The sequence below is a fragment of the Ahaetulla prasina genome, chromosome 1, assembly GCF_028640845.1.
Source record: "Ahaetulla prasina isolate Xishuangbanna chromosome 1, ASM2864084v1, whole genome shotgun sequence".
Taxonomy (NCBI): Eukaryota; Metazoa; Chordata; class Lepidosauria; order Squamata; family Colubridae; genus Ahaetulla; species Ahaetulla prasina.
Window position 1 is genome coordinate 161,097,016 of NC_080539.1, and position 144,179 is coordinate 161,241,194.

The window sequence follows — 144,179 nt, forward strand, 5'->3', positions numbered from 1 at the left end:
AACCATCATGGCTGCTGTTTATACGTATTTATTTTGTATATTTTATGTACACTGAGAGCATATGCACCGAGACAAATTCCTTGTGTGTCCAATCACACTTGGTCAATAAAAAATTCTATTCTATTCTATTCTATTCTATTCTATTCTATTCTATTCTATTCTATTCTATTCTATTCTATTCTATATGTATTTATTGTTCTAATGTCTTTTAAACTGTTTTAATTATTTTAACAGTTTAGACTTGTAAACCACCCAGAGACACTTGGTAGAGTCTAATGGAAAATACTAAAATAAAATAAAATAAAATAAAATAAAATAATAAAATAAAATAAAATGGCATCTGAGTATCTTTTTCAAAGCCTTCATGGTTGTTTACCAAGTGTTTCTATATGTAAGACCTGGACATTTTATGGCTTGTGGGCCTCATCTGGCCTGTGGACAGATCATCTGACCTATGATGTGGGCGGCCCTCCTGACAAGAGGCAAAGAATGGGGGGGGGACATGAGGAGTCAGTGCAGCATCAGCAGAGAGGATGGGCATCGGTGCAATGATGATAGCTGGGGAGGGGGGGATTGTGGTCCTCCTCAACAGTCCCAGTTTCTCATGTGGCACCTGGAAAATTAATTGCCCACCCATGCTGTATGTTATATTGCTTCACTGCTATTTCTGTTACTGTTGATGGTAGATCCTAAAAGGCAGAAACTATTGTAGAGTATCAGGAAGGTGACTTTGAGGAAATAGGCAGGAACTGTTATATAAGTAAAGAAGACTAAAACTTTCCTTGGGTCCTGGTTGCTCTCATTAGGTGAATCCCACATAGTCGTTAGTAGTGATTTTACACAATCCTGCCAGCTTCCCCATTGACTTGGCTTGCTGGAAGCTGATAGTGAAGGTCACAAATGACCTGAATTGCAGTCACATGACTGTGGGACCACTTTGACAGCTGCTACTATGAAATGTAAGTCCCCTCATTCAGCTTTGTCTACAATATCATGATTGGAGCAATTGGAGCAACGATTGGAGCCAATATAATGATCGGAGCAAAATATAACAATTGCTGAATGAGGGCTACCTGTATGTAGACCTCAATCCTATCTCACACATAGGCTGGGATCACAGATCAGTCTTGTTCTATCTTTGCTTAGAAGATTGCATTAAGCCAGATATTGCAACATATGGTTTATTGCAATGTGTGAATCTAGTTAGTTATAACTCAGTTAAAAAATTAAGTAAACAGTAGCTGAGTAGAATTTATGAGGTAGCTTATTCAGCAAGTGACTTCAAAAGAAAATTCTTTTTCTTTTTCTTAATCCTTCTCTATGGTGTCTACCTCTCCCTGGAACATAATTCCCCCAGAGATTAGATTGGCCTAAACTCTTCCGGAAGAAATGGTTCTGCCAGCAGGCCTGGGGAACCCAGAGTGGGATGGAGCACATTAAATGCCTTGTATGAATATGTGTTGTTGCCAGGATGGAAGTGAACGGGGGGGGGGGGGGGGGCTACTATTTTATTAATGTATTTTTCAATTTTTTATTATTTTTATTTTTATATGAAGTTTTTATATTTGTGTAAGCTGCCTTGAAAGTCAAGATGAAACTCAAACACTAACATCTAATGAGAAGGAAGGACTCACTGGAGAAGAGCCTAATGCTGGGAAAGACTGAGGGTAAAAGAAGAAAGGGACGACAGAGAACGAGGTGGCTGGATGGAGTCACTGAAGCAGTAGGTGTGAGCCTAAATGGACTCCAGAGGATGGTAGAGGACAGGAAGGCCTGGAGGAACGTCGTCCATGGGGTCGCGATGGGTTGGACATGACTTCTCAATTAACAACAACAACAACAAGCTGCCTTGGGCAAATAGATGGCAGTATAAATGTTCTAAAATAAATAAAAATAAATTTCTTGAAGCAATCGAGCGCTCTCAAATTCTATGTAAATGTTTCAGAAGTGCAAATGAGACAGTGTGAAAACCTATATCCCCAAGTGGACTGCACCCACTCTCCCCCATCCCATTTGCTCACCTGTTTTAACAAAACGATGTGTAATTTTTCCTCAACGTTTTGGCAGTCACAAATCCTGGGTGCTTCCAAACAGCTGGGATTTTGGAATACAATGCAATCTTGAACGCATTCCATCAAAGCAGCGCTCAGTTGCTTGGAGAATCCATTGGTGAATTCCTTTAAGTGTCATTAATCACTTAAGGAGTGACACCGCAGGGGAGGCTTTTCTTCTTTTTTATTTCTCATTTGTTCTTAATATTCCCTGTTTATTACAAAAACTTCTTTTTACAAAAGTAATACTGTAGCTATTTTCTAATACAGCTTTATCCTTTTTTCATTCACCCTAGGAGACAGGCTATTTATGAGGACTGGGAAATAAATGACTTTTGATGAACATTTGAAAAGTTCAGTGAACCTTCATGGTATGAAACACCTGGGGGGACAAGCATGCCAATCTAATCTTCTTGCAAGCCTTCATATTCATTCTATACTGAACTCTCTTGTCCCTGATTTTTTTTTTTTTTTTTGGTTGGGAAAACCCTTCATCTATATGCAGCACTAGCGAATATCACTGAAACCGAAAATAAGGGAGTTACTTTATTGTCTGTAAAGTCAGCAAGGAATTCACCTAGTTTCTGTTATTGTGTCAAAGGTTTATTATTGTAAAATGTAGAAAAACTATAAACTTTTCCCTGAATCATGAGTGTTTAAACATTTGGGGAACGGTATTTGTTAATTGGTTAAATTTATTTACTTATTTAATTTATTTATTTTGTCAAACATGTACAAGATAACAAGTGTAGGTATGAACATAGACATAAACAAAGGAAGTAAATACAAATAAATGGGGACAGGAAGACAGGGGCGGTAGGCACGCTGGTGTGCTTATGGATGCCCCCCCCTTACGGACCTCTTAAGAATGGAGTGAACGGTAAACAATTTGAGGTTGAAACTGTGAAGGTTTGAGGCTGCAACAATGGAGTCGGGTAGAGCATTCCATGTGTTGACCACTCTGTTGTTGAAGTCGTATTTTCTACAATTGAGTTTGTAGCGGTTTACCTTGAGTTTGTATCTATTGTTTGCCCGTGTAATATTGTTATTGAAGCTGAAGAAGTCGTTGACAGGTAAGAGGTTGTAGCAGACAATTTTGTGTACTATGCTTAAATTGGACTGCAGGTGGCACAATTCCAGATTGTCGAAGCCCAAAATTTTAAGCCTGGTGGCATAGGGAATTCTATTGTGAGTAGAGGAGTGGAGTACTCTTCTCGTGAAATACCTCTGAACCTGCTCAATCATGTTAATGTCTGAAATACAGTGTGGGTTCCAGGCGGACGAGCTGTATTCAAGAATTGGTCTGGCAAAGGTTTTGTTGTGGTCCGCCAGCAGCCTGCGGAGCTGATAACGGAGTCGGACAGCAATGAGGCTGAGGTGAGGCCAGGGCCATTGGGGAGTGAGGTGTGGACTCCAGAGCCTCCAGAGACTGATAGTAGTGAGGCAGAGGAATAGGAGGAGCCTTTTCCTAATGCACGCAGGAGAAGAGCTGCCAGAAGGCAAGAGCAGCTCAAGCAAAGAGGATGACTCTGAAGTAGGGCCAAGAGATGACTGGCCCCTCCCATAAGGCTTAAGACAGACCAGCAATGATGTTGGGGCTTTCCCAGAAAATAACGTTGGTAGCTTCGTCTCCTGCTTCGTCTACGTCTTGCATTTATTTTTGTGACTTCTGAACGTTTGCCAAGAAAGGCCTTTGGACCAAGGTTTGCAATAGGACCGAGGAACTTGTGTTGGGAGCAATTTGTTTTAATTTAGTTGAACTACGCTGGGAATGAAGTAATTCTTAGCTGTTTGAATAAAGTTTGTTTGTTTTTTCACGGACTGAGTTTCCTACTACCTACTTGGGCCTGGATCACAACAGATTTTGTATGCCTTAGTTAGCAATACAATATTACCAGAGAAGAAACTTCATAAAATTAGGTTAACAACTCTTAGTACCTTTTTGGCAATTCCATTACAATGAGCTCTGGAGCTTAGATCATTTGAGATGAGTACTCCTAAATCCTTGACAAAGTGAGGGTCGTCTATGAGATTGCTTCCACCCAACTTGTATTTGGTGTTTTGATTTTTATTGCCAATGTGTAGGATAGAACATTTATTAGTTGAAATTTGGAGTTGCCAATTACACAACCATTCTGACACATAATCAAGGTCGCTTTGTAGGGCAGTTTAATGTGTAATATAACAAATAGAATTTTAAAGAGTCCTACAAATCGATTTATTAAAAAAATAAATATTTTTTTCCTTAGTTGTAACAAAGAATGAAGCCTCCCAAAAAATTTTGTCTTTAACATAAGCGTTATTGCGTATAATAATATTGAATAAGGACAGTTGCAATTTTTATTTTTTTCCTCGGATTCTCTGTTTTTTCCTTTTCCATTATTTTGTTTATTTTTTAAAATTTCATTTTTTTTCATTTTTACTCTGATGTTTTGTTTAGTAAAATTTTGTTTAGTAAAATTTAGAAAAACAAAGAAAGACAAAATAAATGCTCGTTTAGTAACGAGCATTTAACGAGCATAAACGTAAGCGTTTATATTATAAAGGAACTTATAGTTGCTGCATAGAAATCAGAATCTTTTTTTTTTATTTCTTTTTGTTCTCTTACTTTCTCAGTTTGTTAGTTTTTATGTGTTTTTTTTTTTGGTAAAACTTTTAATAAATTTGGCAGGCAGGCAGGCAGACAGGGAGACACACACATCATATTATTTCTGAATTTCCTAAAGGAAAGGTATATGTTTATGGAGAGGTGTTGAATGCAGAAACATCTTTGTAATTCTTCTGATTTAAATAGGCCATATCTTATTCCCAACAACCAGGAGCACACAAAGTGAATGATATAGAAGGAATTCTTTTTTTTAGGGGGGGGGGTAACTTTTTTCAATAGACAGACATTCCTTCAAGGTTCCCATTCACCCCCAACATACCAAGAGCGTGGAATTGTTTTGTTACTCTGTCACATATACATTGTTCCTGACTACATCCTGTGCTGGTATGCCGAGAAACAATGGTGAAGAAAACCAGCTTAATATATGTGAAGAAGTTATAAGAAAATGCTGGGAGAAAAATGGAGATAAAGAATCAACACTACTCTCCTTTTAAGAGATTTTGAATGGCCAAATTTGATGATCAGTGAAATCACAGATAATTGTTGTTGCAACCAGTCTGCAGTATTTTATAAAAGCAAGAGGAATTATCAAATTCCGCCACTGTAAAATAACAAAAAGTTTTCTGAAGGTGGATGCCAATCCTACCTGATCTGATTTTAATTGACAACTAGTACAATTTCTTAAATTATCTCCACATTTTTCATAGAAATTGTTCTGCACTGATCGCTTCAATTTTATATGCAAAGAGCTAAGTATATCTCCCTAAAGATGGAAGTAATTTTGGTTAACAACTAAATGTATTTTTCATAAGTGTGTAGGGATAAAATTATTAGCTTATTTCTTCCCAACAGAAAAATTTTAGTGCAGCTGACCACCATCTCTGCAGCAGAATAGGTCTTAATTGACATATTAGTATATTTCTCCCAACACTTGATTAATACTGTAATTTGGTTAAACATGTTTTGAATAGAAAACATGTTCTATGGAATTTTTTCTTTCTTCTGGATTTACAGTTCTTGAAAATTAAGGCATTTGTATCTAATTTTGTAATCTTGGAAGTGGTCTGATACAAGGGAGTGGAGCTTTTCTGGTTTGCGTGGCTTGGTTCCTGGCACCACTGGTGGTTGGAAACACCTGGTTTAGAACATCAGCTACCATCCTAGTCAGCTGAACAAGGGAAAAAGGTGAAACGTTAATTCCATAACGGCTGAGATATCACAGGAGGCTATGCCAAATGCTATATAGTAAAAGTCAATTTGGAAGAAGGAACAGTTATAGGAAATTATTCAAGTAAATAAAGTTAAATGTAGAATTATTTCTACATTCGAAAAGATCTCTGTAAGTGCTGGTGTCAAAAAAATTGTTGGCATGGGGGTCCTTGGATATAGGAGCAGGGGGAAAAAGAAAAGAAAAGGCAACAGATACTTTGAAAATAAATATATTCTATATTAAGACATTAGCATAATATCCAGGTTTTTGTTTATTCCCAACATAAATTGGGGGGAAAAATAAATTTACTGTAAAGCTTTGGTTCAGAGACATTCTGACTTATACAATGAGATAATTTTGAAGTACAGCCAATGAGAACATGTGATTTTTAAATGTTATTCTATTAGTGCAAAACTGCTTGTTTTAATATTTCAGAACTTAGGACACAAGACAGCAGCTAAATCTGAAATATACTTGGTTCTTTTCTAATTCTACTGGTCAAGTTCAATAAGTACAATGAGTCCTAATATTTTTGTCACGATACAGTGCATCTACATTGGCTTTGAAGTTGTCATTCCACAAAATTTAAAGAAACAAACCCTTTTAAACTATTGACTGAAAGTGAAATTATATAGTAAAATAATAATAATAACAATAACAACAACAACAACAATAATAATACAGAAAAAATTGCTGCAGGCTTTAAAAACAGAGAACATTATAAAAACAACAGAAACAAAGGCAGAATATAAAGAAAAACAGCTGGATGACAGATTAAATAGATGGAAAACCAAAGGTTTGCATGGACAGCTCTTGAAAAACATTGAAGGAAAATGTGATGACAACTTGACGTGGGCATGGCTTAAGATGGGAACCATCAAGAAAGAAACGGAAGGTTTAATACTTGCTGCTCAAGAACAAGCACTACAGACTAATGCCATGAAAGCAAAGATACAAAAATCCACCAACAATCCAAACTGCTGACTTTGCAACAACAAAGTCGAAACTGTTTCACATTTAATATGTGAATGCAGCAAAATCACACAAACTGATTACAAAGCTAGGCACGACCGAGTTGCTAAATTAATCCACTGGTCATTTTGTAAAAAATACGACTTGCCTGTATCCAAAAAGTCATGGGAATATAAAGTGAAAAAAGTTATAGAAAATGAGAAGGTGAAGATCTTGTGGGATTTTCGAATACAGACGAATCGTCACTTGGAACACAATACACCAGATATCACAGTTGTTGAAAACCAAAATGTACAATTTATTAACATCACGCTACCAGGAGATGCCAGAGTCGAAGAAAAAGAACTGGAAAAAATCATGAAATATCGCGACCTGGGTATCGAAACTACACAGCTATGGATGAAACATGTAACAGTGATACCCACTGTCGTCGGGGCACTTGGTACCGTGTCCAAGAATTTTATAAGATACATCAACAAATTGCAGCTTCCTGCAATAACACCAGCAGAACTGCAAAAAACTGTGCTACTTGGAACATCATATATCTTTAAAAAGTACTTGGTTGATACCTAGGATGCTGGCAGCAACCCGTGTCAACCATCAACATGGTATTTGTGGTATGTTTGAATGTTCAGTTGACTGAGTTTCATGTTTAATGAATAAAAGAGATGATGATGATGATGATGATGATGTGGTTGAAAAGAAGAAAGTTTGGATAATTGGTGTGACTTTAGCAGGAAATAATACAATAGAAGGCAAATAATTAGAAAAGATCACAACGTATCAAGATCTGAGAATTGAAATTAAAAGATTATGGCCTAAACTGACTGGGGTGGTCCCAGTGATTATCGCTGGTGCCATTCCAAAAAATCTTGGAGGGCATTTAGAAAACTAACAACATTTCCATCCTCCAGTTGCAAAAGGCCACACTGCTCACATCCACATATATCCTACAACAATCCATTACAATATCCTAGATTCTTGGGATGAATGTGACTTGTATGAAGGAAAACATTGGCTAAAGAACTGGTAGCTGTGACTTCGCATTGTTGTGAACATATAATAATAATAATAATAATAATAATAATAATAATAATAATAATAATAATAATAATAATAATAATAATAATAATAATAATAATATAGGTAGGTGAACAAAAAAGTCAAATCATGCCTAAATTTCTGTCTGACTGTGTGACCAGCCATAAAATAGCAGTAGATGGCAGGATAAAGATTTGAAAAGGCTGTGCCCTGGATTAATTAAGGTCAGTGCCAAAACTGCTACTAACACAGTGGCAGATTTGATCATTTATGACGTAGTGTTTTTTGGACAACCAATAGCAGTTACATTTTTTTAAAAAAGAAAAGAAAAAGGGGCTTTTATTGCTCACCGTTTGTATCCTGATGTTATTTCTCACACGTTTATTGTGCTACTTCCCTTAATTTGATTCCCTGCTGAGTCCTGGTGGGATGCCTTTCAAACATTGTGCTAGTGATCTCGGGACCGAACTTGCAAGGGTTTTCTTTTACAAATGGTTCCTAACAGATGTGTGGCACACTTTATTAACTTAAGTACCCATTAGTTGAAAATTTCATTAGTTTGGTGGAAAGGGGATCAGTTTCATCAATAGGCCTGGTCTGGTTGGATTCTTTGTGTCAATCTGACCCATATCAAAATGGATTATTGTTGTAAGTGAGACAAGTGACCTAATGTTCTGCCTATTATGCACACATGATCCTTTTAAAATGCTAGTGTGGGAAAACGGCATACTTGAATGAACCTCCGAAACATAGATTCTTAATAGGCGGCAACCCTTCACTTAGCAACGTTTTATTTGAGGCTATATGTGAGTATGTATGAATTATTTGGGGTACAGTTTCCAACCATGTAACCAAGAGGAAATCTGAGCAGGGAATGAAATGGAACAATTGTTTATATTACATACATTTTAGTGAAATCAGGTGGCCAGATATACTTTGTGTATACTGTAGTGCTACCATTTGACCAGCTAGAAACATTTTACCTCAGAGTTTTCATTCAAGAATCTTTCTACATCGATAAAATAATTGTGCCATGTAGAACATAATTATATTGCATCACAGGTAGAGCCAGTGAGTGCATTTTTAAAATTAAGCTTGACTTAATGCATTACAATGAACTATGAATAAGTTTCAGATAGAAGTTTATCATGCTCACAAGATAAAACAATAACAAATAGAAGATAGAATAAAAGATAGGCCACAGGATCCATATCCCCATTTAGATCTTTTTGGATCATGAATGGTTATGCAGATTTAGTATATTAATTGATAAATTATTAACTCAATAAATTTTAATTTTTCTGAGGTGCTTGAAAAAATGCAATTCAGAAAAGATTACAACAGCCATTTGGTTGTTCTTATAATACTTTTTATACTTATTTTGTTCTTTGGAGTAGCATTAGGAAATATCTTTCCAGTTGCTTTGCAGTTTATTACCTATGTATGGAAGGGAACACGATGGCTCAGGGGTTAAAGATGCTGAGCTTGTCAGCTCAAAAACTGACAGCCTGGGTTTAAGACATGAGCACTGTGGGATGGAGCAAGGTCCTGTTACTTGCCTGAGCTCCTGCCAGTCTAGCAGTTCAAAAGCATGCAAATGCAAGTAGATAAATAAGTACCATTTTTGTGAGAAGATAACGGTGTTCTGTGCACCTCTGTGTATAGTCATGCTGGTCACATGACCACGGAAGTGTCTTCAGATTGTAGGAAGTTAGCACCCACCCCTCTCCTAGAAGAATGAAATATTTTAGGAAATATTAAAAAGGCAGAATATATTTCCCTGGATGAGAAATGGAGAAACATGTTTTAAAGACAAAACAGCTCCCACCTTCCTGCCTCCCCCCTACCTTTGTCAATAGGCCAGAGGCAGAAACTCAATCCCCTCCACCTTTGCCAATGGACCATCATCTACAACACAATAGGACCCATCTAGCAACAGAAACTCACCACATGGCACCTGGGAAGATTACATCAGCCAGCAAGGCTAAGAGCCCCACCCCCCAGAAGCCTGACAACCAATCCGGGTACTCTTCCTGTGCCCCAGGAAGTTCAAAGCTCAGAGAGGGCATAAAACCAAGGCATGCTCAGCATCTCAGCCCTTTTCTGTTCAGGAACGCAAACCACGTAATCCTGTCCATCATTAAACCTTCTTTCCAAGCAGTCTCCATGTTTTCCCCACTTGGAATTGAACCCAGATGGACATTTCTTCCAACAAGACAATGCTGGCTGCCTTGGCTAAGACATGGGGATAAGCACTGCTTCCTAGAGTCAGACATGAATGGACCGGGAAACCTTTACCTTTGATTTATGAATGAAATCATATTTAAATGATGATCCAGTTAAAACATTAAGCACAGACTGCTTTAAACCGAGGTTAGTGAAGTTACTTGGTCTGTACCCAGAACCTCTTGAGAGGCAACCAGCATTGCTTAGCCTGCTAGTACTTCATTGGAATCATCTGTGCCTCAACAAGACGGGTAATTTAACCAAATTCTCCCTTGTTGGGCTTTCGGGATCCCTTTGCGATCAGCAGAACTGCTAGAGAGAACATCCAGTTTGCATTGCTCCTTGTAGTGTCAACAATTATTTTGATATTACATTGTTTTTCTTCAAAAGCTGAAAGTGTTGCATGATTCTCTTTCACCACTTTAACTTCAGGCCATCTCTGTAGATTCAGCTGAATGGCCTGAGCTTCAGAAATCATTATGGCCAAGCACTGCATTCACCACTGTTTCTCAGGATAAATTTATTTCAAAGGTGGAGATGTTAGTATTTATTTGAAGTTACTGAGAACAAGATGCACAGTGGGAGGGATGGAGGCAAAGCCCTCAATGGGGTAAACAGCATCTTTATTTTTTTAAAAAAGCTTTCTAAGTATCCTTTATGTCCAAATACTGACTTCCAGTTCAATGAGGAATATGAAAAAATGTTTAATCCCACCTCCATATTATACCTTACCTATTATTTTGCAAGGAAGAAGGTGCCTTCTGAAAATGTGGGTTGAAACATCATCTTTCATTTTTTTATGAAGAGGATGGAACTCGTGGAGTTGGCTAAATTAACTTCTTTGATCAAAGGGGGAAAAACATCTACATTTATAACTGACCAGAAACCCTTTATAGGCGGTCCTTGACTTATGACCATTCATTTAATGATTGTCTGAAGTTACCATGGTGATGAAAAAGCAACTTACAACCAGTCCCCACACATATGACTGTTGAAATCTCCCCTTTCCCATGGTCATGTGATAAAAATTAAGGCCTTTGGCAATCAGGGTGTATTTATGACGATTGTAGCATTCTGGGGTCACATGATCACCATTTGTGATCTTCCCAGCTGTCTTGGGCAAGTCAACGGAGGAATCCAGATAATAACTTGTGGGGTTCACATAACTATGGCAAAAAAAAAAGATGTAAAATTGGGCACAATTCACTTAATAACTGCATTGCTTTGTGACAGAAATTCCAATCCTAGTTTGGTTTTAAATTAAGAATAGAATAGAATAGAATAGAATTTTATTGGCCAAGTGTGATTGGACACACAAGGAATTTGTCTTGGTGCATATGCTCTCAGTGTACATAAAAGAAAAGATACGTTCATCAAGGTACAACATTTACAACACAATTGATGGTCAATTGATGGTCAAGGACAGCAGCTTGTATAGGCTTTCAATGTGAAATGGGAAAAATGCGCTTATAATTTGTGAATTTGATAATTGGCAAATAAATGAATAGAAAAAAGTTAGTTTTTCTTTTTGGAATCATAGGGTAAGAGATAATTTTGTAATTGTACTTATACTGTATGTGCTGCAAAGGAAATCAGAAGCTTCTTCCTATTTCTTTTTATTCTTTCTTTTTGTGCTTTTTTATTCTTATTTTTGCTTTTACATTTTTATTAGTTTACGTTAGAGTTTATGCTTCTTGCAAAATATTTAATAAAACTAAATATTAAAATAAAGAAATATCATCTTTCCTACAGATATGATAGAAAAAAACTTTCATCTTAACAGATTCCTCACTGGTAGTCATGTACAAGCCAGTACATATGATTTAAAAGAAAGAGTTACATGTCTAAGCTTTCAGTCCTGGAATTGTATAGCAAATTAGTATTTCCTTAAAACCACAACCGGAGGTTTAGTCATAATGAAAGATAGGAATCAGTGAAAGTAAAACTAAATTCTGATTATTCTTGACTGTATGTGTGAAGAAGAATGGAACAATTTTTCATATTCCTACTTGTATATACAACATCAAATTATTTTTTGATGTTAAGGGTGAATCCAGCCACACAGAACTCTTAACTGAAGAAGAAAGATGTAGAAACAATCAGAACAAATAGTTCAATTAAAAGATACACACACACACATTTTTACTGAAATTACATAATGTTTTTATTCTGACAGTAGAAAGAAGAGATAGGAGAAGGAAGCCTATTAGCCTGAACTCTAGTTCATACATAACGTTCTTAAAAAAAACATGAAACAAAATAAATAATTAAGCTCAAATATTTTGGTATCAGAAATGATAAATTTCAATCTTGTGGGCTAAAGATTGTAAGCTTTTCTGTAGGGATGTCCTACATCTTTAAATACTGAGCAACAGGTTATGAATTTGCTTATGAAACACTGCATTTTCCCGAAGATGTAGCACTAATGCAATAAAGCATGAACTGCCATAACATGTGCATGAACAAAGACTTTATTTTAGGAATTGCCAAGGCTGACCTTGTAGTGGAATAAGAATGAAAACATTGCATAAGATGAATAGAAAGATAAAAAAATAATGGCACGTTGTGAAAAAATATTAATTTGGTTAACAAACGAAAAAATATTTTTACAAGTCTGGTGCTGGACCTTGATAGGAAAAAGAACTATTTGGGGCAAAAATAAAACGACTGTTTTGTATGCAAAATAATTCACCTGAATCATTTTTATTTTCTCATATAGAATGCATCGATTTAATCCCCATATTTCTCTACAGTCTCCCTTTTTTTTTTTTTTGCTTTAGGCACACTTGTTATAGTCCCAATTGAAAATTATTGATAATTTACATTCTTTAATTTAGCATGACCTCTATCTTATTCTGTAGAGTTACAAATATTTATTAAGATCAGTTGCAAGATATATTGAACAAGGGGCCAGATGGGCTCTGAAGCCAGTGTAAAACCTTTCATTAGCAAACTGGATCATGAACTAGCTCTCACAAGTAAACCTGTAATAAAGGACAATAAGAGGAAATAAATGAATTCATTTATTGGCTTTGCAGAGGAACAAACTGACTCACAGATTATTTAGCTTTCATATACAACAGCTTAAAATAGTTTACTGACAGTGCCGAAATTCAGATTGCTGCCTTTAAATATGTGATAACAATTTGTACCATTTTTTCCTCCCTGTGAGTACAACTGTACATTCTGCTTGATCTGTTCCACAGTCAGTTGCCCAGCATAAGTCTACAGATTCATGAAATATTGCTGCTCACCGATTTATTTATTTTTTGGGATGGCGTTTAGATCAGCGACCTTTCAAAATAGTTAGTTTCTGTTGAAGATCTTCATCGCTTGATGGGCCTTGATAAATCGCTGACAAATTGAATGGTTTTGGTATATCTATTCTGAGCTCTCCTTGGCGAACAGCTATATAGGGCCTCAGAGTATCAGCTGTCACTTTCTCAAGCCAATCGAGTAGTTTTTGGAGATATTGGAAGAATGTAGTATACTTCTCAATTGTTAAGTCAATCAACCTTTTTGTCTCACTGATGAGTGTTCCATAAGAATTGAAAAGGTGGTTGTATAACTCCTGCAACTTTGCCTTGATCTGCTGGTTTTGTTTGGCAGCGCTCTGTTTGGCTACTTTAGACCAATACCGGATTTTTTCATGTGCAGTTTTAGAAAACTCAGCAAGTTTTTCTTGGTTCTCCAAAACTTCTTTTGCTTGGTCTGTCAGGGTTATCATCAGGTCAGCAGCATCGTTTATCCATTTGGTGTGCCACTCTAGTATAGTATTAAAAAAAGTCTTCAGCCAATTGATCAATTTTTCTTCCACTTCATAATATTTGAGAGACCATCCAACGACACTTGGGTCAAAATATTCCTTCCTCAAATCTCTTATGCCGTGTAGAATGTCTTCTAACTTATTATAAATGTCGGAGAAAATATTCTGGATAATGTTTGCAATGCGAGGAGATAAATATTTTACATCACCTGCTAAGCTATTCAGGGCTTGTAAGACCTTGACAAGCAGTTGTTTTGTTTCCTCTTTCAGATCGTCATAGTTTTGAGCTTGTAACTTTCTGATAAGCTCTTCTATCTTTTGGAAGACTTGCTGAATTCCTTCTTTTAGGTCTCTTAGATGCTGTGCAAAGTCAATTTCCCGGAGACCAACAAATATCTGACTAGCTTTCTTTTGCACATGGGTTAAAAATATTTTGATCTCTGCAAGTATGTCACTACCTCTGATTACCTCAGAGGAAGCTGGGATTTTAATTTCTGCTTCATTGACAAAGGCAACCAAAGAATCAAAATATTCCTGCACTCTTGTAATGTACTGATCTACAGCTTTTGCTACTTTTTCAGTGAATATCACATAAAGTTCTTCACCAGTATGCTTCCCAGGAAGGCCTGGTACCTGGAATCTTGTTACCTTCAAAAATTCAATGGCCGAATCAATGAGACGTTTTATTTGTTTATGGTATTCTACTATTGCATTCATTATAGCATCCAAAAATTGAGCTCTAATTTGGCCATAGTCTATCTGGCTAGCTTGATCTGCAGCTTTGTTGTATAGTTTTTTGGATTCTGTCTTAATCTGTTCATATTTTCCTGTGACCTGATTTGTTACTTCATGAAGCTGTTCTTCTAGTTCACTGATACTGTTTACCGTGTTCATGTATGTTCTGTCAATATTATTTCTCAGATTATCCTTCAGTTTTGAGGCAGCAAGGCTGATTTCCATGCCTGTATATTCACGGTGGTACTTGTCAGCAGCGTAGTACAAAGCATCAGCCATTTTAGGCACCTTCTCTTTTAAACCTTCAAGTAATTCTGTGACAGCCTCCTCGTTCCAGTTGGTTTTGATTTGAATCAGTTCTGGATTTCTGAACGATATTTCATTTTTTAAGATATCCACTTCATTCCGAGGGTTAGACTGTAAATGTAAAATAAAATTTTTATGAAGGATTTTTTACTTTCTTATGGAACAAGCGATTTACTCACTGTTGCATTAAATGAAATAAATTATATTTTGGCTGATTTTATAGTATCTTGAAAGAATTTGAAATGAAAAAACACAGCATATAAAAATATAAGTAAGGTGTCTACTTCGTTGTACAAGTATTTCTTTTCAGAGCAATCATCCACCCCATAATATGGTGATTCAATTTAGTAATTGATATAGAGTTGTTAAAAATTGTAACATACCATTTCATAAAAAGTTCCCAAATGATTCAGTTTCTATCTTAAATCCTTGGCCAACACTTTGCATTTGATTTTATTTAAAATTGGATTTAAAATCCAGATAGCTAATGACAGATAGGATGGTACTGATAATTAGCAGAATTGCAACAGAACAGAAGGGAGAGGTATCCTAGGATCTTTTATTTATTTATTTGTTAAATTTATTTGCCATCTATCTGCCAATAATCTTTTGAATGGATGGATCAGGCCTAATCAGTCCATGTTGCTTTAACATGTGCTGGTACTTGTTGTATCTCATTTCACATTAATGAGTGCTAGGCTTTTTTTCTTAAAAAGAATTCTTAAACATTTCTACTAGAAATTACAGATACTAGTTCTGTTTCTATTTTTCAGTCTTTTAAAGAAATGATAATAACAAGCGGAACTACACATTTGCTGTAGTTGTATTGCAAAGGCCCTTAAGCACTGAATGGGGAAAAAATACACCACAATATCTCTCTTGTTCATATTAATCAAGGAGAGAAGCAACCTGGAACCAAGAAGAAATTTCTAAGGGTGACAGGATAGCAGTATTCCAATATCTCCAATATGTGGGGATATAAAGAGGGAGTCAAGCTATTCTCCAAACCACCTGAGGGCAGGACAAGAAGCAATGGATGGAAACTAATCAAGGAGAGTTTTGATTAGACTAGAACTAAGGAGAAATTTCCTGACAGTTAGAAGAATTAAAAGGGCCTCTGGTGGCTCAACAGACTAATGCAGTCTGTTATTAACACAGCTGCTTGCAATTACTTCAGGTTCAAGCCCCACCAGGCCCAAGGCTGACTCAGCCTTCCATCCTTTATAAGGTAGGTAAAATGAGGACCCAGATTGTTGGGGGCAATAAAAGTTGACTTTGTATATAATATACAAATGGATGAAGACTATTGCTTAACACAATGTAAGCCGCCCTTCTTGGGAGAAGGGCGGGATATAAATTCAAATAAAAAAAAAAGAATTGATCAGTGGAATAACTTACCTTCAGAAATCATGAATGCTCCAGCACCGGAAGTTTTTAAGAAGACATTGGACAACCATTTGTCTCAAATGGTATAGGGTTTCCCTGCCTCAGTAGGGGGCTGGACTAGAAGACCTCCAATGTCCCTTCCAACTCTGTAATTCTATTCTATTCTATTCTATTCTATTCTATTCTATTCTATTCTATTCTATTCTATTCTATTCTATTCTATTCCGTATTTGCATTTCATTTGCATTTGCATTTCATTTACATTTGTATTTGTATGAAATAGACTTGTAGTAAGATTGAGTAGTGCACAGCATAACTACCATGTTTCCCCAAAAATAAGACCCTGTCTTATTTTTTTTTGAACCCCTAAATAAGTGCTTGGACTTATTTTCGGGGAGGTCTTATTATTTTGGGGCACGTGGAACAAGATAGAGCTCCTCTTGCTGTCTTACCTGATTTCCAGCTCTGCATTTAAATATTTTCAGGGAGGGCTTATTTTTGGGGGGAGGCTTATTTTAGCACATGCGCTCAAAAGCCCGATTGGGCATATTATCAGGGGATGTCTTATTTTTGGGGAAACAGGGTAATAATTGGAGAAAAAGCTGTGCTGATGGCTTAACTTCTTATCACTATCAATACTAATAGTATTGAGAATACTTACGTATTCCTTAATTGGTTCAGCATTCAGGTATCTGAATGTTTAGTTTATACATATGTTTATATATGTATTTATGCACATACATATATATATAGCACATAGCACAATATTATGAACTTATTCATACTCAGTATGCCTTTTGAATTAATCCATCTCTATATGCCAACTAAATGACAGTAACTGAATACATACGGGGAGCAACATTAACATTTTACTGGCCTCTAACTAATTGTGGAGGTTCTGACAGGGCTGTTGATTAAGGGAACATTTGATTAAGGGAGCATTTAAGAATAAATTAAAGGAAATTATAGAGTTAACATTCCCTTTCATTTTTCTACTTCAGTGCCTGAACATTGGACTTCACAACAGGATGCTGAAAAAATGCCTTTGTGTAAGGAGGGACAAATCAAAGCTGCAGCTAAGGGAAAATCCAGCCCTTAGTAGGGGCTTTAATGACAAAACTACGTCCCACTGAAGTCAGTCCAACTTGGTCAGGATAAAATTGAAGGTCATTTGAACTATGGAGCATAGCCTTGATTTTAACCTTGCCTACCTGAGATTGGTAGACAAGCTTGCTATTGAGAATACTGGAGTCCAGACTGATAAGAACACGAAGAGTACCAGCTGACGAAGATGATATCAATGTAGAAACGCTTGAATCATCTCCCTGGTAGCGTATTTGGACATCCGTGAAAGTTGGACTGGTGATGTCCAGGGATGCTGTGTCCCGAACAATTCTAAAAGAGAGACAAAGTAATCACAGGATACGTTAATTGGTCATTAATACAAAGTAGCATTTTTTAAAAAATGGCCTATTATACAGGTAGTCCTCAATTTACAACAGTTCATTTAGTGGACCGTTCAAAGTTACAACGGCACTGAAAACTGTGACTTATGATCAGGGATGAAATGTAAAATACAGTTCTGTGGGTGTGGCTTGATGGGGAGGTGGTAATGTGACTGGGTGGGCATGGCCACCTTTTTTTTTTAACTTTTAAAAGCATTTTTTCTACAACCTCTTCAGCCGAATGCTTTAAATGCTTTTAAAAGCCGAATGCTTTAAATGCTTTAAATGCTTTTAAAAGCCTTCAGGCAAGCCAGCTGGGATTGCTAGAGAAAAAAGCTTTTAAAGGGTTCTGACGATCCCAGCTGAGCTGTGCGATCATCAGAGGCTTTTTTTTAACTTTTAAAAGTATTTTTTCCGCCAAAGAAAAAATGCTTTTAAAAGTAAAAAAAAAATATCTGATGATCGCGTGGCTCAACTGGGGCTGGGGGTGGAGGGGCAGGGATTTTTGCTACCGGTTCTCCGAACCATCTGCCACCATTGCTACCGGATCAGGCGATCCGGTCCAAACGGGGAGCATTTCACCCCTGCTTATGACCGTTTTTCACAGTTACGACTTTTGCAGCATCCCCATGATCACACGATCAAAATTCAGACGCTTGGCCACTGGTTCATATTTACGATCGTTGCTGTGCCCCAAGGTCATGCGATTCTCCTTTTGCGACTTTCTGACAAGCAAAGTCAACTGGGAAGTCAGGTTCTCTTGATAACCGGGTTACCAACTTATCAACTTCAGTGATTCACTTAACAACTGTGGCCAGAAAAGTCATAAAATGGGGCAAAACTCACTTAACGAATGTCTCACTTAACAACAGAAATGTTGGGCTCGATCGTTGTCCTACGTTGAGGACTAACTCAATGTAAATGGCTGAGTTACTCTACTGAATTATTAAATGGCATGACTGAGGTGGCGCGTTATGCCGACCTTAAATTGATATGATTGGAAAGAATAATTTAAAAAGTCAACGTGGGACAGTATTTCAAACAGCCATACTTGAAGCTCTGTTATTCTATCAAAGACAGTTAAAAGGAAAGTGTTGAAGGTGCTCTATAAAAGAAATAATACGGTAGGCCAAATGCAGTTCCACTGGGAAAGAATTATCCTCATTACCAGTCATAATCTTAACCCTGTCTTTACTACAGTAGTCCTCAACTTACAACAGTTTGTTTAGTGACTGTTCAAAGTTAAAACGGTACTGAAAAAAGTGATTTATGACCATTTTTCACACCTATGTCCTTTTGCTGCGTCCCTGTGGTCATGTGATCAAAATTGGGATGTTTGGCAATTGGTTCATATTTATGGTGGTTGCAGTCCTGGGGTCATGTGAACAGCTTTTGCAACCTTCTGACAAAGAAAATCAATGGGGAAGCCAGATAATGCTCATGGAGTAAGACGTAAAGACTCCTTTACATAACACTGCCCAATGGGTTAGGATTCCCCATTTATGGCGTATAGTTTCATCTATAGACTTGTTAACAAAGAGAATATATTTAGGATATAATTTGAGTCAGTCCCTGGGATCAAAGGTTTAGTCTTCCAAGTTTTTGGGTTCGTACTGGAGCCCATTCTCAGAGAATTTCTTTCTCTCCAGACTGTGTGAACTGGTTATGTGTGGGGGTTATATTTATATGGTGCCTGGTTGTGGCTTTTAATTGTTAATTAGGATGTTGATGGCTGGCCATTAAGTCATTAATTATTGTTTCCTTATGCTGCACATGGCTCCTAAATGAGGACCCAGATTGTTGGGGGCAATAAGTTGACTTTGTATATAATATACAAATGGATGAAGACTATTGCTTTGCAAAGTGTAAGCCGCCCTGAGTCTTCGGAGAAGGGCGGGATATAAATGCAAATAAAAAAAAAAGTACCTGGAAGGCTGGTGGTAAACCAGCACTCCTATTGACTGACAAGGGGCCTGTTTCCCAGGCTTCAATCATTTCTCTTCAAGAAGTGTACAAAGTGGACACGTTCATTGACTCAGATGGGATCTTGCAACATTAACCTGAGACACGTATATTTGCCTTCAATGGCGAGAGTATATTTACCTGTCACCTTCTACAATGTAGACAGCTTTATATTTTCCACTTAGGTCAGGATGAGCTAAATCATACTGTGTATTTAGTGTGAAACGGTTGCCTTCATATTTGTAGGTGGATACACCTAGAAAGGAAAGGTTTCATATGGGTGAAATCACATTTCACAAATTTAGGGTGATAACATACACTGACTTTTGCACAGTGTCCTTGAGATATATATTTTTTTGGTTTAACCATTGCCTTCAATTAATACATTTTTTAAATTGTTAATTCTTTAGTTCTAAAGTAGCTGTTATAACAACATGCATTCAGCAAAACTAGTGTCATGAATCCAGGGTTAATCATTACTTCCCTGGTCTAATCTCTTTTCACCCATATATAAAATCCAGATGGATTTCAAACTCCCCCCCCCCACAAAAAAACCCATTACTCTGCCTCATCTTACCTATGTTACATTTTAAAGTAGCAGAAGTTCCTTCAATTCACCTATCTTCCAATCAATTATATATCATTCAAAGATAAAATACTATCGAATATAACACGGATATATTTACCATCTAAGTCGTATTCCAGAAACTGCAGTGGGGAGTTTGCAGTAAAGTCAATGGAATGTTCAAAGGCCTCCTTGGTGTTCTTCAGATCTGTTTTCCAGGTAGCACTGTACAATGGGGAAGTGACCTTGACAGAACTAGACAAAGCTCCAAATTTGGGGAAGTAAATTCCAGCAGGTAAAGCAAATGTGAAAGCTGGTATCTCAATCTGCTGTTGAGGGATTGTAATTGTAGGCAGATCAAAATCAGCTATCTTGTTGGTTGCAGCATTCAGATCCACATTTATGTTGCCAAGAGAAAGTGTCTTCGGAAGAGTAAATTGGGGTATTGTTACAAGGTACTTGGGAACGGTCAGCTCAAAGTATGGAATTTTCTTTTGTTCCAGATTATTGTATTTGGTTATTACATCAACTTGGGGAAACTGTATTTTTGGTAGCAGAGGAAGACTGATATCAAATGATGTACTTTTCAACTTTTCAGGGACTTTGAACTCACGTAGGACAACGGTGTAAGATGGATTGTCAAGACCGTTTGCTTGAATTTCAGGAATCATGATTGTAAATCCATCTGCCAGTTGATTGACATTTATAGGGAAAAAATATCCATCTGGATTTTTTGTGTATACTATTTTTGTAGATGCATTCAGGTATTGCTTCTCTTCAGGTGTAGTGGTCAGATCTAATTTTAAGATGTGCCATAAGCTCCTTTCATAAACTGGCAATATATAATCTCTGAGGAAATTAATGTGTCCTCCCAAAGAAGCTGACAAGTCAACTCGAGCCTCTACATTATCATTTGCTAACTCCAAGTCATGTCCAAGGAAAAAATTAAGGATTTGGCCTTCATTCTTCCAGCTAATTTTTTGATTTCCATTATTAACAGTCAGTGAAAATGCTTGATTAACAGAAGTCTCATCAAGGAGATTATTTGGTTGGGCAATTTGTATCTGAAGACCTGCTGACATAATACCAGAAGCTAGTTCCAAAGTTACTTTGCAGATCTGATTTCCTCTAGTTCTAAGTAATGGGAAATAATTTAGATAGTTTTCTCCACTATGGTCCCATAAAGCATAAATACGATCAGTAGATGCTTCAATGGCAACATTTTCTTTTGCATCAAAATTCCAGAAGTCCCCAGAAGTTGAACTAGTCTCAAACTTCATACCTGATCGAATACCTTTAGAATTTAAATAAGTATTTGCTTCATGAACCAACTTCCCAGAAAATGATTTTCCTTCATAAAATTTACCACTGATAAAACCATTGGTTGACGTATCAGCTGAAATATAAGATATAATACTTTCTAGCTTAGCCTGGTGGACAACTGCTCCTTTAGCATTGACATAATTATTATCAATATCATAATTTACATTTATTTTTGAAGATATTATTGGTATTGTTTTGGCATTTCCTTTAAGCTCCTGTCCATAATTTACTTTCCAGCCTGGTGCAGTAATCTTTGCTGTGGTTACCACTAAAGCTTCTATGTTTTTCTTTGTGAAACCGATAGTGCTGTCATGATTTCCTTCTATAAATTTGTTTTTCAGGGATAATGCCGTTGCTAGTTTCAGACCTCTCTTCCTTGTGATGCTTGTTGTTCCAGCCAACTGATATTGTAGGGCATCAATCACAGAAATGGAGGAGGAACTCCATCGGGCAATAATATCAGTTTGGTTAAAGACGCCAGCATTTGTATTCAGGGTAATCACGCTAGATTTAAATGAGAAATCATAGGTAATATTTCCAAAGGCTGGAATAGAGATCCGGTTTGGAAGTGGGCTTACTCTATAGTTGGGAAGCTTCAGTGTTTTCAGGCCTTGGGGAATATGAAGAACTGGTAGCTCCAGGGATGGAAGAACTACGGTATATGATGGCATTGAAAATCCGACAAATGGAACAGTGAAACTTGGAGTGCTCATTTCTTTTGGAAGCACATAAGCAAAGGTTGGGAGTTCTGCTGTAAAGGGAGAGACTTCAATATTAAGCACAGGAATGGTGTAGCTCGGAATCGTGAAGATTTGCGGACTTTGGTTTACTGAAGTATCCACTTTGTATTTATCAAACTTGACCTTGGCTTGGTTGTAAGATTCTGTCAGAAACGCTAAAGTGTCGTCTCTACTTCTTTCAAAATGCTTGTTGAAGTTCACTATGTAATAATTGAGTGTTTTGTGCACACCATCTAAAGGAATTGGAAATGAGTGGACATCTTTGTTCTTTTTGTACTGAAGTTTTACGTTTAAATCAAATGATTGTTTTGGAGTTTTCAGTAACTTTTTCAGCCCTGTTTCTTCCCACAGAGAGTATTCTTGCACTTGGGGTGTCCTGATACCAAGGTAGGGAACAGATTGTTCAGGAAATGAAATAGGAATATTTAGGAATTCCAAGTTAGCATCACCATTCATGGATATAGTAGCTTCAGTACTATCTTCATTATTACCAGCAGCCAAGTTATGAGCGTATCTATATTGGTTAAATCTTCCCTCAGCTACCCACCTAACTTGCTGAGTGGAAGGACTGAGCACCAAGCTGTAATTATTTACAGACTCAATTTTTCCAATGACTTTGAACGGGAAGCTAACTTTTAAATTCATATTATTATTAGTTGATGCTTTAATTTCAAATGGTTGTATTGAAAAGGACACATCGTTATTTATTGTCCCAGCAATGCGTCCAATCAACTTAGCATTGTGTGTACCAGAGAGTTCCATTTTCAGCTGTACGAGGTTTCCTGTGCCTTGCACCTTTAAAACACTCTGTCCAAGTTGTGGAGATTCAATTGTAGACACCACCTGAAGCTTTGAAGAACTTGGCAAGTTGTATTCATACACCGCTCTTTGGTTGACTCTTAGGTACTTGGCATTTATCCTGTTTTCTGCTACAAATGCAGCTATGGACCTCTCTATGGTGACACTGACTTTTGATTCGTGGGTTCCTTCATCAGAGTAGTCATGAGCAGTCCATTTCCAGTTCCCTTTACCAGTGGAAGTAACTGATATGTGTCCAGCTTCCAATGCTGTTTTTATTTCATTGCTTAATTCAGCTTGGCTAGTGAACTGGGCCTTTGGAATGTTGAGCCTATGTGTATAAAGGGTCTTGCTGTCCATGGAAATAACCTTGTCCAGGTTGACTGTTAATTTGTTATGCAGTTCTATAGCGTTACGTGTAGTCTGGAAGGTGGCTGTTGTTTCAGCATTTCCTTGAACGGATGCTGTCAAAAAAACGACTTCACTTCCATGATCGGCTTTAAGGTACAAGTGGGTGAACTTCAGGTTTTCTTTTAGGATTAACTTTTTCATCTCAGGCGCCAAAAGGTGAGTATTTGCAGTTATGGTGAAAGCAAGATAGTCAATTTTGGATACTGCTATAGCCGAAAGAGAGGCTACAAATTCTGGGCTGTGGGCATGAACTGTTACATTCTGAAAACCAGCATTAGTAGTCAGCGTGAAGAAGGGAGATGCAATTCTGCAAGTACCAGATAGCTTTCCAAATGTAGGGACAGTTACAGTATATGGGATACGGGGTAACTGGAATTCCGGAATTTGTATATCTGGAAATTGAAATTCATCCAAGTTCAGCTTTGGAATCAATAATTCGGGAATTTGTAACTGGGGCAAGTTCATTTCAGGTAAAGAAAAGTCTGAAAAATAAAGATCCTTGATTTTCATTTCTTGAAAGTAGGTGTCAGCTGCTGGCAGCTGAAAGTCACTTGTCATTAATTGATCTATTATCCTCACAATCTTCAGTTTTATTTCATTAAAATCAATTGTATAGGAGGGAACTTTAATAATGTTTAGAATGATAAATGCAGGAGTAGTAAATCTAACTGGGATTCTGATTTCATTTAATTTCTTGAAATTTATCTGATAAGATGGCACATGAAGGTCTGTTAGTGGAATAATAAAATCTGGAGTTTGAAATGTTGCATCCTTTAAGGCTCGGAGACTAACTTCAAAAGCTGGTATGTTGATTATGCCTAGCCTGATTGCAGGAACGATAAAACCAGTTTCAACAAACTGGTTCAGCCGGTCAGCTATATCTTTTACATTGTATTTCTCTGCTAAAACACTAATCTTTTTTGAGGTAATGTCCCATTTGTCAACTAGATAGGAGACTACGGTCCTATATAGCTGGCTTGCTTTCTGAAGGTATATTTGGCATTCTGCTGGAAAGTCTATTTGGTAAATTCTTTTGCGTGCATCTTCCAGGAAATCCAAGATCTTACTTTTCAATTCCTCTATTGCTGTAGAGCTTAGAAGATCATTGAACCAGTTAACTGTTGCAGCAAGTCTACTATCTTTCCATTTCTCAATATTTTGAGAAGCCATAGCATAGACCTCTTTGATGTACTGTTTTGCAGTTTCTAATTTTTGTGGCAGCTCCAAAGCTTTAATTTCATCATTGATATTTTGAGTTGCTTGCCGAATTTTATTGTTTGTTTCATCTACAAATCTGTTGTAATCAAAGGACTTCAGCTTCTTTATCACAGAATCAAGGAAGTCATTGATACCATCCACTAGCTTTTTATAATCGTATGTTTGGAGCTTCTTAACGGCATCATCGATAAACTTCAAAATTTGATTGAAGAATGGTTTTATGTCAATTTTTTTCAACGTGATGGCTAATTGCTGAACTGTTTCTGAGATTTTCTGCTGTTTATATAATTCTATCATCTTATCCATTAGAACTTTGGCCTGGTCATCAATATTATATTTTACAATAAGTTCATGCATGCGGACTCTGAATGCATTGAGCTTCTCAGATATTTCATAATCTTCCATAAAATTTAGAAGGATGTCTTTGATTTGTTTAAGGAGTTGGTCTATTTTTTCAAATGGAATTTGTACTTTTAACTTTTCTATAATCCTTTCAGCATCAATTGTCTCTATCTGCTGCTTCAAAGTTTCTGCAATATGTTGGGCATCGAAATTCTGAATCTGATTCTTCAGTTGATCAAGTTTTTCTTGTATCTGAGCTCTGATTTTGTATGTGGCATCCACATTTTGAACCCAAGCAGCAGCGTTGCTTCCTATTTGGCTAGGGTCATACTGAGAAATAAAAGACTGGAGTTGCTGAATTGTGTTGATCATCGTCACGCTGATCTCATATTGCTTATCTAGAACTTTTATTTTTTCAACAATTTTCTCGATAAGTTGCATGATAGCTGGTCTTAAGTCATAATTCTCCTTCATATACTTTTCCGTTTCAGTCAGAAATACTTGCAGCTGAGTCAAAACATTTAGCAGATTGGCTTTAGCATTTTCCAATGTGTTTTGAAGGTCCTCAATTGTTATGCTATAATCTTTTGTGAAGGCATCCAGATTCTCTTTCAGTTTATTCACTTTACTTTCCAAATCGAAAGAGTTCACGTAGTCATTCACTTGCTGGGGAAACTTATCTAATGCTGTTTTGTATTTTCTCACAAGCTGGTCTATATTTATGCTCTTTAGATTCTTCTGAATGGACTTCATTGCAGTTAAGATGGAATGTCTGAATTGCTCATAATATGCTGGAAGTCTTTCCAAGAAAGGTAGATTGATGACATGCACATCTGCATTTTTATCATATTTGAGAGTAAGAGAGAGGCCAAATTCTTGAGGCTCGGCTACATTTTCTCTTAAATCCAGGGTATCAATTAGATTAAGTCTTTTATCATTTGTGAATGGTATCTTCATAGGAAAGTCTAGTACAGAAAGATCAGCTAAAGTTTGTCCAGTCAACTCCACACCAATATTTTCAGCATTGTTAAACACGTTAATGTCTTGGGTATATACATGGTTATTCAGCTGACTCTTTGTTTTCCAAGCACTGCTTTGTTCAGATGGAGTTAAAACAATCGTGACTTTGCTATCTAATCCAGTATTATATCTTTCCCCAGAATTGATGATGTGGTTGGTTGATCCCTGGTAATCATGGGAAAGGGCAAACGCAAGAGGTTCTGCTTTTAGCAGGAATTTGCTGTACAGTCGACCAGACTGTTCTCCCAAAAGTGCTAAGCGTCCATCTCCATTAGTATGCATATCCAAAGTAACAGTAAAGGGGGCAGCCACAGATCGTATTTCATTAGAAAAGGTTAAGAATTTGGAATCACAGTTTGTGTGGACATTGATTGTAGAAGAGAGTCCTGCAACATTTAAGTTAACTTTATGGGTAAGGGCTGCACCCTGAATGCTTGCAGCTGTGTCTGTCTTCATATGTGCAGTCAGATCTCCATAAGTAAAGATATAGGTGTGCTTTATCTCATTGCCACTATAAGCGCCTTTAATATTACCATCCAGATTTACCTTGAAGAGCTCAAGCTGCAAGCGGGCTTTGTTGTTTACATTGGCACTGCTGTATTTCAAATCATTGTTCAAGTTGGCTGTCAGGGAAGAGGGCTGTAGTTGCAGGTCCACATGATGTTTGTGGGATATGTCTGGGTTAATAGTGTGGTCCAAATTTGAAACGTAAGTCAAGGACAACCCTACAGTGTTCAGCTCATGGGTGTGTTCAAACTTCGTTTCTTTGTATGATCCTGTCAAACTGTTTGAAAATCGGAGTTCTCCATTATTTATTCTGAAGTTCAAAATATTTTTGCTGTCCACATCCAATATGCTCCCTTGATAGGTGCTCAACAGCGCTATTTCTGTGAGGGCTAGTTTCCCATCCAAGCTGAATCTTGCATTGTGTATCCCCAATCGTCCATTGGTATCAATCTTCACAGAAGCGCCAGAAGTGCCAATTCGTGCATTCATTTCATTCTGAAAGACCAGTGAGAGAAACTGCAATTTTGTTGTTGCACTGCTCACCAATCCATCCTGCTTAATACTTAGAGATGACTTATGTTCTGCTTTGTTTCTTCCATTTTCCAATGACAAGTCACTGATGAGTTCAAGGCCTTGGTTATTAACAGAGCCTGATACAAGGGCAAAATATACATTTTCAAAGTAAGTGGCCTTTAATTCGGAATGAAGGATACCCTGTTGCTTGTCTAAAGTTAAACCAAACTTATTGCTTGTTGCAAAGTTCGGGTAGGTTCCAACTGCCTGTGATGACAGTTTCAGCTGGCTGTTTTGATACTTCAAGGAAACCTCATTAGTCAGAATGTAATTCTGTATGTTTGTGGTGGACGAGAGTGTCCATGCATCCTCAGTAATTTTTTGAATCATCTGGTTAGTAGCCACAAACAAGGAAGAATCGAACTTCAGGGTTGAATCCCATACCAAATTGAGCTTATTCTTATCAGAGGTGAGAGACTGTAAGTATGTGGTTTTGGCAAAAATTGTAGCAACCTTCAATTGACCTTCTAGATTGGTAACACCAACAAGTGAATTGTCATCTTCAGTGGAATCCTGATGGGCAGACAAAGAAAACATAACTCCGACGGGGCTGGAAGCTTCCAAGGTCATGGTATTTTTGACGGTGGGAACGAGTCCATATTTGTTGACCTTGCTGAATTTAAAATTGGAATTGAGGAGGCTGTGACGGAGTGAGTTTTCATAATCATAGGTAAGTTCGTTTCTGTCGTAGCTTGCTTCTCCCTCACCTGAAATAAAATGGGGGAGAAAAACAACATTAGTAACTAAGATGCTAAGTAACTTGAGCTATTGCGATTTTAAAATGATTGCTCTCCTCATTCATTGTTCATGAAGTCTGTAATCCAAAGGTTTAAAATGCAAGAAGTATGCTTGTATACTTGAAAATAAGTTGTGCTGTATTTAATGGGACCTTGATCTGAGTAAGTGTGCACAGGGACTGACTTGAATAGGACTATTTTTTTCCTTTGACCTGCAGTGTCAAAGGAAATGCCGTTTATTTGGCAAAATTTTCAGAAGTGGTTTCAAATTGTCCTCTTTCTAAAGCTCAGAAGCAGTGGTGGAATTCAATTTTTTTTACTACTGGTTCTGTGGGCGTGGCTTGGTGGCTGTAGTGTGGCTTGGTGGGCATGGCTTGGTGGACGTGGCAGGGGAAGGATACTGCAAAATCCCCATTCTGTCCCCACTCCTGGGGAAGGATATTGCGCAATCCCCATTCCAGAGGTGAGTTTCAGCAGGTTCTGACCAGTTCTGGAGAACCGGTAGCAGAAATTTTGAGTAGTTCGGAGAACCAGTAAATACCACCTCTGACTGGCCCCACCCCCATCTATTCTCTGCCTCCCGAGTCCCAACTGATTGGGAGGAAATGGGGATTTTGCAGTAACCCTTCCCCTGGATTGGGGTGGGAATGGAGATTTTACAGTATCCTTTTTCTGCCACGTCCACCAAACTATGCCCACCATGCCATGCCCACCAAACCACACCCACAGAACCGGTGGTAAAATTTTTTGAAACCCACCACTGCCCCATTCCCTCCCCACTTCTGGGGGAAGGATATTGCAAAATCTCCATTCCCACCCTACTCTGTGGCCAGCAAGAGGTGGTATTTGCCAATTCTCTGAACTACTCGAAATTTCCTCTACCAGCTCTCCAGAACCTGTCAAAACATGCCGAATTTCACCCCTGCTCAGAAGTAATGACTGACCAAACATTACCCAGCTGCCCTTTGTCTCTAAGTCAGGATTAGAACTTTGGCTTCCCTGCTCCAAGTCCAGCACTCTGAAGCATTAGACCCAAACTAGCTTGCTGAGCGGGATTGATAACAGATTCTATTTATAGTAGATTATTTGGGCATTATTATTTTTTAAAAGGCATGCAACGATTGCTTAGACATTTCACTGAAAACTTAACAATAATGTTAATTTAATTCAACGTATGAGCGCAGTTTTAACTTGTTTGACATTTTCGCACATGGGATTGACATGGGTGTTAGCTGTAGCAAATGACAGATGACAACAACTTCCTTTTAAATCTATGGCATTTTTTTCTTGCAAAATACAGCATGTTTAAACCTGATGTTCATATCTTGAGGTAGAAATACTTTTGCATGACCTCTTTTGTATATTTATAAACATACAGAAGCAAGTGAGCTATGGCAGCATATAGCTGGGCACTGGAAATAAAAATTCAATCAATATTATGTAATAAATAATGGGCTAGGTTTGAATTTTGAACCTCCAAATTTAATGATGTTCTTGCCTCATGATCAAATTCAAGTGTTATTTGAAACCAGAGGCAGGCAGTCTGTGGCCTGAAAGATGTTGCTGAAAACAGCTTTCACAGTCCAGCCACATGCTGGAGGTGAGAAGAAATGCAGAAATTATGGGGACTTTAGTTGAGTAACATTCTGGAGAATTGTTCCATTCTCCTGCACAGACTGAACTGAAGCTATAGATGAACATTAGTCAGAAAGCATTCTAATTCCAGCATAGATACAAGCAGGAGAACACAAACTTTCATTTTCAACCAACTGCAGTTTATCCTATCTAAACTGGCCAAGATTTGAAATCATTTTCAAATTTTGATTTCTGATCCTGGCTTGTTTTATTAATAAACCATTAGTTAAAAACTAATATGGATTCAAGCCAGTGGTGAAATCTGAACCAGTTTAATACTGGTTCGCTGACTGCTCATGCGCGCTGCATGTGCATGCGCAGTGCGCACCACGCACCAAATGTGAGGTGTGCACACGTGCAGTGCACGCCAAAAGGAGGCATGAGGTAATTAGAACAGCGCGGGGGGGGGGGTGTGATCAGCTGTGGCGAAGGTTTTTTTTTCTTTCTTTAAAAAGCACTTTTTTTAACAACCTATTCGGCCAAAGAGGTTGTAAAAAAATGCTTTTAAAAATAAACAAAAAGGCTCTGATGATCAGGCAGCTCAGCTGGGATCGTCAGAGCCTTTTTTTTAACCTTTTAAAAGCTTTTTTTTAACAACCTCTTCGGCCACAGAGGTTGTAGAAAAAATGCTTTTAAAAGAAAAAAAAAGCCTCTAATGATCGCGCGGCTGACCTGGGCATGGGGTGGGGGCAGGGATTTTTGCTACTGGTTCTCTGAACCACCCGCCGCCATCACTACCGGATCAGGTGATCCGGTACAAAATGGGAGCATTTCACCCCTGATTCAATCATATAGCAAGAAAGGCATCATTAGTAGGAAATGAGATGGAAAGATTGCCTCTTTCCTGCTGTATCAGAACAGAGGGAACAAGGCCAAAACCTGAGGTTTATATTGTAACATGAACTATATGATTATTCTCAACTTGCTTCCATTTAGATCAGGGGTGTCAAATTCACGGCCCACCGACCAGATGCGTCATGCGCTGGCCACGCCCACCCCTGTTTTAACGAAGGGAAAAAAGTCACGGTACGTCATATGATGACAACGTGACGCCGTGAGTTTGACACCCTGATTTAGATGTATTCCGTTACTTTTGCCAAATTCTTGTGAGAAGTTTTATATCAGAATAAAATATTTTATTCTTTATATTGTTTTCATCTTCCCTTAAAACATTAACAAAATCCACCATGGACTGAGAATCAGCGTTTCCACTAGATAATTGACAGTCAGGCTAAAGCTACGTTAATCAAGTAAAAATAGCAAACGGGAAAATCTTTTACTTAAATTTTCTCAGATCCCCAAATAAGTTTCCCAGACCCAATCCACATATCAAAGGATAAGGTGTGCAAGCACAAATAGTGTTAATTAAATTACATCTCCCAGAAGAACTGCATGTTCACAAGAATAAACATCATAAATAACATACCTACACATACATACGCACACGCCCCTCAAGTAACACACTAGAATCAGCACATAGACACTTCTACACCCAGGAAAGCTCCCCTTGTGGAGCCCAGCTCTGGCTCGACACATGACGCTACAGGGATCTGGATCATGGGAACAGCCCCTAATCAAAGATCCAAAGGGGTGAATTATCGAGGACTTGTTCGAAGGGTTCAGGGATCTGTGTTTGGGAAGCATGGGAAGGAGATCATCACGCTGGAGGGAGATGAGGGCTGGGCATCATGAAGAGCTGCTTTACTTTCGGGATTTGGCAGATGACATGGCAGCTGAGGCTGTCAGACGAGGAGGGAGAGAGCGGCCCGGCATCCAATCAACGGAGCAGTTCATCCACGGGGTGGGGCATGAGCAGCGCGGGATGTTTAAAAGGGGCTGAGAGGCAGAAGCTGTCAGCGCTGACTTTATACAGAAAGACCTTGACTATTACTGAGACCCAGTTTGCAGCAGACCCAATAAACGAAGTCACGGCGGAAAAGAAAACCAAGTTGGCTTGTTTCTTCTCTGGGCGTTTGACACAACTGTGACTGAGCTAGCCAAGACCCCTATAAAACAACGTTGCTGTACCCCATTTCTCTGCAGCTGCCTCTAAAGGCGAAGTCTCTGCTTTTAGGAATAATATTTCTTCTTTCCTTAAAGGTGTCTGGATATCATTTTTATTTATTCTTGCACAAGCCTGGCTCGAGTTAGAACCCCAAATTATTCTTCTGACATTCTCAGTCATTGTGCCCTCTGAAACTTAAAATACAATGAGGGTACCAGTTTGAAGAAGACTACACAATGTTAGAGGGCACGGTGGCTCAGGGGCTAGGATGTTGAGCTTGTAGATTGAAAGGTCGGCAGCTCAGAGGTTCGAATCCCTAGTGCTGCGCTTTTGGTGTTGAGTCATGCCGGCCACATGACCACGGAGACGTCTTCGGACAGCGCTGGCTCTTCGGCTTTGAAATGGAGATGAGCACCGCCCCCTAGAGTCGGGAACGACTAGCATGTATGTGCGAGGGGCACCTTTACCTTTACCTTTACCTTTATACAATGCTAGGTGATCTTGGGCAGACACACGATCTAAAAAGCCTCCATCTCTCTTGTATGACAGTAACTTCTGATTCAGAACCTTGCTCCAAAATCAGGCACAAGATTGTGCACTACTTTATAATAGGAGTATTGTACAGCTTTTTTTTTTTCCCCACACACCTAATATGCTTTTTTAAAAAAAGGCAACCCGTGTTTATGCAAATATGCCAACCAGGCTGTTAGAGTTCTCTGCATGAACAGTCAGGACTTAATATATTGAGTTCATTTTCAGAATCTAATAATCAAATAGTAAGAATTATTATACTTGGGGAGAAATTCATTAAATTAAACTGTGTAAACATAAAACGCTAAAACCATTCATACTGGTTTTGTGCATTCAGAGCAAAGAGTCCGTGACTTTTGAAAACATAGGAAACATGGGAAGACATAACAGATGCTTAATTAGTTGCTTTTATAACACTAATTGATGCTTACCTTGTATGTTATACGAAAGTAAGTCCAAAACAGAATCAGCTTTTATAAAGTATCTTGTTTTCAGACTGTACGCATCTTTTGTGGTGTTAGCTAAAGAATAGAAGCCGGACCAATTGTAATAGTTGTTGTACAAGTTGGAAGTGATCTCAAAAGTGCCCAACAAAGGTACCCGAAATGTGTAATCATCAGGGATGTGGAATTGCGGAATTTTATACTCCTGCGATGGAATATTTAATCTCAGTGATTCCACCACCAGTGCTGGTGCTTTTAGAGTCTTGGGTAAGCTTATGTCCTGTGATGATCGTCCACCGAATGGCACCGGGATAGTAATGAAAGTACTGTCTTTATTCCAAACGTATTTAATCTTGCCATCACTGAAACACAGAATTAGCCATTGTAAGTTTAAAATATTCTTCTTCAAAACATGTCCATTTTAAAAGACAGCAGACAAAGCATTGTTAATAATCTTGCTTAGAAAAAATCCCAAAGTCATCTCTTGAAGAGAACACCACTGAAGAAGTGGTTAACTATTGCTTTTACTATCTATCTATCTATCTATCTATCTATCTATCTATCTATCTATCTATCTATCTATCTATCTATCTATCTATCTATCTATCTATCCAGTGGTGGGATTCAGCCAGTTCGCACCACTTTGGGAGAACTGGTTGTTAACTGTCTGAGCAGTTTGGCAAACTGGTTGTAGGAAGAAATCATTAGGGCAGAGAACCGGTTGTTAAATTACTTGAATCCCACCACTGTATCTATCTATCTATCTATCTATCTATCTATCTATCTATCTATCTATCTATCTATCTATCTATCTATCTATCTATTCTCTCTCTCTCTCTCTCTCTCTTTTCCCCGGAATGCCATCCCACAACACTGTCAAATTATTTACTAAGACTGTATTACTATTATTCTTCTCATCCTTCCTAGTACCTATCTCTTCCCACTTACGGCTATAACCATGTTGCTTGTATCTTTACAATTTATATTGTTTTATTGTTTCCTAGTATGATTTGATTGCTTATTAGTATCCTTTGATTATCACTAAGTGTTGTATCTTATGATTCTTGACGAATATATTTTATTTTTTTCTTTATGTACACTGAGAGCATATGCACCAAGACAAATTCCTTGTGTCCAATCACACTTGGCCAATAAAGAATTCCATTCCATTCCATTCCATTCCATTCCATTCCATTCCATTCCATTCCATTCCATTCCATTCCAGTCCAGTCCAGTCCACTCCACTCCACTCTACTCTACTCTGTTTTATTCTATTCTATTCACATCAATTTCAATGCTTTCCCGATATGTGGACTTCAGTCTCCAGAATTCTCATTAAAGGGTGCAGATTTGGGGGAGTTGAAGTCAATAGTACTGATTGCCTTCAAATAGGGCAGGCCTGTCAAACTCGCAGTCTGTGGGCCGGATGCATCATACACTGACCATGCCCATGCCCGGTTTAGCGAAGGGGAAAAAAGTCATGATACATCACATGATGCTGCCGTGACGCCGTGAGTTTGACACCCCTGAAGTAGGGGAAAGCTAACTTGGAAATTCCCATGAGGTTTGCCAGCACCAGACCAAAAAACAAGCAAACATATTTTGCTTTACCTTTTAAAGAAAAGCTCTTCAGGAATGGTGATTACATCTATGATTTGAAAGTCAAGTTCTTGAAGTTTACTTAATTTGTCCTGTAAATTCTGGGCATATGGAATATCTTTGGATGTCTTTTGCAGCCAAGTATTGGTTGCCTGAAAAAATCATAGTAAATTATCACAATGCAAGCATCTTACATTTAGGAACAATTCAAACAGTTCAAACCAGGGATAAAATGCTAAAAACAGCGAGGATATGGGCTCATGTGACATTCTCCAGTTGTGTGCAAACTGATGCACACCACGTTTGCTTTCTGCACTGCTGAAATATGAGAGAAGAACCTACACGAGAGTCTCTTGTCCCAGGTGCTGCAACAACTCAAGTTACAATTTTCATGGAGAGGAAGCCACTGCATCATCTCCACACTCTAGGGTCCCTGGCTTCCTGATCTCTAATATTTCCATTGTCAAAATTGCGCTTGGTTACAATTGGACCTTGGCCTTCCCTGGAAGATACTGACACCTCCTACAGCTAGAACATTCAAATAATCTGAAATTATCAACTGTACCAGATACTTTAACAAATGGCAACTACGACAGACACATCTACTTACCACAATAAAATGTGAAATGATGTGCCGGAGTGTCATGTCAGTATTAGCTACTTTGTGATCCAGAAATCCATTTGCCTTTTTCTGCAGAGCCTTTGAATAACCTTTCAGATCTCCAGGCAGATTGGCAGATATTCTCTTCAAAGCAGCGCTAGTGCCTGAGTTCCATTGAATCTCCACTTTTTCTGTATCTGAAACCCAGAACGAAAGACCCCCCCATATTATTTCCTGGATTATGAAATTGAAAGGAAAAACTCTTACCAGTTTCCATACCGATAATTAGTCTGATGAGGTGAGGTAGAGCTTATATGTTGAAAAGACACAGAGAGGAACACAGAGAACCATGCTAGAGATCACATTTTATCATGCAAAGGTCTGTTTCCAAATAACTCAATTCCATGACACACACATTTGTGAAGTGTTCCATATTTTGGAGTTATGAAATGTAGACTACCTCCACAATGGTATACTGCAGGCAACGTTCTATCTTAACAGAGCAGTTAAAAGTCCATATACACAAGGCAACTGAACTGGATAATGAATCCCCCATGGTCAAAACTATTCAACTCCTGGGCTAGAGTTGTGTGATATACATATTTTGATTTAATGACAAATTGTACCCTTCAGGCTTGAATGCCCTCTCTATAGGGGACTGGAAGCTAAAACATATGATGAACAGTTTTAAGTACTCGATATGGCTAGTCTAGTGAAGAGAAGGACCGGGGAGACATGATAGCATGTTCCAATATTTGAGGGGCTGCCATAGAGAGAAGGGGTTCAAGCTATTTTCCCAGGAACCTGAAGGCCAGGCAAGGAATAATGGATGGAAGCTGACCAAGGAGAGATTCAACCTAGAAGCAAGGAGAAATTTTCTGACAATGAGAACAATCAATCAATAGAACAACTTACCTTCAGAAGTTGTTTGAGCTTCATCACTGGAGGCTTTCAAGAAGAGATTGGACTGCCATTTGTCAGAAATGGTATAGGGTTTCCTGCTTGGGCACGGGGTTGGACTAAATGACTTACAAGGTCCCTTCCAACTCTGTTAATCTCTTAATGTATGCCACTACAAAGATTTGAGCTCCAGTAGGCAGTCCCCTGAAGGGGCTGGACAAAATTGGGGTGTGATTGGAAAAGTGTTGTCCTACATACACAAAATCAGAAGGCTGAGGTTTTTGTTGTTGCTGTTTGTTGATGAAAATATTTCATTTCGTGAAAGAAACCTACCATATCTTAAGACAATCCTCTCTGAAACCGATGAGCCATATGAGGTAGCTGAGGAGTCAATCTGGAATATTACTGCATTACTTGACTGATGGAGGGATATATCTGTTTTAGCTTGAGTCTGTAGGCGGGGAATAGAGATTGCCGCTTCCAAAGATGTTTCTCTCCCAGCAGCAGAGCTGGTAGAAGCAAATCATAAAAAAGAAATACAGTCATTATATATAACTATACATACTGTATGTATACATACATGTCTATCTCTCTATCTCTCTATATCTATCTCAAGTGGCTGCTCACTTACTTTCAGGGACTCTAGGTGACTTACAAACAATAAAAATAAGCCCAATACAAAAATAGTAAAAACAATAACCTTCACACACCCCCGGCAACAATAGGCAAGTATTTATGCTACCATTGATGCTTTAATTTCAAAATGGCTAGGGAAGTGGGTGATGAACATATCCACTGTAATCTCAGATATTCCAGAGTTTACTGATGTAAATGATTACCAGTTCTGTCAGGGTATAAGCTACAACAATCATTATACTAGGTTTTAAACAGTGTGATTGTATGTTAAAAGCTAATGTCAGAATGCAAAACTGGAGAACAGGATTAATGTGTAGGAGTCTCAGACTTTTCCATACCAAAATCAACAGAGGCAATGTTTTCTGAAGCCCAGAATTATTCTGGGAATGGCAATGCTAGCAGTACATTAGAAAAAGTATTCAGACAACACTGCAAATTATTTTCACAAAAGCAAAATTATAATACCACCATCATACAGTCTGACAGGGCTCTTTCATATACGACCCATTTATGCTAGTTTGACACAAGCAAAGTAATGCTATAATTCATGTTGGTGTCTCTTCAGCAATAAAATAATTTTTTCCCCAGTTTGACTGCAGAGCACTTCAATTTACATTTGTTTCCTATTTGCTATACTCTGCTTCCCCTATCTGAGCTTCTCGGTAGCTTCCATAAGCAACTTCAATGATAAACCCTACTTTAAGCCTTCTACAGAATTAAGTTTCAAGCCATTTTCACAATCCTTGTAAAAAAAAGATGTCCCTGTTCGATTTTTGGTCCTTATATAAATAGCATGCTCTAATTTATTTTTATTATTTATTTATTTATTTATTTATTTAATTTATTTATTTAATTTATTTATTTATTTTGTTGAGTACGAATACATAAAATGAATAGAATTAAAGGGAACATTAGGACAGGGACGGTAGGCACGCTGGTGCTCTTATGCACGTCCCTTACAGACCTCTTAGGAATGGGATGAGGTCAACAGTAGACAGTCTTAGGTTAAAGTTTTGGGGATTTTGGGATGAGACCACAGAGTCTGGTAGTGCATTCCAGGCATTAACAACTCTGTTACTGAAGTCGATGCTTCTTGCATTTATTAGTTTGCATTTAAATTTGCACACTCTTTCCTTCCTCTGGCCTCAACCTTTTTTCTCTGCTACTCACTGCTTTACATAGAGTGTTTCTGTTATCTGCAAACATGGATGCAGTTGCTAGGGAAAACTCCTTGCTGTAAAAACTACCAATTCATATGATATCATCATAGTTTTCGGTGGGAATTTATATGCCTCAAATCAGAGGTAGTATTCAGCAGATTCTGACCAGTTCTGGAGAACCGGTAGTGGAAATTTTGAGTAGTTTGGAGAATCGGTAAATACCGCCTCTGACTGGCCCCACCCCCATCTATTCTCTGCCTCCTGAGTCCCAGCTGATCTGGAAGAAATGAGGATTTTGCAGTAACCTTCCCCTGGAGTGGGGAGGGAATGGAGATTTTACAGTATCCTTCCCCTGCCATGCCCACCAAACCATGCTATGCCCATCAAGCCATGCCACAGAATCAGTAGTAAAAAATTTTTAATCCCACCACTGCCTCAAATCCCCCATTGTTAGTCAGTTTTAGCCTCATTTTGTAACTCTTTCAAAAATGATCAGCACAATCGAGAAGAAAAGTATTGGAAATAAAGATTGGGAGTTAGAGCAAAGTTATTTTCCCCTTTTCTGTGTGGAATGTGGATGATAGGATTTTTGCTGCCATAGTTTGGGAGATAGCACACTGATCGATGATACTGACATTCTGTTCTGAATCAATTGAAGGAAGCGCTGCCTAGTCACACAAGTTAAGACCACTGTACAACCAACTCCAAATCACTTGAAATTTATTGGAGAGTTTGCCAAGTGGAATTGCTCATAGGGATTCTTTCCCCACCCCTGTATGCAGTCAACAGGATTTTTACAACATGAGTTAAGAAATTAAGGCCTATTTGCATGCTATCAGCCTTGGTATATCTGTAAGAATTCGGAAGGGGGAAAGTATCATTACCTTAGGCTTCCTGTGATGGTAATTTCAGGACTTTTCTTGTTGATTATGTCTAAGATAAAGGCAACTGCTTTCTTTTCTTGATTGGAGGAATCGATAATTTTAAGATTGGTGCCAAAATTGATGTTGAAACCAGGGGCCTGGAAGTCACTGGTAAAGATTTTTTTGCCTCGATTGAATGTAAAGATGATTTTGGCTTCACTTTCTTTTACACCTGAAACACACAATGATAATTGATTTATTACAAGTGTGGTCCGTTAAAGTAAATGGTCAACATCAATGCAGTTCAAAATGTCTTTCAGTTCAAATATTAAATACTTAAAATCTTTGCTTTCCCTCAGCATATCATTTGCTTTCCCTCAGCATATCATTTGCTTTCCCTCAGCATATCATTGTTGTTAGATGTTGGATTTGTGTTGATTTCATTAAAATTGCTAAAATTTTCTGCATCCTAACCTTCCAAGATCTGTGGGCAGGAAACTAGTGATTTTGTACTAGTTTTTGGTCAGAAAAGAGATTTATTATTAAGCAAATCTTTGAAAGATGGTCCATTACTATACAACAAATTGCACAGCTTCTTACCTTTGGCTTGAGCAATGAATTTTAAAGTGTCTACCAAGTCTTTGCCCTCTTTGTTTAGTTCATAATTAGCACTTGTGATGTACTCCTTTACTTTTCCTGTTGGTTGTAGTTCAATTTCAAACCTAAATATGTTAAAGTGAGAAGACAATATCTCATTGTGAACCGTGAATATTTAAATGGAATAACAGCCAAGATAGAAAAGAATTACCATAACCCTCACACCCGTAGGCTGGGGACCTCTGATCTAATAGACATCAAGTGAAAGCTATTAAGATTTTGAAAATTTAAGAATATTGTGTTCACTTTGATCTATCAATAATTATGGTATGTGGTATATTCCCGTTTCCCTCCTCACCTTCTCCGTTCCTGCATTGTATTTTAGTTGCCATTCTAATAATACATTCTCAACTTCACACGCATGTGGTTTTGCATGTGGAGCGTATATACATAATGATTAAAGGCAAAGTTCTACAATGCTGACTCTTTTGGGATAAGGAAATACAGCATCAATTGCTATTAGTTATCCATCCAAATTATCACATTAAAACAACTCTAGAGATGTTTGCAGCACAGAGCGGTACCATAAAATATAAAGATACAGAACAGAATATAAAATATTTGGTATCAGGATTGTCTGTCCTGAGGTTATACCATGGAAATGTAAAAAAAATAAATAAATTATGATGGACAAATAATTCAACATCTCGAAGAATTCATTACAAGATTACAGATTCCTGGCTTTCAGGATGGTGAAGAGGGGCTTAATTTTCTGAGCCAATAAAGCAGCACACTAGTGCGACGAAAGTAGAACACCTCACAAAGACCCATTTCCCGTTAATACCAGGAGGGAAAAAAGTAACTATTATCTGAACGTATGCATGTTTTATACAGTCCGACAAGCTTTCTATTCTTGGTGAAGGGTTTGTCCTGAAATATCAAAGAACCAAAGAGGAGTGGATGATTCATTCAGAGAAAGATCAATGGGTTATCTTACCGGGTTTCTCCCGTCAGTGGATAGTAAGGTGCTGCATCTGTAGAGCTAGCGTTGGAATATTCTATTCTGGTACAGAATTTAAGGCCAGTAAAAAAAGGTGAGCAAGAGTTTCGTGTCACTCTATTCTCAATCAATGGAGGGATGACTTCAGTTCGGGTTGGGGTGACCAAATGCAAGACATTGCTGTAAAAGGAAAAGGAAATCGACGGTCTTTTCTCTTTCTACAGACTCAACCAATTAGCAATTAAAATGAAGAGTAGATGACCATAACTTAAAATATGTTGTGCAAATCTTTAATCTTGCTCTCGGAAAGTTAATTTACATTCAAATATCGTCTTTGAGTTTGTATGTCTTTCTAAGGAAGACTAGAAAACAAAAACTCTAAACTGACAGACCGAGCCCGAGGTAATCAGACTGCTTAAAATTATTCTTTGGAAGATAGAAAACTGCAACTTTATAACAATTCACAGATTAAGTTCATTTCCGAATGTGAGAAAGACAATGACTAGATTGACATATCCTAATTGTACCCAGGAACTACTTTTTTTTATAACAGAAGACTGAAAAAATTATTGCAGAACAGTAACAGAGTTGGAAGGGACCTTGGAGGTCATCTAGTCCAACCCCCTGCTCATGCAGGAGACCTGTACTAGGGATTCGAACTCCCGAACTTTCTGATCGACAAGCTCAGGGTCTTAGTCACTGAGCCACCTAGTCAATAGCACATCTCTGTACAAAACCTGTACTACAGATTAATGTTTTATGCAGGAATAAAAATCAGCAACCAAAAAAGAAAAGTTGTTCACAGAGGTTGTTACGATACCTGACGCTGAAAAGCTTGATTGGGGCCTTTGGTGCAGGAAAGGTGAATTTAAGGTGTCCAGCTTTCAATGCAACATTAGTTTCAATTCCAGATTCGTGGTATATATTGGTGTTCATCTGTATACCGTTTCTAGCAAACTCGGGGATATTCACTCCTAAATGAGTTATGAACTCAACTGCCATTGATGGTTTGACAACCAAATCTGCTTGGATCTAGAAGATACATATAAGATACAAATATTTGTTTAATCTTTCCCAAATATTTGTCATGATGTTGCAAACCAGAATTAGTTTCTGATTTTGATAGTTTACTCACTGATAGTAATCCTCACCAGGATGACAGGCAATATATTTCAGATCTTGAAGTGCATTTACTAAATATTGGTATTTGCATTTATCCAAAAGTCTGATTTACATACATGAAAAACATTTCAGCTTGAAATAAGCCCATTTCAAAGACAGTGCTGTCTTCAGCACTTTATTTATCACACAATGAAGTATTTATTTACTTCGTTTCTATATACACCTTTTCTTAAAAAAAAACCCCTCAGATCAGCTATGATTAAAATCCAAGCATAAAGTTAGGCCTGTAAGGTTCTCTCGTAGGCTTCTATAGAAAATAGATCACTAATAAAATGTGTTTTGTGCAATCTAAGAATAATAACTGAGGAGACCAGGTTTCATATCACCACCAGATGAAGTGGTGATATCCAAAGATGATACTTACCTGACAATTTTGGTAAATTATGAGGCTCATACAAGAAAAATGTTTTCTGAAATAACCTGGGCCTAAGCTATATATCACTGAATTTGAATAGGTTTTTCCCACTCCCCCACATAGAAGTGGTTCTCTGAATATGGACTTCCTAGATGGACTCCACTGAAAAATAGCTTGTAATGTACTTAAACTCACCTAAAGAACAAGAACTATGTACCTTCCTACATGATCATCATGATTCTGCTTCTCATGATACAGCCTTACTTCCAGTATAGGGGAAATATAGATAGGCCATTAATGAAATCCTACACCAAGAGCTCCTCTTGATTTTAGGTAGATCGCATGCCCCTATAACCCTAAGGGCAGCATTGCAAAATGTAATGATAGCCACCCCTGAAATTGTGGCTCTTGTTTGCACTACCGTAGTTCACCAGTTTCATCATTTCATCTATGGCAGGGGTGTCCAAAGTTTTTTTAGTGAGGGCCAAATACAGAAAAATAAGCAAAGGCCCGGGCCACACCATTGAACTGGGGGGGGGGGGCTAATTTTTTTCGTACCAGTTCTGTGGGCGTGGCTTATTTTGGGGTGTGGCTGAGGAACTCTGGGAATTGAAGTCCACAAGTCTTAAAGAGACCAAGTTTGGACACCCCTGATCTTGGCTTTTGTTTTGTATTTGGTATGAACTTGAAACTCCCTTCATTATTCCCTGCCCAAGGGGTGGAGGCGCGAGGAGCCTCGCCAGGCGGCCCGAGGAAGGCGAGGGTAGAACTGCTGGGGTCGGGCAAGACCAGCAGCCTCTTTCCCGCTCGCCGCCTCCTCCGCCCCCTCCCTTCATTATTCCCCGCCCATGGGGAGGAGCTGCGAGCCTCGCAGCGAACCACCGGGCAAGCACCGGGAGGCGGCCGAAAAGGGCCGTATTCTATTATACTTTCAGAATTTGCTGCGGGCCAATAAAAACTGACCCGCGGGCCGCAGTTGGCCCGCGGGCCGTAGTTTGGACACCCCTGATCTATGGCATTGTAGGTTATTGAAGAAACTTCAAAATTAGCGTGAAAATAAAACTCACATTCCTCTGTGAAATTTTCATTCCAACCTTTGCTCCAGGGGTGGCTATTCCAGACAAAGCTACTTGTAGCTGCAGTCCTGCACTTGTAGGCAGCTCAAATTCATTGTCCATGAAGATGTAATGAATCATGAGATCATTCTCAGCCCCCTGGGAAATGGCCTGGACAATCTGCAGGCAAGCACATAGAAAAACAATTGTGTTAACATTTGCATCCTTCCTAGGGAGTTTTTCTAGCTTCAGGTTTTGAAAACTGAATAAAGATTCAAGGAAGATTCTGGGAAGTATGTGATTTACCTGGAAAATAACAAAAACAATTGATGGACTAGTTAGTTATATTAAGCCTTGTTCAAATCTATCTCAGGAGTGTAATGTGTGTCCAAATGAAAACCAATAGGTGTTATTAGAGGAAGTTTGCTTCCCTCTGCTGGGTTTCCTTTAAAAAATGTTGTACCTTAATATTGGGTGGGATTTGTTTACTGGGGGCAGGGAGAACATGCATCGATTTCTGTATTGAACAGAAGTGTACAGCAGAAGTAGGGAGCCTGAGTATTTCCAGATACCATCTATTAACACTCCCAATAACATGGCTCCGAGTTTGGGAGGCTGGAAATGAAGATCCCTATATGACCTTGCAACTGTTAAAACTTTATGGACACCATCCCTTGCAGAGTAACCATCTCCTGATATGAATGGTTTTTATAACTATGCCACACAACAACAAAAAAAGGCAGAATATGAAATTGGCCAAAATGAATGTCTTTTTTTTAAAAAAAAATCAACTATATAGAAGGAATGTGCTAATCTGGATTAGGGCTCCAATGGGAGCATCAAGGAACATTAATCTTTTGTTCCTGTTATAATTCCAATCCAGATCGCTTTCCATCTGCCTTCAATTTGCACTGGAAGAAAAATTATCATTTGGGTTCCAATAAAAACTTCCTATTCAGTTCACATAGTCCTCAATAGAAAGCAAAAAGCATAAAATCCCTTCTCATTTCAGAGTTCGGTATCCAAATCATATTCCCTGATCTGTTTTTCACTTTTAAAAAAAGACATCCCACAAATTGGAACAGTATAAGTGGCATCTTATCTAGTCTGATTGTCAGATTTCAACACAGTGAAAGACGACATCCTAAAAAACAAAAGCTGTCTTGCTTGCTCATTTTGAGCAATCCAGTTTCCACGTTTTTAATCGGCTTGCATACCATCTCCTCTTAGCCAGCTTCTATGGAATTATAAGAGATAAAATATTTTTTTTTAAAAAAAGAAATAATTCCAGAATAAAAGCTGCTTTTATTTTATTTTTTTGGCCTCTGAATAATTTTGTACACAACTCAGAAGGACTTCTCATTGAATTCTATGTGTCTTTTTCATGGTTAAATGGGCACAGAGGTTGCAAACTTAACTGGTTAGTGGTTAATTAGACTGATTAATGAATAGGAAATAAAAAAGGAACATAGAATACACTATTTAGTATTTGAAGACTTACTTTCTGAGGTATATTCTGCAAGGTTTTAAAGCTTTTCAGAATCACTTTTCCCAGCAAGTTAATATCACTGAGTTTCAAGTAGCCCAATTCTTCTTGGAAGACTCTGAAGTAAGCTTTGACATCTGGTGTTTGCTGCTTGCTGGAGATTTCTTTAAGCAGTTTCTCAAAATTAAGCATGAGTCCTTTCATAATATCCTAAGAAAAACAAGAAGAAGGGGAAATCCCACTATGAAATTTCTGATCTCATTTGAAGAAAGAATTTAAACCAGCTTTGATTACAAACCACATTTTCAATAAATTTTACATAATCTTCATATAGAAAAAGCTTCAGCTTCAACTATTAATCTGCAGAATTTCTCGAAGTTTTATTTTAAAAAATACTTTGAAATAAATACAGCTTGTAAAATTTGCTGGTAAATCCTTGCTATAAAAGGGTAAAAGAATATGGGGACAGATCAAAAACAGAACACTTTAATCTTTTTTAAGGAACCTCAGCTACTAGGATAAATCTTATCATCTCGAGTTCTGCTTTATGCTGACCTTTTGATTTGACAACACATAGGAAAAGAAATATTAGAATATGAAAATTGTCCATATTATTAAAAGACTCATTTGATTAGACATTCAATGAATCACCTTACAGTAGGACAATTCCAAATGATGCCCAGTGGAACTATTAGTGCTATTTCAGTGTTGCAGAAAAACCTGCAAACTCCTTTGGAAATACAAACTCAGCATTAAATAAGCTGAATTAGATATGAAGCCATACCTAATCCTAAATTTATCTACTTAAAGATAATACTGAGAAACCTACAGTAAGTGTGTTAGCATTTGAGCCTAATAGTAGTTCAGTTATTTCAGCATTCTACTAAAGTTGACCAAATACTCTATAGAGGTTCTAATTTATTTGTAAAACTTAACAGTAAAACACCAAGAAAACACATACCTCCTGCTGTGTGACATCTTTGGAATATCCAAAATAATCAAAAAGGGCTTGAGAAAACTGTTCTGGTACTTTGCCATCAATCCAGTACAAAGCTTTGGTAGCAGCGTCAGGGAAAAACCCTCCTGGCCCAAACATAGCTTCAACAGTAGGCTCTAAGTTTTTCCCATCCAGACCAATCTGGTCAAATGAAAATGAAAGTCATTTCACTCGGAAAGCCTGGGTTAACTTGTCTAAACATTCAGTGGCAGTTCTATAGTTCTGTTTCTTGGCCAAAATATCAGTGTAGAAAATCTTGTGGAAGATAGATTGTTCTTTCCATAGGGAAATACAAATTTTAGAGCTTTAATGGCCCCAAATTAAATTCAGTCCAGGCAAGGATTTTTTAATTTCTTGTTCAGGAAAGAGATGTAGTCAAGTTGTTATAACAACAAAAATCTTTGGCTAGCTTGGAATAGTTTACTTGTTAGATTTTTTAAATTGTTACTTTCTTTTGGTTTGTTTTATTTACCTTATTTATAAATCTTCATTGACTTCCAGTGTTTAAGATTAAGTTGTTTCAGACAAATGAATTACGCATTTGGGGAAGAAGAGGTTAATTATATTACTGTAGATTTGTGAGTGATGGTAACTAAAATTCTAAGTGTCTTGATTTCAGAGTGATTTAATTCCAGATGTTTAATTATTGGGTTGCAATGTAAATAAAGAGGACGACTTCAACTTTTTTGGAATTTCAAATATAAAATGAATGACTCTCTGGTGTGTTTGGTCATCACTGCATACAGACTTCGTCCTTTGATATCAAGATGCTAGCACGGTCATAATAGGGTTGACTTTTAAAACTATATTCTGTTTTGAGAGCTTTTGGTTCCAACACAGTATTTAAATAAAATGGCAAATAACACAATACTTTGATAACAATATTAGTAAGGGTTAGGGGGGCGTGGCCATGACCGTGGTGGGGTAAGGACCTTTCCTTCACTTCACAGGGCTTATTAATGAAGATTTATGAGAATTTATGCCGTTTGGAATGCACTGTTATGGACGAAAGTTAATAAATCATGAACTGAAAGTGTTAACAGCCCAGCAGATTGAATTTAAAACTGGTAGGTCATTTGAAACGGCTTGAATTAAGGAGTTTCTACAGCGTGGATTGACCGAGCCGGCAGACAGGATAAGTTGGAATAAATTACTGTGTTCTGTTTTTTCAAAATTAACTATCTTGTTCTGTGTTAAAAAATTTTTATTTTACTGCTGAGGCTAAGTGAAGGACTGAATTTGATAATGAGAAGATTTTTTTTTTTTTGAGCCTTCCGGAAGTTCAGCCAAGAAGAATTTATCTGCTTTGCTGTCGTGGAGGAAAAATGGCGCTGATTAATGTTAGCTGTGAAGTTTTGTGTTTCTTTGTGGAGTAATAAATCATGAACTGAAAGTGTTAACAGCCCAGCAGATTGAATTTAAAACTGGTAGGTCATCTGAAACGGCTTGAATTAAGGAGTTTCTACAGCGTGGATTGACCGAGCCGGCAGACAAGATAAGTAAGTTGGAATAAATTGCTGTGTTTTGTTTTCCAAAATTAACTATCCTGTTCTGTGTTAAAAATTTTTTCTATTGCTGAGGCTAAGTGAAGGACTGAATTTGATAATGAGAAGATTTTTTTTTTGAGCCTTCGGAAGTTCAGCCAAGAAGAATTTAATTGAAGAGAAGAGAAACTGATTTTTATTGGATTGTTTGGTAGTAAGAGGATTTTACTGAGCTAATTTTTCTTTATTTTTTCTCTGGAGAGCAAATTAATAGCTTGTTTATATTACAAAAAAAAAAAAGGATTTTGCTTCGTTTAAGTTGGTTTGTCTTCCTTTTGCTTTGCTGCCGTGGAGGAAAAATGGCGCTGATTAATGTTAGCTGTGAAGTTTTGTGTTTCTTTGTGGAGAATCCTTGAACTTGAGAGATAACAGTGCAAATAAGCCGCTTCGCTTCAATTAAAAGACAGTCGTCCTTTGATCTTCACTAAGACCCTCTGTAAAATTGGTTTGGAATCCTAGTTTGGGAAATTTTTTGGTTTTTTTCAAAATGACTCAACAACTTTCAGAAACGCAGCAACTTGCTGCAGCTTTAAATAAAATTGGGGAAAAAATAGCAGGACTATCAGGCGTATAGATAATTTGACATTGAAACTGACATCTGAAATGCAGAATTTAAAGCAAGAGATGAATGAAAACTTTGCAAAACAAAAGAGGAAATGATAATGATTAAAGATGAAATGGAGCAGATGCATGTGCATGAAGTAAAAGTAGATCGGCAAATTGGTAAAATATTTTATAAAATGAGCAGCAAGATAAGAGAATCTGTCTTTTGGAAGAAGAGATGAGGAAATATAATTTAGTTATCAGAGGAATCTCAGAAGAAAAGGAGGATAAATTGAAACAGCGGGTTTTGAAATGGATTAATGATTTGGATACGCAACTTACGTTCACAATAGCAGACCTGGCAAGCGTTTTAGAATTGGATATAGAAGGCAAAATGGTTCTAACAGGAATGTGCTTGTCAGGTTCGCAAATCTTGGTGATAAGTTGGAAGTTATGGCCAAGGTGAGAGAGTTGGGAGATGCTTTGAAGTTTAAAGGAAGACTATTCAAGTCTTCCCGGATATATCAAGAGAAGAAAGGGCATGGAGATTTTTTAAAACCAATCACAAAAGTTTTGAGGATAATGGAATTAAATACAATTGAGGCCACCACAACAATTGAAATTTTTTATAAAGGAAGGATGCGTACAATCACCCCAGATATAGATGCATTATTATATTTACGGAGCTTGGACTGATTGAGATGGAGGATTTAATGGAGATAAAAGATCAAATGCTTCAGATGGGTGGAACATACGGAAACATCAATCCCAGAAGAAGAAAAAGGGGCTATTGGAGGCAAGACTCAAAGGGTTAAAGAGGAAAGAAATATCACCTGTGTTGGTTGAACAGAAGAAGAGTCGTGAGGATACAGTAAGAGAAGAAGCAGATAAGAGTCTTGGAAAATATGAAGCTGAATGCGGGTCATCGTTATCTTTTTTTGAGTGATGAATTTAAATAGACAGCCCGAAAGAAGTGGCCGGGCATTGGCACGTCCCTCTCCCCATTCTCTTTATAGAGGCGAAATCGATGAGGATGTGGGGAAGAAGATTGTTTGTACTTTATTGTTTGTTTTGTTTTGTTTTTTCTGTTTTCTTATTGTTGTTTATATGTTAAATATGGTAGTTTAATGTCGGGTGGTGGGCACAGAAAGGAAGATGCGGGATAGGATTAAAAATTTATATTTTAAATGGGAGTTATAAAAATAATGTCATGGAATGTGAAGGGTACAGGAATCAGATTAAAAGAAGAAGATTGGAGCTTAAGATTAAAAGGATTTACCAGACATTTTATTTTTACAAGAAACCCATCAGAAATCTGAAGATTCAAATAGAATGTATATAAAAGGTATGCAAATATATGAAAAGCATTTGGAACTTCAAAAGCTAGAGGAGTTGCAACACTGATATCAGATAGGGTGTACTTTGAAAACATAAGGTAATTTTGGATGAAGATGGAAGATATGTAATAATTGTTGGAAATCTTAATGAGGAAAAAGTGACACTTGTTAATTTATATTTACCGAATGAAAACAAAGAGAATTTCTTGAAAAATAACAAAATTTTGGAGAATGAAAGTGTAGGGAAAGTAATTGTGGCTGGGGATTTTAATTTAATCAGAGATAAAATAGATAGTACTAATCCCACCCGCTGTGGAGGAGCAAATAAAATGGGGATTTTAAATATGTGGATGCTTCGAAATGGCGTGGTTGATGTGGAGAGAGGTTAAAGGAATTGAGAGAGTATACACTTTTTTCTAAGATATATAATACATATTCTAGAATTGATTATATTTTTCTTTCTAAAGATTTGTTGAATAATGTGGATAAGGTAGATGTGGGAATTTTTAAAGATTCTGATCATGCAGAAGTTATGGTGGACTTAGATTTTAATTTTGAGAAAAAAAGAAGCTATTGGAGATATGACGAGAAATTGTATAAAATGAAAAGGATAAAAATGGATACTTAAAAACTGGAGGAAAGTTGGAGATTAAATGATAACGGGAGGTTAAATTTGAAATTGTTTGGGATGCGATGAAAGCGGTGTTTAGAGGAGAGTATTAAATTATCAAGTAGGAAATATAAAAATTATAAAATTAAAATGGAAAGAGATAAAATCAGATTAAAGAATTGGAAAATCAATTTTGCTTACTAAAGAAAAAAATTCTTCAGGAGCTTAATATGTTAAGAAATAAAATGATAGAAGAAGATACAGAGTTAGTAAAAAGAAATTTGAGATTTTAAATAGGAATTTTTGAATTTAGTAATAGAAATTCTAAATTATTGGCAAAGATGGCGAAAGATAAAAGAGAGAAGAGAGAAATTGGAGTTTTGATAGATGATAGAGGTATAAGATGTTATAAAATTAGAGAAATGTGAAGTGGTTAGAAATTTTTTTCAGAAACTATATTCAAAGAAACCAATTAATCGGGGAAAATTGCAAAGCTATTTAGAAAAGTATGTGGTGAAAATTGATCAAACATATAAGGAATTGATGGAAGAAGATATAACACAAGATGAGATTAATGGAATAATACAAAAATTAAAATTAGGGAAAGCTCCAGGTGAGGATGGATTACCTATTGAGTTTTATAAAGAATTTAAAGAATTAATAATACCAAGATTGCAAAAATTATTTAATGGAATATTACATGGTGGGGAAGTACCTTCGTCATGGAATAGAACGGTGATATCCCTAATTCCTAAACCAGATAAAGATTTAGAAAGGATTGAGTCCTATCGGCCCATTTCTTTAATTAATCAGGATGCAAAGATATTTACTGCTATTATAAGTAATAGATTAAATAGATTTATAGATAGATATATAAGTTATAATCAAGTAGGCTTTGTGAAGGGTAGATACATGAGTGATATTGTTAGAAGAGTATTAAATATTATAGATGTAGCTGAATATAATGGTGATAAAATTGGTATAGTATCATTGGATATTTTTAAAGCTTTTGATTCTGTACAATGGGAAACAATTAAAGTAATTGTGGAGGCTTTAGGCTTTGGTAATAAGTTTATACATGTTATTTCAAAATTATACCAAAAGAGCAGTGCAAGAGTGAAGGTGAATGGAATATTAACTGAAGAGATAAAATTAGAAGCTGGTACGAGACAAGGATGTCCCTGTCCCCAACATTATTTTTATTGGCTATGGAAATATTGACAAAATGATAGAAAAGATGAAGAATTAGAAGGATATAAGGGTATAAGATAAATTTGTATGGATGATACTTTAATTATTTTGAAAATGTAGAGAAAGATTTGAAAAGATATATAAGCATTTGATAGAATTTGAAGAAATGACAGGATTGAAAGTAAATTGGTCAAAGTCAGAATTATTGATGGATAGTAATGGTAATGAGTCTGAGAATATGCAAGAGCAATTTGGGATAAGGATTAAAACACATTGAAATATTTGGGTATAGTGCTTTCACTTAAGGTTAAAGAATTGAAAAAACTTAATTATGATGTGGTGATTAACGAAATTGAGAAGAAGATAGATAAATATAAAATTTTAAAGTTGTCTTGGTTTGGTAGAATTGCAATGTGTAAGATGATGTTGCTGCCCAAGTTCAACTTTTTATTCGAGATGCTACCACTAAATTTGACAGAGAAAGATATTGAAGGATATCAGAAAAAACTGGATAAATTTTGCAATGGTGGCAAAAGACCCAGATTAGTGAAGAAAATGTGGTATCAAAATCAAAAGGAAGGTGGATTAGGAATCCCCAAATTATTTAATTATTACTGTGCGTATGGTATCCGGATAGTGGTAAAAATACTTAAAGGTGAAGATAATTATTGGAGAGATTTAGAGTTAAGGGATATAGAAATTTGGATCAAGGTGGTTTTAGATAAAGCAAATTTAAAATGTGTAAGTAGAAGTTATTGGTTAAAGGGATTAAGTAAAAATGTGGAACAAATTTGTTAAAATTTTAATTCCGGATATAATCTTTTTGGGGGAGACAACTGGAATTTGGCCAATTAAAAATAATATAAAACGTAATGAAGTGATTAAAGAGGAAAATATAGAAATTATTAGAGATTGGATAAAAGTTATGGGAAATGAAAGGAGGAATAAAGAAATTATTGAAAAATTAGGGTTAAGTTGGTTTGAAAAATACAGATAGAAAATGGACAAAAAAACTAAAGGAAAATTATTCAATAAATAGATGTGAAACTGAATTTGAATATTTAGTATCTCGGATTATGAAAGATGAAATTGGGCTAAAGGGACTCGTTAGTAGGGTTTATAAGATTATAAATTCTGATGAAAAATTACAAAGAGTGATGAGGACAAATTGGGAAAAAGATCTTAATATTGAAATACCAGAATCAGATTGGAATGTGAATTGGAAGAGTAGAATTATGAGAACTTTATCTATAAGGATTAAAGAGCACAATTATAAAGTTGTTTGGAAATGGTATTTGACTCCAGTAAGATTGTCACAAATGGATAAAAACTAGTAAAAATGTTGGAGATGTGAGGTGGAATTGGGGACTCATGAACATATGTGGTATGATTGTGATAAGGTTAAAAAGTTTTGGCAACAGTTGGAGAGAATGATATTTGAAATGATGGGGAAAGTAATAACATTGAGAGTGGGAACTATATTATTGTTGGTAATTAAGGAAATAGAATTAACAAAATATGAAAAGAATTGATTAGAATTATGATTATAATAGGTAGAATTATAATAGCTAGATATTGGAAACTAGATGTGATTTTTAGAATAGAAGAGTGGAATTCTGAAATGTGGAAATTAGCTTTAAATGATAAAATGACATGTGATATTAAAATTAGAAGTGGTGTGTATAAAGAAGATATTTTCTGGAAGACTTGGAAACCATTTGTGGACTTTGCGCTTGGAACATTGGACGCTTCAGTACCTGTACCTCGAGAACGTGGATTTTGGCAATCATGAGGATATATCCGAAGACCCAAATCTTCCTTTTATGTATAGCACAAGGGTGTAATAATGTATTTTTTTTGTTTGTTTGTTGTAAAAAAAGTAATAAAAAAAAAAAAATTAGTAAGGGTTAGGGGAAAAAAAATAAACAGGAAGAAAGAAGAAGCATTTAAAAACTGTTGTACCTCAAATATATCCAGAGGTTTCAGTCCAAATAGTTCCAATGTTGTTTTCAGCATGGTTTCTTTAGCTATATAGTTGCTTGAGTCAAACAGCAGATTTCCTTCCAATTTTGCTGTGAAAGGATCCTCAGACCACGGGACAGTCACCGTCTTGGAAACTTGATAATTTCGTGAAAATCTTCGGAAGTCTTTAACTGTTGGCATCTGGCTTCCTTTAAGTGCCTCCTGAATTTTTGTTCTGAGCCTGATTACAGAATGTCCAAATAAGCAAAAGAAAGTTAAAAAATATCCTAACAATGCTGAGGTAAATTTACTATATCATTCTAGGGATCTCTTTAGCAACCAGATTGCTGGTGTATTAGTTTCACTGATGGGAGGAGAGAAAAAGTGATCTGAAGGGGAGACCCTATAACCAAATTCTGAATTACGACTTAATTGCAGCCCTATCAATTAAACAGTGGTCAAAAATTCTAAAACAGTTTTCTAAATGAAATCATGAGCTTTAAGAATCCCCAGAGAACAAAATATTTCATTTGACATTAAAACACAATTTTCCCTAAAAGTTCTTGTGACCTTCAACTAGGACAGGTTTTGTTTTTTTAAAAAAAGACCTTAGATAAGTGAATATAGGAGAAGGCAATTTTGCCTCACAGTTCAGATTAATAGCCTACTTCCCAAAGGAAACAACTTTGGTTAAGCTTTTCCTTCTGCCTTCATCATTTTTCAAGAAAAAGTTCCAAGAGCATCAAGATTGCACAGAGAATTCTGGAAAATCTTTTTATTTAGGGGCAGGTCCATTTTTGATTTGTTCAGTTCTCTTTGATACATGCCTCAATTGGTAAGAGGTGCTCTTTAACCCCCATACAAAGGCGCTGAGGTTAATCCATTTAATTTTGGCCTCACAGAACATCTACTTATTGAAACAGGCTTTGAATTACAGAACAGAACAGAACAGAACGGAATGGAATGGAACGGAATGGAACAGAACAGAATTCTTTATTGGCCAAGTGGGATTGGAGACACAAGGAATTGTCTCCAGTGCATAAGCTCATACATACAAACAACAAAATGATAAGTCATAGATCATAAATCATAACATACAAACAACAATTGGTAAATCATAATATATCATTAGGAGAAGGTAACAGGAAATATGAGAGGTGAGAAATATGAGAAGATGAAAAGATGACAAGGATAATAGCAATATAGTCTACTACATGGGTAGATATCTTTAGGCATAAGACAGTGCTGTGGGAGTTAGGTGTTTAGCAGAGTGATGGCATGGGGGAAGAAACTATCTTTGGGTCCAGTTGTTTTGGAATTCAATGAGTGGAGAAGTTGAAACAGTTTATGAAGTTTATGAAATTATTCATTGAGATTAAAAGCATAGCTTCAACTAAAACATAGACAATGAAACAATTTCAGCAGGTTTGAAAATGACTTACGGTTCATTGTAAAAATCAGTAGTATCTAAGATATTGGCAATGTGGGAAACTACAAAATTTTTCACTTGTTCATTCTTGTCCCTTAAAGCAATTTTAATGATTTTGGAAAAATCATTGGAAGAGTGTTTCATCAGCAGGAGATAAGCTGCTAAACGTTTATCAGCTGGGGAAGAGGCATCCTGGAAGACTCTAATTAGCATTCCGCGATCCTGAAATAAAAGAAAAAATTGTAGTATTTTGCTAAGCAGCTGTGATTAGTTTAATTATGCTAGATTTGCTATGCTATGGTGGTTTAATTACTATGGTAGGAAACATTTAGGATTTAGTGCTTCACATTTAGAGTTCACCAGAGCTGTGGTGGCGCAATAGGTTGGAATGCGGTATTGCAGGCTAACTCTGCCCACAACCAGGAGTTCGATCCTGACCAACTCATGGTTGATTCACCTTCTATCCAGTAAAAATGAGAACCATATTATTGGCCCAATATGCTGATTCTGTAAACCACTCAGAGTGCTATACAGCACTATGGAGCAGTATATAAGTCTAGATACTATTGCTATTGATTATCTAATTTGCCAAATGTCTATTACACAAATAAAGGAATCATAAGCTACATTCTTATGAAAAATCAAAATGTTTAAAGTCCATTTTTGATATTAATATGATTAATAGAATCATATGACTTCACTTTTAATCAAAACAATACCTTGAAACGAATTTATTTATTATTTATTAATTTAACTAATGTATGTGAAATTTGTTGTATCTTTAGATGTATGATTTGTTCGATACCCATAAAAAAACAGAATATTTGGAAAAGCATATTAAGTTACAAAATAGTTTGCTTTACCTCATCATTTAGTTCCATTTTTCTCAGTGCCTGAATAGCTGCTTTCTGGATGTCAAGGGATGCAACATTACTTCGAATACATAGTTTTAGGGATTGTTTCACATTGGGATTGATGTTTTCCAAAATGTTTCCCATATTCCCAATGGCCTGTGGACCGCAACAGAAAATACAAGTTTAGTTTTTTTCCCTCCCCACCAAGGAATATTAATCGGCAATGTTAAAAGTTGGTACTTTTACAAATAATTACCCTCAAGGTCAGGTAGGTGAGGTCCTCATTCCCTGAACATTCATTGCTGATCAAAGATGTTAGAAAGTTTGCAACATCTGTTAATTCTGGTGTAATTATTTTTTTCTGGAAGTAGAATCTGAAAGATAGGAAGAAAACCTTGAAATAGCTTTCAGAATTGGAAGATAATTTAATATGTAAAATTGGTAATTGGTAAATTGAGAGTTCATCTTCTTTGCAAAGCCACTTCATGTGTCCCATTACTGTAGCTCTGTCAAATTTTAATCATGAGCTGCTACAAACTGACTGGACATATTGTCACAATTAGAATATTTAGCATAACAGTATATTGTCTGTGATAAAAAGGCAGATGTTCAATGTTAGTCTCTTTTAAAGGATGTGCGTTGGGGAGAGGGGAGAAAGAATGTATATGTTACCATCCATGTGTGAAATTAGGCATTTTATACAATGGGTAAGAAATCTAAAGAATGCCAAAAGTGGCATGTCAAAGTATAAAACACTTAATGGTTCACACATTTCCTAGGCATTCTATGCAATGCAAAAAGGCAAACTGTCAAAAGTATAAAATACTCCAGGTAAAATGCCATTCTAGCCTTCCTTGTTGGCCAATATTGGTCTTTTTCTCCTGTTTTCTTTTTCCTCAGTAAGAACACCCTGTATTTTGCATTTCTTCTTTCACTTTCATATACAACTTTTCAATAAAGGGTTAGGGTTATGCCCAGGGCAAATAAATCACATATTAAAATAACCGAGACTTTTCATGCTTTGTCTAAAAACATCACACATTCTATAGATTTCCTAGGCAATCTATACAATGCCAGTTTTACACACATTGCTGGTAACATATAATGTGAAAGTCATAACAATGAAAGCTCGTGTAATAGTGTTCATGTCCTCAAAGGGAATAATGAACCGCTAGCCTATACTGAGTGATCCCAACTTCGCATTGTTTATTTCTAAAATATATTTAAATAAACTTATTGTGAATAACTAAAAAGTATAAACAAACAAGTAAATAAAACTCGTCTGTTGCTAATGTTACCCTTCCTCACTGCCCAGATCTAATTTCTTTGTTTCACAAAATGCAAATGTAGAACTGATAAGATTGACATCAAAGACATCACATATAGTATGTTTACCCTAATTAATCACCCTCTCACAATCAGTATTCCTCTCTGTGAAAATAGGAGGGAACTTTTTTATAAGATGCTCCTTTTCAGTCAATTAAAATGTTAATAGCAGCTTAATTTAAGCAATTAATTTTTTTAATAGTTGCACTCCTAATGACAATTTTAGTGAATGCTGCATTAGCTAAATTATATTCCTAAGTAATATCTCTTCCTATCAAAAATATACTAAGTTGTCACATACCTATTCACTGAATGGCTCAAGGCATAGAAAGAAGCTCGGCTTGGATGATACTCAGCCATATTTAGAATTTCCCGTATTGTTTTAGTGCACGGAGAAGGTAGCAGCCCCAAGCTGAATGTGACTGCATCTGCCACCAGAGGGTCAATGTCACTAGTCCTCAATATTTGAAGGATAGCTCCGAAGCATTCTGGGGTTCCACACTGAATCAGGGCCTGGATTGTGATGGCTCTATAAAAAAAAAAGGAAGAAGAAGCAGAGGAATTACAGAATTGATTTAAAGGCACATTCACAGTACTGCTGCATTGGCCAATGTACAGTCCGATTTGTCAGTGATATATTTCACTACTTTTGCTGTAGAGTTTATTTTAATTGTTTTTCTGTATAGATGAGCTATGAAAACATGTAGCTCCCAATATCTCTGAAAAATTAACCAATTAGAGTGATGATCAGTCAATAGTTATGTTGAACCTTCTAGTTTTTCATGTTCTAGTTTCCCTATAAATTGATTCCAAAGCATAGCATTGTTGAGAGAATTCAGAAGTCCATAAATGTTTCATCCATTCTCTACTCCACAAAAATAAACGACTATAATATAATGGTATAACTTGTCTTATAGAAGAAAATCCATAAGGTTTAATGCTAGATAATATATGTAAAATTGCTTTGAAATCATCTTTGCAAATGTTTTTTGAAATGGTTTTTGTAGATTAATGTAGATTAATTTTGATGCAAAAAGATTCATTTTTTATGTAGGTTGACAAGATTAGCCAACACATTTTGGCTCATTCAATAAATGAATGAGCAATTATTCAATCAATATTCAATCATTCAATCAATAATCAATCAATAAATTGAATAAATCCAGTTTTCCGATGAAACATAAATGTTTTCAAAGAATCAAGATGTGGGCTGATTCCAGAAAAACTTTGTCTATCAACAATATTCCAGAGTCCAATGGAATTGGGCAGCCAATCAATTTAAATAAATAATAACCAAGTAAGTGGGAGTGGATGATTTTCTGTCTTCCACATACCCTTTGATATTGGGCTTTCTCTAAACTAGAGATGAAAATACATAGGGCGAAGTATAAAATCTTATCACATAAGTAGATTATCCAACTAGGAATACTGAGTCTTCTATGTTCTGCTAATAAAACCTTTGTCCACTATTCTCCCTGACTTATATTCACCAGCATTGGCCTCAGTGTATGTTGATTATGGCCAAGTCATACAGTCAAGGCATATGACTAAACATCCATTGTGTGGCCTATTTATTTCCACTGCAGGGTTCTATTACAATAAGTCAACAAATGATGATGAAATACCTGGAAGTTTCCATCAACTTTGGCACCATTGGGCCAAGTGTGCTATTATGCAAGCTTCTCAGCCCAGTAACAAATCTGTAGAACAAGTTGGCTCTTTTATGGTTTTGCTGAGAGACTGACAGTTTTTTTAATTCTTGAAGACTTTTCAGAACGGTATCACCATGCCTGAGAAGTTTGGCCTCCACATTCTCCAAAGACAGTTCTCTCTTTATCAGGCCAGTAACTGGGAAAAAAAGAAGAAAAGCACCTTTCAAAATAATACCATGACATCACCACCATGCTCAAAGGATAGTTGAATAACAAGTAGTTGTTTTGTGCTATTTCAACAGTTGGCTTTGTCTGAGTGGAACTGCAGGTCCTTCCAACTGGAACCACTCATGCCCCCCTAAAGATACTCCAAAAGGTTGAAGGATTCTCTGGAACGATGAAATACGGAGGCTGTACGGATGCTTACAGGGAATAAGCAAAATCTAGATCCCTAACTTTGTTCCACTAATGCTTAGCCAGCATGAGGCACAACGGCTATCAACTTATTGCAGTACAGGTAGTCCTCAACTTACAACCACAATTGAGCCCAAAATTTCTCTTGTTAAGTGTGTTTTGCCCCATTTTACAACCCTGCCTCATGTGACTCATAGGAACTAGATCAAAGTGAAAACCATTGCTTAAAAGCTTACCATCCATGTTCCTGTTGTTGATGTTGGCAATGTTTTCATATTTCAGAGTTTGAATGACTTTCGCCATCATGCCATATTGATTTCTATTGCAATAAGGGGGGGAAAAAGCAACAAAGCTTTATATAAAGTAACACAGTGGTGTTACATCTACAACCGTAGATGTAAACTGTGCCGAGGAAGAGGTCGGGAAAAAAACTTAGGCAGCTTACTTGTACGAAGAGGGCAGGAACAAGTGTTTCTCAGTGCAAATGGCTTCAGATATATGCTTTTTCTTTGTATCCACAATGTAGTGGCAATGCTGATTGCTGCTTATTAGGGTGGATAAAGGTGCATTCTACAAACAAAATTGGGGGTGAATTAGATTCAAAACCAAAACCCTATAAGCTTATTTTTTAAAAAAATTCCACAAGTTACTTTTGTGCTGGGAGTCATAGAGGAGGGATCCACAGAGAGTTTCACCATTTCTCTAGAAGCCTGGTGCATTTTTATACTGTATTGGACTTGCTGACTATTTCCCTTCTTGCTAATCATTCTGGTACAAATGCGGGCGGAGCAAAGGAAGAATGGAACATTCAGTCCTTCTTCTATCCAAGCTGGTGGATCATCTTCAAATAGTCCTTGCTTATTTACAGTGATCAGAATAGCAATTGGAGCTGCTGTCCCTAGACTATGATTTCTGTGATGTTTAGCTTGTCATCTATTTTGGGGAGTGAGGATGGCAATTGTTTTGTTCAGGTGCTTTTGCTGCATTTCCATTTGGATACAAATACACAGTTAGAAAGGGACATGGTAGCTCAGTGGCTAAGACGCTGAGCTTGTCGATCGAAAGGTCGGCAGTTCGGCAGTTCGAATCCCTAGTGCCGTGTAAGGGGGTGAGCTCCTGTTACTTGTCCCAGCTTCTGCCAACCTAGCAATTCAAAAGCACGTAAAAAATACAAGTAGAAAAATAGGGACCACTTTTGGTGGGAAGGTAACAATGTTCCATGCGCCTTTATTTATTTATTTATTTATTTATTTGTTTGTTTGTTTGTTTGAATTTATATCCCGCCCTTCTCCGAAGACTCAGGGCGGCTTACACTGTGTTAAGCAATAGTCTTCATCCATTTGTATATTATATACAAAGTCAACTTATTGCCCCCAACAACCTGGGTCCTCATTTTACCTACCTTATAAAGGATGGAAGGCTGAGTCAATCTTGGGCCTGGTGGGACTTGAACTTGCAGTAATTGCAAGCAGCTGTGTTAATAACAGACAGACTTAGTCTGCTGAGCCACCAGAGGCCCTTTGGCGTTTAGTCATGCCAGCCACATGACTATGAAGATGCTGGCTCTTAGGCCTTGAAACAGAGATGAGCACCGCCCCCTAGAGTCGGGAACGACTAGCACATATGTGCGAGGGGAACCTTTATCTTTACCTTTATACAGTTAGATGTTCTTCCTTCCTTGGTATTATCATATAAAATGCCAGTTTAATCCATGCCTATCACTATTCAGTCTTCTGCAAATAGTCATTTATATTAGCAACAATTTTAAATAACACATCGTCACAGAGTTGATAAACACTTTGTGATTCCACAAAGTGATTTGGAATTGTGAGTGTGTGGGGGGATGAGACGGTGGATTTACTTTTTAGGCAGAATGCCCCATTTTAATTTGAGATCTTCTGCATGTTGTGAACCACTTCATAGGTTTAGAAAGGCCAATTCCAAGAACAAAACAAAGTGAGGATCTTAGATCATGACTCCTGCTAGAAACTTGCATTTCCCTTCTTAAATTTTAATTCTTGGTTGCTCGTAAAAAAACAACAACTTCTTACTTGATGCCTGAGGAAAGAGAGTTCATCAAATATTGATAAAATGATAGCTGAATTTTATGATGATAGTGATTATGGAAAATGTGGTGTATCTCAGTCATATAACACAAATAGTGCATATTTTCTGTTACGTTCCATGTACTTACCAAGCCTTTGATGAAAGCAATTGGGCTGACATAATCTCTGATAGGGCTGAAGTTCTCACAAGATTTCAGATTTCTTGTTATTTCAATTTCTGCTAAATTAGCGGTGTTGTTTTTTCCTTTTTTTATTTCAATGCTGCTGTCACATTCTCCATATACGGTGTCCTACAAAGGCAAAATGAGAAGGAAGGACTCACTAGAGAAGAGCCGAATGCTGGGAAAGATTGAGGGCAAAAGAAGAAAGGGACGACAGAGAACGAGGTGGCTGGATGGAGTCAGTGAAGCACTAGGCATGAGTTTAAATGGACTCCAGAGGATGGTAGAGGACAGGAAGGCCTGGAGGAACGTTATCCATGGGGTCGCGATGGGTCGGACACGACTTTGCAACTAACAACAACAACAAAGGCAAAAATACCACATTTCTCTATAGTCAACCAAAGCAAATCTGGTGACCCAAAGGCCACTTTTCACAGGGGCAACAGTTTGCCTGGGTCACTGAGCCATATTTAATCATATTAATTGAAAGAAAACAGGAGGGATATGCTCTTTACCATGGGCAATGTTTGGGTATTGCCTTCTGTCTCTGTTGGCACAAGAAGAGCAGAGATGATGCCTCTTTTGATGTTGAGTATATGTTTAGCTTCATCGTCCACAGGATATAGCTCAACATTCCTCTCATCCTGAATCTTGACTTTCAGCTCATATCTGTTAAAAAAAAACACCATTACATATTTAGGGAAAGAAAAGCATTGTTTAACATTAGAATATAAAACAGGGGACCTCCAAGAAAACTGCTGTAGTGTAGAACGGTCTTCTTCATGTTCCAGCCAGCCCTGTCTTCTATAGTCTTCTGTTTATTGTTCTACCCATCTAGTTCTTGGACCTAATCCCCGATATCTATTTCCACTTGCGGGTTCCAAAACATTTTGGATTGCTATGGCTTGTTTCTATCTTCAAGAGCTTTTTAAGAATGTTTCACAATGCACCAACTGCTTGCACCATCCTCATGAATCACCTCAGTTACTGTCAATCTTATCATGATGCTTATCATTCTCTGAACTGAATCTGTTCACACCAGGCAGTCTTATATAGGAACCTACATTGGTTTTAAAACCTTTACATGTAATAGCTGATTGTCATGTTTTTCCTAAATTCTTTTACATTATAAAATAGCCCCATGCCTAGCATATTGTCTGTTCTCTAAGATAGACCATTATATAGATTTTCATTACATATATCTAAGCAATCATCTGCAAGCATCTCTGTTATCATTGAAAAATAGAGATGTATCTCCTCTCCAAATTGTAGGGTCTCCACCAGATCATATCTACTTTTTTAAAAAAATGTTACAATATATGTCATGGTGCATAAAGAAAAGAAAAGAGAGAAGGAGAGATCCCAAGGTTTTATCTGATCCAATGCATTTCAGAAAATGTGTTCCTTTTTTGAAAGAATTTTTTTGTTTTATTTGCCATGGAGCATTTTTGAAAAAGGAGTGTTTTTTTTTCCTGAAATGCCTCAGGCTATTTTTTTCTCATTTGTACCTGGAATTCTTCTTTCTCACTTTTTATGTGTTTCTGTTTAAAATGCATTGTGGCCATTGCTGGTGACATGGTTTTAACTGTTGTCATAACCAAGAGCAGGATCCTCCTTTGTCCATATACAATTTTATATGTCCAGAACTGTTTAGCAAAGCTCTGTTCTCAAACCACCTTCTGTTTCAGATGTTACCGTTCTTCCAACAATTGGTTTGCAGACAAAAATAAATAAATAAATCACGAGAGTGTTTTTCAGAAATTTCTTTTATAGGTGACTTGCAAAAACGTTGTTGTTCTTGTTTTTTAAACTGAATTTGTGTTTCACAACTTTGGAAAAAAATGAAAGGGTGTTCAGAAATCTAAAGCCTTTCCTTCGTACATGGGGCTCTAGGCCTGCAAAAGAGATTTCCAGCTGGATACTTTACGACGATCATTAAAGACAATCCAGACAATTTATGTTCTGCTGAGAGTCTAAGTACTGTTGCACCATTACTCTTCCCTGGTTCTATAAAGAATGTTAGAAAGCTGATCACTAAAGATATGAAGAAAAGCAGGCTTCCGGATAAGATGCTAGTTGCTTCAAAGCTTAAGGAATGCTGTAGCGACACACTGTGTCTGAGTGTAGTATAAAAACTATCTGCAACTGAACTGTACAGTTTATTCTCTGGTTCTTCCTTTGGGACACAACTGACATGATACAACATTCCACTATTTGAAGGGCTGCCACAGAGAAGAGGGGTTCAACTTATTTTCCGAAGGACCAGAAGGCAAGACAAGAAACAATGGATGGAAACTAATCAAGGAGAGAAGCAACCTGGAATATTTAAGGAGAAACTTCCTAACACTGAGGACAATTCACCAGTGGAACTGCTTTGCCTTCAGAAGTTGTGGGTGCTTCATCACTGGAGGTATTTAAGAAGATGCTGGATAACCACCTGTCTGAAATTGTATAGGGTCTCCTGCACAAGCAGGGGGCTGGACTAGAAGACCTCCAAGGTCCCTTCCAGCTCTATTCCGATTGGACTGGATTGCTCAGTATTCAATGTCACTCACATCAGAAAACACTTAGCTAACGTTAAAATCCTATAGAAAATCAGGTAGGACTTTTTCTTACTGGGACATGGCAGCATTAAATTCATCGGAGTTCTTCGATTTCTTTAACAGAGCCTTTCCCTGGACATCAATACCATATACCTCTTCGAGTGTACACTGGTTTATCTTCAGGACAAAATTATGGAGTTGCGGAACTTCCAGCTCAACCTGAAAACAGAGACATTTAAAGGTGTAAAACCCTGGTTATGAAGCCAATTAGTCTGGAATCACTTGGGCATATCATGCAGGATGTTTTCAGAACAGCACCACTACTTTCCGGTGTGATTGTGTGCAGATGGCTGGGGAGCTTGTTACTTAATTACTTAGCTGCAGTAATTAAGGCGTTTAAAAGAGAGAAGTGGAATTAACCCCAGGAAAGGAGGGGAGCGCCTATGCCATTGCTGTACTAAATAAAATTTAGGATTCAGGGCTCCAATTCATCAATGTGCTGGTATCGTTTGATATACTTTCGATCATTTCCACAGTTTTGACTAGAATGCTATGCAGATTAGGTGGGATTGTGAACAGAGAAATCTGTTATATAGAGGAGTTAATTATGCTTGTTTTTATATATGGGAGTGCCCCCCACTCCCAAGCCCCCCAGCCGCCGCAGCAGGATACCATGGTCGATGGTATCAAAAGCCGCTGAGAGATCTAATAGGACCAAAACAGTGGAACAACCCCTGTCCCGAGACCTCCAGAGATCATCCATCAACGCGACCAAAGTCGTCCTGAGGTTTTCGCGGGTGTTTGTATGTAGGTCTTTGGTTATTCGGGTTTTCTCCCGCGTAAAATTAGAAGTGTCTTGGCAACGTGTCGAAACGTCGCCAAGACACTTCTAATTTTACACGGGAGAAAATCCGAACAACCAAAGACCTACATATATATATATATATATGTTTTCTGAGGTTTTCACGGGTGTTTGTATATACCCCAAACCCCATAACATTTCCCTAGCTTTAGCCAGAAACGAGTTCTTAGGAATGAACCTTAAACACCTGTACTTTGTATGTAGCACATATGAGATCTAGAGGAGGGGTCCCTAACCCCCAGTCTGCGGACTAGTGCCAGGCTGCAGCCTGTTGAGATCTGGGCTGTGGAAGTGGTGGGTGAACATTTGTGCGAAACTGCATTTCTGAAACCAGTGTGTGTGTGAAACTGTCCCCTCTCCCCCACTGCACCACCGCTGCCACCTCTACCCATCCACCGAGCTGGAAAGGAGGGAGACTCTGATCTCCAAGTCATTAGCTAAAATCAGTCATTTAAACTTAATTACAATAACAGCTATTAGGATTTTTTTTTCTGTGCTGCTTTTTTTTTGAGGTTTACAATTTCTCTGCCATATGTGAATTCACCGTCTACTAGAGAAATGTTTGAATGCAGTTTTAAGATGCTGGTATGTTTAAAAAGATGCATTGCCTGATAACCTGCAAATATTTGATCCTTCTCCTTCCTTACCTTGCACTTAATTTTTGAGCCGCTGTGAGAATCTGCTGTTCCAGCCACACCATTGGTGATTTCTGTTTCATAATCGTAGATGTACTTTCTGAAGGGCTTAAATTTGGTTGCATCTCCTAGAAGACATAAGTATGCTTGTATGAATTTCTCCTTACAATTATTTGGATTTAAATGATTGCAAAATAAGTACAGTTCTTCATCTTATTATGCATTCGGATAAATAACTTGTTTATATAGAACTTAACTGGCATTTGTGTGTGTGTGTGTGTGTGTGTGTGTGTGTGTGTATGTGTGTGTGTGCCATTTATTTTCTCAAGTCACTTTGAGATACTACAAACAATTCTGCACAAAAATGGTTACTTTGTCAGGGGGCATCGGAATACATTCAAGACTAGATCTTACTCTGTGACACAAATCATTGGATTAATTTGGCAATATAAACATATTTCTCCTTAATCTTTCTGTTAAGTTCTCTTGAGGCTAAAATGAAGTACATTAAGGTTTTGAGCTCTTTGGAGAAAGCGCAAAACTTAAAACAAGTTTCACAAAGCAGTTACTTTCTATGATTATGCCACCTCATACATTTAAATGTAGACAGCATAGTGAGATGCATTGAAAAACAATATTATCTTTTTTTATTTTTTATTTTTATTTTATTTATTTACATTTATATCCCGCCCTTCTCCGAAGACTCAGGGCGGCTTACATTGTGTAAGGCAATAGTCTCATTCTATTTGTATATTTATATACAAAGTCAACTTATTGCCCCCCCAACAATCTGGGTCCTCATTTTACCTACCTTATAAAGGATGGAAGGCTGAGTCAACCTTGGGCCTGGTGGGACTCGAGCCTGCAGTAATTGCAGGCAGCTGTGTTTAATAACAGGCTTCTTACAGCCTGAGCCCTAGCTACCATGCCCCCACTGGATCAGGATTATGGGAGTTGTATAACCCCACTCATCTAGAAGTATTATCTTGCACATTTATGGTATTCATGATATACAGGAACAACTAAATGAAAGCAATCAGTTGATGAGCATTACTATTTCAGTCCCCATAGTAACGGTCTTGAAAAGAAAGCTGCTAGATACCTTGATTAATATTTTCTCAAACAGGTTGACCAAGCATTCTTCTTCCTACATCTAAATACAATGTTGGTGTTGAATTCTAAATCTTCAAAAATCCCACTTCTTCCCCTTTTCCTTCTTTTGCAAAGCCACCATTACAAAGCTAATAAGATAGAACTGAGGGGAAAAAATCTGGACAATTTCTGCCTTTGATTGAAAGAGTGAGATCGCCATGTTGTCTGTAGATGGCGCCAAAGGGCTACGTTTGGAAAAACAAAGCTTATCAGGGGACAGAGAGCAAACAAACTCACCAGATACTTTGACCCTCAAGAAGAACGCCATGTAATCAGCCAAGCATTTAAGAAAAAACAAGTTTTCCAGAGTTGCTCATAAGCACTTTCTGATCTTTGACTCTTGTGATTTTAATCTGCAAATTCTACTAATATTTCATTTTCAAGTCAATTTTCTCCTTCTGTCCTTTCCTTGCCATTTCATATGTGTGTGTATTGCTGTTATGTGTGAAAACTTAAAAACAGATGTCAACATTTCCCAATTATAATTCTGGGGAATAAAATATTACGTTGCTTCCTTTATTCTGCCATTCTTCCACAACCATCAAAAAATATGCCAAAAGCAAAGTAAAAGCTACTTGGCATATCAGAAGTACAGCAATACTAGTTTGTTTTCCAGCCATACAGTATTTGAAGCTAAAATTCTTTCAGTTTTCTAACTTGGATTGTCTGAGTAGAATTTATACATCACTATTGTAATTATTTTAGAGGAAGAGGATTTAGTAGTGGAGAAAAAAAATCTTTTGCAATCCACTAGGTAAATAAAATAACCAGCACATTAAACCCAAGTGGATAGCTCCTAGAAAAGTGCATTGGTTTTTATTTTTAAAAAGTATTGCGTGTACATTTACTTACTTGCATGTATTTTGTCACACTCCCTATTCCCCTCGCCCTGCTCCAAATCTGAATCAGATTTTAAATACTGAAGATATTGTTTCAAAGAGTGTAAAGAGTTTCTTCTACTATTAGCTTCCAAGCGATTGGTTAACTAATGAAGGGCCAACAACTTGGTATCGATTCTTAGTGACCACATAGACTTAAATTTTCTAAGGGTTTCTGTTCTTTGGTTGGACTCTTCAGGCTGTGGTCCTATACAGCCACCTTACTGCTTTTCAGCCTCTTCTCTTCTCTTTCCTTCCTTACCTTGCACTTAATTTTTGAGCCGCTGTGAGAATCTGCTGTTCCAGCCACACCATTGGTGATTTCTGTTTCATAATCGTAGATGTACTTTCTGAAGGGCTTAAATTTGGTTGCATCTCCTAGAAGACATAAGTATGCTTGTATGAATTTCTCCTTACAATTATTTGGATTTAAATGATTGCAAAATAAGTACAGTTCTTCATCTTATTATGCATTCTGATAAATAACTTGTTTATATAGAATTTAACTGGCATTTTTTTGTGTGTGTGTGGGTGTGTCACTTATTTTCTCAAGTCACTTTGAGATACTACAAACAATTCTGCGCAAAAATGGTTACTTTGTCAGGGTGCATCGGAATACATTCAAGACTAGATCTTATTCTGTGACACAAATCATTGGATTAATTTGGAAATATAAACATATTTCTCCTTAATCTTTCTGTTAAGTTCTCTTGAGGCTAAAATGAAGTACATTAAGGTTTTGAGCTCTTTGGAGAAAGCGCAAAACTTAAAACAAGTTTCACAAAGCAGTTACTTTCTATGATTATGCCACCTCATACATTTAAATGTAGACAGCATAGTGAGATGCATTGCAAAACAATATTATCTTTTTTTATTTTTTATTTTTATTTTATTTATTTACATTTATATCCCGCCCTTCTCCGAAGACTCAGGGCGGCTTACATTGTGTAAGGCAATAGTCTCATTCTATTTGTATATTTATATACAAAGTCAACTTATTGCCCCCCCAACAATCTGGGTCCTCATTTTACCTACCTTATAAAGGATGGAAGGCTGAGTCAACCTTGGGCCTGGTGGGACTCGAGCCTGCAGTAATTGCAGGCAGCTGTGTTTAATAACAGGCTTCTTACAGCCTGAGCCCTAGCTACCATGCCCCCACTGGATCAGGATTATGGGAGTTGTATAACCCCACTCGTCTAGAAGTATGATCTTGCACATTTATGGTATTCATGATATACAGGAACAACTAAATGAAAGCAATCAGTTGATGAGCATTACTATTTCAATCCCCATAGTAACGGTCTTGAAAAGAAAGCTGCTAGATACCTTGATTAATATTTTCTCAAACAGGTTGACCAAGCATTCTTCTTCCTACATCTAAATACAATGTTGGGGTTGAATTCTAAATCTTCAAAAATCCCACTTCTTCCCCTTTTCCTTCTTTTGCAAAGCCACCATTACAAAGCTAATAAGATAGAACTGAGGGGAAAAAATCTGGACAATTTCTGCCTTTGATTGAAAGAGTGAGATCGCCATGTTGTCTGTAGATGGCGCCAAAGGGCTACGTTTGGAAAAACAATGCTTATCAGGGGACAGAGAGCAAACAAACTCACCAGATACTTTGACCCTCAAGAAGAACGCCATGTAACCAGCCAAGCATTTAAGAAAAAACAAGTTTTCCAGAGTTGCTCATAAGCACCTTCTGATCTTTGACTCTTGTGATTTTAATCTGCAAATTCTACTAATATTTCATTTTCAAGTCAATTTTCTCCTTCTGTCCTTTCCTTGCCATTTCATATGTGTGTGTATTGCTGTTATGTGTGAAAACTTAAAAACAGATGTCAACATTTCCCAATTATAATTCTGGGGAATAAAATATTACGTTGCTTCCTTTATTCTGCCATTCTTCCACAACCATCAAAAAATATGCCAAAAGCAAAGTAAAAGCTACTTGGCATATCAGAAGTACAGCAATACTAGTTTGTTTTCCAGCCATACAGTATTTGAAGCTAAAATTCTTTCAGTTTTCTAACTTGGATTGTCTGAGTAGAATTTATACATCACTATGGTAATTATTTTAGAGGAAGAGGATTTAGTAGTGGAGAAAAAAAATCTTTTGCAATCCATTAGGTAAATAAAATAACCAGCACATTAAACCCAAGTGGATAGCTCCTAGAAAAGTGCATTGGTTTTTATTTTTAAAAAGTATTGCGTGTACATTTACTTACTTGCATGTATTTTGTCACACTCCCTATTCCCCTCGCCCTGCTCCAAATCTGAATCAGATTTTAAATACTGAAGATATTGTTTCAAAGAGTGTAAAGAGTTTCTTCTACTATTAGCTTCCAAGCGATTGGTTAACTAATGAAGGGCCAACAACTTGGTATGGATTCTTAGTGACCACATAGACTTAAGTTTTCTAAGGGTTTCTGTTCTTTGGTTGGACTCTTCAGACTGTGGTCCTATACAGCCACCTTACTGCTGATCAGCCTCTTCTCTTCTCTTTCCTTCCTTGTCTACCATCATGGTGGACTTCTCAAGGAAGCAGGTATTTGCTAAGGCCTCCAAAATATGAGAAGTCTGATTTATCCTATAATCCATTTGTTTCCTTGTCTATTTTCCTTCTTCTTGTGCCATATCCGTCATCGGACGTTGGCGATCATGACTATCTATGGGATTCTCAAAAGTCTTCTCTTACATCAAAGTTATACAGTGTCAGCATTTTTGCTGTCCTGATTTTCAAAGTCCAGGTTTGGCTTCCATAGACATTAAAACAAACAAACAAAATAATTGTCTGCACCACATTAATTTTTATAGGTATAGATCCCAGGCAATTAATATTGTACAGATATAATAACTTTTGTGACTTGCTCACTCTCCTCCAAAGTTTGAACGGTTCATAATAAAGATTATACACCTGAGCGTGTATAATTTTGTTGCACATATTGACATGTACTCTGTGACAGTCCAACCTGAAAGTTTACTTAATGATTATTCTATAGCAGCCAAGAAAAAGAAGTAATCGCATAAAGGAAGATATTAAAAAAGGAATTACTTGAACAAGCAGGGCTTTTATTATGAATAAAATACTTATTCAAGTAATTCCTTTCATCTTCCATAGAATGAGTCTTCTGTAGAATAGTAAATTTTATTCTGTAGAGTAAATTAAAAAATGCAATTAATTGTGCTTAGAAATCATTTGTCTAGCAAAAATTAAGGCAATATAGCTAGCATAATACAACCCTAATAAAGAATTGTGTGATGCTGTCTGGTCTTACATTCAGGATAGATTCTTGTGCAAGCATCGTTTTAGTCTATAAAACCTTTTATGAACAGGAAGGCCCAGGAATTTCTCTCTTTAAAAAATGGATATAGTTTATTTATTTTTTAATGTTATAGACTTCTACAGTATTAAATCAAGTATCAGATGACTAGGCCTTTTTATGGGCTTGATAATAAAAACAATGAAAAATAAAAAAACCCCAAACCTCACAGCTCCAACTGTATATTACATTGTGTATTAGCAAAATGCAGTATAGTTTCTATGAAACTATGCTGTGTTTATATGATTTTAAAATATTAAGGTGGTGGTCCATTTCAGAGGCTGTGTTAGCTTAAGCTTGTTGATTGAACTGTAAAATTAGGTTGGTTTTTTTTTTATCTTTGTTACCAAGAGATCAATCTTTTGTGTTGGGTGGTATTAACAGTTAAGACAGAAACTGGATGATCAGAAAACAGCAATTCATGTTAGAGTGGCAAATGTGTGGGTGAAAATCATATTAGCAAAAATCAGCACCATCTACTACAAAACCTGAAAGCAACTGCTTCAGTGACATAAAACAGGTACCCATATTTTTCAGAGTATAAGACGCACCTCCCCCCCCCAAAAGTGGATAAAAATTTAGATATGTCTTATAGACCGAATACAGGCATTTTTGGCCTCCTGAACCATCTGTGTGTCACATTTTTGCCCTCCCCAGCCCCTAGAAGCACTCTGCAGTGCTCTGCACTGCCCGTTTTCACTAAAAATGGGCCCACTTTCAGGCTCCCAAGCCTTCCGCGTGTCATGTTTTCACCCTCCCAGGTCTCCGTGCAGAGCACTGCAGAATGCCCTAACCCTAACCCTGCGTCTTATAGTCTGGTGCGTCTTATAGTCTGAAAAATACGGTAATTCATAGATGTCTCTGACTGAATTATTTTTTAAAAATCCTTTTATATCACTATCTATATGTCTGTGTATGTGCTGCTGGTCAACACCAGTAGAAAGAGACGTTTATTTGCACTAAATAAGTATCTCCAGAAACTGATGCATATTTTAAACCTGTTCTAGATTTTTGTGGAACCAAGAGTCTGGTTGTTGGTCTAGTGGTTAAAGCATCAGGCAAGAAACCAGGAGACTGTGAGTTCTCCTGGCATGAAAGTCAACATTTCTCTCAGTCCAGAATTGTTGTGAGGAAAATTGGAGGAGGAAGGTGTGTTGTATATGTTCATTGCCTTGAGTCATTTATAAAAAAAAATAATGAGTAACAATAAACCTCTCTGCAAGGAAGATTCTCTTAAGTCTTCTCACATAATATTGAATGTAGTCCATTGGATGTAACCCATAAGTATGCTTTTGTGTTTATCCAAGTCTTGATAAATCCAACTTGTTTTATATCGGAAGCCAGTGAGTTCCATCATTAACATTTAGAATCTAGTGGAGGAAATGATCTTGCTGCATGCTGTTTTTTTAGTAGGCAACAAATGCACAGAGAAGCAACCTCATTGTATGAAATACGACAACCATTCAGATACAAAAAGAAACAAGACACAAACAGCTGTAAACTTATTTTGTCCCAAACAACACGATTCCATCCAAGCATATCCTTTCTTAAATGTATCAATCAGGCAATCCTCTATGGAAATAAGTATAAGTACTCAAATACAATCTTGAGTGCAATACCAGACAAATAATTTAAGTACTGCAGCCTTGGAAAAAATCAGATCTATCCAATCCATGAATGGGCACCTGAGAAAACCCCTTGAGATGCAAAGTCTTGTAGACCTGGCTGATTTGTAAATAGTGTTAATAAATAATACATGATAAAATAAAGAAGGTGTTAGGCTGCCATGTTGAATCCAGTTAACACTGGTGTTTGGCTCAAGAGATAGCCTTGGAGACTTGCCCCCTGGAAGCTGTATTTATGATTGCAAGCCCATCATTGTTCAATCCTATGGTGTTTAAATCTGAAATGAACCCTTCTGCCTCAAAATGGATGCAATCCCAAGGAAGGATCTACGGTATGTCTTCTTGATACAACCACTATTATGGTGGCTCTCCTAAGCAATAATTTAGGTAAATATTTAATTTTCAAGTTGCAAACTGTGTTGTTCTTTCTACATTTTAAACGACAGCAAAAACTACACTGGAGATTCACATGAAAAAAAAAATGGATATAAATCTAAGAAAGAAAGTCTTTGGCAGAAGGGATAGCAAATACTATCCTAAAACTAAGCCGAACCAGCAATTCTAGAACATCTTATAAACTATTCCAACATATCAGATCATTTGTTCAATTCCCGATATTCCCAATAAAGTTGAAAACATATGTATGCTGAGCCCAGACCATACACCTGACTTCATGCTACTGTGGAAGGTAGGTGAAACAAATCATTTGTATACCAATGGGCCAGATCCAGAACCATTCTTGTTTTAATAAATTCCTTACAACAACATGTCACAATTCTAATCATCTGTCAAAACCGCTCTTATTATTAGCCACCTGACTATTGAATATTTTCACCTTGTTGTTTCTCGAGTTAAAGGAACCGACCCTCTCCCCCAGCCACCTGAGAGGTCTCTACTTACGTGTCAAAGCCTCATTGCTTAGCAGAAGCAGCAGCAACAGGGGCCACAGCTGTGGGTGCCCCATGTTGAAAGGCAACCTTGGGGCTGCTCTGCTCTTTTCTGCTTCTTGTATTCCAACAACAAAGTCAGTTTGACTGTCCCTACTTGGACCTGCCTTTAAATACTCCCTGGCAAAGCAGCTGAGCCAAAGGGTTTAGAGCGTTCAGAGCAAATTGCAAAAGGTCCAAAGGTTATAGTCCTGCATCCTCTTTGCAATAGCCCCAGCAAGCTACTCTGAGCTGGTTCAGCCCATGCCAATGGGTGTTAGAAGGCACAGGGAAGCAGAATCACCCTTTGAAATTGCAGCACTTGTACAGTCACATCTTATCACTGATGGGGGAGATTTCATAACAAGGGCTTGCAAAAAAATATGCCTAGCTATAAAGCCAAAGGAACCTATCACTTAGGGAGAAAATATATCCAGTGTGTTAGCTAAAAGCACCGAATAGAAAATAATATCCAAAGGGTATCCTTTGATCTAGAGTACAACTATAAGTATAACCACCAACCAATTCAGTTTGCCAAAGATCTGCTAGGTTGGCTTACTACCTCAAAGTATCTGGGACCTTCCAACCGTTAAGCAGATTCTGTTTAGCTATTTATCATCTTATTTGGGTTTTTAGAGGCTGTGGTCCCAGCTTTACTAGCCCCTCCTCCATTTCCTATGGGAATCTTGCACTGGATTTACCTGCAGGGGTATTAGATCACGAGAGCACTCTTAAAAGACCCTTTTACTGCATGGCAAGAAAATTCATGTGCACCAATAGTCCAGACCAGGGACGTAAATGGCAGTCACAGCAGGTTCGCTATTCTAAGAATTTATATTCTACCTTCCTACCAAAAATTGGAAAGTAAGCAAGCAGAATTCACAAAAAAGAAGGAATGGTTTCTTGCTAAAGCACCAAGGTCCTTCTAAAACATTGCAAGCAGGACACTCGGGAGGGTCCATACAAAAATGAAGAAATGGTGGTACTGTACAATGAAAAGTGCAACAATAACACAACACATATATTCCTTGATTGCCTCCATAGCTAAATAGATGTAGGAACATCATATTCCATTTTAGGCTTATTCCAAAATCATTTTTTTTCCTTTGAAAGAATGTAGAAAATAAATTTTCTTTTTTCAAATCAAACAAACTGATAGGGGGGAAAAATGCTGGATAGCTTCTCTGCCCTACATTAGAATTGTTGGTCAGTCTATGTTTTAGATCCCATCAAAGAAAAGAACATTTAGTCTTTGAGTGAGCTGAAGACTGTGGTCTTAGCAGGGAAGACTATATGATATACTTCTCCATAGAAGTACATTGGCAATATGGAGGTTCTGTGTTGGATACAATCTTTATGTTTTTAGACAGGGAATTTTAAAAATTACAGTACATCTAAAACAGAGGTCTCCAACCTTGACAACTTTAAGCCTGGAGGACTTCAACTCCCAGAATTCCCCAGCCAGCTTTACTGGCTGGGGAATTCTGGGAGTTGGTCCTCCAAGCTTAAAGTTGCCAAGGTTGGAGATCCTGATCTAAAAGAAGACCCAATTTAGTCTAGTGATTAAAGCCTAAGACTAGAATCCAGAGGTTCATGAGTTCTAGTCCCACCTTAGGCATGAAAGCTGGCTGGGTAACTTTGGGCCTATTACTTTCTCTCTCAGCCAAACTCACCTGATAGGGTTCTGGTTGTGGGGGAAAATAGGAGCAGGAAGGAGTATTATATATTGTAAGGTCCCAAAATGTTTTCGAGTCACCAGAATACCAAAGAGAGAGACCCAAGAAGGGGTTTGGAAAAAATAATCAACCTTTATTTGTACAAAGAAGAACTGGGTAGACATTTCACAACATACAGACAAAGAGCATGCAGTGAAAGCAGTGATGGGTTGCCCCTGATTCGGACTGGTTCGCAAGAACTGGTAGTAAAACCGGTGGGAGGCTCCTCCGCCCACTGCCTGGATGTTGTCATAGGCGATCTGTGCATGCGCAATCCCATTGCGAACCGGTAGTAAAGGTAAGTAGAACCCACCCATGAGTGAAAGGCCACACTTTGGGGAAGGTATGGCGTCTTTTTATACCTTCAGAGACATCAGCTTAGTACCCAATTCTGGCCCCCCTGGCCCATGCCTTCCTTTGGCAGTGCAGCAAGGAACGGGGGGCTGAGCGCTTAGCAACACAGGTATCTGTCTGATGTAACCCTGCCAAACCATGACATAATCTGCACCAGGTGCTGACTTGTACACAAAAACAAGATAACAGGAATTAGATCACTGGTAGAAACAAATGGCAGATGCAATTCTAATTCTTAGAAAAGCAATTCTTACAGAAACAAAACTGCACCAGCAAGTTATTATTATGTCCCAGTAATTCTACCTATTCTACTATTATTATCTCCCTTCAATATGTTCCCTGCCTTGAGTTCTTTATAAAAATAATAAAGACAGGATAAAAATAAATAAGAATAAGCCAGTGGGCAACACAACTCTTTTTGTGCTTGATTTCAATACCAAAAATCAGGAGATTAATATCAGCATAATTTGGCAGTGGGCCTATACATTTTTGCAGCAAGGATCTCTGGAGGTTGTGAAAATACATTTGGGATCTACATGTGGGCTTTGGATTATTTATGGAATGTATGGAATAGAGCACAAAGGTAACAGTAATAAAATATATAGAAGGAGCACATGACACTATGGTACACACATGATGGAAATATGTAGTCAAGTTTGAGGAACTCAAGGAATTACGTATATATGTTATACGTTACGTTATAGGTTTATCTTCAGCAGTTGCTTAAAGAGGAATGGATCATAGTCACTGTGTAGCTAGCTAGACACTGCAGAGCAGCACTAAAGATTTGCCAGAACCTGAAGAATAATCCATTATAAATAATTAATGCAATTAATGCACTAAACCTTTTGATGTTATCACTCCATTTTATGTATTTTACCTAATAACTACAGGCTATCGTCATTTAAGAATCATTATTACATTGTAACTTAGACTGTGTTCTTATTTATGTGCAACTGATAGATAGGCTACAGTGGTGGAATTCAAATTTTTTTACCACGGGTTCTGTGGGTGTGGCTTGGTGGGTGTGGCATGGCTTGGTGGGTGTGCTTGGTGGGTGTGGCAGGGGAAGGATACTGTAAAATCTCCATTCCCGCCCCAATCCAGGGGAAGGTTACTGTAAAATCCCCATTTCCTCCAGATCAGCTGGGATGTAGAGAATAGAAGTGGGCGGGGCCAGTCAGAACTGGTATTTCCAGTTCTTTGAACTACTCAAAATTTCCGCTACTGGTTCTCCAGAACCTGCTGAATACCACCTCTGATAGACTGCCAAATTATGATTTTAACATAGATTTTATTGGATATAAAGCCCATTGGCTTTAATTTGTCTGGAGATGATGTCTTCCACTTTTAATATAAAAAGAACATAAAATATATATGTACAAAGCAGACAAGCAGACTGATGTGCCATTCGATACAATGACCATATTTTTTAGAAAATTATCATATTCTAAAACATTGAAAACACAGTAGAATAGCTCCAAACTCATTGGAATTGTAAAACACTAGGTTTTATTTATTTATTTTAAAATTTGATTGTGAGTTTGCTTTACTGTATAAATGTAAAGTTCTGTTCCACTAATATAATTTAAAGCTGCTGTGTTTTCAAAAGGAAAGAAGTGAATGTTGTATTACATATAGATGCACATATTTCAGATGAAGAGTAAATGCTACTTTTAGAAAAGTCTGGTTGTTCGAGGTAAAAAATAACTGTTAGCATGACTGTGTGAGTGACAGAGGGAGGCTTTGTGTGCATTATTCTATTCTATTTTGCACCACAAAGTTATTTTCCTGAAGCTGCAAACTTAAAAAATATTTAACAGGTTGCAAATACTATAGAAACAAGGGAATGCATTTTAGAGCAGGGGTCTCCAACCTTGGCAACTTTAAGACTTGTGGACTTCAACTCCCAGAGTTCCTCAGCCAGCTTTGCTGGCTGAGGAACTCTGGGAGTTGAAGTCCACAAGTCTTAAAGCTGCCAAGGTTGGAGACCCATGTTTTAGAGTAAATATACTTAAAGCTATATGCCAATTAGTAAATATTATGTGTAGTAACTTCTATCAGTACAAGAAGTATTCTTGCAGTACTACTACTAAAAGAAGAGTTGGCTTTGAATCCTATAGGGCTATGATGGCGAGCATATGGCATGCATGCCCAAAGTAGCACATGGAGCCATGTTACTTGGTATGCACGGCATTGCCTGTTCCTCTTCTGGGTATCTGGCGCACATGTGCACGCAATGATCAGCTGGCCTTTGCGTGTGCTGCAGTGCCAGAAATCGGAAGAGCCGGTCTTCCATTTTCTGGCATAAGCATGCATGCTGGCCAGCTGATTGGCATGTGCGCATGCACGACAGTTACTGGAAGACATGCTGGCTGGCGTGTATGTGCGCGCCGGAAACCGGAAGTTCATTTTCCGGTGTGTGCATGCATGGTCGCGGCCCAGACAAGCACACAAAGTGCTCCCTTTTCAGTATTCAGTGCCGAAAAGGTTCACAATCACTGTTATAAGGGAAAAAGTTCTCATGGCTGAATAATTTGGTATGAGAGCAAAAGCAACGGGATGAAGATAGAGTTACCTTTTCTTTCTTCTCATTATCTCATCTCATTCCCACTAGTTCACCTCCAGCTTTCTGGGAACAAAGAGCAGCCAAGGGGCTTTTGACCACTGCATCTTTGAGTAGGACTTAAGCTTCAATTCCTGTTTCCAAGGCTGCCCCTGGCTTAGAGAAACCTGTAACAGTCCTTTTTGCTGTTTGTGTTAACACTTTTTTATCACGAGGGAACTCCAAAATGTAAATTTAAGTTAGAGATTATCTGCTGATAGTAGCTGGTGTCTAGGAAGTAAAGGGAACAGGTATTATTTAGTAATGGGAGGACATCTTCTTAACAGTTAATGGTTTTTTCCCCCTGTTCATTTTAAAGGAAGCTTAGCAAAGAAAAGCAAAATGTCTACACATCTGTTCATAGGAAATCGCTTTGACGAAAACGTTACTCAGTATGCATCCCCAGAAAAAATGAAATTGTTCAGGATTGTTTAGGAAGCTAATAGCCTATTATGGCATAGTGGTTAGAGTGCCAAACAAAGCATGGAGGATCTAGATTCACATCCCCACTTAACTATAGGTAGTTCTCGACTTACAACTATAATGGAGCCCCTAATTTCCCTCATAAGTCATAGTGGTCATAAATTGAGGCACTCATGTGACTGGACCCTTTGTTTGCTGAGGTCCATCAGCGAATTTGGTGGTCATTAAGTGAATGTGGTGGTTATTAAGTGTACACTATAGTTATAAAGTGAATCCATTTATTCCTATGAGTGGTTTTTTCCCCCTGAAAACTGGCTGAAAAAAGCTTGTCACAAATTGCAATTCCATGATGGCAGAATGCTGTAACTGGCCATAAGGGAGAGCTAGTTGCATGAAATGCAATCAGGTGACTGTGGTGTGTGTGTGTGTGTGTGTGTGTGTGTGTGTGTGTAGCCATTGGAACTTCGGAACAATGTTGGAAGTAACTTCTGGAAGCCTGTCATAACTTTGAATGGCTGCTAAGCAACCAGTCATTAAGGGAGGATTCCTTGTACAAAGATTCCCTTGGGCTAGTTACTCTTTCTCATTACACAGTCATTATTAGGATAAGGGGGAAGGAAAGAAACATATTTTAGAGGAAATGGAGTTATCACAAGATGTATGCAATCCTTTGTTTTCTCCAATGTGTGGTTTGATGGGACCAAATATTCCCAACCAGGAAAACATGAATCCTAGAGTCAATATTACAGTTGACTAGCTATTGTGGCTTTCACAGGCCTGAGTAAAGAAGAGGTATTGTTCCCTCACCCCCAACCTGATCATGCTGGGTAATTATTTCATGGAGGGGGAGTTAGGAAGCCAAGTCTGCCTTAGGGCATTAGCCTTGTTGCTGAAGTCATTCATTTCTCTATTCGGAAGGAGACAGAAGCCACTGTTCCCCGTTTCTTCATGACAGCAGAACAGAAGTGCTTAATTTGAAACATAAAAGGGAGGCAACACTCCTAGATCATAAAAGGGAGGCAACACTCCTAGTGCTTGGATCTCTTGGAGATTGCCTGCAAGGGGTTTCTCTTTTTGAAGAGTGGCCTTTAGCCATATCGCTACCCTTGATTCCAGAAGAGAAAACATTTGAGAGAAGAGCTTTGTGTGAACCTCTCCTGGCTTGAGGGTCTAGTGCAGGGGTGCCAAACTCATGTCATCATGGCAGTGTCACATGACGTATTGGAACTTTTTCCCCCTTCGCTGAACTGGACATGGGCAGGGAAAGCGTGTTACGCATCTGACCTGCTGGCCGGAAGTTTAACAGCCCTGGTTTAGTGGGTAACAAATTCCAATCATTATCTAAAGCAAGGATGGGGATTATTATTTTCTAATTCCTCTCTTACTAGAGTCATACTTTTTTGGGAATGTGTTGAAATCAGAGTGCAATGGTGGGTAAACTTGAATCCCAGGAAATAAAGGCAGAATAAAGAGTGAAGAAGAAAATTGTTCTGTATCTCTCCTTATTTTTCCTGTCTTCTCCTCAACCTCCCACTTTCTACCATCCCTTTGCTGTTCCGTTTATTCTTTCTTCCTCTCTTTGCTTCCTTCTCTGCTGGCTGAAATCTGCAGAAATCTGACCTAATCCCTTTTTGAAATTTAAGATTGAAGGCTGTATAAAATTAGCCTTCTGGTACACGTTCCTGTTATGTCCCTTCCTAATACTTGCTGTGAAGTGCAAATCAGAGCACCAAAGGCAACGAGGGAAGTGGTAGGTAGATGTGGTGAAGGTATAGATGTTTCTCAAGAATACTGTAGAAAGAAATAGACAACACAGTTACTTTCAGAGACACCTAATTAGAGACGCATTACTACAAACATGGCAAGGGATAAAAAAGAATCAATATGATAAAATCCCAGAATGGTTATCTACAATGGAGGTGCAAATTTATCCGAATGTGAGATAACCAAACAACATATTGAGATGAAACTAGAAACATTTTTATTAGGAATATTCCCAGGGTTTTATGAAAAAGAATACAATATTTATCACAGCAGCAAGAATAATATACTCACACAACTGGAAAAACAATAACATACCAACCAAAGATAATTTGATTAGAAAAGTCTTGGAATGTGCAGAAATGGATAAACTTACAAAGGAGATACAAGAAAAAGAGGAAACAGAATATTATATAGTGTGGGAGAAATGGTACGAATGGCTAGAGGAGAGTGATAAAAGGCAAGGAAAGATCAGATAAGGAAGATATAGGAGTAGAAAAGTAACAACAAATAAGAGGAAACAGAAAAAATGTAGTTTGTAGAAATGAAATTGTGTACACTGTTATTTATATGTATATATGTAAATAAATTAATATTAGACTTGTATGTATAAAGGATACATTGAAATAAGGGAGAAAAAATGGACAAATAAGAAATGTTTAACTGTTGCGAAATTTTTGGAAAGAAATTATTGTTTAAAGATTCTTTTTTGTTTTTTAAAAAAATGTTTAATAAAAAATATTTTTTAAAAAAGAATACTGTAGAAAGATATTGATAGAAATGAAGAGGCATAATCCATAGTATTGGTTTAAACAATCTTAGCTTTTTCTTTTTTTTTTCTAATCTCATGCTTTTAAATTTAAAAAATTAAACTTTCTTTTAGATTCTTTACTCCTTTTTTGTCCTTTGCTACCTCAATTTTTTTCCTTTCTAAAAGGATATAGTTAGATTAATACTTCATAGAAAAGTCCTTGATTTATGACTGGTTGCTTAATGAAAGTCTGAAGTTACAACACTCAAAAGATTACTTATGACTCAAAGTTATGACTCAAAGTTATGACTCAAAGTTATGACTGCCGCAACACACTCGGGGTCATGTGATTGCATTTGGGGGCTGGGCAACTGACTTGCATTCATGACTTGTTGCAGCATCCGTGGATACATTATCAGGTTTGCATGCTGGTGTTGGATTCGCTTAACAACCATGTGTTTTGCTTAACGACCACAGTAACTTGCTTAACAATCATTGTAAAAGTAATCATAAAATCGAGTCCAGGCATATGGTGATTTGACTTACAACTGCAACAACTTGAGATCAAAATTCTGGGCTCAATTGTGTTCATTGTAAGTCAAGGACGATCTACAATCTTCTTTAGTGTTCATATTCATTTCACAATTCATTCCCTAGATTACTTTATCTTTTCAGCACAAAATATATTTCCATTATTTTCAGTGCCAAATTCACAAAATACAGAAACCCCCCAATGAAGTCATAGCTCCCTTCTCACATAGTACCAGTTGCTATAACTTTGCATGGGAAAGCCATTTTTATTTAAATGTTTAGATGTGTAATTTTGATGCAGAAAATTGATTTCAGTTTTACGTATGTTCATAGATACATAAATACTATAGGTGAAGATGCAGTCCCTTATTCCTTAAATAAGTTCCATTGAAGTCAGTAAGGTTGAAGAGATCTTTACTTGATTGCACTTCAAATTATAATACAATATAATACTCTTACTGCCTTGGCAGTTTGGTCCAAAAAAATTCCTTGGGAAAAATCCTGAATGTTTTCACTTGACCTAATGAGATTCTTAGCCTACAAAATAACTGTACTTTGAGTTTTCTTATCAACTTATTTTCAAGTAATAAACCATTGCAACTAAAAAAATGCAGAAATGAATCATATGAAGATATCTTCTGTTGAATCATATACAGTTCCACTAGGATCCGGTAGCGATCATGGCTGGTGGTTCGGCGATTTGGTAGCGATGGCAAAGTGAAGCTCCGCCCACCCGCTTGGGTGTCATTACTTCCTGGTTTTAACCAGGAAGTAATGTGTTTACCTTCTGCTCATGCACAGGTCTGCGTGGGCATGTGATGCATGCTCGTGTGCATGCAAAGCGAGCGCAGGCGCATGGCATGTGCACTTCCAAACTGGTAAGGAAGGTAAGTAATTTCACCTCTGAGTTCCACCTATGTATTCTGTCCAGCAATAAGTCTTATACCCATATTTCTTGCCCTGTTTTCTGAATGCTTTGAACAGGAGGTATTTGGGGGGAAACAGCCTGGAAACTTTGAATGTGTGCTAAATATACACTTGACTTCTAAGACAGATGATGAAGAGAACTGGGTTCGTATTAGCAGAGGAACTACATAACAAATATTTTTTATTTCTTCCCTTACCTATTAACCTCTGAATAACCTCTCTTAAATAATTCATATCAATGCATGTATGTTTCTCTCTCTGTGTTAGTGTATGTGTATATTTCTTGTAGAAGGCTGAACAAGTTATTTCCCTTCACTTCTTTATCCCAGTTATCTGTTATAGTTTTCTGAACTCTATTATAGTGAGGAATCCTATCACGTATCAGTCAAAACTCTGATAAGTAGAGCTCACTTTGATAACTAATATAGTGTTTACTTAAAAATAATATAAACTTGAATTGTGTAGCTAAACAACTCATTTATAAAATTTGTAGCAAATAAAACATCCATATTTAGTTACATCTATGTATACATATTTATTTAATTAATCAAACACTTTGTGGAATAGATTTCCCTATGTTTCTTAATTTATTAATATAATAATGCAACACAAATAGTAAGTGTTCCAGGCTTCCTGCTACATCTAGGGGTTAATTTTTAAAGTCTTTTAGTGAAACTATATCAACAACAAAAATAGGAATAATGCACTAACATGGTCCAAAGTGTCATTGTTGTTGTTAGTTGCGAAGTCGTGTCCGACCCATCGCGACAACGTTCCTCCAGGCCTTCCTGTCCTCTACCATCCTCTGGAGTCCATTTAAACTCAAGTCTACTGCTTCAGTGACTCCACCCAGCCACCTTGTTCTTTGTCGTCCCTTTCTTCTTTTGCCTTCAATCTTTCCCAGCATTAGGCTCTTCTCCAGTGAGTCCTTCCTTCTCATTAGGTGGCCAAAGTATTTGAGTTTCACCTTCAGGATCTGGTCTTCTAAAGAGCAGTCAGGGTTGATCTCCTCTAGGACTGACTTGTTTGTTCGCCTTGCAGTCCAAGGGACTCGCAGGAGTCTTCTCCAGCACCAGAGTTCAAAGGCCTCAATTCTTTGGTGCTCAGTCTTTCTTATAGTCCAACCAAAGTGTCAGTATATGTTTTTGAGAATGCTTCTACATATCCTTTATGGGCATTCTTAGAAAATAAAAATACAAGGTGCAAATTACTGAGTCTATAACTCTGATCAGAATTGTACCAAACCATTGGAACTGGGATGGGGGTTCAAAATCAGCAGCTTGTCTTGTGGGGGAAAAAAACAACTAGTGAGGTATTGTGGGAACAAGTAAAGTAAACTGCCCCATGGCAACCATTTGGTGAAATTTTTTTTAATATGGTTCCAACATTTTACCGGCTCAGTATGGTTCACCTGAAATTAAAGATCTTCATAAATTAATAAAATCGAGCATATCATATAAACAAAACAATTTCTAACCTAGCATAATAGGCAACGCTGAAGCAAAACCTAAGCCTACCATTAACTACAAGAAGATATACAGGTGAAACTCAAAAAATTAGAATATCATGCAAAAGTTGATTTATTTCAGTAATGCAACTTAAAAGGTGAACCTAATATATGAGATAGACTCATTACATGCAAAGCGAGCTAGTTCATGTCTTGATTTGTCATAATTTTGATGATTATGGCTGACAGCTCATGAAAACCCCAAATTGACTATCTCAGAAAATTAGAATATTGTGAAAAGGTTCAATATTCTAGGCTCAAAGTGTCCCACTCTAATCAGCTAATTAAGCCATAACACCTGCAAAGGGTTCCTGAGCCTTTAAATGGTCTCCCAGTCTGGTTCAGGTGGAATCACAATTATGGGAAAGACTGCTACCTTACAGTTGTGCAGAAAACCATCATTGACACCCTCCATAAGGAGGGAAAGCCTCAAAAGGTAATTGCAAAAAAAGTTGGATGTTCTCAAAGTGCTGTATCAAAGCACATTAATAGAGGCCCTTTTTTTGCCCTCCCCAGGCTCCAGAGGCATTCTTGGAGCCCGGGGAGGGCGAAAACGGCCTTCCCCATCCCCCTGGAGGCCAGAAACAGCCTGTTTCCCAACTTCCGGTGGGTCCAGAAGGTCTGAAAATCAGCTGGCCAGCGTGCACATGTGAGCCAGAGCTGAAGTAGGGCAATGCTCGTGTGCCCACCGACGTGGCTCCGTGTGCCACCTGTGGCACGCATGCCATAGGTTCACCATCACGGATCTAAAATGTAGACAGGCCAACAGTTCTAATGCAGGGCAGAGAAGTTACTGTATCTAGCATTTTTTCCTATCAGTTTTTTGATGTTACTTATTATGATTATGATACAATTTCCACCATCTTGCTTTTTAAAATTTCCCCTGCAGATTCTGCTGCTCTCAATCCCAGTTAAATATGTTTGCTACATGGAGAATGTTCTGTAAAATATAAAAAGGAAGAATAGACCATGATAGATAACACAAATATAGATAACACAAACATTAGCTCCCCTCCCCACAATTGCTTAAAGTTGTGCCCATTAGTGGCACTTACCTACTATCAGAAAAGAGAAAATAAGAATTCTGATTCATGTTAAATTTGCACATGGCCAAATGCTTACTAAGTTTTCTGTCTGGATACTAACTTTGGATTGTCAACGTAATCTCCCACGCAATGATTATCTTTAACGCAGTCTCAGTATAGACTATTCCTTCAATAAAAGAACAGTAAAATGAACTATTGCAATCATATCTCGAGAGTGCATGTCTTTATATCTGATGGAATCTTTAGGCTGTAATAATATCTAATAAAATAAAAATGACATGGCTACCTTGTGTTATCCAGCAAAGATAGCAAGCAGGTCATGATATCAGCACTTCATATTTTTGCCCATCTTTTCTGCCCAGTCCTTGAACTTACACTGATACTAATCTGAAGTAATGTTTTCCTGAAGATTTGAGTTTAGTTTGTCCGTATTTAACTTCTTAGCTGGAAAGTAAATTATTAATGTTATCAGTAAATTAGAATAAATAATTGAAGTTCAACTTTGTTAATTTGAGCCAAAAGGCCCAACAGTAAACCATGATATATTTGAGTGGCATCATATTCTCTCCCTCCCTCCCTCCCTCCCTCTCTCATGCACACACATGTAGGTCAGAACTGGAATCCATGAAAATCCATGGAATTCACACTGCATATCGGACATTAGTATAATTGAGGGCGTCCAGAAATATTTCACAAGACAAGTCCTCCACTCACAACAGAATACTTTATGCCACCAGACTTGAAATTCTGGGTTTAGAAAATTTAGAACTATGCCGCCTTTGGTATGACCTGAGCATAGCTCATAAAATCATCTGCTACAATGTCCTTCCTGTCAATGACTACTTCAGCTTCAACCACAACAATACACAAGCACACAATAGATACAGACTTAAAGTGAACCACTCCAATCTCGATTGCAGAAAATATGACTTCAGTAACAGAGTTGTTAATGCCTGGAATACACCACCAGACTCCGTGGTCTCATCCCAAAATCCCCAAAATTTTAACCTAAGACTGTCTACTGTTGACCTCACCCCATTCCTAAGAGGTCTGTAAGGGGCGTGAATAAGAGCATCAGCATGCCTACCGTCCCTGTCCTAATGTTCCCTTTAATTGTATTCACTTTATGTATTCAATTCATGCCTATACTTATATATATTATGTAATGTGTACTCAACAAAATAAATAAATAAATAAATAAAAAGATGACCTGACTTTGCTTCAGACAGCACTATACTGTAGAATGGGAAGACAGCGAACATTAGTGCAGGAATTCTTTAATGATGTGGCAAGGTTTTAATGTGTTAGCTCTAGCTTGGCCGTAACATTTTAAACAATGCATCTGAGGGTACAATTACTGTAAAAGGATCCCACTTTCCATCTCACGACTAGTTGCTAAGTCCTCATTAACAAGGCTTCTTCCAAAGGACTTACTGAGTCCTTTCAAGTACATATGACCTGCATCTAGAAAAATGCCCATTTATCACTCAGAGTACTGACGGCCATTTTCTATCCGTTAATGAAAAGATACTTCCCATAAAATTAAGATTCTGCTCCTCTAGAGATATATAAGAAGCAAAGGATAAGAAGGACAAAGCCGAACAATTTAAATAACATTTATGTGCAAACAAATAATGAAAAAACAAAACCATGGGTCAATTTATAATCAGCCTAATAAACTTCAGCTTTCATGAACTAGCAATATGAATGTCAAGCAAAAAAGAAAAGAAAAGAAAAAAAGAACAAACTTCTGAGCCAGCAAAGATGTTTCTATCTTGTATCTGAAAGGCAGTGAGGATCCCAATTATTGTTCGGTTGATTTTATTTTACTGTATTTATTCAAGACGAAAGTGAGACCAAAAGGGAGCCTGAACTGAAGACAATCTTCTTCCTCTTTAATAAAAAGATGACCTGACTTTGCTTCAGACAGCACTATACTGTAGAATGGGAAGACAGCGAACATTAGTGCAGGAATTCTTTAATGATGTGGCAAGGTTTTAATGTGTTAGCTCTAGCTTGGCGTAACATTTTAAACAATGCATCTGAGGGTACAATTACTGTAAAAGGATCCCACTTTCCATCTCACGACTAGTTGCTAAGTCCTCATTAACAAGGCTTCTTCCAAAGGACTTACTGAGTCCTTTCAAGTACATATGACCTGCATCTAGAAAAATGCCCATTTATCACTCAGAGTACTGACGGCCATTTTCTATCCGTTAATGAAAAGATACTTCCCATAAAATTAAGATTCTGCTCCTCTAGAGATATATAAGAAGCAAAGGATAAGAAGGACAAAGCCGAACAATTTAAATAACATTTATGTGCAAACAAATAATGAAAAAACAAAACCATGGGTCAATTTATAATCAGCCTAATAAACTTCAGCTTTCATGAACTAGCAATATGAATGTCAAGCAAAAAAGAAAAGAAAAGAAAAAAAGAACAAACTTCTGAGCCAGCAAAGATGTTTCTATCTTGTATCTGAAAGGCAGTGAGGATCCCAATTATTGTTCGGTTGATTTTATTTTACTGTATTTATTCAAGACGAAAGTGAGACCAAAAGGGAGCCTGAACTGAAGACAATCTTCTTCCTCTTTAATAAAAAAAGAATAAGTAGTCAGTTCAGTTGTCATGTGGTAAGGAATTCTAATTTGACCTCCTTATTTTAAAGTTTACATTAAAATAGTGGAACAAATTTCTCCATAAAAATGTATAGGCTTATAATCTCACCACACCTGTCTCTGAATATTCTGCAGCAAGTATTTATCTATTTTCAAAGTAAATTTTGAACCGCTGCCTTAAGCAATAGTATCAGCCTAGAGATACTATGATGTACAAGAATATTAAACCGTAATTATCTGATATATGAGGAGAGACAAATACTGTAAATTTTCTAAAATAAACTACATATTTTATATGCTCTTTTAAAAATTATTTACTTGCATTGCATTATTTTGCACTATACTGACAGTTATAGATTGTGTTTTATTAACCAGAATATATATATCAATGTAGATTAACTTGGGTCAGTCATTCTCTATCTGCCCAACCCACCTCACGGGGTTGTTAGTTAGGAAAAATAGGAGGAGGAAGGAGTGTTATGTATGTTTGCCTAAGTTATTTATAAAAACAAAATAAATTCAGGTTAAATAAAATAATAAATTAATAGATGTATTTTTATGGAATTATGTCTACTGGCATATTTGATATTGTTGAGATAAATAATATTAACTAGTGTAAGCAATATGTATAAAATGTTTTAAAACTACTGATAGATATTGGAAAAGATGCCATATAAAAACAGGTATATTTTATATTGGGAATTATGATATGTTGAATTTAAGTGCTGTCTATTAAGATGAAAATATGCTGTAATATCTTTTAAAGATGTGTATTATTCATTAATTGATTTATTATAATTAATGACAAAATCTAGGTTTGATGTTCAAATCTTAATGGCACTTAAAAATATCCAATTTGTGAAGGAGTAAAATTTCATTTGATAGGCTGTGTGGTTTTCAGGTTATGAATACATGGTTAATATTCACAACTAGATCATTTAAATCAAACCTATCAATGTGGCTTGTTAGAATTCATCATTCCTCTTCAAGTTGTTCATCTAGTATTTATCTTCTTGCAAATTTGAATATACAGCACTTTTCCCATGAATTATTCAAATGGTTAAAGGTCGAAAAGATAAATAAAAATGAACGAGAAAGCAGTGCTACCTGGGACCTTGTTCAAAAGTTTCCTTTGTATAGCTGAAGAAGTATTGCTGGTTATTTAATCAGGGCAAAGATTTTGTAATCAGTCTCTATAACGGAGTGACTAGAATGCCCTCCAAATAAGAGTATTGATCTATTAAGCATTAGATAAATATATTTTGTATTTTAATATGTTCATTGTAGCAAACATTAAAATACAAAGACCAACCGTTTATTTACTACCCAACTCAATATTATCTTTCCTGATTTATCATTGTTCTCTAAATTCACAGACAAAGGAAAATCTTTTGCCATTACTTGCTTTCTGTTTATTTCAAAGAAGGTGCTTTCCAAACGCAAATCAAAGTTCTAGCCCTGATAGGAACAGATAACATTCACCTGGTCTACATTTTTAAACAATTTGACCGGATTCAAATCTTTCAATCAAACTGACAAATTGAAACAGTTATCCTTCCAAATGCATCCTGCTTCACATTTTTCAATACAGTAATTTTCCAGTCCAAACACGTGAAGAAAAATATAAATATATTTGCATTCAGGAATGTATTTTGGAGAAGATAGTAAAGAAATATACATCTTTTTTTAAAAAAAAATGAAGAGGCAAGCAGGGGTTATGTTTAGACACAGAGTTAATGCCTTCTAAACTAAGCTGAGTCATCTGTCCTTATCCTTGAGCTATGATGCCTTCCCCAAACAAACATTAAAACTATGTGATTATTGCAAGTGGAGGACACAGAGAAAGTTTATTCTTTCCCTGTCTTTTTTTTTAAACAATGTGACAATGCTTTTCTATATAGGGATGTATATTTACTATTTACCTATTTACCATTAAATTAATTTAATAGTAAATAGATTAAAATGGTAAATATATTAACTATTTACCATTGACCTCACCCCATTCCTAAGAGGACTATAAGGGGCGTGCATAAGTGCACAAAAGTGCCTACCGTTCCTATCCCATTGTTTTCTTTCATTATATGTGCTTGTATATAATGTGACAAAATAAATAAAAAAATAAAAAAATAAACCTATACAAGACAGACAACCCAACCCAACAAGACAGACACAGACTTCAGAGGATGATTAGAACTGCAGAAAAAACAATTGCTACCAACCTGCCTTCCATTGGGGACCTGTATACTGCACGAATCAAGAAGAGGGCCGTGAAAATATTTACAGATCCCTCGCATCCTGGACAGAAACTGTTTCAACTCCTACCCTCAAAACGACGCTATAGAGCACTGCACACCAGAACAACTAGACACAAGAACAGTTTTTTCCCGAAAGCCATCACTCTGCTAAACAAATAATTCCCTCAACACTGTCAAACTATCTACTAAGTCTGCACTACTATTAATCTTCTCATCTTCTTATCATTCCCATCACCCATCTCCTTCTCATCGTTCCCTACACCCATACTTATGACTGTATGACTGTAACTTTGTTGCTTGTATTCTTACGGTTTATATTGATATTGTTTCCTGATTGCTTATTTGTACCCTATTGTATCATTAAATGTTGTACTTTATGATTCTTGATGAACCTATCTTTTCTTTTATGCATATGCATATGCACCAAGGGATGCCGTGGTTCAGGGGCTAGGATGTTGAGCTTGTCTATCAAAATGTTGGCAGCTCAGCGGTTCGAATCCCTAGTGCTACCATGTAACGGGATGAGCTCCCGTTACTTGTCCCAGCTTCTGCCAACCTAGCAGTTTTGAAAGCACGTAAACATGCAAGTAGAAAAAATAGGGACCACTTTTGGTGGGAAGGTAACAGCGCTCCGTGTGCCTTTGGCATTGAGTCATGCCGGCCACATGACCACGGAGACATCTTTGGACAGCGCTGGCTCTTCAGCTTTGAAACAGAGATGAGCACCGCCCCCTAGAGTTGGCAACAACTAGCATGTATGTGCGAGGGGAACCTTTACCTTTACCTATATGCACCAAGATAAATTCCTTGTGTGTCCAATCCAATAAAAAATTCTATTCTATTCTATTCTATTCTATTCTATTCTATTCTATTCTATTCTATTCTATTCTATTCTATTCTATTCTAAAGGTAAAAATAAAATTATCCCATATCCAGTGGTGTCCAACTCTAGTGCTCATCTCTGTTTCCTAGCAAAAGTTGCCAGTGTTGTCCAAAGCGTTGATCACATAATGCTGTTACATTCTGAAGTGGTACCTATTTATCTATTATGAGCTGTGGTGGTGCAGTGGTTAGAGTGCAGTACTGCAGGCTACTTCTGCTGACAGCTGACTGCCTGCAATTTGGCAGTTCAAATCTCACCAGGCTCAAGGATGACTAATCCTTCCATCCTTCAGAGGTCGGTAAAATGAGGACACAGATTGTTGGGGGCAATATGCTGACTTTGTAAACAGCTTAGAGAGAGAGGGCTGCAAAGCACTATGAAGTGGGATATAAGTAAGTGCTATTGCTATTCACATTACCATGCTTTCGAACTGCTAGGTTGGCAGGAGCTGGGTCAAGTAACAGGAACTCATCCTGTTGCGCAGCCCTTGGATCTTGAACCCAGACTGTCAGCTTTCCAGCTGACAAGCTCAGTGTCTTTAACCATGGAGCTATTCTGTCTTTGTAGGACTGTTTAGAATCCTACAAATGATCCTTGAGGCCAATTATTAGGGCCTCTGGTGGCTCAGCAGACTAAGTCTGTCTGTTATTAACACAGCTGCTTGCAATTACTGCAAGTTCAAGTCCCACCAGGCCCAAGGTTGACTCAGCCTTCCATCCTTTATAAGGTAGGTAAAATGAGGACCCAGATTGTTGGGGGCAATAAAGTTGACTTTGTATATAATATACAAATGGATGAAGACTATTGTTTAACACAGTGTAAGCCGCCCTGAGTCTTCGGAGAAGGGTGGGATATAAATTCAAATATAAAAAAATTATCTTATGAATCATTAATTCCAAATACCACGCCAGTTTTGGAAACTAAGGGGCAGAGCTGTTAAATAAGTTCTGCCAGTTATCATTTCAGAAGACAAGAAGTATACCCTTTCATGAAGAAGAAGAGAAAAAGCTGTGACAAGACTGTAATAATCAATGTAATCTAAATGGTTTGAGGTCAAGTACATAGGAACAGTTTCTGATTACTTAAAATACCAGCCTGACTTGTTTACAACAAACAAAATGTTTCGGCATTTTTAAAATGCCAAATGGAAAAGTTTATTTAATGGACAGCTTCCACCACAGCAGAACCACTGTTGCACAAGAAAACATGAGTTTAGTATTTACCCAAAACTCAATCTTCCACTGTTCGGCTGTGCTCCCTGCAATAAGTTAAGTTCCTTTTGGAGCCAGAGCAGAGCCGAATCCAAACTGAACTTAATAAACCCTCCATTCACCTCATGGATCATTGTGACATAAATGAACAACTCATGGTGTCAGAAAGGGGGCTGAATCCCTGTGCAGCAAGGATGGCATGAGCAAACAAGAACAAATAATAAAAAAAACAAACCTGCTGGTTTGTTTAAAGAAGTATCACCATATAGTCACACCATAGAAATTCAGCAGAAACCCAAAAGGCCAATAGCAGCCTTGCTGTACAGTCATTTAAGAACTCAATATTATTTGGCAGTAGCAAAGCTCTGGTAATTGTCTCTGAAGCAAGCACCAGAGCTGAAGGTTACCGATAGATAATGTGGAAGACCAATGGCAATGCTTTCCAGAAAGCTTTCTGATGCAATTTATTTGTTTTCAAGTCAAAGCTGAGTTCAAGCTGATCTTAATAAACATAACTGGTTCTCCACTTATGTTATTGGCTAGGCTTATTAATGAACAATGTGTCAGTACCACGCAATTTAGGCCAGATCGATTTAATTTCTGCTCATATGCCAATTACCAGCCTAATATGGTGGCCAACCAGATGGTTCATAATTTCCTTTGTAGGCATATGAAATTGTAGGCATGCTGCATTTGACATTATTTGCAGACATAGCTTAGGTGATATTGCAGATAATTAAACAAATGCCTTGAAGGGCTAATCTTGCTGCTATCTACATGACTATCTTGTTGAGACTGTCGGTAGGGATGGAGAATTCTTTCAGTTCATTTCTTCACAAAATTTCTCATCCAAATGACTATAAGTTCAATGTTATTCTATTGGCTATAAATTTAGCAGAAACTGTTTGCACTGATAGTTCTATGCGTTTTTATATAAATGCTGTCTAATGTATGCATTTGTACAAAAGCCATTTTTAATATGCATATTATTTAAAGCAAGTTTTCTTTAGGAAGACGATTTTATGGATATTTTTTCTAGTATTCATATCCTTAGGTGAATTATTCCTTAATGTGGACATTTGAAGTGCGTTGCTTTAATTCTGGGCATGTTGCAGGCTCTGTATATTTGACATTGTAAACAATTGCTGTAGTGATCTAAAAAGACAAAAAAAATCCATGGAATTCAACTTCTCGTTGGATCCTAATTATTGTTAGGAATTATATTTCTGTGTGTAGAGCTGGTAGAAACAGATGAATCAAAAACAAGGAGAAAAACTCCTGAAAAATATTCTAATTGACAGCTACTGTATGTGGTTTGTGGAAGATATAATCAGAAAAGGGCAATATAAATCTGCTGGTTCAATTTTGTTTGCTGTTCTTTTCAACAATATTTATTTGTTTGCATCAGAGGTGGGTTTCTGCAGGTTCTGACCAGTTCTGGAGAACCGGTAGCAGAAATTTTGAGTAGTTTGGAGAACCAGTAGTAAAAATTCTGACTGGCCCTGCCCCCATCTATTCTCTGCCTCCCAAGTCCCAGCTGATCGGGAGGAAATGGAGATTTTATAGTATCCTTCCCTTGGAGTGGGGTGGGAATGGAGATTTCTTCCCATGTCACGCCCGCCAAGCCACACCCAGAGAACCGGTAGTAAAATTTTTTGAAACCCACTACAGGTTTGCATCCTGCCTTTATTATTTTTACAAATAACACAAGGCTGCGAACATATCCAATACAACTCCTTCCTCCTACTTTTCTCACATCAACAATCCTATGAGGTACAATGGGCTGCAAAAAAGTGACTGGCCTATGGCCATCCAGCTGGCTTTCATGGCTAAGGCAGGACTAGAACTCACGTCCCTTGATTTTTAGTCTGGTGCCTTAACCACCAGATAAAGCTGAAGTTTTTCTTTTCATCCAGTTTCTGAATCCATTTACAAATTCTCATGAGCTTGTATGGTACTTACAGAGACCTCTACGTTTATTTTCATGAACCTTCTTCATAATCTACCCATTTTAGGAAAATATAGGCATTCAGACATGTAGATTTTATGGAAGTTTGGGTATATTTTTTTTAATGAATTTTTAAAAAAACTTTGTGAAGTTGCCCAGACTGGTTTGGAGTTGAGTGGTTTAGAAAATAAACGAATAGATAATTGGACACGTTTAAACAAAATGTATTTTTTACCCATCTCATCCTAGTCCTATAAACATGTCTGTCCTTTGTAATCTCTACAATGTTCTTGTTAGGAACTTTTGACCCCAAGGAAATGGTCATCTTCCCCTTTATCTGTGTTCTCTCCCTCCAGTGGTAGGTTTCAAAAATGTTTACTATTGGTTCTGTGGGCATGGCTTGGAGGGCGTGGCATGGTTTGGTGGGTGTGGCAGGGGAGGGATACTGGAAAATCTCCATTCCCACCCCACTCCAGGGGAAGAATACTCTAAAATCTCCATTCCCTCCCCAATCCAGGGGAAGGATACTGCAAAAATCCCCATTTCCTCCCGATCAGCTGGGACTTGGGAGGCAGAGAATAGATGGAGGCGGGACCAGTCAGAATTTTTACTACTGGTTCTTCGACCTACTCAAAATTTCTGCTACCAGTTCTCCAGAACTGGTCAGAACCTGCTGAAACCCACCTCTCTCTATATGTATGTATGAATGTATGTATGGATGTATGGATGTATGTCCTTTAAAACAAGCATTTGGTTTCATTATTGTTTAATTGTATTTGACAGTTTTGACTGCTCATTTTGAAAATGTGCTTTAATAATTGAATACTTACATTATGTTTTTATTCATACATATTTGCAAGTTGATTTGAGTTGCTTTTAACTTTTTTGGCAGGTGGGAAAGCAAAGTAAAGATTTCTTCAATCATTAACTACAATATATTCATTTTTATACTCAGTAAAATGTCGCTTTCAAGAAAACAAACTGATGAATGAGTGATTTCTCCAGTGAAAAACCAATATGATTTTCTATAGATATTCAGCCATCGTTCATTTTAATGACCCCCATTTTCTGTAAGTAACAAAGAAAGAAACCATACTTTATGGTGGGAGCCATTTTAAATTTCCAATTAAAAATTTATCTTTGCCCAAGCTCTTCTTGGAAAACTAAATAGATTAGTTGTTTGATTTTTTCAGTCCAAAAGAAATTTTCCTCACTGTCAACATAAAAGGGCTGCTTTTAAAATGGGCAGACCTGGAAAAAATATCTTGTCAATCAGTGTACTTCAACAAACAGTATTAATAGTGTACCCCATTTGTGGACACTCTGCTGCGTGTTTTTCTTTCTTCCTTTTGCCTGGAAATATTTCAAAATTGGCTATATCATTAAAATAAGGTGAGGGAAATCCCGGGCTCAGTCTTCGTCCTCCCTCCTCCTTTTACTGAACATCTGGATGTAGCTGCTAGATAACTTTTATGTCAGTTCAATGTGAGATATTCATATGCAGATGATACCCAGTTATATATCTTGGAGTGCTGTGTGGGGGTACTTGGAGGCTGGCAAATTAAACAAGATGGAGTTAATTCAGAATACAACCAACTTCTAGGTCATACAAAGTAGACCACAACCTACTTCTTGGCAAGCTAGAAAAAAGTGGGATGGATAGCATCACCACCAGATGGATTCGTAACTGGCTGACAAACCATACTCAATGAGTAGTCCTTAATGGCTCTATGTCTACATGGAGGGAAGTAAGCAGTGGGGTACCATGTGGTTCCATCTTAGGCCCAATACTCTTCAATATCTTCATAAAGGACTGGGAAGTGGCTCACCAGGCTAATGCAGCCTGTTATTAACACACAGCTACCTGCAATTATAATTACTGCAGGCTCGAGTCCCACCAGGCCCAAGGTTGACTCAGCCTTCCATCCTTTATAAGCTAAGTAAAATGAGGACCCAGATTGTTGGGGGGGCAATAAGTTGACTTTGTATATAAATATACAAATAGGATGAGACTATTGCCTTACACAATGTAAGCCGCCCTGAGTCTTCGGAGAAGGGCAGGATATAAATTCAAAAAAAAATATGACTTAGATGAGGGAATAGAAGGGGAACTTACCAAATTTGTGGATGATACTAAGCTGGCAGGAATAGCTAACACCCTAGCACACGTGCCAGAAACTGGAAGAGCAGCCGCCTGGTGCGCATGTGTGTGCCAGGAAGATGATCTTCCAGTTTCCAGCACACACATGTGCACCGATCATCTGGTCTTCCGGTTTCTGGTGTGCATGTGCATGCAAAGACCAGCTGACTGATGCACATGCATGTGCCGGAAACCAGAAGATCATCTTCCCAGCACGTACATGCGCACCAGGTGGCTGCTCTTCCAGTTTCCTGCACTCCTGCATGTGTGAAAACCAGCTGGCCAGCATGCAGAAGCCCAGAAGAGCAATGGGCAATGGCTTGCATGCCCAGAGAGATGGCTCTGCATGTCACTTCCGGCACTCGTGCCATAGGTTCACCATCACGGCCCTGGATGATAGGCTCAAGATCCAGACAGGTCTTGACAAACTTGAACACTGGGCCCTATCTAACAAAATGAAATTCAGTGCAGAGAAAAGTAAAGTCTTACACTTAGGCAAGAAAAACCAAAAGCACACATATTGACTGGGTGAAACCACCCTTAATAGCTGTAATTGTGCAAGGGATCTTGGAGTCTTAGTAGACAATCAGCTAAATATGAGCCAGCAGTCGCAAAAGTCAATGCAATCCTAAATTGCGTTGCCAGAGGGATACAATCAAGTTCAAGTGAATTACTAATACCACTCAAAAATAAGGAGAAATTATATGACAGTGAGAACAACCAACCAATGGAACCTCTTGCCTTCGGAAGTTGTGGGAACTTTCTCACTGGAGGCTTTCAAGAAGAGATTGGATTGCCATTTGTCAGAAATGGTATGAAGTCTCCTTCCTGGATGGAGGGTTGGACTAGATGACCTACAAGGTCCCTTCTAACTCTGTTAATCTGTTAAATACCAATTTAGATTCTGGAAGGGATTGTGTTGCTTCACAAAGGCAGGCATGTAACAGGGTCTTTCCTGGTCTCATAACTCTTACTTGAAGATCGAGTAAGGAGGCATGGCCAGTAGTGTCTTCGCTTTGCTTTGGTAAAGTGCTTCAGGTAATCCTCAATTTACGACCACAATTGAGCCCAAAATTCCTGTTGCTAAGTGAGATATTTGTTAAGTGAGTTTTGGGCCATTTTACGACCTTTTTTGCCACAGTTGTTCGGTGAATCACGGCAGTTGTTAAGTTGGTAACATGGTTGTTAAGTGAATCTGACTTCTTGAGTTTGCTTGTCAGAAGGTTGCAAAAGCTGACCCCAGGATAATACAACCATCATAAATATGAGTCTGTTGCCAAGCATCTGGATTTTGATCATACGACCATGGGGATGCTTTGACAGTTGGAAGTGTGAAAAACGGTCATAAGTCATTTTTTCAGGGCCATTGCAACTTCAAACAGTCATTAAACAAATGGTAATAAACATAATCACTCATGCTAATCATATTTTGAAGTTTGCCTTATATGAAGCGTTCCTTAAAGACCTACAGGTAATAGACAACTAATTGTCCATACATGTTACTGCCATTTGATATCACTGTTATAAAAAACTGCTATGTTCCCACTGTTAGGAAAACTTGATTGTCAATTTGTTTCTGACTTCAGTATAATGTGCTGGTCATTACTTATAAAGCTCTATATAGTTTTGGAGCAATGGTGAAATCCAATTTTTTTTACTACCAGTTCTGTAGGCATGGCATGGTGGGCGTGGCAGGGTAAGGATACTGCAAAATCTCCATTCCCTACCACTCAGGGGCCAGCCAGAGATGGTATTTGCCAGTTTTCCGAACTACTCAAAATTTCTGCTACTGGTTCGCCGAGCTACTCAAAATTTCTGCTACCAGTTCTCCAGAACCTGTCAGAACCTGCTGGATTTCATCCTGTTTTGGAGCCCAGTTAGCTTCAGTATGATTTATTCAGGGTTGAAACTGTCTATCCAGCATATAAAAACAGAGAATGTCTCTTAATAGTTCCCACATATTGGGAGATCCAATGAAAGGGAAATTCTCTACAGAGGCTTGTCTTCTCTAACAGGAATTTTAAAACTTTTCCTGGCTGTGGAAACTGTTTAAAACAAAAATTCTCAGAATTTTGCCCAATCAAGAGGCAAAGGTCAAATGATAGAAAAGTGACTGTGTTTCAGTGAATTTTTTACTACTGGTTCTGAGCTACTCAAAATTTCTGCTACTGGTTCGCTGAGCTACTCAAAATTTCTGCTACTGGTTCGCTGAGCTACTCAAAATTTCTGCTACTGGTTCGCTGAGCTACTCAAAATTTCTGCTACTGGTTCGCTGAGCTACTCAAAATTTCTGCTACTGGTTCGCTGAGCTACTCAAAATTTCTGCTACTGGTTCGCTGAGCTACTCAAAATTTCTGCTACTGGTTCGCTGAGCTACTCAAAATTTCTGCTACTGGTTCGCTGAGCTACTCAAAATTTCTGCTACTGGTTCGCTGAGCTACTCAAAATTTCTGCTACTGGTTCGCTGAGCTACTCAAAATTTCTGCTACTGGTTCGCTGAGCTACTCAAAATTTCTGCTACTGGTTCGCTGAGCTACTCAAAATTTCTGCTACTGGTTCGCTGAGCTACTCAAAATTTCTGCTACTGGTTCGCTGAGCTACTCAAAATTTCTGCTACTGGTTCGCTGAGCTACTCAAAATTTCTGCTACTGGTTCGCTGAGCTACTCAAAATTTCTGCTACTGGTTCGCTGAGCTACTCAAAATTTCTGCTACTGGTTCGCTGAGCTACTCAAAATTTCTGCTACTGGTTCGCTGAGCTACTCAAAATTTCTGCTACTGGTTCGCTGAGCTACTCAAAATTTCTGCTACTGGTTCGCTGAGCTACTCAAAATTTCTGCTACTGGTTCGCTGAGCTACTCAAAATTTCTGCTACTGGTTCGCTGAGCTACTCAAAATTTCTGCTACTGGTTCGCTGAGCTACTCAAAATTTCTGCTACTGGTTCGCTGAGCTACTCAAAATTTCTGCTACTGGTTCGCTGAGCTACTCAAAATTTCTGCTACTGGTTCGCTGAGCTACTCAAAATTTCTGCTACTGGTTCGCTGAGCTACTCAAAATTTCTGCTACTGGTTCGCTGAGCTACTCAAAATTTCTGCTACTGGTTCGCTGAGCTACTCAAAATTTCTGCTACTGGTTCGCTGAGCTACTCAAAATTTCTGCTACTGGTTCGCTGAGCTACTCAAAATTTCTGCTACTGGTTCGCTGAGCTACTCAAAATTTCTGCTACTGGTTCGCTGAGCTACTCAAAATTTCTGCTACTGGTTCGCTGAGCTACTCAAAATTTCTGCTACTGGTTCGCTGAGCTACTCAAAATTTCTGCTACTGGTTCGCTGAGCTACTCAAAATTTCTGCTACTGGTTCGCTGAGCTACTCAAAATTTCTGCTACTGGTTCGCTGAGCTACTCAAAATTTCTGCTACTGGTTCGCTGAGCTACTCAAAATTTCTGCTACTGGTTCGCTGAGCTACTCAAAATTTCTGCTACTGGTTCGCTGAGCTACTCAAAATTTCTGCTACTGGTTCGCTGAGCTACTCAAAATTTCTGCTACTGGTTCGCTGAGCTACTCAAAATTTCTGCTACTGGTTCGCTGAGCTACTCAAAATTTCTGCTACTGGTTCGCTGAGCTACTCAAAATTTCTGCTACTGGTTCGCTGAGCTACTCAAAATTTCTGCTACTGGTTCGCTGAGCTACTCAAAATTTCTGCTACCAATTCTCCAGAACCTGTCAGAACCTGCTGGATTTCACCTGTTTTGGAGCCCAGTTAGCTTCAGTATGATTTATTCAGGGTTGAAACTGTCTATCCAGCATATAAAAACAGAGAATGTCTCTTAATAGTTCCACATATTGGGAGATCCAATGAAAGGAAATTCTCTACAGAGGCTTGTCTTCTCTAACAGGAATTTTAAAACTTTTCCTGGCTGTGGAAACTGTTTAAAACAAAATTCTCAGAATTTTGCCCAATCAAGAGGCAAAGGTAAAATTTTTGAAACCCACTACAGGTTTGCATCCTGCCTTTATTATTTTTACAAATAACACAAGGCTGCGAACATATCCAATACAACTCCTTCCTCCTACTTTTCTCACATCAACAATCCTATGAGGTACAATGGGCTGCAAAAAAGTGACTGGCCTATGGCCATCCAGCTGGCTTTCATGGCTAAGGCAGGACTAGAACTCACGTCCCTTGATTTTTAGTCTGGTGCCTTAACCACCAGATAAAGCTGAAGTTTTTCTTTTCATCCAGTTTCTGAATCCATTTACAAATTCTCATGAGCTTGTATGGTACTTACAGAGACCTCTACGTTTATTTTCATGAACCTTCTTCATAATCTACCCATTTTAGGAAAATATAGGCATTCAGACATGTAGATTTTATGGAAGTTTGGGTATATTTTTTTTAATGAATTTTTAAAAAAACTTTGTGAAGTTGCCCAGACTGGTTTGGAGTTGAGTGGTTTAGAAAATAAACGAATAGATAATTGGACACGTTTAAACAAAAATGTATTTTTTACCCATCTCATCCTAGTCCTATAAACATGTCTGTCCTTTGTAATCTCTACAATGTTCTTGTTAGGAACTTTTGACCCCAAGGAAATGGTCATCTTCCCCTTTATCTGTGTTCTCTCCCTCCAGTGGTAGGTTTCAAAAATGTTTACTATTGGTTCTGTGGGCATGGCTTGGAGGGCGTGGCATGGTTTGGTGGGTGTGGCAGGGGAGGGATACTGGAAAATCTCCATTCCCACCCCACTCCAGGGGAAGAATACTCTAAAATCTCCATTCCCTCCCCAATCCAGGGGAAGGATACTGCAAAAATCCCCATTTCCTCCCGATCAGCTGGGACTTGGGAGGCAGAGAATAGATGGAGGCGGGACCAGTCAGAATTTTTACTACTGGTTCTTCGACCTACTCAAAATTTCTGCTACCAGTTCTCCAGAACTGGTCAGAACCTGCTGAAACCCACCTCTCTCTATATGTATGTATGAATGTATGTATGGATGTATGGATGTATGTCCTTTAAAACAAGCATTTGGTTTCATTATTGTTTAATTGTATTTGACAGTTTTGACTGCTCATTTTGAAAATGTGCTTTAATAATTGAATACTTACATTATGTTTTTATTCATACATATTTGCAAGTTGATTTGAGTTGCTTTTAACTTTTTTGGCAGGTGGGAAAGCAAAGTAAAGATTTCTTCAATCATTAACTACAATATATTCATTTTTATACTCAGTAAAATGTCGTTTTCAAGAAAAACAAACTGATGAATGAGTGATTTCTCCAGTGAAAAAAAACCAATATGATTTTCTATAGATATTCAGCCATCGTTCATTTTAATGACCCCCATTTTCTGTAAGTAACAAAGAAAGAAACCATACTTTATGGTGGGAGCCATTTTAAATTTCCAATTAAAAATTTATCTTTGCCCAAGCTCTTCTTGGAAAACTAAATAGATTAGTTGTTTGATTTTTTCAGTCCAAAAGAAATTTTCCTCACTGTCAACATAAAAGGGCTGCTTTTAAAATGGGCAGACCTGGAAAAAATATCTTGTCAATCAGTGTACTTCAACAAACAGTATTAATAGTGTACCCCATTTGTGGACACTCTGCTGCGTGTTTTTCTTTCTTCCTTTTGCCTGGAAATATTTCAAAATTGGCTATATCATTAAAATAAGGTGAGGGAAATCCCGGGCTCAGTCTTCGTCCTCCCTCCTCCTTTTACTGAACATCTGGATGTAGCTGCTAGATAACTTTTATGTCAGTTCAATGTGAGATATTCATATGCAGATGATACCCAGTTATATATCTTGGAGTGCTGTGTGGGGGTACTTGGAGGCTGGCAAATTAAACAAGATGGAGTTAATTCAGAATACAACCAACTTCTAGGTCATACAAAGTAGACCACAACCTACTTCTTGGCAAGCTAGAAAAAAGTGGGATGGATAGCATCACCACCAGATGGATTCGTAACTGGCTGACAAACCATACTCAATGAGTAGTCCTTAATGGCTCTATGTCTACATGGAGGGAAGTAAGCAGTGGGGTACCATGTGGTTCCATCTTAGGCCCAATACTCTTCAATATCTTCATAAAGGACTGGGAAGTGGCTCACCAGGCTAATGCAGCCTGTTATTAACACACAGCTACCTTCAAGTGAGGAATTGCCTGAGGGGGATGCCCCTTCTCCATGGAATTAGCAGGGAGATCTGACTCCTTGGGCTTTTAGTGCCACAGAGCAAAAATCAACCTAAAAGTCTTGTGTGGAGGTAAGTGAAGGGAATAGTTTCAGTCTAATTCTGAATGGTGTCTCTCTCTGTGTGTGCCTGTGTATGCAGCTACTTTTACAATACAGGCAATACAAACATTTTGGACATATTTCCCTCCCACTAGACAGAAATCTCAGGTGTTCAGAACTTACTGTGGTAGCCACTCAAATACAATCCTTACATGGGTACTTTAGACTGATTACAATGTAAATGAGACAAGAAAGAAAACCTTACAATGAATTTTCCACCCTCCCCCATAGTCTTTCCAGTTGTCTTCTGGGAATTGAAAAGAGTCTTTTAGTCTTTACTTGTACATCTCAGGGTCCTTTCTTTCATATCTTTTGGGTGGCATGCTTGTTGGTCAGTCAGGTTTGGAAAGGTCTGCTCCAATCTGGTTGCTGTGATGACTTTCAGTGGGGGCTGGATTCAAACTCAATTCCTGACTCCAACAAATGGAAGGTCTCCTCTGGGGGCAGCATCTGGAACCATGTGCTCTGCTTCCACAGTTGCAGAGTCATCTTTTCAGGGCTGAAAGACATTAGAACAGAATCTCCTCCCCACTTTTGTGGGTAATCTTCTCAGGAAAGGCATTGTAACAGGATTAAAGGGGGGTATATATCTTGCAGGCAAAGTTTGAAAAGATACAACACATCAATATTGCAGTTACTAAAAGATAATGCAGTTTCAACAAAATGCAGTTTCAACAACTGATGAGAAAGAAAAAAACTGGATTCACATGCTTCAGGAAGAGAATGAACAGGTAAAATCATTTAAACACACAGTAAATGCAAGACTGAATTTTTTTCTCTTGTAAGTGAACTTAAAACGTTTCCTCATAAACTTATCTTGTAAGTGAACTTAAAATGTTTCCTTATAAACTTGAGTTGTTACTTTAAGATAAAGAGGAGGAGAAAAAGCAGAAATGAAAAGTTCTGTACCCTATTCGGTGGCCACACGAAAATAGGGCAAAGGCTTTCTTTCTTTCTCTCTCTCTCTTTCCCTATTTTATTGCTTCAACCTTTTGTTTTGTTTTTCCCTAACAATTTAAAATTCTTGTCTCTAGAGATCAGATACATTTTACAGTTACAATTACTTCAAGGGCCCACAAAGACAGACATACACACATAAAAACAAGGAGGACAGAGAGGAAAACAAAACTCTGAGATTTACACACACTGATCATTCCGCCATAAATCTCAGTTAAATTAGGGAAGGCACAAATCTTAACAGACAGACCACGTGGTTCCATAGAAGACAGAGAAAGAGACAAACAAACAAACAAACAAAACAAAACCCAAACATTCCTATTTATATATTTCCCTTTTCTTTTAAGTACCTTTATTTAGCCAAATTTGTTTCCTATTCTCATCTTTATTACACAATTTCCTCAATTTCTTTTCCGCATACCAGGTAAAACTGGCAGCCTCCGGGCACTCCAGGCCCCAGCAGGTTTTCCAGGGATTTCCTCCACCCTCGAGCTACTGCTTCCCATGTTTCCTCTCCGATGTGAGGTTTTATTTTTCACTTTGGCTTAGCCGGTGGATCCTCCTACAATTTTCAGAAAAAGTTCTGGGAAGGACTTGACTCCCTTCTGTCAAGTATGGGCACCTTCCTGTTAAGGGAGCTTCCAGTTTGGATCAAAAAGGTGATCCCAGAGGACCTACTGCCCTGCCAGTAGGTACGAGCACCTCTTCAACACTGCTTCCTGCTTCCTTTAGCATACCAGGCAGTACTGGCAGCCTCCGGGCATCCAGGGCCCCAAGCAGATCTCCTGCTTCCTTTTTTTACTCCTTTTTTTACTCTCTTAATTGCTTCATTCACACTTACTTTCCTCTCGCTCGGCTTCCGTTCCTAATAAACACAAAGTTCCACGTTTGGCTTCCCCCCCTTGCTTTCTCTATCCTACCGGGCACGGCTCGGTGGGGCTAGCAGGAGGCAGAGGTGCGGCTAGAGGTTGCTCAAAGAGGTGGAATCAGACTGTTTCCTCAGGTGGAATCCCACACACACTTCTTCCTTCCCTAACAGAAGGTCCTGTGCTCTGGCAAACCCCATGCTCTCCAGACTTTTGGTCTTTCTGTTAGGAAATGCACAGAGGATGCAAGATCCAGCTGTGATTGGGAGCAGGACTCTCTCATTCACACACATGCAGGCATACACATATTTCCCATGCTTTTCCATGCTTAAAATTAAAATTTAGAGGTACTCACCTTCTTTCCAAGCAGTCTTTGAGCACAAACTCAAAACCCTTTAAAACCTAGTTCCAAATGGCCAAGGTCCAGGAAAACTTACCCACAGACTCAATGGGTCTGCTGCTAGCAAGGGAGGCTTACCTGGGCCAGGTCCATTGGTTAGGTTAGCTTGGAGTCCCATCTGGGTGCCAATTGTTGGAAGAAATATCCATCTGGGTTCAGTTCCAAGTGGGGACAAAGACACTGGAAACATGGAGGCTGCTTGGAAAGATGGTTTAATGGTGGTCAGGATCACATGGCTTGAGTTCCTGAACAGAAAAGGGCTGAGATCCTGTGTGCTCCTGGTTTTATGATTTTTCTGAGCTTTGACCTTTCTGGGGCACAGGAAGAGTATCCTGATTGGTTGTCAGACTCCCAGGGGTGGGGTCTTAGCTAGCCTTGCTGGCTGTCTCTCAAGCTTGCTTGAGCCTTGCCATGTGGTGAGTTTCAGTTGTATTGTGTTGCAAATCATGGGGGATTGAGTGAGCTTGGTTGAAGCCTTAATTGCCCATTGACAAAGGTGGGAGAATGAGTGAGCTTAGCTGAGGCTTTAATGGCCCATTGACAAAGGTGGGGGAGTCAGGAAGTTGCAGGAGCTCCTTTGTCTTTAAAATATGTTTCTCCATTCCCTACCACTCAGGGGCCAGCCAGAGATGGTATTTGCCAGTTTTCCGAACTACTCAAAATTTCTGCTACTGGTTCGCCGAGCTACTCAAAATTTCTGCTACCAGTTCTCCAGAACCTGTCAGAACCTGCTGGATTTCATCCTGTTTTGGAGCCCAGTTAGCTTCAGTATGATTTATTCAGGGTTGAAACTGTCTATCCAGCATATAAAAACAGAGAATGTCTCTTAATAGTTCCCACATATTGGGAGATCCAATGAAAGGGAAATTCTCTACAGAGGCTTGTCTTCTCTAACAGGAATTTTAAAACTTTTCCGGCTGTGGAAACTGTTTAAAACAAAAATTCTCAGAATTTTGCCCAATCAAGAGGCAAAGGTCAAATGATAGAAAAGTGACTGTGTTTCAGTGAAATTTTTTTACTGTCTCATGGAACCCTATCAAAATTCTCACAGAATCCTAGGGCTCCATGGAACCAATTGGAAATATCTTAGCCTATGGAATGATTTACGCCCAGAATCAAGAAAGACACTTTCCACTGTAGTAATCCAGAGACTTGTAAAAACCTGATTATTCCAAAAATAATCTTGGGATTATGCTGTGCATAGAATGTGAATAAATAGTGATAGTTTGGTTTATTGCACAGTTTTATTTATAGTAATTGTATATTGCAGTTATCACTGTATTTTTTTAAACTGTCAATTCATTGTTAGTGTTTTTGCTGTAAAATCTTAAAGCCAACTGTGATTGAGATATCATAAAGTCTCATAAATAAATAAGTTCTTTCATCCAACCATAATTGAAGTTAAAAATTAGAATGTTACAGTATGTTGTTCATGCAACTCTATTTTTAAAGATGAACTACTGGACAAAAATAATTAAGTTTGGATATTTTTTTAAAAATACGCCATTTTACCTTTTCCAATATATTCTATTCAAGCTATTGTCTTCACTCAGAGATTAAAAGCTATCCCATGCAAATACCTTTAATTTAGGGCTGTTTTATGCCTTCTAGGTGTCTAATTTGTCAGTTTACTCTGAAAATGCCCACCCCCTGGACTTTGTGCTTCTTCCTGCAAAAGCTAAGTGAAGATGGATTTGTTGTATCTTTAATTGATTGGTTGATCATACCTCTTTAAATCACACTTTCTTGAGAAGATCTTTTATTCATTATATTTTGAATTCCTTCGCCTTTCCCCCTTCTGAAATCTTATTGAATGAGAAGTGGAGATAATTGTTAGGAATGTCAGTTTAATAAGCTGGACTTGCAGAATTCTAGGAAGGCCTCTGTGCACATTTTGTTGTCCTAAAAGTTCTGTGAAGGAAACCAAAACAAATTTATTTTAGTTGAACATTAATTCTGCAGACATGTTTGCACACTGAGCAATCTCTGCTGTTATCCTTAACTATTTGTTTTCCTGAAGATACCTATTTCTAAAACTCTTATCATTTAAGAAAGCTCTCTGACCGCAAATAAATGGAACGAAATGAAACTACTGCAGAGTTGCCATTGATTTGGCTACAATATTTTTTTCTGAAAACTCCTATGTTTAAATGCACAAATACATAAACCTTCTCTTCTGTTTTGTATGAATTCCCAAAACATCCTGGAAGCGAAATGCCACCATGATGGCTTATTACCTCAAATTGACAGCAACAATATATAATGACAAAATTTACCTTACATTTCACAATGTAGCCTGGATGTACCAGTTCTCATCTCTTAATCACATATAAAAAAGCAACATACTCAGCTATTTATCTATACACTACTAAAACTCTCATTGTCACAACTTTTAACTGGGAGAAATAGTGCATCAAAGGGCAACCATTTTTGAGCCAAGGTACCTCAAATGGGCTAACTTCTGGAATGTGTGCCAAATCCAGGACCCATGACTCCTGAGGGAATGAAATTCGGGAAGGTTGTGTCTGTCAATAGCAATAGCAATACCACTTCGTAGTGCTTTTACAGCCCTCTCTAAGCAGTTTATAGAGTCAGCATATTGCCCCCAACAATCTGGGTCCTCATTTTACCTACCTTGGAAGGATGGAAGGCTGACTCAACCTTGAGCCTGGTGAGATTTGAACTGCTGAACTGCAGCTAGCAGTCAGCTGAAGTAGCCTGCAGTACTGCACTCTAACCACTGTGCCACCTCGGCTCTTAATGTTATTGACTGCTGCTGGGATGCTGATCATGTGATCTTCATTTTCAGAAGATCTTACAATCCCACACAGCAGCAGCCAGTTACCTGCCTCCTGGCAAAGGAAAGGAGGGAGGGAGGGAAGAAAGGAAGATTTCTGATGCTCCCTGCCAGCTTCCCACAAAGAAACTCAATGGGGAAGCTGGCAGGAAATTCGAAGTCACCCCCACTGCTTTTTTTTTTTAATTTGCATTTATATCCCGCCGTTCTCCGAAGACTCAGGGCGGCTTACACTATGTTAAGCAATAGTCTTCATCCATTTGTATATTATATACGAAGTCATCTTATTGCCCCCAACAATCTGGGTCCTCATTACCTACCTTATAAAGGATGGAAGGCTGAGTCAACCTTGGGCCTGATGGGACTTGAACCTGCAGTAATTGCAAGCAGCTGTGTTAATAACAGACTGTCTTAGCAGTCTGAGCCACTAGAGGCTTTTTTGCCTACCTGTGGTCATTCTGTTTCTCTTTTTACTTAAGGAAATATCTCTGGAACAATGACTCAACTGGCAGGGGTTCTATCGTAAATACTAAAGCTATAATCGAGTGACTTTTGGTTATTCTAAAATATTTAATATTTTTAAAACTTCTAAATAGTCCCACCATTGTTACAGGCAGCTTTCTTAAATAAGCATGTCTTTCCTTCAAAACTACCTAAAGTAGTGTCAGGATAGCAGGAATCTTGCATAGGTGTTTTCATAGCTTCCTACAAGGAGTGAAAGTGCTTTCGAGCATTTGGCCTAATATTAAAGTGTAAGGTATGATTTTAGTAACAAATAAATGGTCAGAAGGGAATGGTTCCAGGGATCGTTATTAGAGAATCCTGTAACAGATTAAAGCTTCTCATTCAATATATAGTATAGGCAGCAATATATATAGTATAGGCAGCAAATCCATCCATAAAGCGTCATTTATTCTGGCTTGACAGAATGTCCATCTATGGGTCTATCAAATTGTCATGTCAAATTTCTTCTAAAATATAATTCACTGCTATAAGATAAGAGCTGCTCACTAATTCCTTGCCCTGTATCTCAGTAATTGATAGTTCAGTCTACTTTCCTCTTGGCACTGTGTGGGGGTAATGTTGGTTATATATTTTCACGTGGACTATGACTGCTTAGAACAGGGGTGTCCAAACTTGGTCCCTTTAAGACTTTTGGACTTCAACTCCCAGAGTTCCCCAGCCAGCTTTGCTGGCTGAGGGACTCTGGGAGTTGAAGTCCAAAAGTCTTAAAGGGACCAAGTTTGGACACCCCTGGCTTAGAATGTTGTTACAGTATCCTTATTGTCTATTCTAATATATGTACTTCCCACAATTACCAGATACTTCCCTCTACTTATGTTAAGGAGTTTAACACCATATGCATTGGCCCACAAAACAGAAGAATATTGTGATCTCTGAGCCTTGGGAAGAAGTTTTATCATATGGCTCTATTTCTCTCCAGTCATGTCTTGACTTGATCCTCAGGTGTGATGGAGAGAAGAGTTAACCTGCATTTACCTCAAAGCACACCTCATAATAACACCTGATATTGTTTCTTGATTGCTTATTTGTACCCTATGACTATAATTACGTGTTGTAGGTGTTGTATCTTGATGAAGGTATCTTTTCTTTTATGTACACTGAGAGCATATGCACCAAGACAAATTCCTTGTGTATCCAATCACACTTGGCCAATAAAAATTTCTATTCTATTCTATTCTATTCTATTCTATTCTATTCTATTCTATTCTATTCTATTCTATTCTATTCTATTCTATTCCATTCCATTCTATTCTTCTCATAAACCATATCTAACTAGTAGCTTGTCAGTTCAGGCAGGTTCAATGTGATTCGTGAAAGACAGCCACACCCAATTTCACTTCACAAAACTTGGCTTTAAAACTGGAGAGGGGGAATGTTTATGTACTCTTTTTCTGACATTCCCACCTTAACAAGCATGTTCTGATAAAGATAGCTGGGACCACCTGAATAAGCAAACCCATATTCTAAAAACAAGGATGAGCTGGAGGCTATAACTTTGGGCATCCCAAGTGCTCAGATTTTTATACAACCTATAGTTTTGAATAGTGATACTCATGAGAGGAAACCTTGGTTGCTTCCTGCGTGATTCCCCAGCCCACAATTTATAGTTCTAGAATATGTGTCTGAATTATGTATAGAATATAAGTTAACTGAATGGTGCAGATGGTATTTTTCTTCTTTTGGGAAAGGACTTCAGGAGCCTACAGGCTTCAAGGACAACTGGCTGGGAATGGAATGCAATTCAACTGCATATCAACCTACAGCTGAAGTGACCGTTATGAAAACATCTTGTTTGAATTTGATTGGACATGGAGCCTAGTGCTGGGAGGCATTTTGGCACGTGATTCTCAGTTCTGGCTATGTAAACCACACCTTTCTCAATAAATGGAGTTAAGGATCATTCTTGCTTAGCGTTTCAAACTGAAGCAGGTCTGGCACTTTGTTATTTGATCCCATTCTTGTTAAGAAGGCTTACCACACAAAAGAACTATTTCACCTGCTGAATGGCAGTGAAGTAGCATGGGCCAGAGGGTTACATTTTTAAATAGTCTTGTCTATCAGTGTAAACCTGTACTTTATGGGCACCCTTATATTTTTACTGAGGGCAGGACAGAGGATTTTTGGTCCAAGATAAGATATAGCTGAGCAGAAAGCTTTTTTTCTTCTCCTTTAGTGAAACTCTTGTTAGAAATGCATTGCTGTGCATGGCTGCTTTATCATTGCAGAGCAAAACATTTTATTACAAAAACAAAGCTCAAAGATATGATTTTTTAAAAAAGGATAGGAAAAGTTTTGATTGTTTTGAGAGACTTTAAAAAGAATTAACTGGAACTGTAATATAATTCTTCCTTCCCAATATTAACAAGAACCCACCCCCCTTCCTCAAATGCCAACAGCAAAAATGTGGATGCACAGCTATCTCTCCTTCTCAAGTGTTTTAGTAAAATTGTGAAAACAAATGTAATAAGGAAACGAAGGTGGTACAATAGCTACAACTTTATTAAACAACTCTGATCATTGCTTTTGGTGAATGCATTTAGTAACTTTCTTGGATTAATTGAAAAAAAGTCATTGACTATAGATGATTATCAGACTAGAGCAGTGGTCTGCAAACTTGGCTCTTTTAAGACTTGTGGACTTCAACTCCCAGAGTTCCTCAGCCAACTTTGCAAAGCTGGCTGAGGAACTCTGGGAGTTGAAGTCCACAAGTCTTAAAAGAGCCAAGTTTGCAGACTCCTGGCCTAGAGTTCTCACTACAGGGGTAAATGATCATGATCAAATCATCTTACTTCAGAAACATGTGAATCCTTAGCTCTCTAGAGAAGGCTCTAATGCTCAGAAATGTGGAAGGAAAAAGGACAACTGGCAGAAAGGAAGATGGACTTAGTTACAGTGGTGATGGGTGTATTGATGGAAGACTTGAAAGACCAAGTTAGGATCAGATTGACATGGAGAAAAATCTGTCTGTGTGGTTGCTAAGAGTTTTGATGATGCATAATAGATGATGATGGACAACAAATTTATATACACACACACAAAAATTACACAAAAAAGCTCCATATGGTACTTTAAATTCTCTTAAACCATGTTTCATTTAATGTCATAAAAATTAATAGAGGCACATGAGAACATAACTGAATATGCCTCTTCTCTAGCCATAATCTTTCAATTTCTGTTTTATTTCTTCATTCTGTATAAAATCAGCACTTGGTAATTGCTTGTCATTCTTGTTTGCTTTGCTTTGTTGATCTTGGACATGACAATGGCATTGCAAAAGAAACATTTTCTACTTTCCCACAGAAACAGAATGTATTATTAGTTTTTACAGGGCCATATTTAAATTGAATCTTGATCAAAAACATGGTTTTACTGAATGTCAAGTGGAAAAGAATGATGCAATTCTGGGGTGGTTAAATACTCAAACCTAAAATGTAAGGATATTTCTGGTATTAATCTACCGTATGGATTATACATGACTAAGCTGTGGTAAATGCAGAGGGATTTCTGAGAAAATGAAGGACATTTGATCTCTTGATTTCAGAGGAGGGATCGGGCATGCAGCTGACTTTATGGGCTTCAATTGTTCCAGCTGGAAAGATTTGGGAATGACCTTCCCCCCCCTCAGTCTGTGTAATTCCACATTAAAGGTGAAAATACCTGTGAGGTCAAAAGTGAACTATTTCTAAATAGAATAGGTCATAAGATCTAACCTTGCCATAGCTCTTTGTGGGTCTCCAGATCAAGGGAAGGACCCAGGCAGGGCTGAAATTAGAAATGGTGTTAAGTACTTGAAAGATATGGAACACAGGCTATCCATCATACACCAATCTATCCCCTTCTCTCATATTAAAAAATAAATCATCATCATCATCATCATCATCTAAATCTACCCAACTATTTTCCATCCAAATAACTTTAAATTCATAAAATTTATTTGGACAATAACTGGACAAAGTAATAATCCAAAAACAAAGCATAGACAGATGAAAGTAGATAAAGCAACTTTAATTTTTGAATTCCTACTCAGATCAGATGTCAAAATCCTTCTATTTAATTATCCCATTCAACAATTATTTTCCATACATTAAAATTAAGTAATTCATTTTCACACTGAGGAGTTTCAGAATTCTGGACAAGGGTAGAAATGAGGGCTAGCTAATGGGACACAGAAGATGATTAGGAAAAACAAGGAAAAACGTTGGAAGCAGTAGTGGGTTTCAAATCCTGTCACTACCGGCTCGCTCATGGGTGTGCGCGCACCCAACACTTCTGCGCATGCGTAGAAGCATCCGGGCAGGTGGGCAGAGCCTCCCATCGCTGCCGTTACCGGTTTGCTTGAATCAGGGCGAACCAGTAGCAACCTATCATTGGTTGGAAGGCTACACTATTTTTATTCATTTCTTAGTCTGCAGTCATAGTGGAGATGGGTAGCAGTGGGGATTGTGTGGTTTTTTTAAAATGCATTGTTAACATTACTTAAATGATTCCCATTTAAATATATATGAATCCTAGATATGACTGTTAACTTGAGTCCTAAAAACTTTCTATATATGTCAACCTATTTCTCAATGTTTGAAGAGTTACAGAAGTACTCATACCTTCCAAAATCAGCCGTGTTTCTATTATACTTACAAATTGCCTAATGTCATTTAAGAATTTAGCAACGTATTAATTCATGTGAAAAAAAATCCAACACCTGTTATCTATTATGTAGGGAATGACTGAAATTAGGTTACTCATTAGCTACAGAGGATTCGTTAATTTGTCACATTTTTAATTTAGCAAAATTATCTGACTTCTTTCACAGCCCTGTAACTACACTGCCCAGCACTGCTAGTGGTGAAGTTCCCCCATCTACAGTTCAAGACCTTAATCTGAAAGGCCTCAAATGTGACTCAATGATAACGTTCTCTGATAGACCAATAGCATGATTAAGTCCTTTTACACATAAATTGTACAATTGTGATAGTATCTGAATCCCATTTTAACTATATCTTTAATATGTAGTTACCACTTTTTATAGAAAAGTCTAATTACGGTTAAGTCAATAAAGGAGATAAGTAGATACCTCACAATTGTCTTTGTAATCAATTAACAAAATCAATTTTATCTATATTTACTTATTCAGCAAAGCCATGGCAATTTTATAATAAAAAGGTGACTGATGCTTCCTATGTGTGTTGAACATTTGTGGGGAAATGGGGAGACATGGTGTCCCTTTTGTATCCAGATCGTACCATGGTCAATGGGACAGTCTCATTTAAGCATTAAGAGGCTTGTAGATGTACAATATACAACTAATCCTCTATTTATAACCATTCATTTAGTGACCTTTCAAAGTTACAATGGCACTGAAAAAAGTGACTTACTTTGTTTTTCATACTTACGACCATTGCAGCATCCCTGAGGCCACGTGATCAAAATTCAGATGCTTGGGTAACTGGGATCATGTTTATGACACTTGCAGTGTCCCGGCGTCTTCTGATTACATTTTGCAACCTACTGACAAGCAAAGTCAATGGGGAAGTCAGGTTCACTTAACAGCTGCGTTACTCACTTAACAACTGCAGTGATTCACTTAACAACTGTGGCAGGAAAGGTTGCAAAATGGGGCAAAACTCATTTAATAGCTGTCTCACTTAGCAACAAATTTTGGGCTCAATTGTGCTTGTAAATCGAGCACCTTCTGTAGTGCAATCCTATGCCAATCTAAAAAAAAAAATCAAAGCTATTGACTTTGTAATTTATATATGTCAGACTGACGGCTTCATAGTTTGATTTTAGTTTGTATATTCTGTATATGTAGGTTGAACTCGGGTTGAAAAGCACAAAATTCTGATGAGGTGCACTGCTGAATTGCAGCATGGCCTGAAATGGAACACCTGCTTTCACCATGACTGAAATGGTGATGGAAAGGACAAGATTAAGCTGTATATGTCTAATCCAAACACCATTTGCTCTGGCAGGCAATCTGATTCAATTGTGAGTTTAAAATTGTTAGTTGAGGTTGACAAATGGGCCGACTTTGTGGGAGAGGAAAGATTTGCATCCATTATTTTGTTAATTAGAAAAAGAAGAAGACATTGTTTGGATTTTTATAGATGTTTCAGTCATAGTAATATTTTTGCGGTCATTCATTTCACCAGGATTGTCTAGTTGTTTTGAGGTGTGGTTGCTCTGGTTTGTGTCATCAGTGATAATATCTAGGCTCCTTGTCTTCCCTCTCTTTCTCTATTGCCTTTGATTCTTCTGAGCGTGAGGGCTTACTCTGTTGATTCCTGCCTTTGTATTATGTGTCCAAAATATCTAAGTTTAGTGCTTTTACTAAACGGTTTGTTTACTTCATCTACTACTGAACAATTGTTCTGCTTACTGTCTCAAATATTCCTGACAATTTTCTTCAGCACCACAATTCAAAGGCAATTTTTCTTCAAGGTTTCTTTATTAGCCTTTCTGATGGTGTAGCTTTCATGTGTTTATGTTGCTATACAATACTGAAAACTATGGCCATTTATCTTTGCTGTCAGTGTGATGTCCTTGCTCTTTAATAATTTATCTGGATTGTAGTTTTTTTCTTTTTCTCAAGTACCAGTGCCTCTTTATTTCAGGGATGTAATCAACATCCTATAAAATTTTGAATGTAAGAAGATAAACTCTGTTACTACAGCTTCTTTTGTAGCTGTTTATGATGGGTTGGCATTGTGTATTGGTATAATTTTAGGGGCTGTTTTGAAGTACTGATCAGCAAATCAGATTTGACACTCTCTTCTTTTATTCTTTCATTTGTCAACCCTGAAATGAACCTGCTGAGGCCATCTTGGAGGCTTCAGGGTTGCCACACAACAGAGTGTGGGGGGAAATAGCTAGATGGGGTTTTGTAGCCAAAACAATAAAGTCTTCCTGTGGGAACCAAGGACATTCTCACAGTTGGCCAGCCAGAAGAGGAGTGAAGTAACCAAGCAACTGGCCAGCACATTGATTGGACAGCGTGACCAGTGACTTGGGGGAAAGGGGAAACGTTTACTTTTTAATTAGGTGAAAGACGCGGGAATTTCAGAGTCAGCTTTCACCAGTTGTGCCAATATGATGTATACAATAAATTATTCTTTGAGGAATTCCCCGCTTTAGAGTTCTGCTTTCTATGGGTGCATTACTTGGAATGCTGATATCATTCTTAGCAAGAATTTCCTTATGTCTCTGGCCTTCAGCAATCAACCTGGTATCCTCAGCATATCAGAGATACCTGATGTTTTTCCCAAGCAATTATAATTCAACTTTATGCATTTTGCATATCAATTAATACAATCAATAGTATTCAACTATCACTCATGAGCCATTTAATTTATCTGTATTCCATTCTACATGTTGTTTCCTGGTTATTAATGTTTGTCAGAACACAGTTGTAATGAACCAGAACATCCATATTTGTATTAGTTATCTGTAATTTGTTGTGGCCAATGTATTGAAAAAGCCTTAATGTAATCAATAAAGGGAAAATATGTTTTTAATTTCTCTCTTTTCCACTATTGTTCAGATGTTAGCAAAATGGTTCTTGGTACCTCTGCCTCTTCTGAATCCAGACTGCGTATCTGGCAGTTCTGGCTCCTTATATTGTTGAAATCTGAACTGCAAAATCTCAAGAATTATTTTACTGGGTTTTAAGATACAGTTGTTTGGTAGTTTGGACAATTTTTAACTCAGCCTTTTTTCATTTTGAAATATAAATGGGTATTTCCCAATCCTTGGCTATTGTTCCTCTGTCTCAATTGCTTTAGATTTCTTTCTTTATCTATTTTCAGCATCACATACAATTTTTTGCATTTTTGCATATTTTTTTATTTCCTTCATTTTTGACATTTTCATGAATTTCAGTTCACAGGAACTAATCAATTAAATCTAATTGTTACCAAGGTAAGATGTTAAAAATTGGGCTCTAGTGGGAACTAGAAGGACCTAATGATTACAATGAAAAAACACTTGAATTTGACTTAGAAATATAGAAGGAAGCAAAATATTTTAATATTGGAAATATTGAAATATATTTTTAATTAATGGATCCAGAAGTTGTTTTTAATAATATCTGCCTCTATGGATAGACTGTGTTTAAAAGATCCTATGGAAGAGAAGCAAGTTTTTTACCTGACAAAATTGAAACTGATTTGAAAGTGGATTTAAAAATGTCATGCTACAAAAATGACATACTAAAGAAAGCAATTGATAACTTAATAATTTTGAAAGAATAAACAATTAACAACTCAAAATAGGCTTCTTAAAGCTTTGAAGAATTTTGTGAGAAGGCAGAAAGAAACACCCCCCCCCCCAAAAAAGTAAGTTCTGGGACATTATGTGAAGGCATTAAGAATGAAGATTGTTAGAAATAAAAGGAAGGAATATAAAGTTGGTTTAAGTGATCAGTGTTAAAATAGATATGTTGTTATTTCTGGGAATCCTTAATGGACTTTTGCTGACATCAGAACTGAAATAACAAGGCTTTAAGGATTTGTTTATATATAAGAGATAGGTTACGGAAAGAAGAAATTGTTTGTTGTATTTTAAGAGATAGTGATAATGACTAAAATTGTTTATAGTTGTTGTGATGAAGGCGGAAGTTTTTTCTTTATATATTTATTTTTTAAAATCACTATATTTTTATTTTTGATTCTTTTCTATTTCTCTATTTTTTTCTTTTCTGCACCATTTTTAATTTTTTTATTATACTTTATATTAGTTTTTACTGTAAATGTAATTTTTAATAACATTGCTATAAAAAAAATTAAATCTTCACTATAATCTAATGGAATGTTGCTGAAATCGTATCTTGTTGGTCTGATTATTTATTCTCTTTAAATTAGCTTTAATTTTGCAAGGGAGTTATGAGTCAGATAGGCATTGTAAGTGTTGGAGAAAGCTTCTGAGAATTCCATGGACAGCCATGAAAACAAACAAATGGATCATAAAAGATCAACCCAGAGTTCTCACTCAAGGCAGAAATGATCAGGCTCTAATTATTCTACTTCAGACACATTATGTGAAGATCTCACATCTGGAGAAGATTGTAAAGTTGGGGAAAGTGGAAGGAAAGAAGAGAATCACTAGCAGCAAGGTCGAAGGACTCAATTATAGTGGCAATGAGTACACTGTTGGAAGACCTCAATGCAAGTTAGGGACAGATCATCATGAAGAAAATACATGTATGTGGTTGTAAGAGGTGACACCAATTTAATCGATTAATTATGAGTCAGCTCTGGTTTTGTTTTTGCTGACAGTTTCTTCATCTTTGCTAGCAGGGTAGTATATAGTTTAATTTTTCTTCTTGTAATATTTAATGCCACACAAAGGATGAATCTGATGATTCTCTACTTTACTTTGTCGAGGGAATAATTTATTTCCACACCATGTCATATCTTGAATCTACAGTATTTCTCTACTACTTAAGGTATTTCCTTAAGTATACACAGGTCTCATTTAACCTAATTGTAGAGCTTAAGAAACTCCCCTTTAAATTAATAATTGTGACAAAGGAAAATGAAAATTAACTGAAAGCCGTTGCTAATACACTGCTGACAGTCTCAAGAAATCAGTACTAAGGAAGCTGTCAGAGCTTGTTTTGAATGACTTCATTTTATAATAGGTATCAAACTCAAATTTGTTTTTATGCACAGTTCAGCAATACTGGTAAATAGATAACGCTATCATTCTTTAGTGTATCAGGATGCTAACTAGGCTGGAGATAATAAAATTGTATGTAAATGCACTACCTGGAATGCACTACCAGACTCTGTGGTCTCTTCCCAAAATACCCAAAGCTTTAACCAGAAACTATCTACTATTGACCTCACCCCATTCCTAAGAGGTCTGTAAGGGGCGTGCATAAGAGCACCAACGTGCCTACCGTTCCTGTCCTAATGTTCCCTTTGATTGTATCCAATTTCATATAGTTATTACATACTTATGATTATATTTATGCTTATATATTGTATAGTTATTTCATGCTTATGCTTATATATACTGTTGTGACAAAATAAATAAATAAATAAATCCTTTCTTGTTTAGAGAGAGTTTTGGTATGAGTAACTGCAAAATGGTCTTTGTTCCATTCCTACTTTAATAGCTCACTGCCACGCAGCAAAGACATTTACTACCCTGAGCAAAGGTTGCAGCCAACAAGTATGCTTGGAGCAAAGTTCTGGGGTTCTGAATCTTACAATAAACTAAGGTAAAGCATTTCTTGCTGCTTTGCAAGAAATCCACAAACTTCAGATAAAGCAGCTTCTTTATAACTTTCTTGATAAAGAAACGGAAAAACAGGCAGAACAGGCAGATGCCGGTTTCAATCTCACTTTGGTTTAACACTGATACCCCTTTTAAGTCACATCCACAGTGCTGATAAATAATGGCACAGTCAGCACTGCTAAATCTTTCTGGTATCTCAGGATTTCGTACAGGCAGATGGATTTCTATCCAAAATGATGGTTTTTTTTATCCCTGAGAACACATTTTTTCCCCCTGCTTCAGATATTTATAATAGCCTGATGCCAACTCCTTGACACTTCTACCACAGATAGCACATTTTTCTGACTGGGGTGAGAAATGTCTCTTGATTTTCATAGGTTAAATGATTCCTTAGATCCACTCCTGCATGAAAACTGCTTAAAAAAACACTTCTGGGTTTCATAAAACCTAAATAGAGTTTACTTCATAAAAATGTTCTTCTGCTTGTTAAATAACCCGATTAGAAATGATTTAGATTTTAAAAACGACTGTTTATTACACAAATCTGTTTCAGAAAAGAGACAACTCCCTGACGTAATGCAAGCTTTACATAGTGTATAAAAGGTTCCAGATTTGTCCTGGTAGAACTGGAAAGGATTGCGCTTATAAATCTTGAACTGCTGTTGCCAATCACCATATATGATCGATTCTACACTTCCATGTTGGAAGCTCCAAAGTGCTTCAATGGTGAAAGGATTGGCCATGACATCATCGTAGCTCAGGGGATGCCCAGATGGGGCTCTTTTCATGTCCCCGTTAATGAACCCACCAAAATGGTACCTATTTATTTATTCACGTTTGTAGGCTTTCAAACTGTTAGGTTGGCAGAAGCTGGAGCAAATAACAGGAGCTCACCCCACCACGCAGCACCATTCGGGTCTCGAACACGGGTTTGCAAATTGTCAACCCAGCATCCTAACCATGTGTGCCACCATGCTTCTACATATATGATGGATAGCTAAATGGACTCATCTAAGACAATTTTTTATGCCTTTACTGTCACCCCTTTATTGAACAATTATATTTAGTTTTTCAATGACTGCTTTAAAATAAGCATTAACTCTAGTTTTGAAAAGGATCAGATCATGTAATTATTTGATGCAAGATTCATTGACCTTTAACCTACATTCTGACTTGTTTTCTCATGTCCATTGCAAGGTTATACCAGACACACACACACGTATATAGGCATGCATGTACTTTATTTCCTTGAAAATGACTGATTCACTCTTTGATTATAAAGTACTGAGTTGTTTGTCACAATCATTAGTTTAATTGCTTTTGAAATTTAACCTTAGACCTTGGAAATAAATGAATCTATATATTTGGGGCTTATTTTCATCTGCATAATCCACAACATAAATTAACACACAAAAAAAGGTGTTCGCCCATTATTTTGTATTTATTTGATAAGTCTGAATCATCAAGGGGAGATGATACAAATAGAAAAAAAAACTGTGAACAATTATAATATGTAATAAAGCAATAATGCAAATTAAATTAATCTAAAACTAAGACAGGCCAAGCATCAGGAAAATCAGCTAAAGTGATATCGCACTGATTTTCATTTTAGTTTATGGACTAAATATACATTAAACAATATTAACTTGCCTTACTTAGAGCAAATATCACACACCCCTTTATATCTTGCATCACCCCTTTATCAAATCATACAAGAGGGGCTTGGGTAAACACGTTTAGTCTGTTCAGCAATTAAATAATCACTCCAGGCATACTGACCAGTAGAAAATGTCAGCCTGACAAGGTCATATTAAAAAAAACAAATATCTAATGTCCTCTATCACCCGATAATCTTTTAAACATTTAGTTCTATTTAGTTCTATCCAGCACTTAATCAAGTTTTAGAATTAAAGTCTACATTTATGTTTGCAAGGAGAAGCTTAACACTTAATGAAGAGAGAAGATTACAATCAATAGTGGGTATTTCCAGCTGGAATCTCAAAAACTTAACTGAATTAACAAGCAACACATTGTTTTTTAAAATCCTATTTATTTCATTGGAGAAGAGGAATTTCATATTTTTTGTTGCTTCGGTTAATGGGATTCATCGAATTTTGCTATGCCTCTTTTACAAAGTCAGTAAACCTGTCCTTGTGTCAAACTGCACCATAGCCAACATATAATGAAGAAGGAAGCTGGCTCACAAGGGAAGCAAAAATTACTTTGGCTTTACTTTTGATAAATTATGATGCAAGACTTTGGGAATGTGGAGTTCTTGTAACACATGACACTGGAAAATCCCACTATCCTGCCAGATAGTGCCTCAACACTGTCAGACTATTTACTGAATCTGCACTACTATTAATCGTTTCATAGTTCCCATCACCAATCTCTTTCCACTTATGACTGTATGACTATAACTTGTTGCTGGCAATCCTTATGATTTACATTGATATATTGACCATCAATTGTGTTGTAAATGTTGTACCTTGATGAACGTATCTTTTCTTTTATGTACACTGAGAGCATATGCACCAAGACAAATTCCTTGTGTGTCCAATCACACTTGGCCAATAAAAGTCTAATCTATTCTATTCTATTCTTTGGAGCTAACACCATCCTATGACCATGTGATAGATCTGTCTGTCTGTCTGTTTGTCTGTCTGTCTCAGTGGTGGGTTTCAGATGGTTCAGGCCGGTTTGGGTGAACTGGTTGTTAAATTGCTGGCTGGTCCCGCCCCTCCCCTCCCCTCCCCTTCCAGGAGTCCCCATGTGCCCCGTTTTGGCTCCCAGGAGGCTGCAGGGAGGCCTGCTAGGCCCAAAACAGGGCACCGGGGGTGCATGCCCCACATACCCCATTTTTGCTCCCAGGAGGCTGCAGGGAGGCCTACTAGGCCCAAATGGGGTGCGGGGGTGTGGCACACACACCCTGTGGCCTATTTTTGCTCCCAGGGGGTGCAGGAGGCCGAGTGCTGCCTGTCACACCCTCTGACCACACTCACCCAGCCAGTCATTAGGGCAGAGAACCGGTAGTTAAATTATTTGTATCCCACCACTGCATAAAACATATATCCACAGCTGAATTACTTTATACATCATACAATTAAAGATAATAAGAGATATAATTTTAAAAATTGAAAGTTGAATTGAAAATTTTATGGACACAGAAGGTTAGATGCCCATCTATGATTTTGTTCTAAGAAATGCAGAAAAAGAAATATAAAGTTGCCATAACATCACAGCAGACATTTATGCTAACATATTTGCAACAGAGATACTAAAAAAATGATGAAAGAAGCTGTAAGATCTTGACTAATCACTTAAAAGAAAGATATTCTTCCAATTATTAGTAGCGAGAGATAAAATATATAAAACTTCAATGGATATAAATTGGCAATATTTATATAGCAGATCAGAAAATCAGAGAATGAAGATATAAAGGATTATTTAAATAAAGTTAACCTACCACATTTGGATGATACACAAAAACTACTCTTATTTGCTCCTCTATCTGAGATAGAGATTAAAGATATAATTTTAAAAATGGTAAGTAGCAAAACACCAGGATTGGATGGATTCCCTACTGAGTGACATTTAGAAATCTTTTGGTGCCGAAGAGTTGTCCATTATATGATGAGATATTTGATAAGGGAATCTTATCAAAGAATTTAATCAGCTTATATTACAGTGACACTAAAATGAGGTAAATATCTCACTCAATGTGCTAATTATCATCCAATCTCATTGATTAATGATGATACAAGCATAGTAAATGTAGTGTCAGCAAATATAGTACAGCAAGTGATACTGTTTATCATTAAGAATGATCAAGCTGGTTTATAAGAACTAGGCAAACAGTAGATAACATTAGATTACTTGAATAGAGTTACAGATAAATTTATAATTGAATTTAGTGCATATGGAATTTGGCAACTGGGTAACATAAATGGATTCTCTGTGCCTTTACTATGCCCAAAAGACTGATATTGTAGCAATGGCAAGATAAATGTACGGCCCCTTTCATTCAACAGATTGAAGACCTGATTGCCCTAGTCACTTGTCTATTGCCTATTGACCCAGACTTTGTATGAACAAGAATATGGGACTCATTTATACAAAATACAGTAGTTAAAAAAGGTTATAGACATGCATTAGAAATATGTATAGGTACCTGAACAATACTTGCATTAGATAAGCATACACAAAATGGTACCTATTTACTGTTAAAATGATATTTCATATTTTTTTCTTTGTTTTATCCTTTCACTTTTTTACAAAGCACTTTCAGGTTTCATTAATATTTGTATCTTAAATATTTTTTGCATTGTCATTGTTATGTTTGTCCAGTATGTTTTCACATATTTGCAAGACCACTATATATGTTAAAATGAATCTGGATTTTGACTACATTTCTAGTTCTTATTAGAAATCCCTTTATACATTTTCGCAAATCTATCTGGGGTCAAGCAAGTCTTGAGCCACAAAGGGAATTCTGGATGCTGAATTTGAAGCAGCAGTGTAATCAATTACATACAGATACTGTTTTACAGGGAGATTAAAAATATTATTAACAAGTTGTAATACTGTTCTAGATAATAACATTCTAGGGTAGCCCTGTTCTGTTTTTCCCAACAGATATGACTAGGGGATTGCTGTTTAAAGAAATGTGAACAGCTCTTTTGCTACGCTTATATAACCTTCAGTGTTTATGTAGCAATGGCCTGAAAAGAAATTAAAAGCAAAGCAGTCAATTGTGAGGATGTCAGATATCTTGAAAGTGGAATAGAATATTCCATTATGTTCAGCATTCAAGAAAACACACTCTAGAACACAGACCATTTTATTCCAGTACTGGAACATATGTAATGGTCATTCTGACTTTGGAAGATTATCCATAGCCCTATTTGAATTATAAATGTTTATCTTTCTTTATATGCAGAACGATGCAGGGCATAGTCCCTATTGTATCTGCTGGCGTCATTTACCATTTTCTATATATCCAGTCTTAGAATTTAATTCTGAAACAGGTCAGCATCCTGCATCAAACAAAACAGTTCTCCTTTAATTAAATGAATTTTAACACTTTTTTTTTACCATAAAAGCTACAGCACTTCTGTTTCACGTTGTATAACAATATGGGTAAAACTGATTGGCAATCAAAAAGCAATATTAACATTTGGAAGAACTATATAACATTCCACTTGTAATCAGTTTCAGAACCAACAGTCTAACAAACCAGTAATGGGTGTCAATTTTTTTTACTATTGGTTCTGTGGGTGTGGCTTGCTGGGTGTGGCATGGCTTGGTGGGCGTGGATTGGTGGGCGTGGCAGGGGAAGGATACTGTAAAAATCTCCATTCTCTCCCCACTCCAGGGGAAGGTTACTGCAAAATCCCCATTTCCTCCCAATCAGCTGGCACTCGGGAGGCAGAGAATAGATGGAGGCGGGGCCAGTCAGAGATGGTATTTACCAGTTCTCTGAACAACTCAAAATTTCCACTACCGGGTCTCCAGAACTGGTCAGAACCTGCTGAAACCTGCCTCTGTAACAAACACAGGGTTTCCTGTTTTAAGAGTGTTTTGTGCTATGTTTATTTATTTTATTTATTTATTTATTTTGACACAACATTATATATAAGCATAAGCATGAAAATAACTATATAATATATAAGCATATATATAAGCATAAGTATGTAATAACTATATTAATTGGATATAATGAAAGGAAACAATAGGACAAGAATGGTAGGCACGTTTGTGCTCTTATGCACGCCCCTTACAGACCTTTTAGGAATGGGGTGAGGTCAATAGTAGGCAGTTTTTGATTAAAGCTTTGAGAAGATTTTGAGAAGTTCTTAGATTTGGGGACTTTTGTCTGTGCATAGTATTTTCATTCTTGGCCCAAAGAAGCACTGGAAATTATATGCACCATAAAAATAAAATAAGCATAGAAATCAGCAATATCTCACAAGAAATAAAATCAAATTATGAATTTCAGTCATAGAGCAGCATTAAATACAATCAGGGAAAATTAAAACTACTTCAATAATAACACTAAAACATGGATTAAAAATAACTAAAAATTAAGGTTTCTAACATACTATTATATGTTATATATTATATATTCCATTGCCTTCAACAAGACCTAAGTTTAACTCATAGAATCATCTATTGTAATGTCCTTCCTGTTAAAGACTACTTCAGTTTTAATTGCAATAATACAAGAGCAACCAATAGATTTAAGCTTAATGTTTACCGCTTTAATCTAGATTGCAGAAAATATGACTTCTGCAACAGAATCATCAGTGCTTGGAATACTTTACTTGACTCTGTGGTCTCTTCCCATAATTCTAAAAGCTTTAACCAAAAACTTTCTACTATTGACCTCACCCCATTCCTAAGAGGACCATAAGGGGCGTGCATAAGAGCACAAACGTGCCTACCGTTCCTGTCCTATTGTTTTTCTTTTCTTCTTCATATATACCGTATATATATATATATATATATATATATATATATATATATATATATATATATATATATATATATATATATACATATATATATATATATGCTTATACCTCCTAATATTTACTCATATATATGTTTATATACTATATAATCTTTTTGTATGATACTTATATATTGTTGTGACAAAATAAATAAATAAATAAATAAAATAAATATTATAATATTAAATGCTAAAATCTCTTAATATTAATACTAAGTCTAAAGGCCTCTGAAAGTCTCAGAAAGGATATAAAAACAGATAAAGATTACAAATGAGGAAAAAATTGCAAAAATTCACCCATGCTTAGTTATCTGTTTGTGAATTTTAATTACCATTGGTAAAATCTAGCAATGTCATATGTAATAGCATACAAATGTGATTAATAATAAATAGTGTCTTAAGTGGGAAAATCAAGAAAAATTATGACATACAACATTTCAAAAAAACAAGAATGAAGTTTCATAACTAATTGGTAAAGGGGGCAATGTAAAAGCACCTGTGTGATGATCTCAGTAGCATTTGTACTACATGGACACGAACATGCTAAATGGACATCAACATGCTACATGGACAGGTTCTAACTTCTTTTTACCCAATAGAAGAAAATAGTTCTCCAATAAATGCCAATATGACTGGAACACAGGATACAGGGGAAATTTATTTGGTAGGAAATTCAGTTAGAAACAATTCTAATGAAGCTAATGGACTTATGTCCAGATAAGACTACATAGCAATGCCATCTTCAAAAGTGCATCATGTTTAACAAACAAATGGTCAGGCCTGAAGAATCAGGACCACACATTAAGTTCCAGTTAAGATGATTTATTCCCCCTGTCTATACAAAAATCTAGTCAACTAATAAAAGGTAAAGGCTTCCCCTATCCAGTTGTGTCTGACCCTGGGTCCATTTCCTAGCCGAGGGAGCCAGTATTGTCTGAAGACATTTCTGTGGCCATGTGGCCAGTATGACTATATGCCGAGGTAGGCAGAATGCTGTTACTTTCCCACTGAAATGGTACCTATTTATCTACTTGTATTTGCATGATTTCTAACTTCGAGATAGGCAGGAGCTGGGACAAGAACAGGAGCTCACCCTATCACAAAGTCCTTGGGTCTCGAACTGACTACCTTTTCGTCGACGAACCCAGCATTTTAATTGCTCCCCCACTGCGCCCCTAGTCAACAAATGGTCAGCACTAAACTGGCGCTAGATAAGAGTCAACGGAATTCAAGAAGGATTGAGCTTAAACCACTTGTGGGAACCTAATGACTCCAGGCTGATTCCTCTCCTGACTCTGCCCCTAGGCCCTGCCTTTCCTTCTCCTACAAATGACTTTTAAAATAAGAGAAGCACCTATCAGGTTGAAAGAAGCTCAACCAATTTTGGAGGCTAGGGTATGTATGTGTGTGTGTATGTCCCAGTATGAATGTCTTTATGAATCCAAGTAAAAGAAGAAATCCAAAGTATATTTTTCTCTATACATAACATCCAGTTGCTAGGTACATATAAGGGTTACGATTATAGTACACTATTAAATATTTACAGAGTCTTTCTATGTATGGCAACCATATATGCAACCATATTTCTGACATCAATACAGTTGAGCATGTCCAGAGGTATTTTACGAGAAGAGTTCTCCACTCCTCCGCAACCAACAAAATACCTTATTCCACCAGACTTGAAATCCTGGGTTTAGAAAACTTGGAACTCCGTCGCCTTCGACAGGACCTGGTTTTAGCTCATAGAATCATCCATTGTAACGTCCTTCCTGCCAACAACTACTTCAGTTTCAACTACAATAATACAAGAGCTACCAATAGATTTAAACTTAATGTCAACCGCTCCAGTTTAAAGCTTTTAAACTCTTTTAAAACTCCAGCAAAAGCTTTAAACAAAATCTATCCACTGTTGACCTCACCCCATTCCTAAGAGGACTCTAAGGGGCGTACATAAGAGCACAAACATGCCTACCGTTCCTGTCCTTTTGTTTCTTTCCCTATATATATATATGCTTATACTTCCTTGTTTCTCCTCATGTATTTGTTTATACATTATATAATCTTTTTGTGTTATGCTTGTATATATTGTCTTGACAAAATTAAATAAATAAATAAAAAATAAAAATAAAATGTAAACCGAAGGAAGAAGAGTGACTTTGGCGGACCTGATCATCCAACTTCCCAGTCAGACTTATGTTTCTGCTACATATCTACCTGAATATTTATAATAAAAGTTCATGATTCACTAAAAAAATTTGAAAAATCATGTAGACACGGCATGATCTCTGTGTTTATTTGCCCTGTGCTTTTTCATGTTTAATGCCTTGACCAATAGCAAATGTCAAAAAAAGAGGCAGCTCCGGGTCACTACTTCTGTTTGTAAACAAAGGGTAAATGTCAAATGTTTAACAAGCCAAACATAATGGTTAACACACTGTTCAGCATTATTAGATTAAGGGGGGAAAAAAGAAACCCCCTAATCCAACTGAAAATCTGAAATAGAGAAGACTGTTTTTAGACTGAATAAATTTTTATTTATAGGTTGTCTTTATTAGCCATTTGGATATTTCTGCACAAAATAAGTCCTTTTGCTGCAAGGTAATCCAAAATACAAAACAGATATTCGAAAAGCTATTCAGCAACTTGTTTCTAATTCTGCAATGCTTTGCATGGAAGACTATAACACAAACATAGCTCTGGAGTTACATCTTTTTGTGACAGAAAGCCAGGAGCTGGGGTGCGGGAACCCAAACGAAACCTCTGAAGATCAGATTGTAGCTCCAGAGCCTCTTCAAATGTCACTGTGGGAAGAAATTTCCACCTGGTTCAGTTCCAAGCTGAGAGAAAGACACTGGAAACATGGAGGCTGATTGGAAAGATGGTTTATTGATGAAGAAGAACCACATAGGTGTGTGGTTCTGGTGCAGCTGACCAAAATGGAGTTGAGAGTGGGTAGCTTTTATACCTTCTTTTGGGCTTTGCACTTGAGCTTCCTGTTCCTGTGTAAAAACATGTATTCTATTGGCTGTTGTCAGATTCCTATGGGATCATGTAGGGGTCATAGCTGGCTCTATAGGCAAAAGAGGAAATGTAAATCCTAGGTGTTTGTCTGAGCTAATCTGGTCATCCTCTGGTTTATTGTTTATCTGAGTTCCCAGTTGAAGTTTGGACTGCTCTGGGATGATGCAATGAAGGAGCTTGTGTTCTGAAAGGATATTGGGCAATTCCTATTGTGGCTTAATGGCTTTTGTCCTGTTTTGGAACTTGAGTGAGAGGGTTTGCTTCTAATCCTACCATTCTGCTTTTGTTCAGACTTTGCTACAGGGAGTTTCAAAATATCCTGTCTTGAATGGATTTCTGCCTACAGTATTTGGTTTGGCTATGAATAGAGCTATCTAAATACTTGTCTTCCTCTTTCAATAAGCTTTTTAACTCTTAAGTGCTGACATCTGCTGTGGGCTATTAAGCAAAGTGGGGGCTGCTTTCTGCCTCTAAAAAAAGGTTTCTCCATTTCTCTCTTTGGAGAAATATAATATTCTGCCTTTTTTCATATTTCCCAAAATATTTAATTCTTCTAGGAGGGCTAGGCGCTGACTTTCTACATCACATTTGTAATATGTAAAATAGCAGAAAAATAGTTAAATACAGAAAGAATAATTGTGTTAAACACATTTATTTTACATTTTCAATTAAAGCACAGGCCTTGCCCGCTTCCCAAGTTATATGTTTTGTTTTAGCAACAGAGAAAGTAGCGAAATGACTGAGTTCAAAAAATATTAAATCATTTCCCAATAATTTAACCATCAAAATTATTTACTTTCACTCCTTTTTCCATGAAACCCAGCAAGATTACATAGCCTACCTAGGTACTTAATCAGGAGTAAAATGTAAAAATTTTTGGTACCGGTTCTGTGGGCGTGGCTTGATGGGCATGGGTTGATGGGCATGTGACCAGATGGGCATGGCCAACTTGACGTCACTCACTGTTAGAGCTAGGAGTGCATTCCCTCTCTCCCACCCACCCCCTCCACCAATCCTCTATACCAGAGGTCTTCAAACTTGGCAGCTTTAAGACTTGTGGACTTCAACTCCCAGAATTCTCTAGACAGCATATCTGCTTGCCGGCACTTCTCCGGGAACTCGGCCCACGGAGTCCAGTGCTCCAGGGAAAGAAGGCTCAGCTGTGGCGCTGCTTCCCAGTGGTGAAGAAGCGGAGGGGGTGAAAGCCACTGGTGGGATGGTAGCCCCCCTGCACAGGGAGAGGGCCAGGCCCAGCCACACCACCATTAAGCCCGTGGCACTTTCCCTTCGGCCTGGGCACACTTGTAGTCATGCGGCAGGGCGAAGCAGAACATGGTGTGGATGGAGAAGCATATGCGATCACTGCACTTCTGCAGCAACAGGCATGCCAGGGCCTTCTTGCCCACCTCCATGTGCTGCATGTGGAAGGGGCTGCCACCACCACTCTCGCCACCCTTTCTCCCCACCTGCAGATGTCCGCCTGCCCGAAGCCACCTCCTGAAGCAGCCTGCCGCCGTTTGCTTTTGTTTCATGGCAGGAGAAGGAAGAAAGCGAACTGCAGCGGTGCTCCTGATGGGCAGGTGGGCCGTGGACATCCCAGGGCTGCTGCACATGTGCACGTGCATGTGCCATGCCACCAGCTTTTGTTTTCTTTCTTCTCCCACCGTGAACAATGGCGGGCTGGTTCGGGCGGTCACATACACACACACAGGCTCAGATTGGCAGCACCTGGATCTGCTCCAGGGCCTTTAAGAGCACCCAAGCGGACCCACCACCCCAGAGCAGATCTGGGCATTGCCATTCCAAGCCTGTGTGTGTGTGTCTTTGCTCCTGGTCTTTCGCAGTAGCCTGTGCCCGATGTCCCGTCCCCGGCTGCTCATCTTAAAGGTGCCTCACCCTCACTGTCCCGGGAAGAGGAGCGGGCGCCTCAGCTGTTCTGGCCGCCCCAGAGACCCCCAACCAGCCTGCCTGGGAAGCGCAACAGGTGAGGCGGTGGTTGCTCCCAGCAGGCTTGGAATGACAGCGTCCGGATCTGCTCCAGGGCCTTTAAGAGCAGCAAAAATCGGCTGTCATGCCACACAACCCCCAAGGTGGCTCTCCCAAGCAGACCCACTACCCAAGGAGCACAATCTGGGAGTGGCTTTGGCCAGCCCGGCTCGGACAAGGCGAGAAGGGGTGAATTACCGAACTCCAGTTCAGCCGGCTGGGGATGGGACATCAGGCATGGGCTGCTGGGAAAGACCAGGAGCAAAGACACACACACACACACACACACAAGCTGCGTGCACAGCGGTACTGGTGAGAAGCAGGAAGCTCAGGATGAGTGAAAAGGGGGCGCAGCTGAGCACTTTGTTTCTCTGGAACTGGTAGTAAAAATTGCTTAAGAAGTAAAAAAAAAAAGTTGTGCATAGCTCAGCTGATCGTCGGATTTTTTATTTTATTTATTTTTTTACTTTTTAAGCATTTTTTTACTACTGGTTCTCCGGAAGTAAAACTAGGAAGTAACGACGACCGGGCAGGTGGATGTAACCTCAAGCTGCCATCACTACTGGTTCTTCAAACTACCAGCCATCATTGCTACCGGATTGGTCGAACCGGTCCGAACCGGGAGCATTTCACCTATGCTCAATAATGATGAAAATATATCATTTTTACAGCATTCTCTACAGATGTACAATTTGGACAATGAGAATGTGGAATTAACTCAGAGATCCAGAGTTCTTTGTGTCAACAACTATGCAGGTTGGAATAATCCTTGTTTACTTGCTTACACCAGTCTGATCCCTCCCTGAAAACTCCAGAGGAAACATAATAATCATGGGATAAACGGAAAAGGCTTCCTATTCACTGGTAACAGAAAGGCAGAGAAAAGAAATAAATACACTATTCTATTCCTGGAACAGAAAGTCTCTCTCAACCATCTATCCTGGAAATGTTTCAACTTGATCATAGGTCACCTAAAATTGAAGTATCCAACTTGCTGATCAAATAATACTATTAAGACTTAAAGAAAACTTTAAAGTGGAGGGGAGACTCAATGAACCTAGATTTTGAAATAAATCTAGTTATAATTGTGAGAGATAAAAAAGAGAAAAAAATGTATCTTTGACCTGATAAAGCAGATCTCTTTAAATGTTTCCAATATTTAGTCAAAAAAAGGCTTAGCTGGATCACTATAGAGTGGTCATTTTCTTTCAGCCCAACCAAACCCAAAGGATCACTCTGGGAATAATTCATGGAGAGTTCATTTACAGAGAAATGATGGCTATGCAATGCCCTAATGGAAAATAATAGTTTTTTCTCTGTGTAGCACTTCAATAATCTTTCTATGGTAAATTAAAATGATTGCTACTGCTCTGTGAACTTTCTACTATTAACTCCCAGGGTTAACCAACTTAATTTCTCTGGAAGTTACCTCAAATATTACATGAAAAATGCAGGTCCTGACCAGTAGTGGGTTCCACTTACATTCACTGCCGGTTTGGAACCGGCAGCACGCATGCGCAGAGCATCCATGATAAGGACTGGGTGGATGGGCGGAGCCTTCCACCACCGCCACTACCGGTTTTCCCGAACCGGGGAGAATCGGTAGAAACCCACAACTGGTCCTGACTGTATAAGGAACATGCGGTGAAGTTACGTAGCTGGAACACCCTTAGTTTTATTTTACATCAACCATTCTCTATACTGTGCCACACAAAAACATTGTTTTCATATCTTGGTGTAGTAAGAACAGGGTCTCATATAAGGAGGGAAAAACACCAACAAAATGTGGACCAACCCCAATAATGATACTGAGACCCATAAATCCTATAAAGTAGCAAAAGAGATGAGGATTGACTCCTGTCCCCCATCGCAGAGATGACAAAAAAGTAGCAGATTTACAGCTTCCGTATTTTATATTTTAGAACATATGCTAAACACGAATACTAACTGAAATATCTATTTGAATCATGTTGAAGCCCTCAGTATCTTTGTCAACGTTTTTTTTCTAAACATGTGCCTGCCATCTAGTGGCTTAAGTTCACAAAAGAAACCCCTAGAGAAAAGTGGTTACAATAAAAACTCAGTTCTGTCCTTTGTGAAATGCATGATTTTATTATTATCATAATATACTTTATTCATTAAACATGAAACTTAGTCAACTGAACATTTAAAAATGTATCACAAATATCATTATCTAGCACTGATGGTTAATACAGGTTGCTGCCAGCATCCTAGGTATCAACCAAATATCATATTTTTCGGACTATAAGATGCACCGGACTAAGACGCACCAAAATGTGGAAGAGGAAAACAACAAAAAAAGTTTTCGTCTCCACATGCCCCATTTTTGGCCCTTTTTGGGGCCTTTTTCAGCCTTTTTTCAGCCCATTTTGAGGCTTTTTTGGGCCCATTTTTTTCCAAAAAATGGGCTGAAAAAAGCCTCAAAAATGAGTCAAAAAAAAGGCCTGAAAAAGGCTAAAAAAAAAAAAAGGCCTGAAAATGGGGCATGTGGAGGGCAAAAAACAGCTGGTGGTTTGCCCTGAGAAGCAGCAGAAGATTCTGGGATTTCTTGACAAGAGGGTGTCTGGGTAGGATGCTCCTGTCTCCTTTTCATCTGCCATGTTGCACCGTTTTCCTGGTTTTAGCCAACTTAAGGCAAATTCATAGGAAGATAGGCTCCATATGATCTTTTTTCTTTTTGAAGGGGAAGGTTTGCCTTTGAATTAGTGTGAACTCCTGGCAACTACCTGAGCAAGAGCCTGCAGTTTTCTTGGCAAGGTTTTTCAGAAGTGGTTTGCCATTGCTTCTTCCTAGGATTGAAAGAACGTGTCTGGCCCAAGGTCACCCTTGTGCCCAAGATTGGACTAGGACCTACGGTCCCTGAATTTCTAGTCTGATACCTCAACCGCTAACACCAAACTGGCTCTCTCATATGCTTCACATAGGTAAATTATCCTATAATCATGATTCAAATCATAGCCTATTAAGACAGTCTATCAATTATTCCAGTGATAATTGAATAGTTGTCATAACCTACTTACATCTGAACAGAACCTGCATGCCATTTTCAGCTACGTGGTGCTTGTAACCCAAAGGAATATCTGAAGAAATAATCAGCCCAATATCAAGTTTTGCAATATCCCTCCTACTTTATAGAAGTAAACTACATGCAAAAGGCTGTTGTTCTTTATAATATAGTAATTTTCTGGCAGTCCACATGGTTAGGACTATATAGCAGTAATTTTTGCATACAACATTCATGCACCAAATAAAGTCTTTTTATTTGGATTATAAGGTAAGAATATTCTTCTGAAACAAGTCAAATGCTACTGACCGTAGCCTTATATAATCAGCAGGTGTCAAGCAGATGACACAGGCATCTATAGTTCATACAGTTGTGTTCAATTTCACCCAGTGAGGCCATCTGAACCATAAGATCTCTCTGGCAGAAGAACTTATATATATCCTTCTACCTGACAGAAATACTCTCACAGATCAATCAAGGTAAAGGATGTACCTAAGCAGACATCACCACCTTAAATTGGAAATAAAAGACATAAAGCTCTAAGCTTTTATATATCTTGCGTTAGGTATGGAAGTAGATTAATGGCAGGTTAAAAAAAACAACCCTCAGCTATTTTCTACTGTACCTTACATCAGTTCTTTTATCCAACCAGTTGGTAGGAAATATTCCCTTCTCTTCATATGTTTCTCCTCCTAACAGGATGACATTGCTTTAATGGAGAGTCTGTCCCTAGGAAATAATTTTTAAAATGTCCCAAGATAGGCTTAGAAATCATGTTTGAAAATATTACCCATCTGCCATGCTTTGTAAATAAGGAGTTAATTGAAAAGAATAATTATTACTGTCAAAGAGTATAAACAACTGTGCTGCCACACTCACACATCAGTGGGGTTTATGGAAGGTTTTATTTGTCTTCCCTGTTAGCTCATGGGTTATAGAAATTCAGAATCTCAGGAAACACGAACGAACACACAGCCATAACCCACACACGTTGCTTCCAGCAATGCCTCCCTCTGTCTGCTGTGCTAAATAGCTCCCGATGCAGCCCATCAAGAGGGGTGGGGTCCTTTCCCAAGCAATCTGGCAAACCTCAGTCTTTCTGCCCTGCATGATCTGAGATCTACCTGTTGTGACTCATCCTCCCTCATCTCCTCAGCCGGGCCCCTCCCGTCTCCGACCGGGCCTGTTATCAGACTCCGAGTCTGATAATGAAGATGAATGGCCTGTCATGCCTCCAGCCCCCGGCACTGGCCCCATGCCCGGATAAACCTCGAAGGGACTTGGCAAGCTGCAGAGGCTTCGTTGCCAAGTTTGCCATGGACTTCCTTGACTCGTTCGTCCGAGTGGGGGGTGGGACACGACACTACCATGGCAGGCAGTTCCTCTCCATCCTCTTCACTGGCCTGAAAGCTGTCCCCAGCTGAAGCCTGTAGGGGCCGGAATAGCTCAGGCTGTAAGGAGCCTGTTATTAGAACACAATAGCCTGCAATTACTGCAGGTTCAAGCCCGGCCCAAGGTTGACTCAGCCTTCCATCCTTTATAAGGTAGGTAAAATGAGGACCCAGATTGTTGGGGGGGCAATAAGTTGACTTTGTAAATATACAAATAGAATGAGACTATTGCCTTATACACTGTAAGCCTCCCTGAGTCTTCGGAGAAGGGCGGGATATAAATGTAAATTAAAAAAAAAAAAAGCCTGTTCTAGCTGGCAGTGCAGGATCAGTAATTCCTAATGAGCCAGGAATGATCTCATTCTCCCTCGAGCCGGCCTCTGAGGAGTCATCCAAAGGAGATATCACAACAACCAAAACACCCCACAGTGGCTACAGCCATTATGCTGTCCCAAGGCTTAGAAGAACTTGCAAGTTTTCAATTGCTTTCTAAATATTTGGTGTGTCTGTGGAGGAAATAAAGTTTTTTTGGGGGGGGATGCTGTTCCAGAGAGCAGGCACAATAGTTTGTTTCCCGCATACATTATTCTAACAGAAAAAAATTCATTAAAAGTTTTCTTAATCCTTCTTGGCCATATTTTCCCAATTTTGTGAAAGAAGCTTTGGAATCCATTTGCAAACATAGTTTAATGATCAGTTCGTCTTTCCCTTTTTTTAAAAAAATGGGCTTCTTAATTCCTCTTTTGTTTGCTCACCTATCCTCCTTTTCTCTTGCTTCTTCCAAACAGTCAAGATGTAATACCATATAAGAATAATTAGGTGACATTTTCATTTCCCCCCTTTCCAAGTTTACCACCTAAGTACAATAATGTCAGGACTGTCATCCCGCTGCAGCAGCTATGCTTTGCCAGATGCCAGTCTACTGTACACAATGGGGAGCGGGAGCTGCGGGGAGGCAAGGAGTTGGGATAAGGGGGAATCAAAACTACTCACTGTGCCATCCCATGAGCATGCATTACCATGTAATGCAACACCTTCCAGCCTGCCAAACCATAGACTGTTACCAAAACAATTTGTTTGAATGTAGTTGGACAAGGGGATACATCCAGAGGGAACGGTGGGGAAGAGTTAAACAGATGATTTTGGAATCAAAAATTAGATTCAGATTTGCTACGCTGGAACCACTTGGCTTTAGTAAAGGGTACTTTCAATAGCAATGGAGTCAATAGCCTTTTCTTTTCTAACTGACCAGGGACAGCTGACCAATAAACTTCCAGAGAGGTAGTCTTATTAGCCAGTCTTAGTACCTGACAGTCTTAGCACCTGGATCCCAAGCAAATTTATGATATAAGCCTTCTTCATCAACAGAATGAGATAACTCTTCCCAGTTTTGTATTTTGCTGGATGAAGTGGCAATAAATTTTTTAAAAAATAAATCCTGGGACAATAGAGTGCAAAATAGGTGCAGTGACTGTTTTCAGCAAGAATAGTTTGCAGCCAATGTCTCTCTGTCACCGATGCAGCTTCTTCTTCTTCTTCTTCTTTTTTGATATATTGTTGATCCTCTGGTTGCTTTTTTATATGTGGAAAGGCTGTGACCTGTTACAGAAAACATCTGTTCCAACTAAGTTCTATTGATTTTCTCCGGAGTTTATTGCCAACAGAGCACTTTCAAATTGTAGGTTTGATCAAGAGGCTCTTGACCAAACTTTCAAGATGTTAAAGCTTGGATCACCTGAATTTCATTTCTGTTGCAACTGTATATACACTTACTTTCACTATATTTGACGGGACTTACATCTATTCCCCAGATAAGGGAAGGTGATAACTCAGTAATAGAGCACATGTTTTGCAGAAGAAAGTTTCTAGTTAAAATCCAGAATCCCAGGAGTATTGCCTCTACTATTGCCAGTACTGGACTAGATGGACAATTGATCTGACTTGGAGCAAAGTAGTTCTTTATATCATTCATGGTATTGGTTTGCAATCAAAATCTCTCAGGGTATCAGATATAAACAGAAAAAAATCTGGATGACCATTAGGTAGCAGCAAAGACCAAAGAAAGTTCTTTGCAGCTCAGCTCCGGTAGCCCTACTTTATGTATACTTAGCTTACTCAATTAAGAATGTTTTGCTAATGATTGCATTTATGTGAGAATGTGCAGCTCTGTAATTTCCTCTCATAATAGAGAGTCATTGCTTTAACCTATAGTTATTAGCATGCTTGTCTGAAATCGGCTCTTAATAACATGTATTGTTAATCTGTGGACAGCAAAATGTGTAGGCAGAATTCAGAGTGTTATTTAAACTCTAAATTGGCAGAAGATAGGGTTCAAAGAGCTTTCTCAAGATTGCTTTTCATACTTCTAAAAATTCTCATATATTTTTTGTTTGAGGGCTTAATACTTTTTCCAAAAATATCACGCAGGATATAATAGAATTAATAATAAATGGCTTACCACTACAGTATGTCAATACAACCTCTCCTACACTAATCTGAAAACATTCAACAAGCATCAAGCATGCAGGTGAAATCCAAACACCAGTTTCTGTGAAATACTCCAAGGTTAATATAAATTTTAATAAAGTTAGGTAAATTTCTCTAATTTTCTTGCTCATATTTTAAGAAAAAAAAGTATTTATTTTTAGACCTCTAAAACTCTTTGATCTTTATGGTTCCTGAAAACTTGTTCTCCAATACTTTACTAACTGGGAAATTGGTTGATAACAAAATGGAAATCTTTGATTACAAAAGGCAACTTCTAAAAATGAGGGGACTGATAATAAAAAGACTAAAATGATACAACGAAAGGACCCAATCTCTTCTTAGTACATGGAGGGTTTTTAAAATCCCAATATTTTGGTTTCAATTAGAAAGTTATTCCATAAAGTAAGGAAAATAAACCAAGTGGTAATGAATAGACAAGAATGTATCCAGATAAATCTCTTCTTTTTTCACTAAGTTTTTTTTTTCTTTTCAGAAAGCAGATCTGGGGGAGATCAGAGAAGATCCTGAAACATAGGGAAGTAAAGATGGAGGTAGTAAATCTCTGAAAATGTTTGGTTTTATAGTTTTAAAATGGTTATTCTTTAAATTCTGAATTGGGTATAAGGCTATATAAATGTTTTAAATAATGAATGATGGAATGAATTCTAAAGTCAACTTGCTCTTCAGTCTTTGGTCTAGTAGAAAGATCTCTGCAGAAATTTCTGGGTGAGAGACAGATGAAGAAAGATCATTCTGAAACTAATAAGAAAGAGAGACAGAAACAACTGCAGAAAATAAAATATTCCTTATCTGTTTATCCCCAAATTATAGCTCTGTGAGTTTAGCTAGAACTCTCCATCAGAATTTTATGCTTTATTATAATATGCGTATAATTACATGCTGTAAGGTTTCCGAAATTTTAATATAGTATCTATCATTACTGTCTCTAGATATATGCTTGCTACAAATGCTCTGTGGGATTGTACGCACGTGTGTGTAACGTGGAGCATTTCCAGACAAAAGTGAGCTGGTGACTCATTGCATGTGCTGCTCAGCAATCATACTTTTCTTTTGTACCATTCTGTGGGAGACTGGTGTTTAAGCTGCTGTCCATGGTTATTGGTGCTAAATACTTCACTGAATCCACTTATAATTGTTGGCATTTAACTCCCTAAAATTAAAAAGGGAGATTTACATTTCCCCATTTCTTATTTTTAATAAAAATGGTTTTTTAAATTATATTTTGATGCTATCATTTTTTTTTTCTTAAAAGGAATCAGATTGGTGTGGAGTGCTGGGGTGGGGGGGCTGCAGCTTTGTGCTGTGGCTCTGGGGTGGCTGACCACGGTATGGGGCTTGAGGCAGCACTCCTCAATGGTAGGAGCACTGGAGCTGAAATAGAGATCTGGGTTGGGGGCAGCCAGCTGAGGCTGCTGAAGGCTGCTTTAGTCCTAGAACTAAAACCAAGGAGTGCCACTGTACATGGCAGCCAAAGCAGAGATGGGGGAAGGGGAAGATAAAATGGAGTTGAAACACCCTTGTGATCTTAAATGTGGGCAGGCTGCCAAGTGTCAAATTTTGATCACGTGACTAAGGGGTTCTGCAATGGCAGTTACTTTGGAGACCAAGTGTAAGAACCATTCATTCAGCACCACTGTTAACTTTGGATGGTTGCTGAACGAATGGCCTTTAAGTGAGGATTACCTATAGATTCCACAATTTAAATTCTGCCTCAACGTTTTTGGAGAGTTTCAGTAGACACATGGAGAGAGATGATCAATAACAGTGATCAAATGAGCAAATGAATCTTTTTTATAGCTAAAGGAGAGTGATAAAAGGTACAACTGAAAACAGCGAAAAAGTCTTAAATAAAACTAGAATAACACAGGCAATTTTAATAGATGAAATTAAAATATTACAATTATGGGAGACCTTTCACCAATTGATCCTAATATTCATAATTTCTGCACCAATGTTTTGCTATAATCTGAGTTATAAATGGCTAACAATCCAAGAAAAGGATGGTCACCTACATTTTGTCATATCATCCAGGGTACTGATGTAAAAGAGGCAGGATATAGGTATTAGCAGTGGAATGCAATACTGCAGGCTACTTCTGCTAATCACCGGCTGCCAGCAGTTTGGCAGATCGAATCTCACCAGAGTCAAGGTTGACTCAACCTTCCATCCATTATAAATGAGGACCCAGATTGTTGGGGGCAACATGCTGACTCTGTAAACCGCTTAGAGAGGGCTGTGAAGCACTGTAAAGTGGTATATAAGTCTAAGTGCTATTGCTATTACGGATATATCTATAAATGGTACAATAAAATAACATATACTGCATTATTTCAACATCTCCAGTTTCACATGGGCAAACATGTTTCTTAAATGGGATTTTAGAGTAATGTCCCTGTAATAACGCAGAAGGCAAAATATTATGTCTTGTTTACAAGTTTTACTGTGAATATTTGGATTTTCAAAAGCTTTTGACAGTATTCCCCATTAAAGGCTCTGAGTAAACTTAGCAGTTATGGAATAAGGTAACCTGTATTTTTATGAATTTCTAAATGATTTCAAAAAGTTATATGTAGGCATAAATGGGCAATTTTCTCAATAGAGAAAAGGGAATTAAGAAATGGAATTTCTCAAGTATCTGTATTCAATATGATGCTTTTAAAACTTATAAATTATCTTCTCTTGGGATCAGCAGTATGCTGACCAAATTTTCAGACAATATAAACTTTGCAGGCTGATAAAAAAAATTAAAGCTACTGAAGAATTGCAGAAGAATATCTTTAACTGGATGGAAGGTCCACCAGTTGGCAATTCAACTAAATGTAAAGTGATGTACATTGAGGCAAAAACACCATAATTTCATATATACAGTATGCTAATGAAATCTAAGCTCTCTGAAAATGACCTTAAGATTGTAATGAGCAGCCCAATGAACATGTTGACTAAGTATACAGCAGCATTCGGAAAGGAATTGTAATGTCCTCATACAAATCCACAGTATGTTTGCATCAAAAGACCAAAAAATATAATAATAGCAAAAGTACATTATAATGTATTTATTTTATTATAAATAATAAAAAACAATATAATGAAGGGAAATTGGAGGACATGATAGAAAATGGAATGGAATGGAACGGAACAGAACAGAACAGAATAGGTTCATTTGGCCAAGTGTGATTAGACACACAAGGAATTTGTCTCCGCTGCAGAAGCTCTCAGTGTACATGCAGAGTAATAATAATCATAATAGTGATACCAATAAGAGAAGGTAGTAGAAAAGATGAGAAGGATAATAGTAATACAGCCATACTACATGGGTAAATATAAGGTAAAGGTTCCCCTCGCACATACGTGCTAATCGTTCCTGACTCTAGGGGGCGGTGCTCATCTCCATTTCAAAGCCGAAGAGCCAGCGCTGTCCGAAGACGTCTCCGTGGTCATGTGGCCGGCATGACTCAACGCCAAAGGCGCACGGAACGCTGTTACCTTCCCACCAAGGTGGTCCCTCTTTTTTCTACTTGCATTTTTACGTGCTTTCGAAACTGCTAGGTTGGCAGAAGCTGGGACAAGTAATGGGAGCTCACCCCGTTACACGGCAGCACTAGGGATTCGAACCGCCAAGCTGCCGACCTTTCGATCGACAAGCTCAACGTCCTAGCCCCTGAGCCACCGTGTCCCCTTGGGTAAATATACTTAGACATAAAACGGTACTGTGGGAATTAAGTGTTTAGCAGAGTGATGGCACTGGGTGGGTGGGTGGGAACACTGTCTTTGTGTCTAGTTGTTTTGGCATGCAATATCCTGAGGGGAGAAGTTAAAACAGTTAATATCCAGAATGTGAAGGGTCTGTAGATATTTTCTCAGCCCTTTTTCTGACTTGTGCAGTATACAGGTCCTGAATGGAAGGCAGGCAGGGTGCACTTGTTTTTTTTTCTGTAGTCCTAACTATCCGCTGAAGTTTGTGCCTATCCTATTTGTACCTGTCCTGTTTGTACTGCTGTACTAAACCAGACAATTATAGAAGTACATATGACAGACTCAATAATTCCTCTGTAGAACTGCATCAGCAGTTCCTGGGGCATTCTGAACTTTCTGAGTTGATGCAGAAAATAGAGTTGAAATTATCCATATAACTCTCTAAAGTAAAACCTTCTAATAACCATAACTGTCAAGAAGAATGCCAACCTTGTAATGCCCTTATGCAAATTTATAGTATTTCTGCATCTAGAATACTCAGTACAGTTCTGGTTACGATATTTGAAAAAGTATATAGTAAGAGCTGGTAAAATGTAGAAGAGAGTGATCAAAATGGTGAGGCTCAATCATCTTCCCTCTTAAAATGTTTGGAACCGTAGCTTAAAAAAAAAAAAAGACTGAGATGGGGACATGATGAAGGTGATCAATCATATAACATGAAGTGAGGTAACTTTAAATAGCTTTCTACATCACCATCTGCTTAAGAAATATTACCCAGGTTGCACTGAATTTATACAGGTAGTCCTCAACTTAAAACAGTTCATTTAGTGACAGTTCAAAGTTACAACGGCGCTGAAAAAAGCGAGTTATGACCGTTTTTCACACTTACAACCACTGCACCATCCTCTTGGTCACATGATCAAAATTTAGATGCTTGGCAACTGACTCATATTTATGACGGTTGCCGTATCCTGGGGTCATGGGATCACCTTTTGAAAAGCAAAGTCAATGGGGAAGCCAGATTCACTTAGCAAGCATGCAATGATTCACTTAACAACTATGGCAAAAAGTCGTAAAATGAGGCAAAAGTCACTTAACAAATGTTTCTTTTAGCAACAGAAGTTTTGGGTTCAATTGTGCTCGTAAGTCAAGGACTACCTGTATTTGATTTTTCTTTTGACATGCATGTTTTTGTTCCTGTTTAAAACTCATCTACAGTAAAGACTTAATAACCTTGAAAATCAAATTTTACAGAAATACAATGGGACACTCTATTTATGTTATTATGATCTTACAGTAATCGTGGGGATTCTTTCTAACACACAATCTAATGCTTCTCTCATGGTTTTTAAACTTTCTGAGATTATTTCAAGGCTGCTGGGTTTCATCTTCAGCATTAACATAACATAATATTACTTGGTACAGGCTAAATTATAACAGTATGTACAGACTGAAATACAGATGTTTTTGGCTGTCAGCTATCACTGAAATATTAACAATGTGTGGCCCCTTTGCCGAGAGATAATATGTAAGGAAATGTTTGAGCAGAATGAAAGCAAAAATCTGACTAGGGATAATGAATTCTTTACTTTTTCCAAAGTAAAAGCAAATCATCATCATCATCATCATCATCATCGGGGCGTGCATAAGCGCACAAACGTGCCTACCGTTCCTGTCCTATTGTTTTTCTTTTCTTCTTCCTATATATATATATATATATATGCTTATACCTCCTAATATTTACTCATATATATGTTTCTATACTATATAATCTTTTTGTATGATACTTACATATATTGTTGTGACAAAAATAAATAAATAAATAAAAATAAATAAAATTAATAGTAGTAGAAGAAGAAGAAGAAAAAGAAGAAGAAAAAGAACTGGAAAAAATCATGAAATATCGCGACCTGGTGAAACTACACGGCTATGGATGAAACATGTAACAGTGATACCCATTGTCATCGAGTTACTTGGTACCATGTCTAAGAATTTTATAAGATACATCAACTAATTGCAGCTTCCTACAATAACACCAGCGGAACTGCAAAAAAACTGCGCTACTCAGAACATCGTATAACTTAAGAAGATACTTGGTTGATACCTAGGATGCTGGCAGCAACCCATATCAACCATTAGCTATTATTAGTCAAAGCTATTTGTGATGTATTTTTGTATTTTTGAATGTTCAGTTGACTGAGTTTCATGTTTAATGAATAAAGTTAATAATAATAATAATAATAACAACAACAATAAAAATAACAGAGCTGGAAGGGTCCCTTTAAGACTTGTGGACTTCAACTCCCAGAGTCCTTCAGCCAGCAAAGCTTGGTTGGAGACCCCTGTTCTAGTCCAACCCCCTGCTCAAGTAAGAGACCCTGTACCATTTCAGACAAAAGTTTGTCCAGTGTCTTCTTAAAAACCTCCAGTGATGTAGCAACTGACAACTTCTGAAGGCAAAGCAGTTCTGTTATGTATTCATGTATGTACCTTTAAATATTTGAGCGGGAAATCAGCACGTTGCTGATTGGACAAAGCCTCCAGCAGAACTGTATAAAAGGAGAGGTTTTTCCTCCAGCCTGTTGCTGGGTTCACCCTATATTAAAGAGCTGTTGTCACTACCTTGGTCTCCAGCCTCGTCACTTCCCGAACTTAACATTGGCGACGAAGGTGGGATCTCGAGGCTAAGGAGAACCAGAACCGAGCTGAAGCACGATAGACTCGAACCCAGCAAACTCAGGGCAGAAAAGCGGAGATGGCCAGTTACACTCCGCCCGCACCGTTTGACCCGGCTAAAGAGAAATGGGGAACGTATATGACCCGTTTCGAAAGCTTTCTAGAAGCCAACGAACTGCAAGGAGTTCCAGATAACCGAAAAAGGGCTTATTTCTTAAGCCACTGTGGTCCGGAGGTCATTGATATCGCGGAAGCCCTGGCAGAGCCATCACCGTTGCAGTCGGTGTCGTGGCCAACCCTACAGACTTTACTGAAAAACCACTTCGCACCAACGCCGTCCAAATACGTGCGGCGGTTTGAATTCGGAGAGCGAAGACAGATGGAGGGCGAATCCATCGGTGACTACATGGCCGCCCTAAGAAAAGCGTCCAAGGACTGCGGATACCGCGACCTAGACGAGGTGCTCCTCGAGCAACTCATCCGAGGGGTCAAAGACATCCGTTTGCGGCGACGGCTGCTAGCAAAGAGCAACCTAACGCTGGCCAACGCTCTGGACGAAGCCAGAGCACATGAAATGTCCTCCCAAGCGGCAGAGACACTGCAGAAGCCGGTCCCACCAAAGGCGAGCGCGAAGGCAACTCCGGTGCACCAGGAGGAGGTTCAGACCGAATCCGACGGTGAAGATGAGGAAGGGGTCTGCCGCACCGAGAAACGCGACAAAGGGGACCGAGACGAATGCGGAAGCTGCGGGGGTCAACACCAGCGCCAACGCTGCAAGTTTAAGGACGCGACATGTCGGCGGTGTGGGAAGAAAGGGCACCTAGCTCAAGTTTGTCGAGCGGCCCAACCTTCCCGCCGAAAATTCAAATCGGCCAATCAGAGCGCGGAATCGGCAAGGCGACCCGCGATTGGCTCAAACAAAAAAGGCGCGGATTCCAACCAAACAACTGTGGTCATAGGCCGCGCCTCGACCCAAGTGGAGAAGATCTTCACCAAACCGAAAATAGAGGGAGTACGGTGCCGGCTCGAAGTAGACACGGGATCAGCGATCACCATCATGTCCTGGGACACTTTGGCGAAGTCACTGCCGTCAGTCGCGAAGCGCCATCTGCAAGCACAACGGCTACGAGTCCACGACTACCAAGGGAATCGCATCCCTGTTCGAGGGACCACCTCCGTCCGAGTCGAGTACGGACCACACAAGAAGACCCTGCCCATCACGATCGTCGAAGGGACCCTGCCCAGTCTGTTGGGACTAGACTGGTTTCGTGCCCTGGGCATGGGAGTGACTGGCATCTACAGAAGTGACTGTAACCTGAAAGACATTCTCTTTAACGAGTTCGAAGATGTCTTCAAGGACTGCCTGGGCAAGTACAAGGGGACCCCTATTTCCTTCAACTTAGACCCCCAGGTAGCCCCCATTAGGCTTAAGGCGAGGAGAGTCCCCTTTGCCCTAAAACCAAAAATCGATAAGGAGCTGGATAAGCTCATAAATCAGGGGATTTTGGTGCCAGTCGATCACGCAAAGTGGGAGACGCCAATCGTCACCCCAATAAAGCCGGACGGGTCAATTAGAATTTGCGCTGACTACAAGGCGACGCTTAACAAAGCCTTACAGAAAAGCGCTTACCCGGTTCCCGTGGTGCAACACTTATTGCACTCTTTGGGGCAAGGGCAAGTCTTTGCAAAGTTAGACTTGGCCCAAGCCTACCAACAACTGCCCGTAGACGCCCGCACAGCCGAAGCCCAAACGATTGTAACGCACAGGGGGGCCTTCAAGTGCACCCGATTGCAATTTGGGGTGAGTGTGGCACCAGGGCTGTTCCAAAACCTGATGGAACGACTACTGCAGGGGCTCCCAGGGGTAGTACCCTACTTCGATGATGTCCTAATTTCTGGGGAAAACATAGAGGAATTGGGGGAGCGTTTAAGAAAGGTTTTGAGAATATTCCGGACAGCCGGATTAAAAGTCAAGGCAAACAAATGCCAGATAGGGGTCGAATCCGTCGATTTCTTGGGCTACCGGATAGACAAGAAAGGAATTCACCCTACTGAGAGCAAGGTCAAGGCAATTAGGAAGGCTCCAGCGCCCAAAAACAAAGCAGAGCTGCAGGCATTCCTGGGATTGGTAAATTTTTACGCGGTCTTTTTAAAGAACAAAGCAACCATTGCCGAACCGCTGCATAGGCTTTTAGGGAAAAATACTGTCTGGTCTTGGGGGAAGTCGGAAAATAGGGCTTTTGAGGCAGTAAAGAACCTGCTCTCAAGTGATAGCCTGCTCATCCAATATCACAACTCATTGCCCCTAGTGCTGGTCTGCGATGCCTCCCTTATGGGGTGGGGCTGTACTCAGCCATAGACTTCCAAACGGCACAGAAGCCCCTATAGCTTTTACTCTAGAATGATGTCCTCCCAGAGAGGAACTACAGCCAATTAGATAAAGAAGCACTAGCCATTGTGTCAGGGGTTAAAAATTCCACGAATATGTCTTTGGGCGGATTTTGAAATCGTGACTGACCACAGACCGCTACTAGGGATACTGGCTGGCGACCGCCCAACGCCTGTGGCACTTTCGCCACGCTTGACCCGATGGACTATATT

At 38.0% G+C, this 144,179-nt stretch overlaps 1 protein-coding gene across 1 annotated transcript; it reads right to left on the reverse strand.

The window, feature by feature from the left end:
• Positions 1 to 12,262: 12,262 nt before the first annotated feature.
• Positions 12,263 to 72,105, reverse strand: APOB (apolipoprotein B). Its single transcript, XM_058179574.1, has 28 exons — positions 71,995 to 72,105; positions 66,409 to 66,524; positions 62,693 to 62,838; positions 60,592 to 60,745; positions 60,044 to 60,205; positions 58,295 to 58,419; positions 58,086 to 58,168; positions 57,409 to 57,631; positions 56,085 to 56,312; positions 54,714 to 54,831; positions 54,467 to 54,613; positions 53,617 to 53,825; positions 52,175 to 52,415; positions 44,952 to 45,128; positions 44,006 to 44,200; positions 42,517 to 42,684; positions 40,733 to 40,944; positions 39,910 to 40,092; positions 38,916 to 39,037; positions 38,337 to 38,547; positions 35,990 to 36,165; positions 34,766 to 34,953; positions 34,168 to 34,307; positions 32,545 to 32,918; positions 20,395 to 27,912; positions 19,850 to 19,964; positions 17,513 to 17,696; positions 12,263 to 15,026 (listed from the first exon to the last, which is right to left on the reverse strand). The coding sequence occupies exons 1-28, from the start codon at positions 72,056 to 72,058 to the stop codon at positions 13,395 to 13,397; spliced, it is 13,611 nt and encodes a 4,536-aa protein (XP_058035557.1). The 5' UTR covers positions 72,059 to 72,105; the 3' UTR covers positions 12,263 to 13,394.
• Positions 72,106 to 144,179: the final 72,074 nt, after the last annotated feature.

Bases quoted from the DNA above. Each gene is read 5' to 3' on its own strand.
- APOB (XM_058179574.1), bottom strand. From the start codon at position 72,058: ATGGGGCACCCACAGCTGTGGCCCCTGTTGCTGCTGCTTCTGCTAAGC. The intron at 58,420-60,043 runs GTAAGTACATGG...TTTTGTTTGTAG, and splicing joins TTGCTTTCATCAAAGGCTTG to AATGCACCTTTATCCACCCT. The intron at 34,308-34,765 runs GTAAGTAGATGT...TGATTTTTTCAG, and splicing joins TCATTTCACATTTTATTGTG to GCAACCAATACTTGGCTGCA.